This window comes from Coturnix japonica, chromosome 30, assembly GCF_054131305.1.
Source record: "Coturnix japonica strain WE chromosome 30, WE-NBRP24, whole genome shotgun sequence".
Lineage (NCBI taxonomy): Eukaryota > Metazoa > Chordata > Aves > Galliformes > Phasianidae > Coturnix > Coturnix japonica.
Genome location: NC_140692.1, coordinates 6,076,912 through 6,221,090, shown reverse-complemented (window position 1 = coordinate 6,221,090; position 144,179 = coordinate 6,076,912). Strand labels below are relative to the sequence as shown.

The 144,179-nt window shown below is 45.8% G+C and overlaps 3 protein-coding genes and 2 long non-coding RNA genes across 5 annotated transcripts; 2 read left to right on the top strand and 3 right to left on the bottom strand.

The window, feature by feature from the left end:
- Positions 1 to 52,585: 52,585 nt before the first annotated feature.
- LOC146755829 (uncharacterized) lies at positions 52,586 to 55,384 on the bottom strand. Its single transcript, XR_014937922.1, has 3 exons — positions 55,319 to 55,384; positions 53,766 to 53,840; positions 52,586 to 52,854 (listed from the first exon to the last, which is right to left on the bottom strand). It is a non-coding gene; the product is annotated as an uncharacterized LOC146755829 (long non-coding RNA).
- An 8,863-nt stretch (positions 55,385 to 64,247) lies between these two features.
- On the top strand, positions 64,248 to 65,928 carry LOC146755828 (inositol 1,4,5-trisphosphate receptor-interacting protein-like 1). Its single transcript, XM_085525291.1, has one exon. The coding sequence runs from the start codon at positions 64,255 to 64,257 to the stop codon at positions 65,908 to 65,910; it is 1,656 nt and encodes a 551-aa protein (XP_085381417.1). The 5' UTR covers positions 64,248 to 64,254; the 3' UTR covers positions 65,911 to 65,928.
- Positions 65,929 to 72,224: 6,296 nt separating this feature from the next.
- LOC146755827 (myosin-binding protein C, slow-type-like) lies at positions 72,225 to 98,442 on the bottom strand. The gene is made up of 2 exons (XM_085525255.1): positions 98,145 to 98,442; positions 72,225 to 73,177 (listed from the first exon to the last, which is right to left on the bottom strand). Exons 1-2 carry the CDS (start codon positions 98,440 to 98,442, stop codon positions 72,963 to 72,965), a joined length of 513 nt encoding a protein of 170 aa, XP_085381381.1. The 3' UTR covers positions 72,225 to 72,962.
- A 3,797-nt stretch (positions 98,443 to 102,239) lies between these two features.
- On the bottom strand, positions 102,240 to 104,404 carry LOC146755826 (uncharacterized). The gene is made up of 3 exons (XR_014937938.1): positions 104,268 to 104,404; positions 103,541 to 103,645; positions 102,240 to 102,655 (listed from the first exon to the last, which is right to left on the bottom strand). It is a non-coding gene; the product is annotated as an uncharacterized LOC146755826 (long non-coding RNA).
- Positions 104,405 to 123,135: 18,731 nt separating this feature from the next.
- LOC146755825 (myosin-binding protein C, fast-type-like) lies at positions 123,136 to 128,499 on the top strand. Its single transcript, XM_085525254.1, has 3 exons — positions 123,136 to 123,166; positions 126,245 to 126,520; positions 128,165 to 128,499. The coding sequence occupies exons 1-3, from the start codon at positions 123,136 to 123,138 to the stop codon at positions 128,491 to 128,493; spliced, it is 636 nt and encodes a 211-aa protein (XP_085381380.1). The 3' UTR covers positions 128,494 to 128,499.
- Positions 128,500 to 144,179: the final 15,680 nt, after the last annotated feature.

The following is a 144,179-nucleotide window of genomic DNA, read 5'->3' as shown; positions in this document are numbered from 1 at the left end:
GACGAAACTTTGCAGAAGTTGAATATCAGTGAATTATATGGAAGAGTTTCCCCCGTGGAGAAGTAGAAGTTAACATTAAATATACATTGCCCTGAGCACTAGAAGCCATTCTGTACATAACAGCCTCACAGAGGCTGGAGACAGAGATAACCCGACAGGCATTTGTTTTCTTACTCATTCCTATGGATCTACCCCTGAAGCCCTTATTTTTTCTGGAAAAGCACCTTGTGGGAATCTGGGCAGGTGAGGAACGGTGTGCAAATGATTCAATGTTTTGCCCAGTGTTTCTTTACTCCATGAAGCTAAGATCAGCGTGGGACATGAAATGATACCTGTTGGCCCTACGATGGGCGTGGAAAACAGAGCACCTGTCACTATTTCTTTCACCATTGGGACTACCAGCCAAATTTAACAGGGAAACAAGCTGTGTTGTGTAGTCCCTCGAGCTCTTCTGCTCTACGTGAGACACATTCTGTAGTAAAGAGAAGAATTTAAACCCACCTAATCCCACCAGCAGCATAAAGCAGTGCTCATTCTTAAACATGGGTTGTGTCTTTAAGAGGTACAGATCCATCTCTGCCTCTGACTTGAGGTCTTCCTCAGGGAATGGCTCATAAGAAATGAGATATATTAAAAGGAAGTGAAATCAGAGCCTCCCATTATCAAAGGGATAAAATATCAATTTTTTGTCAAGATAAAAAGCATCGTAGATTGGCTCAGATGGGAAAAATTAAATTCTTGGTCTTCAGTTGATTTGATATTTATCACTCCACCGCTCTAGAAATATTCTGACAGGGAATGTTTCTTAAAATATTATCCTGCATTTCTCCTCAGTTAGCAAGCTGGGAGAGTATGAACTTGTGTGTCTTGTTACACCTAAAAAACTCATAGGAAAAGAGAAAAAGGAAAGAAAACAAAGTCTAGAAAATACACCTTCTAACACTTCATTTCACCAAGAGCTTCTCAATAAAGGACCTCAATTGGGGAATCACTGCTGTCCAAGTCTACCTACCCCATATTGTAGAATATCCCAAAAGCAATTCTCTCTTCCCATATAAAGAGACTAATAAGCAAGAACTGTCTCCCAGTTCATAACAATTAATCTTATCTTGACAGCAAGAGCTCAGATGAACTCAGAGAATTGAGTAAGAAATTGAAAGTAGGGGAATAACGTAGAAGGTCTTTCAGGGAGTCCTGCTGCCCACCCTCCAATGGTGAGGACTGATGTATCCTTCAGCCTGGACAAGCTTACTTCTAGATATACAGTGTTGTCTTGATAAAGAATTAAGTGGAATGAGCCAGTGTTTGTGTCTAAAACATGATTAATGGAACTTGATCACGCACGTAAAAAAAAAAAAGTGTTTAGGAGAACTGTCAATTCAATGTTAGTGGCTGCTCCTAATCTGTATTCCCCTGGCTAAAGAGCGACTTGGAAACACTGCAGTGTTTTAACAGCTTGTGTTCAAACCCTCAAATCAAAGGCTCCTCAGTAGCTGTTTAGATCATGGACAGAACATCAGTTTTCCAAGAGAACACGGATGAACCTTGGAGCTCACAGGCAAGCTCAGAACTAAGCAATACTTACATATCATCAAGATGATCAGGCAACTGAGATCCTATGGCATAATCAGAATCTCAGCATACTTGGCAGAAAGATAGATAAAGCAAGATTCGCCATTGCAATAAAGTAGATAGCATGAGGAAATTTCAACCAGTGTGTGTATGCCAAGACACTGTGCAGCCACCATGAGATCAGGAAGATCTTCCATTCAGTGAAGAGATTTCTGATGAATCACACCTTTCTACATCAATCACTATTGGGAGTGGAACATCAAGCCAGGAAGACTACTGGGCAGAGGAAAACTGTCTCCTCTTAGGTCTACTAGTAGGAAGGTTGGACAAATGAAATATATATATATATATATATAATTTTTTGCCCCAGAAGTTGCTACAAAGCATGGAATAAAGGTATACCTGAATAAAGGAGTCAGGTTGTGAAACAGTCTTATCAGCTCCAGAAGGAAAACTAACAGAAGTGAACACAATGTCCAGCACCCAATTGCTTTTCCTTAATAACACGCTATGTATCATTAAAGTGGGAGTTTTCACACAAGAGATCAGTTTGTTCTTTAATTCCTATCTTCATAAGTGATATTCTGTTTTGAATACAATCTCCAGAAGGTTCTTTTTTGTCAAATAATTTAACAGCATGAATGATGGCTGCTGATCAGTTTGAATTTCTGATGCCTACTACAAACAATGCAGACTTACACTATATGTTTGTGAAGCTGATACTGCCTGATATGTTTCTCCAATTCTGGTGCCTCCTTGTATATTCAACCCAACATTTTCCTAGCAGAACTCTTCCAATTTATGTTGCCAAGGAATCCTTCCACTGCAGCTCAGCCATTCTTCACAGTCTGAACAAATCCTTACTTGAAATGAAGCACTTGCAATGAAACAGTTCTATTTCAGAGCATTCGCTGCCACTTCATCTTCCGCTCTGTAAACTATCGGAATGCTTTTAAAGGAAACACTTATTTAAATAAAAGAAAATCCCTGTAAATCACAGTCGTGACAAGCTAACAGCAAGCACTGCAAAGATGATTTATCTTCCTGCTACATCTAACAAAGCTTCGCACATCAACACATTGTTTGTAAAGACTTCTAACTCACGATTTCTAACTACAAGAATATACTAGTAACAAAAACCTTCTTATATCAGTAATCTCTCCCTGTCATCTAATATCCCATCAACCTCAAAATCTGAGAGTCTCCTTCAATTTCTGTTTACTGTCTTATCCAGCATGCCTTCTTCATGGATGAAGAAACCAACTATTTAGTCTCACTGCCTGCTTGTAATCCAAATTCATTTCAGAGCTTGCATGCATTAGCTGCATGCTTTAATTTGATTTATTTTATTTGACTTCTATTAAATTACATTTGAGACAGGTTAGCAGATGGCCTCATGGGGAGCATCTCGCCAGCATCACCCCCTGTGCAAACAGCAATTATTGTATCTTAGCTGAGCCCAATTTCAAGTTATATCTTGACAAGCTAACAAATAAGGTCACAGTATCTGCATTGCAAGTAATATCCCAACTGGTGGGAAAGACACTTGACAAGCTTGAAGGTGGGCCCAGAGAGCGTTCTGATTGCAAGGGGAAGATGTAAAGGAAATTAAGCAGCAAGTCACCACTTAAGAGCAGGGATGCTGTTTCAAGTCTATCCACATTCTGCATTGCTTGCAGGCCCGCCACCTATGTTAGTACAGAGACTCCACGTCACTACGTGGATTGCTCATTCACAGTCTGTTAGTGCTAAACACGGGAGATGATGGATAGTGAGGGCACCACAGCCACCGAGGCCCCCTCTTTCTTCATATTTCTCACTCTTCTTTTGCCCCTGGCCAGTCGCTCTTTGTGAAAAACAATTCCTGCACGTTGCATTACCCTCCACGGTGACCCTCGAGCTGTTTTTTTTTTTTTGCCCTTTCAAAACACTTGACAAAGCTGTCACAGAAGGAGTTCGGCATCTGGAAGCTGTGACAGACACGATATGACCTGATTCATAAAACATAACTAAACAGCTTGGGCTGCCAGAGGCCAGGATTTACAGGACTGCGTTTCAAGAACGGCCTTCAACGCCTGCTCTACCAAACACACTCCTACTCTGCCGCAATACAAATTCCCCAGCTCCGATGGGGTGACCTGCAACACTACAAAATGACAGAGCAGCTGAGACACTAATCTTGTTACAGTCTACCCTGTCTCCTGCTGGTCAAGAAGGGGAAGGGATGACCTTGGTGTTGGCTGCACCTTTTACACCAGGCTACAAGGGAAGGGAATGCTATAAAAATAAAAGACATCATTTTTTTTTTTTTCAGAAATGACTCCAGCACAGCAAGTACAAAGGAAACAAATCAAGGCACTGATAGTTTCTGTTATATTATCCCTACAGCCTCACTTTTACAATAAAAGCCTCTCTGCATTTTTATTTCCTGAAGGTGCAACCTGACCGACAGTGTATTTAAGGACTTTCTGCCATCCTATCCATCAACCCTTTTTCCTTCATTTTCCCTTCAATCACTAGTTATAGTCTGTTAGGTGATTGCCATGGTACCAAAAGGCAAACATCATTAACAATTACACTTTCTTATACCATCAAAACAGTTTGTCAAACAGTACAGTTCTTCAGTTCACATAAACTCCCTTAATACAGTCTGTATTCTTCAGTTATAAACACTGTGCCACAGAACCAGCACTGATTGAACCACCTCCCTCACACACTTCCTCACAAGAAGTACATAGTATTACATAAATGGGTTGACATTCATTGGTCAGGTGGAATGTACACCTCTCCTCAGGACAATCTTACTAATCTACAGAGTACAAACTCCTGTCTTCTTACATACAAGCAGAAAGTACATATGAGTGGACAGACAACACAGTCTTTCACTTTGTCCGTGTCTGGCCATTTCCCTCACAGGAGGAAGGAAACATGGATCAGGACTCGGCACTCACCCTGCAGCTGTTCTGTGTCTCACTCACACCACACTCACTCTGACATTTAGATCAAAAACCATGGTTAATTCATACTACACAATGCTGACAACGTTTTCTAGCTGGAATCTTAATAACACTCATACTCTGGTCGACCAGTTGCAAACGTTAATGTTTTTCCCAGAGTCGGCTTGACACACGGTACCAAACACTTAAAGCAGATGATAATATTGAACATACAACCTATAAGCCCCGTGATTACAACTTGGAGAACCCAGGCTACCATTTGACAGGCTATCCACTATATCCCATACCTGTAGGAGAGACCAACCTAGGCCCCTCCTATTGTCAACTACCTGGGAGAGAGTATTTGTTCTTGTTTCCATTCATATGACATACAGTTCCCTTTCATAGGAACTCACCCAAGGAGTCTTCCTACCCCAGCTGGCAACCAAAGCCATGAGCTCACCTCCCTGGGAGCAGCACGTATGGCTGTAAACTGTGTAGGATGTCTCCTCAAGACATATGGGCTCCACTTACCATACACATACCTGGTCCACCTATGGGTGGTCCTTGTCTGTCCCTGCAGTGATCAGGTGAGGAAGGGAGTCCTTCAGAGAAATCTCAGGGTGCGCCAAAAGTGTCTCCCTCTCAGCTGGTCCTGCAGCGAACAGAGCTGGTCCCACCTGGGCCGCCAAATTGACTACAGGAATTGAACTCTATAACCTCTATAACTGATACAGTCTCCCATGACATACTTATACCAAAGCTGAGGAAGTATGGGATAGGTGAGTGGACAGTGAAGTGGGTCGAGAATTGGCTGACTGGCAGAGTGCAGAGGGTTGTCGTTGGCGGTGCAGTGTCTGGCTGAGGGCCGTAACGAGCGGCATCCCCCAGGGGTCTGTGCTGGGTCCGGTCTTGTTCAACATCTTCATCAATGACCACCCTCAGCAAGTTTGCTGATGACACGAAGTTGGGAGGATTGGCTGACACACCTGAAGGCTGTGCTGCCATTCAGCGAGACCTGGACAGGCTGGAGAGCTGGGCAGTAAGAAACCGGATGAGGTTTAACAAAAGCAAGTGTAGAGTCTTGCACCTGGGTAGAAATAATTGCATGCACCAGTACAGGCTGGGGGAAGAGCTGCTGGAGAGGAGCTCTGCTGAGAGGGACCTGGGCGTCCTGGTGGACGACAGATTAACCATGAGCCAGCAGTGTGCCCTTGTAGCCAAAAAAGCCAATGGCATCCTGGGGTGCATTAAAAAGAGCGTGTCCAGCAGGTCGAAGGAGGTGATCCTCCCCCTCTACTCTGCCCTGGTGAGGCCTCATCTGGAATATTGTGTCCAGTTCTGGGCTCCCCAGTAAAAAAAGACAGGGATCTCTTGGAAAGAGTCCAGCGGAGGGCCACAAAGATGGTGAAGGGCCTGGAGCATCTCCCCAATGAGGAGAGACTGAGGGAACTGGGTCTGTTTAGCCTTGAGAAAAGAAGGCTGAGAGGGGACCTGATCCAGGTCTATAAATATTTGAGGTGTGAGGGGCAAAGTGGTGAGGCCAGACTCTTGTCAGCAGTGTGTGGAGGAGTGACAAGGGGAAACAGACAGAAACTGGACCATAGGAAATTCTGCACTAATGTGTGCAATAACTTCTTTATGGTGAGAGTGACAAAGCACTGGAACAGGCTGCCCAGGGTGGTTGTGGAATCTCCTTCTCTGGAGATATTCAAGACCTGCCTGGATGCTGAGCTGTGCAACGTGGTGTAGGGAACCTGCTTTGGCAGGGGGCTGGACTCAGTGGTCTCTGGAGGTCCCTTCCAACCCCTACAATTCTGTGATTCTGTGAATATCATGGAGTTGTTTGGATGGGGAAAGACTACCCCTTTGAATGACCTTTTGTCAGGGCATGTCCTGGGATTCCTAGGATCCTCAAAATGCAGCACTGCTTCTGTCACTGAAAAATGGGGCCCTGTGTGGGACGGAGGGAGGCTCCATGAGTCCCTGGCCCACCTGACTGAGTATTTCCATGGTCTTAGCAAAGACATACGTACAACTTGAGAATGACAGTTAGCTGCGTTCATGGTGGCATGGCCACTTTTAATGGCCTTGAACTGTCTGAACATAACTGAAGAGGCTCAGGCTGATGCAAATCAGCTATTGAATGACAGTGTTGAAAAACTGGAAAGACAGGTGGCAGTTTTGATGGGGAAAAAACCTAATTCAATCATTCTCCTATGGAAGATCAGGAACATCTTTCTGGAAGACCATGGGGAACCTGTACAAGGGAATCTGTATAAAATGGACTCTGTAAATGAAGGCACTAAAAGGTCAGATTTTGAGGTTCCATTTGGACTAGATCTATTTGAGATCTGACTGATTGTAACCCTAAAATGAAAAAAAAAAAATGCAGGATAGGCTGGTGGGAGTGCCCTGACCAGTGTCCAACCCCCCAAACCCTGCTGCCCATAATACAGCAGCTGAACTGATGGATATAGTACAGTGGTTTAGACAGAAACCAAGAGAGCATGCCAGCATAGCTGCTCTGGTTATGGGACATGGAGGCAGAAAGCGCTGTGGTGAACGGACTGGAAATTTCAAAACTGACATCCATTACTACTCACCCTGCCCTCAGGCAAAGACTGTATGTTCTGTCCAACATAATGAGGATAGCCATTTGATCAGTGAATGATTTATGGCTGTGTGTCATATAACATGGCCAAATAAGAATGACATACCATTAAATATCAGCCTGTGGTCCTCTATGGAGGACTAACAAAATTATATTAGAGAATTAGGCATGAAAGAGGCAATCTATGAAGATGATTTTGAGAGCCCAGTCAATAAATTTTTCATCAGGAACGAGGGATCTCATCCTACAGCCATCACCTTTACATCAGGATGGGTCTATGTTATCCATACTGAACCCCCCAGTGGCCCTCAGGTGCTGTAATACAACAGGCTGCCCAATTGATGGGGAGACAAGAGTGCCTGCAGCCAGATGCAGTCTCTGAATGGTGGTGGAAAGGTCAGAGAACCATCTGCTGCCATGACTTAGGCGTCCAGCCCCTAAGGTAATCCAGTCTGGACCCATTAGGGTCTTGAGACAACAAATGTTTAAAGACCAGATTAGAGCAGGAGTTCAGTTTAAAAAGATCGATGAACAGCATAATCAGGAAAAAATATCTGTTAAACAGGCCCAAGCACTGAGTATTTATAGTCCAACCTTTTCAGCCAAACTAGATGTGAATGTAACTCAAGAAGGGTCTGGATGGGGGCTCTGGCAGAGCCAGAGTTCTTTGTGAACCCCTATGAGGTTTTGGTCACAGGTTTGGCATGGAGCAGAATAAAGATACATCACAGTTGAAAAGCATTTATTGGCTACCTATTCTACACTACAGGTGGTAGAACCAGTAACTCAGATTTCAGAGGTTATCATTAAACAACAAGGCCAGTCCAGGGGTGGGTAAAAGATCTAACACACATCTCTATGATGGGGGTGGCCCAATCACAAGCAGTGGTGCGCTCAGTTGTTCTGCTTGCCTGCTCCTCACGGAGTTTGGAGAAATCTATGCCTGTTGCGTGTTCGAGTGCATGCGCAATGCCATGTGGAGGGCTTATCACAATAAAGATTGGCGGATTTGCTGCGTAGACCGGTCAGAACTCAGATCTGCGTTGTGCTTCCTCCGGCACCAACAGTGGCAGTTCCGTGTATTGGCCAGCAGGTGGCAGCAGAGACCACGGAAAGAACCTCTGCGGGACAGACCCTGGGGATCCGTTCTCTTTTGATTATAGGGGAAGAACACAAAGATGGAAGAGGAGGGAAGGGGGAAAAAAAAAAAGAAAAAAAGAAAAAAACAAACCACAGCAAACAAATAAAAACTTCTCCAAACGTAGCAAACGTGAATGTCTGTCAATAAATAAATGAGTAATTGAATTGATTTCTGTTTCCACTCTCCCCCGCCCCCCTCAACTTCCGAGATGAAGAAACACCTGGTATCAATTGGACAGATGCACACAGTGAAGCCAGGGATGGTCTGAAACGCAAAGCAGCTGAGCAGCTTTTAGAAGAAAACAGAGTAGTAACAACTTCTGTACCTACATTCACCACTCTGAGATCCTGTCTGGGTCTCCCAAGGCTTGTAAATAACCACTGGGTCGGTTCTGATGTCGAGTGATTTGTTGTCAGTTCTCTCATGGTTCTCCGGTCAGTTCTCCGGTGCCAGGATCTGCCACAGGGCATTCTGACCACGGGCATCATGTTTCTACGCTGCCGCCTGCATTTAACAGGCAATGGGACTGCCCAGCATGTGCAAGGCAGCACCTATTTCACACCACCAGAATGTTTAAGGCTGTTGGGATTGTTGTTAGCGTCCCATTAACACTGAGGCTAGAGATACCATTAGGATTGACATTACTATTAGCATTACTTTAATGGTGCCCTATCTGGGTCATTTCCAGGGGATGTCAGGAGTAAGGCATAGTGTCAGGAGAAAAAGAACAGACTCTGTTACTTTATAAAAGTGATAATAGAGAGAGTTCATTGGAAAAAATACAACTCTTAAATAATACAAAGCATGCTTCTGATTGGATGCAGGCATCATCTGGGCTCTGATTAATATTACTTTTAAGGTAAAGATTATTGTTACCTTAATGATTGTTTTTTGGATTATGATTAGGGTTAAGGTTCCTTTTGCTACAAACTTCTAGCATCATTTTTGTTGTTACATTTGGAGTTAGAGACGATTTTAGAATCAGGGTAAGGGTTAGGATTAGAGTTACATTGCTGGTTAATGCTGTTATCTTTACAGCTCCTGTGAGGGTTGGGGTCTGGGTCAGGTGTTTAAAAAATGAAATGAGAAAAGAATAAAAAAAATATATTGAAAGCTTCAGATTTCCTTAATCTTTGTGGGAATCATATAATGTGCAACTCAGATCTACCTCTTTGTGCAGTGAGTGCCTGTAAATTTGCTAGAGCCTAATATAATATGGCCTTGTGCTTTCCGCTAACTCACCTTCATTTCATTTTCATTACATTTGCTTGGTAGTCAGATTTTGGTGTGTGGATATTTTAAAACAATCTAACTGACATTAGCAAAAAATTAAAAATAAATTAAAAAATGCACGACAGCATCGTATCAATTTTTATAGATAAGATACAGAAGAGCAGTTTTCCTTAGTTTTCTGTGCCTCTTTACTTTCTTACCCTCTCCCCTTGTGTGAGAAACTCTCAAAGTCAAAGATTTCTAGTTAGGCAAAGATGGCAGCGATAGCAGCAGTGCTTATTCATTATTGCAATACTGCGCGCACATCCCCTGTTGGCAAGGGAGAAACTGCACACCAGTCAGTGAAATCAATTCTGTTCTGTGCCCTAAACCCACTGCAGGTGATGCTCTCATGGCTCTCATTGGTTGAGCATCTCAGGCTCACAGACTCCTCCAGACTGTTGCTAGGTTTCATTTCCATATAAGGTCAATTACCAACCTCTTGTTTTTAGGTCTGCCTTGTACTTTTCTGCGGACAGAGAAGGGCAATGTTTCCAAAAGTCAGTACATTCATTCTGTCCTGTGCTGGGCTCTACCCACCCTGTATTTATCTTGTGCTTGTCTCAATTCTCCCCATGTCAGAATGCCCCCAGTCTGAACTTAACTCTGTTCAGCAACTTTCTTGGTGGAAAAACTACTTATACAGCTGTTTTACAAGAGGGTTATACATTCAGTTAGGGCCTACACTATGTACTGAAAATACTGGAAACTTCCACTGCAAAAACACAATCTACCTCTCCCATCTGTGCAGCCTTGCAGACCCAGAGCATGCCAGGTTATTTCTGCTTTCATAGCATTTGCATGCTGTAGGGTGAGCAAAAGGTTCTGCTGCTTGATTCTTCTGCAAGAGCTGCCTACCGGCAAATGGTTGCAGGGATGGAGGATGTGACAGAAAGCATTTGTCTCCACAAGAGCAGAGTTACATTTAGTGCAGAGTGTGAGAGTCAGGTTGGTGTGGAAAAGCACTGACACGCTGGGGATGATGCAGTGCTCACATGTCTAACACTCACAGACATTACTGTCAGAAGGATGGTGCTGTGTTGTGCTTCTACCTTTGGCAGCCCCTGGAGAAATGCTATGGCACACAGAACACCTTTGTATTGCACTGACTGCTGCCATGCAGCATGGATTTAACACACCAAATCCAGAGGAGCATGACTGCATCTATTTGCCCTGAGAAAAACTACTGTAGCTGAAGAGATGAGGAGGCAGCTGCTCATCTGCAGAACAAGCAGTACTGCCAGACATTGGGCCAGGTGAGCACCTCCTGCTGCAGCGTGATGATGACAGGGCTGGAGATGATCTGCAAAGCCAGCTTAAAAGTGGGAGACATGAGTCAACATGGCAGGAGGACAGAGGTGTTAGGGAGCAGCCAAGGCATCAAAGAGTATCAAAAGGCTTTGAAAAGTATCACAAAGTGACAGCCAGGAAGACTGGGATTATCATGAGCAGCAACCTGGATGCTAGAGATTATTTGCTCCCATACAAAATGGTAGAGATCTTGCTGCAGACATCCCAAAGCCAGGCAAAATGGGAACCCAGAGCTCTGCCTGCACGAACCCCACAGCCAGAGTGTTGCAAGCTGAGCTGCCTTGCTGTTTGTTGCATTCATCGCAATCACTGTGAATGAATACTCAGAATGCAGTCAAGGCGATAATTGAGCATGAGTGACTTTATTCAATAAAAGACAGGAGGGCTTGAGAGGTCAGGGGTGAAGATGGGACCCCTCTTGTCAAGATGAGAGTGGCTCAGAGCTGGTGCTGCTGCCTGGTGCCTGGGACTGGCAGCCTGACTCTAAGTCCCCATCTAAGATGCTCAGCTTCACCTCACTGATGCTGACCTGCTCCTGCATGGTGGTGCTGCTGCTGGGGCACTCGGGCTGTGCTTGGGATGGGCAGCACTGCAAAGGCACTTGTTATGGTTTTGCAATTTGGTTGGTGTTGGTATTCCACATCAGAACACCATGCTAATAATGGGAATAAAGGGGACAAGTTTTTTTCCTGTGAACTGCCTTAATGAGCATGTGGGGTGGGGCACCGGAAGGGAAGTGAGGAAGGGGACGGGGTTGCTGGACCGGCTCCCTGCGAGGAGACAACGTGGTCAGAGCTTCCTGCCTTCCACAGCTCCATCGGTGAGATTTGGGACTTGGTATTCTCTTTGTTGAGACTCTCTTGTTGTTTGTTTAGCATTATTAGGTTATTAAACTGCCATTCGTTCTCAGATCACCTTTTTCCTCCCTCATTTTTGGTTAGACCTAATCGCAATCTCCCTTCCCTTCCCCGTCTCCCTAAACGCACGTGGCCAGGCCGCGCCGGGCCGCCCCGCATTGCCGCTAGAGAAAAGGGGGAGGGCTTTTGTTCCTGCTGCCCCGGGTTGTGCCCACTGTCCCGGAGTGAGCTCTAGAGAGAACTCCGTGACATTTTTGGTGGAGAATGCGGGCACAGCTCAGGGCAATGTTTTGGGCAGTAATTAGGTGGTCTTTTTCAGCAGCCCTGTATGTAGGACTGATAGTCCCTAGGTTCCTGTGGTCCTGGCTTAAGGACTTCCTGATGTTGGGGGTAGGGGTAGATTTATTAAGCCGATGGCTGGCAGGGATAGAGATATCTGCCTGGCTCCCTTCCAGACTAACGAACATCACAGGCACCGTGCTTGAACTGGCTCACGAATGCTCTGAATTCCTTAAGTATGACTGGGGTGTCAATTGGAATACTGTGTTGTTAGTCTCTCTAATTGTAGTAGTTTACTATAAATTGCAGAGAGACTTGCAAAGAATAGTGCAGAGAGACTCAGGAAAAGGGCCAGAAGCATCGGGACCCCCAGTATCAGGTAATCTCACCCCTGAACACCAGAGGGACCTTGGGAAATTAATAGAACCCCTGAGTGAGTGTGGGAGATCAGGGGGATCTCAGAACGAATGGCTTATGAAAAAGATAGAGAGTCTCGAGAATGAGATCCAAATCCTAAGGGGAAGGCAACAAGTTAATCCCAGCCGACCACAGGAAGCACCAGCATCAGTGTCAGTCGCCCCAGTGGAAGGCCAGAGTTGGGACGTGTGTCCTCACGTCTGGAACGGATGGAGGAAGTAGAGGAAGATCCGGGCGAGGGACCCTCCCCAAAACCACCAAGGAAGGCAACTCAGAAGACTAACAGACATGGAGAAGATAGTGACGATGAAGGCCAGAGATGGGAGCGTGTGCCCTCACGTCTGGAACGGATGGAGGAAGTAGAGGAAGATCCTGGTGAGGGACCCTCCCCAAAACCACTGAGAAAGGCAACCCAGAAGACTAACAGACGCGGAGAAGATAGTGATGATGAGGGAAAAGTCACTGCTTCCTCTACTCGTAAACCTCTGAAAATTACTGAAATCCAAAGTGCGAGAAAGGAGTTTGCCCGACTCCCAGGTGAACGCCTTGTCACTTGGCTGCTCCGGTGTTGGGACAATGGGGCCTCCTGCATGTCTCTAAGCTGCGATGAGGCTCGTCAATTAGGAAACATTGCTCGAGACTCATCTATTGATAGAGGGATCAGCAGATGTCTCGATGGAGTCGCCAATCTCTGGGAGAGGATTCTATCAGCTGTAAAGGCAACCTGTCTTCTCAAAAGTGATTTGGAGCCTGTACTGGAAAAATGGAGTACAGCTGAGGAAGGTATCCAGTACCTGAGAGAAATGGCTGTGGCAGAAATGCTGTTCGATCCCACGTTTGTCCCTGGGGACCCAGAGGATTACCATGACCCAGAAAAGGTGAGCGGTACTCCGGAAATATGCAAGAAACTCATACGGTCAGCACCAGTGAAGTATTCCAGTATACTATTAACGAACTCTAACAGGTATGATGAGCTGGATAGGAGACCTGAAATTTTTGAGCTCATCCTTTCACTGCAAAATATCGAATACTCACTACTGCCACACCGTACCACCATCGCAGCCAACTGTAAAATGGTGGATAGAATGGACCGAATGGAGAGAAGACAGGACAACATGCAGAAGAGCTGGTCTGCGGCAAGGAACCACAGTGAACCTGTGGCAGTCTCAGCTGTCAGACGCAAATGCACACCTGTCCGAGTGAAGGACCGCAGTGAGCCTATGTCACGTGGTGCCATGTGGAACTACCTGCGTGACCATGGAGAGGACATGAAGAAGTGGCATGACGAACCCAATTTTGTACTGCGAGCTCGGGTAAGAAAATTACAAAAGAGGTCAGCCACTACTGAGGTTGCCTCTACCGCTGTAGACAACCAATAGAGGGGCCCTGCCCTCAGCCAGGGGGGGGAAAGGGATAATAGAGTGTATTGGACTGTGTGGATTCGGTGGCCTGGCACATCAGAACCACAAAAATATAAAGCACTGGTGGATACCGGTGCACAGTGCACTCTGATACCCTCAGGTTTCGAAGGGACAGAACGGATACATATACATGGGGTGACTGGGGGTTCGCAGGAACTGTCTGTATTGGAGGCCGAGATAAGCCTCACTGGTAGAGACTGGCAGAAACATCGCATAGTGACTGGCCAGGGGGCTCCTTGCATACTTGGAATAGATTACCTAAGAAGGGGACATTTCAAGGACCCCAAAGGATACAGATGGGCTTTTGGAATAGCTGCTATAGAAACAGACAATATTAAGCAGCTGTCTGATTTGCCTGGCCTATCAGGGGACCCGTCTGCTGTGGGGTTACTACGGGTGGAAGAACAACGGGTACCAATTGCCACGAGAACAGTACACAGACGACAGTACCGTACTAATAGGGATTCCTTGCTCCCTATCCATAAGCTCATTCAACAACTAGAAAGTCAGGGAGTAATTAGTAAGACCCATTCACCCTTCAATAGCCCCATATGGCCAGTGCGCAAAGCCAGTGGAGAATGGAGGCTGACAGTAGACTATCGTGGCCTTAATGAGGTCACACCCCCATTGAGTGCTGCAGTGCCAGACATGTTGGAACTCCAGTATGAACTGGAATCAAAAGAGGCAAAATGGTATGCCACCATTGATATTGCCAATGCATTCTTCTCTGTCCCTTTGGCCACAGAGTGTAGGCCACAGTTTGCTTTTACTTGGAGGGGTGTTCAGTACACTTGGAATCGTTTGCCCCAGGGGTGGAAACACAGCCCGACCATCTGCCATGGGCTGATCCAAGCCACATTGGAACAGGGCGGTGCTCCAGAGCACCTGCAGTATATAGATGATATCGTTGTGTGGGGTGATACAGCGACGGAGGTTTTTAAAAAAGGAGAACGGATAATCCAAATCCTCCTGTCTGCTGGTTTCGCTATTAAGCGAGACAAAGTGAAGGGCCCTGCCCAAGAAATCCAGTTTCTTGGGGTGAAATGGCAAGATGGGCGTCGCCACATCCCAATAGACGTGATCAACAAAATTACTGCAATGTCTGCGCCCACTGACAAAAAAGAGACACAGTCCTTCCTGGGTGTGGTAGGCTTCTGGAGGATGCACATCCCAAATTATAGCCTCATTGTGAGCCCCCTCTATCAGGTGACCCGAAAGAAGAATAGCTTCGCGTGGGGCCCTGAACAGCAGCAGGCCTTTGAGCAAATCAAGCAAGAGATAGCCCGTGCTGTGGCCCTGGGGCCAGTACGGATGGGACAGGATGTGAAGAACATCCTTTACACGGCTGCTGGGGAGAAAGGTCCCACTTGGAGCTTGTGGCAGAGAACCTCAGATGAGACCCGAGGCCGACCCCTAGGATTCTGGAGTAGAGCATACAGGGGGTCGGAAGAGGGCTACACTCCAACTGAGAAGGAGATCTTAGCCGCATATGAAGGGGTCCGGGCTGCCTCTGAGGTAATTGGCACCGAAACGCAGCTTCTCCTGGCACCTCGACTTCCAGTGCTGAATTGGATGTTTAAAGGGCAGGTTCCCTCCACTCACCATGCCACAGATGCCACATGGAGTAAGTGGGTTGCACTAATCACACAGCGGGCCCGGATGGGGAACCTCAGCCGTCCAGGGATCCTAGAAGTGATCATGGACTGGCCCGAAGGTAAAAAGTTTGAAGCACCACCAGCAGAAGAGGTGTCACGCGCCAAAGAGGCTCCCCCATACAATGAACTTCTGGAAAATGAAAAGAAGTTCGCCCTGTTCACTGATGGATCGTGCCGCATTGTTGGGAAACATCGCAGATGGAAGGCTGCAGTGTGGAGCCCCACACGACAAGTTGCAGAGGCCACGGAAGGAAGAGGAGAATCGAGTCAATTTGCGGAGGTAAAGGCTGTCCAGCTGGCCCTAGACATTGCTGAGTGGGAGAAATGGCCAGTGCTTTACCTCTATACTGACTCATGGATGGTGGCCAATGCCTTGTGGGGGTGGTTGCAGCAATGGGAACAAAACAACTGGCAGCGGAAAGGTAAACCTATTTGGGCCGCTGAACTATGGAAGAACATTGCTGCCCGAATCAAGAACATGGTCCTAAAGGTGCGTCACGTAGATGCCCACGTGCCCAAGAGTCGAGCAACAGAGGAGCAACAAAATAACCACCAGGTAGATCGAGCTGCCAGAATTGAGGTGGCTGAGATAGACCTGGATTGGCAGAATAAGGGAGAGTTATTCCTAGCTCGGTGGGCCCATGAGACCTCAGGCCATCAAGGCAGAGATGGAACACATAAGTGGGCTAGAGACCGAGGGGTGGACATAACTATGGATGCTATTGCGCAGATCATCCATGATTGTGACACCTGTGCCATGATCAAACAGGCCAAGAGGATGAGACCTCTCTGGGGGGAAGGGCGATGGGAAAAGTATAAATATGGGGAGGCATGGCAGATTGATTATATCACCCTGCCAAAGACTCGTAATGGTAAGCATTATGTACTCACCATGGTGGAGGTAACCACTGGGTGGCTTGAGACATATGCGGTACCCCATGCCACTGCCAGAAACACCATATTAGGCCTAGAGACACAAATCCTGTGGCGACATGGCACCCCAGAGAGGATCGAATCAGACAATGGGACTCATTTCAAAAATTCACTGGTGAGCACTTGGGCCAAAGAACATGGCATCGAGTGGATCTATCACATCCCCTATCACGCACCAGCCGCTGGTAAGATCGAGCGCCACAACGATTTGCTGAAAACCACGCTGAAAGCGATGGGTGGTGGAACATTTAAGAACTGGGAGAAACATCTAGTAGAAGCCACCTGGCTGGTACACACCCGAGGATCAGCCAACTGAGACAGCCCTACACAGTCCAACTCCCTGCGTACCGTGGAGGGAGACAAGGTTCCTGTGGTGCATGTAAAGAATATGCTGGGAAAAGCGGTTTGGGTCCTTCCAGCCTCTGGAAAAGGGGAGGCCCCTCCGTGGAACTGTCTTTGCACAGGGACCTGGGTGCACCTGGTGGGTGATGCAGAAGGATGGGGATGTTCAGTGTGTGCCACAGGGAAATCTGATGCTGGGGGAGTGCAGCCTGTGATTCCATGTGTGTATATATATATATATATATATCTGTATGTACATATGTAATGCATGTTAACTACTGTTCTGTTTATATGTTGATAAAAGTTAGGCATGATGTGATGATGTGTAATAAGGGGTGGAATGTTATGGTTTTGCAATTTGGTTGGTGTTGGTATTCCACATCAGAACACCATGCTAATAATGGGAGTAAAGGGGACAAGTTTTTTTTTCTGTGAACTGCCTTAATGAGCATGTGGGGTGGGGCACCGGAAGGGAAGTGAGGAAGGGGACGGGGTTGCTGGACCGGCTCCCTGCGAGGAGACAACGTGGTCAGACCTTCCTGCCTTCCACAGCTCCATAGGTGAGATTTGGGACTTGGTATTCTCTTTGTTGAAACTCTCTTGTTGCTGTTTAGCATTATTGGGTTATTAAACTGCCATTCGTTCTCAGATCACCTTTTTTTTCTCCCTTACTTTTTGTTAGACCTAATCGCAATCTCCCTTCCCTTCCCCGTCTCCCTAAACGCACGTGGCCGGGCCGCGCTGCATTGCCGCTAGAGAAAAGGGGGGGGGGCTTTTGTTCCTGCTGCCCCGGGTTGTGCCCACTGTCCCGGAGTGAGCTCTAGAGAGAACTCCGTGACAATGAGGAATTATAAACTGGAATACCAGATACCTGGCAACGTAACAATGCTTTGGCAATGAAAACAGCTTTATTCATCTCTGTAATAAACCAAACCAAACCAAAAAAAAAACAACAATCCAACATGACATTGACAGAGAAACTTGAACAACAACAACAAAAAACTTCAAGGGAAAAAACAGGCATTCAACTTTCAAGTCAGCTAATCGTGTGTTCTCATGGAAATGATCTTATAGGAGTTCTTGTTGAGAAACTCAGCAGGAAGAGCAACCTCAAAAATAAAGCATGAGACATGGTTTTGCAGCACTGGGAACCAGATACAAGCACTCAGTTTGCCAGTCCCATGCTATGCAATTAAAGAGGCCTTTACTGAGGTTTCCCATTAGCCACTGAATTAGCCATTTGACAAATCACCTTTTGCATTATTCAGCCTGCTCAGGACAAACATTATCTGTAGAGTGATTTAACCCACAAGAACATGAGAACTGCTACACTGGCTTAGGCCAGCAGAACAGCTCCAGCCCCAAGCCACAGGCAGCAGGCAGCCAGCAAGGCAGGCACGGGGGAATGGAGCCCTGTGGCCAGCGCTGCCACCCTCCTCTGCACCAGGCGCTACGTCAATGTGCACTCAGACACAGACCTTCCCCTAGGTCTTACTCCCTTTAGGCATCACAGACTTCACTACACCCTTCTAAATGACAGGACTATTTGGCAGCTAGGACAGCTGTCACTGAAATCCATGACCCCAGTTCATGGCAGGGCAATGGACTCCTCTGACTAACAGTCTGGATCTCAGATTGTCCACCTATGATTGTAGTAAGGGCACTGCACAGGGTTTCCAGAGAAGCTATGGATGCCCCATCCCTGGAGTTGTTCAAGGCCAGGCTGGATGGGGCTTTGGGTAACCTGATCTAGAGAAAGATGTAAGCATTAGAACTAGATGATGACTAAGAGCTTTTCCAACCCATACCATCCTATGATTCAAGGAGCTGAAGATGGCACAGTACCTGTCCCTGAGCATCAGGGGACCAAATACCAGACTTGAGACCTTTTCTGAGAACCATACATTTAACTTCTCTGTGGCCCGTCTCAACATCCTACAGATACCAATTGCTCTCAATTCCTCTACAGGTTTTCTTACTTCAAGAACCATAAGCAAGAGATGCCACAGAAAATTACTATTATTACCATTCCATCATAGTCTGAAGGCCAGTCAGACACAGAATCACCAACGCAACCACTTTTGCAGCAGGGTTAACTGGGAACATTTATGAAAGCTTGGAACTAGAGTATCATCTTTTACCCCTGGATCTGTACTGCCAGTTCCAAAACACTACCTGGACAGCAATTACTATTGCACCACAGCATGCAGTGAGATCAGCCCCTCCACCTGCAATTACTTCCTGGTGTGTCCCTTTGGGGCAGCATACAGCACAGCTCCCACTCACCCAGAGCTCAGGAGCTGACAGATCAGTTAACCTGGTCAGGAGAACCTCATGCTCCTCTCTGTCAGCTCCCCTGCTGCCAAGCACAGGTGGGTACCCACATTAGCGCTGTTGTGGATGAGGGGTGGCCCCAGCAGGAGCACCACTGAAGAACATTGGCTGGCTGCCTGGGCCTGCTGCACACCTACAACAGACAAGAAGGTGCTTCTTCCAGGATTTGTTTCCAAAATGATGTCTCAAACTTCACAGTATTCAGCATGCAGGAACCATGTAGTCAGAAGGTATATCTGACTAATCAGAAGCAAATCTTCCCATTGTATCACAAAGTAAACAATTATTTTATATATATTTATGGAGGGAATGGCTCACTTTTAAGCAACAAAAGCCTGTAGTTGTTTGGATTTGGCCTTAGAGGCTTGAGTATGTCTCCAGTACTGCTTCAATTCAACCGTATTTCTTTTGGCTCTCCATCTGCACCATAACACGCTTTCACTTCCAAAGCATTTCAGGTAACAACTTGAAGAACAATTTTTATTTTAAACATACACACACATCTCTTAGCATAAAACTCATCAAGTAGTGTCAGCAAGCACATTTTAATAGCATAATATCGAAAAGTAATTTTACTACTATCTAAGAGTCTGAAGTCTGCAGAGGATATATTTAGATGCATATAAATAGACAACAGTCGGTGATGTCTGGTCAAAGGAGTACAAATCTTTCCTAATGCATGGAATTTGCCTGGCCCCAAACACTGCAACAGCACTTAGACAAGCCTTTTCTACTTGGCTCAAATTCTGCCAGGCCTGTTAATAACAAAGCTATTAGCATGATTTTCTGGATGGGTTGCTTGCTTAGAGAATATTCAAAGATTGTTCTAATAAACTAAACCCGTTACCACATCTGGAAGCATAGGAAATATTGATCAACAATGGAAAGCCATTATCCTTTCAGCATTTAACATATCCCCATGCGCCCCAACAGACCGACAAGCTCTCCAGGTACCTTCGGACGCTCCATCTCCCCACTGCTTGCAGGCACCTTTGCTTGCCCAGACCACACCAGCGGGAACACCATCCCCATCTTCTGAAATTTTTGGAAAAAAATGTACACCAAGGCAGCTGCGTGGGGAGCTCAGTTACAGATTGGCCTGGGGAAGCTCCGTTTCCCTCTTTCTGTGCTGTTCTGACACATTTGTTTTTGGGTTCCCACCTGTTTTGCCCCACATACCTCATCAGTCCCATTCTTAGGTTGGACAACACCTTACCTTCTTCCTCTACCTCATGGTCAACATCTACCAATGTTCATAATGATGCAGCCAAATACAAATCTCTTCAGGCAAAAGATTTGTACAACAAATTCAAAGACAGCACCCAAGAAACCATCTGAATAACACTGCACCTCCTTGAGCATAAACCAAAGATGAGATTGATGAGTGCAAGGAGTCCATTCCTGGATTTGTGTAGGTTTTAGTAAGCCACAAAACTGGTAGACCAGCTCAGCTTCTAACTCATGCGAGACTCTTCAAATAGCCAGGATTTATTTCCACTGACTGCATTGCCATGAGAAAACTGGTAACTGCTTTTTCTGAAAGAAGAAATGCAAGCTAATATACCATGGGAAGCTTCTTAGTAAGCTTTGTGACTGGAGGCCTAGCTGGCAAGCTTGGGTGTGCATTTTGATACAGCCTTAATGCATTAAAATGCATTTATTATGCATTTAAACAAATGCATAATCCCTTGAGAACAGTTTATAATTAGAAATGTAGATCAGAAAGGTGTTTGGGCACTGAGAGCATTCAGTTTCTGGTATGGTTCTTCCTGCAGAATTGAACCTGACTCTCAGACCAACAGAGAGGAATCGCTGCTCCACGTTTTGGAGCACAGCGGCTCCACCCCACCAGGACAGATTCCAGCAGTAAAACACAGCAGTGGGCTGACACCAAGGGGAGACCCACACACAGCCCACGGCTCCAGGGGATGACTCCAAGCTAATGGAACCAGGCAGAGGCCCCACCACACCACGAGGCACACACTGCCCCAACAGCCCTGGGCACTGTGCTCCTGCCGATGGCTGCAGGTAGGATGGGTGCTGCCAGAACCAGCCCAGCCCTCCCAAGGAAGTAGAAACCCTTTGACACACAGTTATCACCAAAAGGCTCCAACAACCCAGGGAGGATCCATCCATCCCACTGCTTTGTTGTCTGTCGACCTTCACTTGAAAAGGGCTGGACATGCAGCATTCAGACAAGGATTCTCAGAAGGAATGAGCAGACACCACCTTACTCTGGGGACATGTAAACGTGAATGGGAAAGATCAGTAACCAGCAACATGACGAGAAAGGCATAGGTATCCTGGGCTGTCAAGCTCTGTAGGAGACAGCCAGAGACCGTGCAGGGACAGCCCCAGCTAAAGGCTCCCAGCTTTCCCCTCCTTGGTTTGGGGGCTGGTCAGATGATGTTCACACCAGCAGCTAAGGCCAACACACCCTCCTGTTCCAGTTGCTCAATGCAATGAAAATTGCCTGCCCTGGAGACATGACAGACCAGGCTAGAGAGAGAAGACAACAGCACAGGAGAGGAAATACTGCTGCCCTGTATCACAGAAGAAAATGACAGAGGGCAGTGGCCGTGATCTGCAGATGCCATGCTGATGCCAAGCCAGCGCCTGGCAAGCAGCAACAGCACGAAGGGCTGTGACAGCTCCTCGCCCACCTCTGCCCGTGCTCCCCAGGTGTGGCAGCACTGAACTGCCCCTCCGTGTAGCCGCCCTCCGTGGCCCCCTCCTCAGCTGCAGCCGATCCCTGCAGGGAGGTTTGTTTGTTCCTGACATCAACATGGCTGCAAGGTTTCGGCTGGCTCCTCAACAACTGCCGTGCTGTCTCCCCTAACGGGAACCTTCCATCAGAAAAAAAAAAAAAAAGGTTGATTGTGTCCTACATTTGCTTTCCCGCAGACGAGGAGCGCTCACTACACAAAAAGGAGGGGAGGGGAAGGGACGGCACTTAACACAAATCCTGGGATCCCGGGGACAAACGACAGCCTCCCAGGATAGAGGTGCAATGAGAGGCGTGTGCCGGGCGAGGGCAGCGGGACGGCGCGGCTGACGGGAGCCTCCCGCGGTGAGGGCAGGCGGCAGGAGGGAGCCGGGAGCCGCATCTCCGCACACCCGGTGCGTTCCCTGCGGAGGAGCTCAGGAACCCCCCGCAGCCGGAGGAGCCGAGCCGTGCCCCCGAGCGAGCGCCCGGCAGGACCGCGGGCACGGCCGCGACCCCGGCAGCGCAGGGCTCGGGCGGCACCGCGCAGCCCCGGCCCGGCCCGGCGGTGCCGGCGCTCCCCAGACGGCGGCAGCACCGCGCCAAGGAGCGGAGGGGGCGGCGGCCGCCGCGGTATCCGCGGCCCTGCAGCACCCCCAGCCGCGGGCGGCCGCCGGCGCCGTCCCGCGGGCAGCGATGGGAGCGCGGCCCGGCCCGGCCCGGCTCGTGGCGCCCACCCCACCCTCGCCCCGCGCGGCCCCGCGGCCGCCGCCCCCCCGGGAGGGGAGTCCCAGGCGCCGGCGGACACCCCGTCCCGTCCCGGTGCGATGCGGGGCGAGCCCTGCGCGGAGCCGGGCGGGACCCCGCCGCTGGCGCCCTCCCGCGCCCCTTCCCCCATGAATAAGTAACGGCGGCTGCAATGCGGCGGGAGCCGGGCGACGGCCGCCAGCTCCGCGATTACCTGGTGCCTCTCGGGGAAAGGCGGCGTCCGGAGCGCTTCCCCTGCAGCGGCGGCCGCGGCCGGGCTCCGGCGGGGCTTCAGACTCTCGCAGCAGGCAGGCTGGCCGCCTCTCTGCCCTGTGCCATGGCTCAGCAGCCGCATCCTAGACCGGCTCCGCGGTGGCGGCTGCCGGCGGCCGCGGAGGGAAGGGCAGCCCGCACGGACGGCCCCATGGAGCGCGGCGGCTCGGCTCCGGCTCCGGCTCCGGCTCCGGCGCGGGCAGCGGCAGCGCACATGCACACACGCACACACCGCGCCGGGCGGGCGGGAGGCGGGGGGACGGCGCGGGCGCGGGGCACGCAGCGGCGCAGCCCTCCGAGCCCGCTCGCATCGCCCCGCCGCGGGCAGCCCGCGCCGCTCCGCTCCGCGCCCGCCGACCTCGCGGTGGAGCCGAGCCGGGTGAATCCTCGCCGAGCGCTGCGTGTCCGCGCTTCGCTGCGGAACGACGGAGCTTGGAAGGGGGGGGGGGGGCGCGGAGCCTCCCCGGGGGCACCTACGGCGCGGCGGGCGGCAGGGCCATGCGGCTCCGCGCTCAGGCGGAGCAGCCGCGGCGCCGCGCGGTGCGGTGGGGCAGGGCGGGGTGCTCGGCCCGGCCCTTCGCTGCGCCCATCCTCCGCACCCAGCGCTGCCGCCCGGCCCCGGCCCCCGCCAGCGGCGCCGCGCGATGCAGCACGGAGGCGGCCGCCGCCTCCCCCGCGCCGCGCCGCCGCGCCGGGGCGGGCACGGGATGCGGGCGCTCCCCGCCCCGCACGCACGGCTGAGCCGCAGCCGCCCGACCGCGCGCAGACGTGTCGCGGGCCGGGCAGCCGCGCACCGGGCGGGGCAGCGCCGACAGGGAGCACGGAGCCACGAGTCTGACCAACGCTCGGGTCGGGATGCGGGAGGGACGCGGGACCCCGGGCCCCGTGGGGAGGCGGGTGCGTGAGGAGCGGAGCGGAGAGGAGAGGAGCGGAGAGGAGAGGAGAGGAGCGGAGAGGAATGCTGCTGCCACCGCTCAGGAGCGTGCTCGGCTTTCGAGCGGCTTTTCCGCTGAGGGAACCGGCAGAAACGGCTGCGGCGCCAGGAGGAGCCACGCACGGATTCGAGGCGGCGTTGGAAGCCGAGCGCGGAGCTGCGCGGAGCGGAACGGAACGGGCTCCTGCCGGCCCGGCCCCGGCCCCGACACGCGGCTGGGTGGAGGAGATGAGCCCGGCGCGGAAATGAGAGGTTACGTTGTCTCCGGGGTCAATAAATTCTGTAGGCGTCAGGGTTTTAGAGGTTGTTTCCTGTCTCCAGGACTCCTAGCAGTGTGCAGCTCTGACATTTTGAAACCTTGGTCCGGTTTTCTCAGAAAATGACAGCGATGTTACAGCACGGCGAGCAGAGCACCGCGACAAACACTGCCTGCCCGGAGAGGAGCCGCCGTACCTTGCCAATGTGCAGCAACCCTGCGCCTGGAAAGAGGCCCCCACCACTGGCCATGAACCCTGGCCCCTCGGCCACCCTCCCGTGGGGACAGCAGTGGTGCCGCTTGGCTGGGGCTGTCCCCACTCTCATGCTGCCTGCAGCTGGAGGAGCGTGGGGCCAGGGTTACTGTGAAGCATGTGGGTACAGCCCATCGTTGTGCCGGGATGGATGCAATGCTTCTGGATACCTTGTGCTGGGCGTTGTGCTGGGTGCGCACGTGGGGGGGGCACAGCCCCAGAAGAAGAAGAAAGCTGCAGCGCTGCACCTCACACCTTCCTCCTGGAAACCTTCCTGCCCTGGGATCCAGCGCCTGGGGTCAGTGTGAGCAAGGGAAGGGAATGCGGCTTTGCTCCCAGACCCATCTCTGTGCAGCCTGAGGACACAGTTCTTGCAACCTCTAAGGGGGAAAAGGAGCATTGTTTTGAGATCAGCACCACAGCTTGTGCCTGTGGACCATCAAAACTGCCCTTCCCAGAGCAGTGGCCACCTCTGCCCTATCAGCAACTGCTGCCTGGGGCTGGGAACTGAGGATTGGCACTGAGGGCAGCTCTCCTCTATCCATTTTCAAGCCCTCTGCTCCATGGATCAGGATCAGGCTGTTACAAGGGCAGAGAGGCCCAAGTGATGAAGGAAGGGAGCGACTGATTCCTCTGCTCCCCTAAGAGAAAAGCCACGTCAGAAAGTTGGCTTTGCCGGGGTTTTCTTGTGCATCCCTAATTTTCAGTTCTATCACTGCTGTCTTTTAGAACTGGAGGGAGTGTGTTTGGTGCTCCTCAGTCCCATGCTTGGCCCTGCTCAGCATTAGCAGTGTGCTCCCTGGAGGGAGCAGACAGACAGGAAGGCGCTCTGTGGTAATGCATCTGCAGTCTTGGCTGACCTCTGCCACATGGAGCAGCCTCCTCAGGCCTCTCATTCCCAGCATTTGCTGCCTTGGCACTCCGTTCTGGCCCAGGAGCAGCAGGGCGGGCACAGCAGCGGTGCCAGCTGTGTTCTGGTGCGAGGAAAGGAAGCAAATGTTTGGGTATGACTTTCTTGGTGACAGGAGAAGCTTGTTCCAAGTCAGGCTCATAGTGGAGGCTGCTCTGCTTTGCTACCATCCAACACAAACACCAGGACTGGGTCAGAATCACTCTGAACAGGTACTGTGACAGCACCTCCCAGCAGCTGCCTCCTCACAGGCAGGTTCAGGAACATCCTGCACCCTCTGCTCTCAGGGCTGTGCAGGGGCTACTGCCAGCTCAAAATTCATGCTGGGCATGGGCCTGAAATGGCCCTGCTGCTTTGGCAACATCCCCAGGGAAAAATGCTCTTTTCCAGAGGGTCTGAGAGCGCTGAGAGGCAGGTGGCCATGGGGAGCACCCGCTGTGCCACAGCTCAGCCACTGTACCTGCACTTCCACCCTTCCCCACGAGCCCTTGAGGGAGCTTTGTCTTACTGCAGCCTTCAGGAACAGGATAAATGCCTTATTTCTGACAGAAGACCACTTGTTACCCTATATTCTCCTTTCGTAGGTATCATTCAAGAATTATTTGATAGAATCACTGAGTGGCTTGAGTTGAAAGGAACCATTGAAAGTCATCCCATCCACCTCCCCTACAATGCACAGAGACACCCACAGCTCCGTCAGGAGCTCAGAACCCATTTCCTGACCTTAAGGGCCTGCAGGGATGGGGCACCACCACCTCTTTGGGCAAATTGTGCAGTGCCAACACCACCCTTATTGTAAAAACTTACGTCCAATTTAAATATCCCATCTTTCAGTTTGAAACCATTTAACCATTTTCCTCTGGATGAACACACCATCAGGTCTGTGTCTCCCCTGAACTGAGGACTCCACATATGGAGCAGTGCTACAGGTGAGGTCTCGCAGAGCAGAGCAGAGGGGTGGGATCACCTCCCTCAGTCTCTGACCACCCTGTTTTTTGTGCAGCCCAGGGTACAGTTGGACTCAATGATCTCTAGAGGTCCCTTCCAACCCCTACAGTTCTGTGATTCTGTGATACAGTTGTCTTTCTGGGCTGTGAGGGCACATTACTGGCTCACGGACATCACTTTGGTCTCTTTTGGCTGAAATAAAGCTGGAAGGCTGCAGCTACGTGCTGTACCTGTCATGCTGCCCAAGTGCTTCCTGCCCCCCAGAGCCATGTGCCCCACTCAGCCCTAGGCACAGTGGCTGCTTGTCCCCACCTGCTTCACACCATAACCCCTTGCTGTCCTTGCAGCTGGGGAAGATGCCATCAGTTAGAAGTGCTGCCCAGCAGCTGGGCACGCAGGCGTTTTTCTTGGGGAAAGGAAGGAGAAATACTTTCCTAAGGTGTTCTGTGCAAACCTGGGGAAGTGACAGATTAGGGAGACAGTCTGGATTGAGCAAAATGCTTAAAAACAAACCAAAACCACCTCTGAGTGCTAATGCAGTGTGCTATGTACACACCCTAAAGGAGACCAACAGCAGTGCAGGGAGGTAGAACAGCAATGGATGGGTGGCTGCAAGGTTTAGCATCCCTGTTGGAACTCTGAAGCAAGAGGGAGTAAATGCTTCTTTTTATGGTAGTCTGTTGTGGCTAATCAAGAAGCGTTTGGGAACTGCGGTTTTTACTCATTTTTACAAGAAGCTCAATGCCTCAGTGACGGAAATGTCGGGGCAGCGCTGCATGCAGTGTGTCCTCCCCTGAGGGCCGGGCAATGGGAGCACTGCGGTTATCGGGCACAGGGGACGCTCTGTCCGGAGGCAGCAGCGCGGTACGTCAGGTTCATCGCTGTTGGTTTCCCACGGTTTAAATTATTTTAGTTAAAGTTCTGCGGTCTGTAAGATGGGGGAGCTGTTGCATTGCACAAGAACCGCGCAGGCTGCTCCTCCCGGTTCCACGCGGTGAGAGCCTCCCGGGCCGGGCTCACCCGATCCATCACCAGCGATGGCTCCGCGGGAGCCTGGCCCACGGAAGGGATTGCTGGATAAGCCTCTTCCTTACTTTAATAGCTCTAACGCTATGTAAAGTGGACTGGCGTTGCATTGAAGCCCACAGTGCACGTGTTCGCGAGCAGCAGCACGGACTCATTTATTGCCCCTGGATGTGCTTCACTGCTGGGTGATGGTGAAGCAGGCTGGTCCTCAGGTCAGCTTGGTTCCCTGGCTGAAACTAAGCCAGGTGAAATAGATGCTTGGTTGCTGATGTGCACCTTGGGATTCTTAGTTTATGGGTTTGTTGGTTTGTTTGATTGTGGGTTGTTTTGGGCTTTTTTGTTGTTGTTTTGTTTTGTTTTTTAATCTTTTACAAATCTTTTCAGCCTAGATTTACATTCATGATTACAGTATTATACTGTTTGTTCTCTAACAGCCTCGCTTTCTGAGAAAGAAGTAAAACAAAGCACTGACACCTTTTGGGTTGATTTCTAAATCTCGTCTGCGATAAAATGATTTCTACCAATTGGCACCTGACTTTCAAAATGGTGGTTTATATCTCTCTTTTATCTAACAAATGCCACCCAGCAGATCACTACCAGCACAAGGCCTGTTGGACAGCAGCGTGGCCCCAGCACCAGGCTGCATGGGGGACAGGGAGGATGGGGAGGAACACAGAGCACCACTCCAAGTGCCTCCATCATCACTGTCCATCTTTCCAGCCTGCTCACCACAGGGTCAGTGCACTCCCACTGCATTCAGGCAGGCAGAGCTGCTGGGTGAGGAGTGCATGGGATGGGACGGGCTGCACCCAGCTGTAGTGAAGTGCCTCTGTCCCACACACTGCACTGCAGCCACCCCTGTGCTCATGAAATAAAACCAAGCATCTGGGTTAAGGATGTGCTCCATTGCCCATCTCCTTTTCCCTTCTTCTGGCAGTACTTAGGTGTGCCCTTGGCAGTTATTAATGAGCTCCCTTAACACTTGCACTCTTTTCATGTTGCTGTTTGCTTGGTTGTTTTTATTTTTTTAATGCTTTCTTATTCACATTATTCCTTATGTGACTTATCCTTGTGGAGATGACATCTCTATAGGAAGTAGCAAAGTCAGCATCATCAGCCTGCATGAATTGCCTGAGCATCCTTGCTGCTTCTGAAGCAGCCAGGTGAAGGGCTGGTTTACAGCATGAACTGAAAATGGTTTGCTTGTCTCCCAGCTGCTGATTCAAGTATTTACCTTAGGCCAAGACTTAAGTGGAGAAGAGTAATTTGAGCCGCTTGCTCCATCTTCCTTCTGCATGTCCTATCTATTATACCCACCCAATCAGCTGAAGGCTCTCAATTAGCTGATGAGTGGGAGGATGAAGAACCATTTATGCACACAAGTTTAAAAAAAATAAATAATAATCACTCGGTTTACAGTCTTTGTGGTCACAGCTTAAAGCAGAATTTCATTACAGAATTTCATCACTGGCATAACCACACTTCAGTGACAAAGTTGCATCAAAGCAAATCAATTGTTACTCCAAAATTTTACTCACAGGTACTGGCAGGGTCTAATTCTGTCTGATGATTTTCTGACCAGAGAAGGAATATTCCACTGGGCAGGAAAAGGAGTTAGATAGAATGACTTAGGCAGAAACATCCCAAACAAGTAGAAATGGAAAGATGCTGGGGTAACTAATATTGTCAGGAATTTGCCAATGGGGAAAAAAAAATAATGCAGAGGCACATGGGCAAAAGAAGTCTTGTAATAATTCTTCAAAAGAGAGGGAGCTGGAATCTGGCATGGATCCCCATAGCTTCCAAGCTTGTTCAATTAAAATCAACACTGAATGGGTTTTCTTTCACTTCCATTACTCAAGCTGCATTCTTCAAAGGGATAGCAAATGAGTGATATGCATATGAAAGAACCATGGAGTATGAAATTACAAAATGATACAAGGTTTGGATATTTGCACTTTGAGATATTAAATCTTCTGAAGAAAAATATTTGAGCAAATTCTGAATAAAGGACCCTACAGAGGAGGAAGGAAGAGCTGTGAGATAAATCTAATAAAGATGATACTATGCAATTTCTGAACACTCTTGAATTACTGAGTTTAGCTGTGGCAGTGTTTCCAATGGAGGATTCACTCCCACGTAGTCAGGCAGCAAGCACATTTTAAAGCCCATTTGGAACTATTTTCTACTCATGGTGCCATGGGGCAGTCTATGGGGAATACGTATGTCACAAAATCAGAACCACAGGGGTGGAAAGGGACGTGTGAAGCTCCCTCAGCCCACCCTCTTGCTAAAACCCAGGTGACTTTATTATTTTTATTGTTAAAAGTGGACATCAGAAATTCACTTTTTTCTGCTGTAGCAGCACCAGCCCTTTGGTGCTGACCTGAAACATGTTCCCTAGCCCTCTTCCACTCCTGCTTTGCTGTTCCACTTCTCTCATAGTACTTCACACGCTCCATCAAAACCTCTTCTTACTTTTCTTTTAGAAACCTTTGTTTCCTCTGTGATTTTTATTGAATCCTGGATGCATTTCCCTATGGTCAATAAGCTTTTTTCCCCAGTTCTTGCAAGTTTTCTCATTTCTTATGGCCTCTTTAAAACATTCATCCATTTGAGGCACCATCACTCAAATTTTCCCTTTTGTGGAGGAGCCTAAATGCGCTGCACACAGCTACATGTTAGTAGGAAGGGATTTTTTTAAAATCAAAGTGGGGCTGTCTATGTACAGTAAAGAAATAAGTACTACTGTCTCCATTTAGTCCATTCTCTTATGACTCCGCTCTCAGATTTCAGGCTGGATAGCAAAAGGGTGTGCTGCCAGAAAAGCTTTTCACCTCCTGGAGAAGTGCAGATACTCATGGACAAGATGTTCTCAGTCAGCACACCCAAAAATGTGTGTCCTGTGTAGTTGGTTCAGAGCCCATCCCCAAGGCTCTGTGCATGTGGGCCCCACTCACTGCAGGCAAAGCCTTTCCTGCTCCCCGCTGCAGAGCCACACATCACCCAGGGACTGATCCACACAGCTGTTTGCTTTCTCAAAAACAAACAACAACAAGAGAAGAAAGAAGTATCTTTAACCACATTCCGAGAGATTTTATTAGCTCTATCTGATTTTAGAATCATTTTTAAAAAATAAATTTACCATTGCAACTCAGTAAGTCTGTGTATATTTCCAGCAGAAAAGCAGAGGAGAGTTTTGACATTCCTGGTTTTATCTTCAAACATGATGGGCACCAAAACACACAAAAGAGAACCCACACAAAACACCTGGTCTCATTTCTGATATAGGTCCATACCAAACATGGATTTCACACAAAACATGTACAGGTGCCCTGCTGGGAGACATGCGGCTGCCCCATCCTGCTGTGCAGCACAGACTGTGTGTGAGTGGGCTGAGAAAGAGGAGGGTGAGGAAGGCTTCTTAGTTCAGCACGGATCCACTTCATCTTGACTTCACCTGCAGAGTCCGCTGGGATGCTGAGCCGTGCTCTTCCGCAGCTCTGGTGTTATTACAAGCCTGCATTATGTTGAAAGCCAGTAATTAGATGTGTTCTTTAAATTGCTCAAGTGTTTGTATAGTAAGCAATTACCAAATTCTACATCACAATTCTACAATTAGCAATTCTACATTGTTAATAATGAATTTAAGGCTTGTGCAATAGCTCTCAAGTGCTTGGATTCCTCCTGGAAGGATCATGTCTGCTCTCTAAGCACAGGCTGCACACCAGCCTGCCATCAGCAACCAGGTTGTTTGGACAGCGTTGGTCCCTCTGCCCAGCCCAAGGGCCAAGCAGGTAAAGTCCAGGAAACAGCAGCTCCAGCTGCAGCTGTGAGAGTGGGGGCAAAGGGGAAGCTGTGTGAGTCTCTGGTACCTGAGTACGGCCAGGAGGATAGGATGTCCTTCTGTAGGGGAGGGATGTGGGGAGATGCTGCAGAAAACAAGCAGCCTCAGGAGTTTCCTATCCTCCCTGCTCTCCATCTGACTCATATGAGGGGAATGTGCCCCTTTCCATAGTCCCCAGCACCCAATTCCCAGACAGAGCTGGCACTGCTTGCTGAGTGTGGCATCAACATTCTGGGAGGTGGTGAGAACACCTGAAGTCATTTTCTGGTTGTTTTCTCAGATACAGTTTGAAAAATCTTCAAGGTTGAAAAAGCCGGTCACAAGTGGCATCCCTCAGGGGTCAGTCCTGGGACTGGTGCTCTTCAACACCTCAATGACAGACGGTGGCATCAAGTGCAACCTCAGCAAGTTTGCAGATGATACCAAGCTGAGTGGTGCCATCGATACATTGGAAGGAAAGGAAGCCATCCAGAAGGACCTGGACAGGCTGGAGAAGTGGGCCTGTGTAAAATTAATGAAGTTCAATAAGGCCAAGTGCAGGGTGCTGCACTTGGGTCAGGGCAGCCCCAGGTATTCATACAAACTGAGGTAAGATCTCCTTGAGAGCAGCCCTGCGGAGAGGGACCTGGGGGTCCCACCAGGAGGTGGATGAGAAGCTGGATATGAGCCATCAGTGTGCACTTGCAGCCCAGAAGGCCAGCTGTATTTTGGGATGCATTATAAAAGGGGTGGCCAGCAGGGAGAGGGAGGTGATTGTCCCCCCTCTGCTTGGCACTTGTGAGGCCCCATCTGGAGTGCTGAGTCCAGGCCTGGGGCCCTCAATACAGGAAGGACATGGAGCTCTTGGAGCAGGTCCAGAGGAGGCCACTAAGATAGTCAAAGGGCTGGAGCACCTCTTCTATGAGAAAAGGCTGGGGGAACTGGGCTTGTTTAGCTTAGAGAAGAGAAGGCTCCAGGGAGACCTCATTGCAGTCTTCCAGTACTAGAAGGGAGCACTTAGGAGGGGGAATGCCTGTTTATGAGGATGAATAGGGATAGGGCAAGAGGGAATGTTTTTAAACTAAGACAGGGGAGGTTTAGATTAGAGATTAGGAGAAAGTTTTTCACCTAGAGGGTGGTGATGCACTGGAACAGGTTGCCCATGGAGGTCGTGGATGCCCCATCCCTGGATGTGGCTCTGGGCAGCCTGGTTTAGAGGCTGGCGGCTCTGCATGTGGTGGGGAGATTGAAACTAGATAATCATTATGGTCCTTTCAAACCCAGGCCTTTCTGTGACTTTGTTATTTTACGATTCAGACTCAGCTCACAGTGGATAGATGTTAGTGGGCTTTTGATTAGAACCAATTGCATCATCTGCTGCATTTCGCAACACATAAAATGTGATTAGTTTTCCATGTTGCAGAGGTAAAGCAATGTCAGCCCTCATCTAAACACTAAAGATGGTAAAGGATGTGTTGATAGATTTTATTTCTTAATAGAACCACTGATACGGTTGGTGAAGTTTCAGATCTGAAGAGCTTTTTTTTCTGAAACATTGCCAGTGTTCTTCCAGTGCATTAGGCAGCAAAGCACAGGATCCTGCCTCTGCTGTGAACATTCAGTGCTGCTGTCCTCATAGCACCACAGCCCCAGTTCTGTGCTTCACATGGGCAGCGGTGCTTCTGTCCTGAGGAAGGGCACAGCCAGTGGGGAATCCCAGTCAGTGGTTTCTACAACTGCCTCACAAAGCTGACTCTTCTGCAAGTGTCAATTTGATTAAAAAATATAATAATAATAAAAATCCTTTGTAAGACAGAAACATTTGTGTTCTCTTGCTTTAGAATTGCAAAACAATGCATCCAGGAAGAAGTTCCTTTCACCCTGAGCTGAGCTGCTGATAATGCATCTAAGCCTTAAACATGTAAGGGATTGCTCTGGCTAATTACGTGCTTCATTTTAATTGCAAGCCAGAATGAAAAGTAAAAAGGCCAAAAATACAAAATGTTCCTGTGATTTTCAGAACAGCTCCATAAGCAGAGCTTTGCTGTGCTCTAACATAGGGTGTGCCAAATGAAAACAGCAGCACATTGCACACAGAATGGCAGAGTGGCTGTGGGTGAAGCTCAGGGAGCATCATGGCCCAGGAACCAACACTTACTGCTGCACAGGTGTTAATTCAAGCTTTCGGTTGTGGGTACAGTTAATAATGCATCAAAGAAGATCTGATGTATTACAGACATCGCATAAACTATTACTGAAAACTTGTCCTCCATATTTTCCCAAGGCTCACAATCCACTTTATGAGCCTCCAAGTTGTGTGTTTTTCCCATTCGGGTGTCCCCTTTGTGCTTTATTTTTTTTCCCAATTTGTATGCATTTATTCAGTCTGCACTGTATAGCAGTTACTATTTATCACTGCTCCACATGCCATGAACTCTGCTTGGCAGCACTGAGCAGTCTGGAGGCCCCATTTGTCTCATGATTGCCTTGAAAGTCCTAAGCCACCACGGCCACTCAGAAAGACACACTATTTTTTTTCCTGCAGGATAAATAAATAATTCAGCAAAATGAAGCATAAACATATTTTTTTTTTCCCCTCAAATTTTGCTTAAATAAGAATCAAGAGTTTGGGAAGAATTTTCTCTTTTTTTGGAAAATGTTTCAGTTCTAATCCCCTTCTCATCTGCAATTTCAGGTCACCATTGCCTGCTTCTCCCAGTTCATTTCCATCTTTCCATAATGGAAAAGGGATGAAAAGAAAATGGAAGGAACAGAACACAGAACAAAAATATTGATTGATTTAAGCTTTCTTTTACTAGAAGTGGAAACTCACTGAGGAATCCCTTCCTCCAACTTTCTCTTCCTCTTCTCTTCTCTTCTCTTCTCTTCTCTTCTCTTCTCTTCTCTTCTCTTCTCTTCTCTTCTCTTCTCTTCTCTTCTCTTCTCTTCTCTTCTCTTTTTCTCTTCTCTTCTCTTCTTAGTATTTATCATAGGAATGTGGTGTAGTGGGCATGGTGTGATGGGTTGACAGTTGACTTGATGACCTTAAAGGTCTTTTCCAACCTTAATGATTCTGTGCGTCTATTTTTTATACAACATAATGCCCTGATGATGGCTATCTCAAGCTGGTTCTGCCACTGCCGTCCACCTGGACGAACCCCTGTGTGCTGATGCCCCTTCCCATCATCACCCAATCCCCTGGACCATAACCCATTTCCTCTCTCCCTGACCTCACAGAAGTTACACTAGCTTCACCGAGTGTCACCATCTCTCCATTTCTGCCTTTTTTAGGACAGAAGGGTCTGGCCCAAAGATAGCATGGGTGTCTGTTTTACAGTGTAACTGCCCTGAGTAAAACTGAAAAGAATTATTTCCTTTCATTATGCTGCATTGTCAGGTGGGAATCATCATCTGTTGATTGTCATTTAAGAGCACTTTCTTACAGCTGTCATGAAAGCAGTAAAGGTAGACAGCTAATCAGACAGAAATTGCTAGTGAGCTGTCCTCCATTAGTAAAAGAGCAAAAGAGCATTATAGTTCTGTGTCCTGTCAGAATTAAGGCACTAACTGAACTGAGAAACTGTTCATCATTGCTGAAACAGAAAGACACAAAGATGGCATGATGTTTTCACCCCTGAGTTTTGTGGGATTTAGATATGATGTTTCCTGAGTACTAAGTGCAGTAAGTGTATGTAGCCTGAGCCATCCCTGGGGCAAGGCTGCTCTTTCCAGGGCTCTTAGGGTCACACAAGTTACTGGAGCCCAGCTGTGCGCTGTACGTACATGGGCACACCTCATATATAACCAAAACCATGGCATTACCGAGCATTATTGAAATCTTAGGAATCAGATTCATGATAATCCAGATCTCATGGCTGCAGCAGGCGCTCACCTGCTCATTCCCACTACTCATGGGAAAAGGCAGGATGCCCACTGCAGCTACATGTGCAAAAACATTGCTGGGAACCATAAGACTACAGCAAACAAATAACATTATCTCATACACAAGTTGTATTACTTCAATAATACTTGTTGCTGTAGTGGAAATGCTGTAGTGGCCTGAAGCAATGATGGAGCACATGGTGGGAAGGCAGAGCCAACCCAGGGGAGCTCTGACTGAAAGAGGTGGAACTAGGATCCTCCCCTTCCCAGACCTCATTAACGGGCTGGCAGTGGAGGTGAGTATTTCTTGTTGGAGATCGCTGTGTAGTTGAGGCTTTGAAAGAGTAGGCAGATTCTTATCTTTTTTTCTGTGTACACAGCTGCTCTGTTTGAGCATATCTCTCTTTGTTACAGCCTACAATGCTGTTATTACTGCACTTTCTATTGTGTTTCTGTTGTAACACAAACCATGATTTTCTCCTCTAAAGTTGGTACTCACATGGGGAGTGTTCTTCATTTTGAAAGGTGGTAATTAAACTCAGTTTTTAAGTGTAACACTTAATGGACTTTACACAGTTCTGATCGTTGTGATGCAGTTCCCCACTGAAATGTTGCCCATTTCCATGTGGTGCTTCCCCCACCCTGTGCTGCTGCTGCCCAGGGAAACCCTTGTTGCTTGGGATCCCACCCAATCTAATGCCATCCCCTGACCCCATGGACAACACCTGCTCCTGCAAGTTGCAGCTATAAAACCCTTAATTGTTGCTGTTACTTAATTATGTTATATTATAATGTTACCTTAATTGTTACTCTCCTCTCTGCTTAGCTGGTGCTTCGGGATCTGTGTACTTTCTGCTCTCCACTCTTCATTGTCCTGTGCTTTGGGTCTGGGTTCTTCCCTGCAGTCTGTTCAGAGCAAACGGTGCTGCTTGCTCCCAGTGGTGTCCTAGCAGTGTCCTAGCATCACTCCTTCCCCTAGGCTGCGCCCTGTAGCACAGTCAGTGTTCTGCTGTGGGTGAGGTGTGTTGGGAGCTGCAGGAAGCAGCACTGCTGTCTCTTACCTTTACTGATTAAAAAAATAATAATAATAAAAAATGTTCCCAGAGATGCCTGGTTCCTGCAGCATATTTGGATTTCCTTAAGTTTTTTATAAAGTTCTCACCAAATGTTCTCTGCAAAGTAACAGTGCTGTGGGATGTGTGGAGAGAGCATTTGTTGTCTTTTGTTTCTACGTAATATATTTAGTATATATTGTTCATAGATGTTGGGAAAATTTCAGCTCCAAACATTTTGCTCAGTTGTCTTTTAATCCCAGAAAGAGACTGAAGAGAGCCTTCATCTTTCTGTATTTGTATCCCTGTGGGGCCTCAAGATTCTGGGGAGCACAGTCCCCTGAGCCCCGACACTAATGAGCCCTTCCCCTTTCTCCATTGGCTGAGCTACTCAGGGTTCACGTTCTCCTTGATTCACCAGTTTGTTGCTTTGCCCAACTAGAACCATGTTTGTATCCTGTAAAGTCTCGCTTTTGCAAACAAGATTTACTTGCAGGTGCTAAGCTAGAATCTCCTGCCATATATTTACAAGATAAGATTGCTTAACCAGATCCTTGGGGCTGAAATTCTTCTTTTCAGCTTTTTCTATGTCTTGTTTTGAGGGGACCCCATATCCTTCCCAAATTTTATTTTGCAAGGACACTTCATTCTTGTTTCTCCTTCAATAGATAACCTGGAAAACTCAGTACATAGTGGGAACACAAAGCCTGCAGATGATTCAGCCTATGCTGAAAAACTTCCATTGCTAGTGGACTTCATCACTTTCTCTCTTGATACTTAGTTGTGTGAGGTCCTTCTTTCATGCCTTTGGTGTCGGCTTTAAATAATCAGGTATAAAATCACTGATGAAGTTTATACTGCTGAAACAAAAGGCAGGGGTTTATAGTGAACTGTACACAGTGCATAACTAGGTATCTGGTATTTCTGCAAGAAGCAAATGAAATGTCATCACTGCAAATATCTGATATTGAATCAGGTCTTGGAGACAGCAAGAGGCAAATTGAATACTCAGAGTTTGAGGCAGCGCTGTCTGGTTTGGCCTCTGCCCTGCTCTGTGCAGCCATGATCCTGCCAAGCTGGAAAATGTGGTGGTGAACTTCACAAAGGACATAACCAAATGTAATGGAGTTCTTCAGCACAAGGAAGAGGTGTCTATGCAAAAGATAAGGTATGGGAAGAGGGAAGGAAAACAATTGAGAAACATTCTGCACTGCATCTTGCAGCACATGAACAAAGCAGACCAGCAGCAGCACTTCTTGAAGCAGTCTCTGCTGCTTGCCTGGAAATTCACTGTTAGAAATACAGATTGCTCCTCTTCTGGGCAGGGCTGATAAACAATCTCAGTGCGGATTCCTTTTCTCTCATTAGGCCTCGTTCCTTCTGCTATATTATTTATGACTTATCTGAAAGAACAGTAATTGCAGGATTGTTCAGTGATTTATGTGTCACGAGTAGTGCACATTTACTGTTTCCTTTGTACTTCCCCTTGCTTCACTGGGAGAGCAAGTTGATTGCATTTCAAATGGAAAGGACGTTGTGCAGCAGCACGGCGCATAGAGGCCTGTTGGCTGAGCATGTCCCGATGTCACTCCAGGACAGCAGCCCCCAGCCTTGCAAAACTCATCCGAGCACTGAAACACCTGGCGGGGCAACCCAAGGACTCCTGTGGAACTTTTCTGCAGAGGCAACGGGGGGAGGGGGTGAAGGTTGAGTTGGGGTCCTGTGGCACAAGCGGGGGGACTGGGGGTAGACCTCTGCCTTCCCTGAGCTGCCTTGTTCCTTCTCCTAGACCTTGTAGGGGGTTGGGTCTGGGCAGTGCTGGGGGCTGCCCTTCCTGCCACCTCCCACTGCTTCTCTGTGAGCGTTCTGTGGTGCAGTCCACAGGTGATCAGCTTAATGAAGGAGATGCGTGTTGCTCTTGGCAGGTACCACTAAGCAGTTACTAGGAACCCAAACCTGCCATTATGGTGGGTTTTTTTATTTGGTTGGTTAGTTTTTTGTTTTGTTTTTAATTTATTTTTATCTCACATCTTTCTCACTGAAAGACTGAGCCTGGGCTGAGAATACGATGATTTCCCTGTGATTAACTGCCTTCAGGCAATGGGACCTCAGCCCCTGGCCTGGTCCTGGCTCCCATTTCCCACCCCTCAAATGACCCTCTGGTTCAGTGCTGATCCCCAACTCCAGTGCAGTCCCTCTCCATTGGTGTTTTCATTTTTTTTTTCTATTTCAGAGACTTCATAAAGATGGACTGAGGCTTTTGTAGCATGACAAAGACAGAAAGAAATGTGGGTAATAGGAAATAGGAGTGTGTGAATGGAGAAAGCTTGATTTCACAAACTTTGAGATAATTAGAGAATGCATGAATAAAGTCTTAGGCCCAGAATGCGGTTTGCAACTAAATTCATTTTTCCTGAAAAAGAGGCAAAATTGGATGACTTTTCTCTGTGTGGCATCATTAATACTTGAATGTTACACAAGTCTGTAAGCATCATCCTCTAATAATGGCTTTTCAGTTGCTGTAGCAATGCAACAAACTGCCTGTCGCTGAGAAGTGGGTCTCTGACTGTGCTTTCCCATCCCATCAGCTGTGTGTTGTTTCGGCACTGGCTTTGTGCATTCAGCTCCCACAGCCCGTTAGTGTCTGTCACACCCTCCCCACCACCTCACAGCCCCATCTGTGTGCTGGCAGCACTTACTCCCTTCCACTGTTGTGTAACTGCAGACCTCTGCGTTCAGAGGTGATGAAGTCACAGAGTCACCCGCACAGAGTGCAACTGGTTTTCATAAATACCATTCATTATGCAAATTCTGTATTTACAGACAGCATTAAGGTAAAGTGAATGTGAGGAGCAGAGTAATAGAAACTGTGCTTTTGACATCAGGCAAGAATATTTGACAGAAATGGAATAGTAAATGAGTACAAAGATGTTTAGAGAATGGTTGCATGGCCCTTTTTGGCTGAGAAGTGCCACAGCCTGAGCAGAGCAGAGTGGCAGTGGGTGGGTGTGCAGGTTCTGCTGAGGAGGGTCTGTCCCCCCCCACTCCACTGCTGAGCTGCAGGATCCAGATCTTCCTTCATCCTTCCGGAGTCACACATGTCAGTACCCACCTCTCACTGGAGCAAATGTATGAACCATTCAACTAATGTCATTGCAAGCATCCTGTAGCTTCATAGTCTAGAATCTTAACCATGGTCTCCATTCTTTAAAGCAAACAAATCTACTGCTCTGGCTGTGCATATTTGTTTTGATTTTGTTTGTCTCCTTATCTGCTCCTTCCTGTGGAGGAATCAAACATACCAATTTACTCAGTGTAAAGGGATCAGCTGGAGCCTTGTAAAAGTGAGGCAAACGCTCCATTTCCCTCTCTTCATGGCTGCATTAGGTATGGCTCTGCATCCCATGGCACCTGTACCTCTACACACTGTTGGTGTTAGGGCAGGATGTGATACAGATGTGGTGCAGGTGCTTGGTGGTCAGTGCAGGGGGTCCCACAGAGCCATGTCAGTGGGGTTCTTGTCCTGGCAGCCCCCCAAAGGGCCATCAGTGAAGGAGAGATGTCAGAGCCATCCCTCCCACAAAGAAGTGCCTCCACTCCAGGCCCTCCCCATGGGACACTGCAGCCCTGGCCAGAGCTCTGGGCCAGAATGGGGTGGGGGCCCCGATGCTCCAGTTGTGCCCCAGGGGGCTGCCAGGGCTCTGCTCCCCACTCTCGGAAACCATGTGGAGCTGCCCATAAATCCTGCTATGGCTGCAATGGTGCTGCACCATCACCTTCAAGCCTCTGTGGCCTCGAAGGACCGTGGCTGGTGATTAAAGCTACATAGAAATCTGCTTCCCGTGCTCACGTATTTTTTGCCTGCAATTATAACTTCAGGCCTGACGTATAAATTACTTTTTACTGCTGGAGCAGAAAATGTCTCCATTAATTTTGATATAGTATAAGTGCAGGCAAGGCGGATGTGATTTACAAAATGTGATTTTGTCTATGAGGTTTAAAACTATAGTGTCACCTCTGGGTTTTATTTAGCAGCACTGAAGTCAGAGTGTGATGGAGGTGAGCATTATCTTTTCCTCTATCAGCGATTGTGCAGCCTATGAGTGCATTCCTTATCAACCTTACCTAATTTTATTTTAGGAATCCAAAAATACCAAACTGAAAGTACCATTAGAAATAACAGTAGTTTTAAAATGAGAGTAGGGTTATTCTCTTCACAGTTACTGACCTTATTTCTTGCTGACACCTGACAAAGGTGGGACTAAAAGAATCTTCTCATCACCTTTGTGGGGGATGTAAGAGTTGAGAGCATATAGAATCTTCCGTCCTTCTGACATTGAAACTGCCCCCAGTTTAATAAAACTATTAGAAGTTACACCAGAAATCATAAAATTTCCCTTCTCCTTTGCGTTATTGACCTGGCTTTACCAATCTCCAGAAGAGGGTTCTGGGCTTTAGCATCTGCCAGGCTCTGCCTCAACCCCCACCACTGTGCAGGATCTGTACCAACATCCGAGGTGACAGTGTTTTTGTATGGAACCATCATGGTCTTTGGTCAGACAGGAAGATGTGAAATGACCGATGACTCAGAAATGTACATGCTCATCATGCAAAATTACCTCGCAGCCACCTGTGTAGGGCACATTTCCTTTTCCCTGGGGCTCTACATGTAATATCCTATTACAAGGAAGCAGTAAGAGAACAGAGCATGCTATCTATAAAATCTCTAAATATAGTTCAGCAATAATGCTGCTGCTTTCTGCAGATTAAAAAATGGACTGTTCAATCGGTAACACTAATACAATCAAGCACAATCATGAGCAGCATCATTCACACTGACTTGATTAGTGAAAAACAAAGCAGAGTGCTAATGAAGGCTCTGACAGCATTTGTCTCTGTGTTAGGATGGGATGATGTGTCTCTTCTGCAAGGCTGTTTAACTCTTATGGACTTCCTGATCTTAGGAAAATTTTCTTCTCTTTGTTTGAAGAACAGTGGAAAGATGTTATGAGCAGCCCGAAAGATTTCTGCAGATCAAAACATGGAACAGTTTAAGGGAATCCTGTTCTGCTTTATGGTTCTGGAGCAGGGTGGATTTGGGACAGTTTGGGAGGATTGGGTGGGATGGCTGCATGTGTGATCCATGAGCACCCTGGAAACAGCTTGCACTGATAAAACTGGTAAACAAATCCAACTGTGAGAAAAAAAAAATTAAAAAGTAAAAATCATAGAATCATGGAACCACCAAGGCTGGAAAAGATCATCCAGCCCAAACATCCATCCACCACCAATATTTCCCCACCGAACTATGTCCCTTAGTGATGCACTACATGTTGCCTCCAGGAAAGGTAACTCCATCACCGTGGCAGTCAATTCCAGTGCCACTCATTCAGAGAATATTTTTTTCCTGACATCCAACCTGAACCTGCCCTGGTGCAACTTGAGGCCAGCCCCTCTTGTCCTATTGCTAGTTATGTGGGAGAAGAGGCCAACCCTCACCTGAATCAACTAAGTTAGTTGATAAATCAATTAAGTCAATTGACAAGATGTACTAGAACATGACAATGAGTAGTTACCCCCAGAAATAATTCACCTGCTGTAACAAGCCCAGCAAAGGAAGTACCTGCTTGGGACTGATGACAAAAAGGACAAGACAGACCTCTCCCCAACCTGCAGAGCACTGCCTGCACAGCTCTGCTGTAGGGCACAGCTCCTTGGGTCGCTCCTGCACAGTGCCATCCCCACTCACTGCTCTGCCCACTCAATGCCAGGATCACACCGTGCACCACCACTGTCACAGCAGAGTCAGGCTTCAGGACTGGTTTTGTGGTGAGGAAGCACAGTGCCTCACTGTGATGATGACTCCTTGCACATATGAGTGGCATTTCCCTGTGCATTCAGTGCCTCAAGACATGGCTGTTATCCTTCCCCCGGCTCCCTGAAATGTGTTTGCCCACCTGGCTACAAGAGGTGAGTTCCTTCATGGCTCACAGCTGTTGGCTGCTGAGGGCACAGCACTGCCTCACATCTGACGTGCCTTCCCCTCAGCAGTTTGTGAGCAATAATGTGAGTGCTGTATCAGCCCAGCTGTGTGCTTGACATAAGCAATGAGATACGGGGGGGCCACAGCTGAGGGTGCAAACTGCGTAACCTTTGTGTGTTTTCCAGAAAAAACAGCTGTCCTGTGCAAGATCTGCACATGTTGCTCACGATGCTCTGAGCTGGAACTGGGCCCTGAGCAGTGCAACGTGGGCATGCCCTGTAACCAGCTGACACTGCCCGGCTCCATGCATGGTGTTTGTCCTGGCAGAGCTCATCTCTAAACTCTCACCAGTGCCTGGTCCTCAGCTGAGGGTGGTTCTGTTTACCCACCTACAAACTTCATCTTAAGCCCAGTCTGAGCACACATCAAGCTGCCAACAGCCCTCACATTGGCTTCAGACTGTTTATTGGACCAGGTGTGATTTTTTTCCCTTTTCTGTAGTATCCACCCAATTTTGTCTGCCCAAAGTCTTGATACTAGTGCAGATCAGGGGCACACTCTTTCCCCGTTGGAGAGGTTTTTGCCTAGATACATACATCAGGATCAGTTCTTTTTGTCCCATCGTGTGTTGTATTTTTCAGTCCTCAGAGAATTTACTATTTCTGCTGGCTTGTTTGAAATATTCAGTTTGTGCTGTTTTCCCTTCACTTGATTGTGCTCCTCTGGTGCTGCCTTTGCTCCATTATCTGTCTGATGCAGAGACACAAGGCACTGGACAGTGGTTTCCCTCAGCCTTTGAACCCTTCACTCAAATACCCGTCTGCGTTTGTCAGACACCTCCATCGCACCACTCACATGTGCAGTAATAACAGTCTGGATCCTTTCAAGTATCAAAACTGACTCCCACTGGAAATCAGTCATCAGACAGACAAGAGACAGGCAGGATAGCAGAGAGCTGCCTGCCAACATTTTTTTCTATAAAAGCTCATGGAAGCAGGCAAAATATAAATGACTTGTCAAAGACAGCTTAAGGAGAGATACTGAGAATATAATTATGGCCACACAAATTGCAAAGATTGCTGCTGTGTGCTCAGAGAAGGATGAGTGTGAGGTACATGCTGGGGGTCAGAGCTCTGCTTTGCTCCCATGTCATGCCCACAGTACTATCTTTTCATTTATACATGAATGACTGAAGTCTTTCCTTATTAATATTTTAATTAACATTTATTATATGTATATATATATTAATCATCTTTTTCTCCCAATCTTAGGCTATCTTCATAAGGTGTTTGACTACCTATTTCCTTTCCTGTCACTTGCATGAAGAGAGGAAAAAACACGTGGGGATGTCCTCAGAACAGCCACTGCTGGAAAACAGGGCACTGACTTTTCCTCAAAGTACTCCTACACTGGTGACTTCTGCCACCACTAAGTTCTCTGTTGGGAAGCTTAGTGCACTTTGTCCTGTCTTGCTGCAGCGCCTCCCATCTCTTATAGCCATCTCTTGCCTGAGGGACTCAGATCTCTTCCCTTGGCTCTAAATGAGAAACACCAGGAAACAAGTCCTCCTCTGGGGCAGGCCAGGTGAGAGCCAGTGGGTGCCTCCCTGCTGCTAAGTAGTTCAGGACATTGTTCTCCCAGCACAGACCTCCAAACAGTGATAACGTGTGGAAGATAAGGCTGAAGGACTTTGTCAAGGCAAGCTTGGATTACTACATTTTTTCTGAGGGGGAAATAAACCACCACCACCAACAACAATAACAACAACAACAAAGCTTTATGACTGAGAGGACGTAAATGAGCTTCTGCCATGCTGCTGCTCCCTGAGCTGGGGTGCTGTGCAGCACTCTTACATCCATCACCATAATCATGCAACACCTGACCTCCTGCTTAGAAAAGCCACCTGATTACCAGGTGAGGCATTCCAGGTTTTATCTGTTGTAGCTCTCGCCTCCAGTTAGTACTTGTGGGTAACCTCTGCTCCTTCTTCAGGAAGGTGCAGCCAGAGCTGCCCACAGACAATAGTCATGACCCATACTCCTTGTCTCTCATCAGGGTGTCATCAGCACTCTCTATGCCTGCTTTGGAGAAGTGGTTTGCATGTACTTGATAAGAGCCCTATAATCATCCCCAGTGGTGAAACTGGCTCTGGTGGGGATGAGGCAGCTCCTGCAGGTGATGTAAATGAAAGCAATGAGAAGAGGTAAGATGGAAAGGTGTAAACATCTGCTCCAAAGTAATCCCCTCTTCTCTGCTCTCTACATTACCGATGACCCTCCTACCAACCCTGGGGTGTGTCAGCCAGACAACCACTGGTGTGGGTACATCTGGCAGCCCTGCTGCCCAGCAGAGCAGTGGGGCTTTGCTGGCACCTTCTGTTTGCAAGGCAGGAGCACAGGCTCATCCACTCTTCCCCCTTCTAATCTCTTTCACATCTGTTCTATCGTGGGCTGTGTTGCAACAAGCAGAAGCTACACTTACCTTCGCCTTATGTACCAAAACCTGCCTGTGTGCAGTCAAAAAATTCAGTGGTGTGCGGAAATGAGAAAATTGACACCAAAGAAAACAAGTGCAATCACGGAGCTTCCCTTTGCCTATCTGGCTGCAAATGTTCCAGCTGGTATGAAGCTTCAGACAGTGACGTGGGCCCAAGATTGTGGTGTTTTTCAGTTTTTCAGTGGTTTTCTTTCTTTTGTTTGGTTGCTTGGTTGTTTTTTTCTTTTTAATTATTATCTTATTAGAGACTCCATGCATTTCAGTTCTCCCTTCTATACACTGACTTCTGCCTGGAGCAGTGTAGGTGTGCCTCATGCAGCTGACAGGGACTCCCTTACACACCTTTGTAGCTGCTCCATCAAGCAATGGGCTCCCTTACCCCATGTTGTTTGCAGTGAAGGACCTACCCTGGGCTGCTGGTGGCTTTTATTCATTTCAAACACTTTAATGACTACAGAAAGTACCAGGTAAAAATTAGGTGACTGCCACCTCCACTAAAGCAGTTTTTTGCATACAAATTAAATGTTGACAAGTGATAATGGCAGGCTTGCTTCTGGACTCAGAGCCAAAGGCAGAAGACTACTGCCTAATTGGGAAAAACAGCAGAAAATGAATTAAATAATAGGGATGAGGAAGATATTTCATTAGCTGATCACATATGCCAAGCAATTCATCTTCAACATTTGTCACTTTTCCAACATGAATTTTAAAAGTACGGTGATTTATCAAATGTGTGAGGCTCTTCCAGAGTGAGTGGTGACTGACCACTCACAATGAGTTCATTAAAGCAGTTTCACACTAAAAAGAACAAATATTGGTGGAGATTAATTGATTTCCTGTTACCATACATTCAGTCTGAATGATGTAGCTGAGATGCTTTAGTTACATCCACTTCATCTAAGTCAAGTGCAGCCTTCAGTGTGCTATTCATTTAAGTTTTCCATGAGTAATGAGTGTTAGAATAAAGTTAAATACTATAACTGTCCAAGCTGTCGTTCCAGCTTTTCCTCAGCTTGCCCTGCATTCTTTGGCTAAGAGCAGATCTTATACCAAGCCACTCTTGCTGGAAAGTACTGAAGGTTCATTCACATTTCTCTGTCCCCTCAGCTTTACCAATTACATTTTCTACATGCACCATGTCATCCTCATTACTTGCACTCACTGGATGATTTCTGATGGCTGAAGAATGAGAGAAAGCTTTACAGATGCTTTCCTCAGAGCACAAGACCTCTCCATCCCCAAGTATAGCAAGTCAGGAAAGGAAGGTAAGAGACCAGCATAGCTGTACTGGGACCTGCTTGTCAAACTGGAAAACAAGAAGAAAATGCACAGGCAGTAAAAACTGGGAGAGGTCCTGTATGAGGAGTATGAGGATGCTTGTGTAGGGATGTAGTCAGAAAAGCCAAGGCCCAGCTTGAACTAAACTTGATGAGAAGAACAAGAAAGTCTTCTACAGGTACCTCAATAAGAAAAGGAAAGTCCACAAGGGTGTACCACCTCCTCACCCCCCTACTCCCTCTCCCTCCCCTCCCCCCCCGCAGTAGTGAGTGACACAGGCAAGCTGGTAACAACAGGCAAGGAGAAGGCTGAGGTGCAGTGAAATGGCATGTAAATTCAGGTCCAATATAGCAGTGAGCTTTCTGTATGGGAGAGGAGCGTGCTCTTGCAGTGCTTCTCTATTCTCCTTGCAGCTGGATCTGAAATGTGCTGCTCGCAGCTTGCATTCACATCTGTCTGCTGTGGTTCTGTGCCTCTCTGTGTCTGCACTTTGCACTCTTGGTAGGGATGGCCTTTGGGCTGTTCTGTTACGTTTTCATTTGAAGAGAGAAGTGAAAATGTTTAATCTCAGAGATCCAGCCCTCAGGGAGCGCGCAAAAGGGCAAGAGTTTGAGCAGCATGTCTTCCCATCCCACATAGCCATGTGCCAGTCTGAAAGAACACAGACACAGCAAGCAGTGCAGCTCCAGTGACCCTTCTGTGTGGCTGTCCCAGGGTCCTTTCTCCTTTGGTTTCTGATCCCAAGAACTTTACACGGCATGCCTGGCATTAATCTGATATCTTAAAGATTATTAGGGACCCTTCAGTCACCAGCTCAGTTCTTAACTCTGGGTTACATCATCTGAAGGGGGAAAGTTCTCCATTGTAAGCTCTGGTATCTAAAGGCCAGTTTGGATGGGAGGCAACACAGCCTGCATCTCTGGTACAAACTAATTTTGTTTTGGATTTTAGTGTGCAGGATTGTAAATATTTTAATTGCATTAAATTTCTCCTTTAATGAACAAACAGCTATATAATTACAGGAGCATATTCACATCTCTGCTGTAATGGTTGTTTAAGCATTTTAATTCTGCACTATGTTTGCAGGGTTGGACTCCTCTCTGAGAAAGTAATTTTGGGTGCAGAACAGTTCACAAGCCCTTACCTTAGGAGTGTATTTTCCCTTTAATTTACCCAGGAATATTGTGAAAGTTTGGGTATGTGCCCAAAGCCAAGCTTTGTCTTTCTGTCCTTTGATTACCTTGTCTGCACCTCCCTAAAGCCCAGAAGCCTCTGCAGATGGTCAAAAGCAAATTTCCAGCCTTCCACAGAAGGCCTGTGGCTGTAAGTTCTCTGCTATTCCTTGGTAGATCACATTATTTGGTTTTATAAACACTGAAGTAGAAAGCACTCAGATGCTGCACTTAGCAGCGCTGGTGTCTGGCACAAGATGGGCTGTATGATTTTGTACTGACACACACACCCACTACCACTTCCACTCAATGCAACTTCCTTGTGTCTCACCAAGTAACAGCCTGTTCTTGTCCAGTAATGTCTTCATCTTCCTTTTCTCCTGCTGCCCTTCCAGCAGTGACCATTACACATAGCTTTGCCTATGAGGGTCTGCAGCATCTTCAGTCCTGCAGTGTGCTACAAACTGCACTTTGTTAAGAATGATCTCAGGATGTGCATCCTTTCATGCCAAAATCAGTTTTATAGTTTTCTTTTGTTGTTTCTTTAAATACTACATATGATTTCTTTAGATACAATATTAGCCTAATTAATGAGTGTGAGAAGAGAAACATTTATCCAGTGCCCCTTACTACCATAACATACACCTTTCAGCAGTTTTAACATTCTTGGCACAACACATATGGAGCTGGAAGGAATCAGTGGCCTGAGAGCAACTCACATCATATTGCTCCATAGGTTTGCATATAGAGCAGTGAAACAAAAACACAGGAGCTAAAGCACTGAGGTATTTTTTTCCTGGGCTTGATAGCTTAAAAAATGAATGAATAAATCACCGCATTGTTGAATGAAATGATGCAAGTATTGTGCCATCTGGCTCAGCAAGGAAGTTACTCACAACAACTGTTTTAAAGTGAAAATTGCAGTGACTGTCCACAAGCAGTAGCAGTAGACAGTTTCAGAAACAGTTTGTATCTTTAGTTATAAAAAAGATGTTAGCCCTTCATCCTACTGAAAATGTCAGACATGTATGTGTTGAATTTCTTGTTCTGTGAATCTAATGTGACCTACCAGGCTGTCACGGACTGAAGCTTGTACAGATGGAATCCCTTGCTGTCAGGCCCAGTTATTGTCAAGTCCACCAAAAAACCTTGCTGGTCATTCTCTTGTACTTCTTCCAAAACACAGGAATTCCCAGTTTCCTCAGGTCCTGCCCAAAGCACCTGGCACAGTTTAACTGCGATGGGCTTTGCCCAGTGCCAGGGGATCTTGTAGGCACGAGGAGCAGATGGATGTTGAAACTGGAAGGGACAAAGGAAATAGCCCCTGGTCTCCTGTTAGCACACTGGAGTAACCATTTATACTGTCAAATACTGCTGAGATTTAGTAAGTGCTTCAATAAGCAAATGATGGGAGGCACCTGTTAATTCTTCTTCTAAAGCAGAATTATTTTCCTTCTGACTTGGGAAACAGACATATGAGCCCAACTTTTCCCTCATAACTGTCAGTTTCATCAGATTCATTTTGGAATAACAGATCTAGCTGAAATCAGAAATAGAAAGCACCAGCCATATTTCAGACAGTGGATCCTATGTTAATTCTTTGTTGTTGCTTTGTTTTTTATTTTTGAAAAACAGAAGTTAATTTACTTATTTGGCTTTTAGATTCACAGTCGATATAACAGAAGATGGATAGGAGATTAAGTGTGGATTCCAAGGGGAGTTTTTCAGAGATTTTCATATGAGCAGTTTCTGTGGCTAATGGAGTTACTAACAGTACATTTAGGACTTGGTTAGTGTAGGCATTATAAAAAATAGAAGTGTGAAAGTTGAGCAGAGACCATAGGGCAAATGGGAATTAACTTGCTCAGGTAGACAGTTGTAAGATGAAAATTCAAGGCAGTAGCTGGATCTAAACACATTCAGGCAATGACAGAGTGCAGAGGTGAGTACGGAAATAGGGAGATGTAAATAGCTGATGGCATAAACAGTGCCAAGCTTGATTATTAGTTGAGAAATACATGGAAGAGATGGGCTGGCAGGGAATCAATTGCCCATTCATTCCTTATGCTGATGAGCTGATTACTCAGTGGGCTTTTGTGAGAGGAATCCATCGCTCTCCACTGTGCTGTGTTTTTGGGGAATCAAACTAACTGGGAACAGCTGGGACAAAGTTTGCAAGTGTTTGGTCATTGGTATAAAACAGATGAAAGTCAGTCTGTATTGCTTGTAAAGTAATTTTCCAGCTGGTGGAAGTATGAATTATGATAGGAAAGGCAAATAGGATCAGTTATAGGATTATATTTAGAATAAGAGGGATTAATGCATGTAATTTTGATGCAAAATAATGAACTAGAGCAATGTGAGGAGCAAAGGGGGAATGGCAGAGGAGCAGTGAAAGCAAACCAAGATCATAGAGGGTACATACAGATGTGGCCGAGTAGACGGAAGGGAGGAAAGTAGATGAGAAATTTACTGAGGGTCATAACAAAATGAGACTTTTACAAGAGGTGGTGAAGTCCTGTGCTCCAGTTTTGGCTTCTATTGACTCCATGTGAAGATGAAGGCAGTGAAATGTCTCTGATAGGCACAGCAGGTCTCCCATTGGCATGAGGGGTTCCCTTGTTGTGAGGGAAAGGTTTGGGATCAAAGAGTTTGCCTGCCTGAATTCTTTTGAACTCATCTGTTGCCTGTAGCCTTGCCAAATAAGGCAACACCATGGTTAGCCTGTGCAGGCAGTTCTACCCCACTGTCAGAAGCTTCTTTGAATGAGATCAGAGACAAAAATTTCAGTAGGTCTTCTCACAACAAAGTGGGAACCCTAAACAGAGCCTATAGCACTGGGGAGGCAAGAATTCTGGCTCATGTGAGGGCTGAGCCCCATAATTTGCCAGACTGGACATACTGTAACTCTAAACCCATTTCCAGATTAATTACACAAAATCTGCAAACCACTGTAAAATCATTTTCATCTGCAGAAAATATATTATGGTATTTCCTCTTCTTCTCAGATTCAGTGAAAGCAAATTTTCACATTCTCCTCTGAACAGACATTGCCAGGAAAACACTTTTGAATGTGATGTGTGTTATTCTCCCATAATTCAATCCTGTACTCTGAATGCCACAAGTGTCTCTGTTATTTTGTCTTTCATTAGGCTGTGAACTCAGATCAGGAACAGTGTCTCCCCATGCACTTGCAAAGTACCAGGAAAACCAATGACTGTGTGCTGTGAATGATGAATGTGAAGCTCACTTGACCGCAGACAGTGTAGGCCAAGGGCAGTTCTAAAAAACAACTGCCTGATGAAATACTTGTGTTTCTTTGTGACGCTGAGTTCAAAATGCTGTATAAGAACCAACAGCTTGAAAGAAAATAAATATTTCTATTCTTCATTTGCTTCAGGTTTAGGAGAGGGTGACCCAAGACTTCAATTAGGGTTACATCTATTCCAGAGTGAAGAACGAGCAAAGCAAATAAGTAGGCAGGCCTGGGAACAGACTTCTCAGAATGATGCAAAGATGATACACAAAAAACTTACAGGAACAATGTGTCCTAAGACACCTTCTATTTCTATGAATGTAGATCAAGTATAATAATGTGAGATTTTTAAATGAGTTAGTCTGATGGAGACCTTTATATTGCACATCTTTACTTCCATATTCCTTGCTCTCGGATTTCTGGTTATATACTGCTGGTTAAATGCTGCTAGCATTCTTCTTCTTGATATTTCTCTGGCTTGAATAACTTCTGCCATTACAGAATCAGTCTTGTCTGGAATAGAGGAGTCCTATTTCTATGATTTCACTATGTGTCTTTATGAAAGAAACATGTACCAGTCTTCAATTTGTTTTTGTTTCAATCTATATAGGACTTTCAGGACCCATTCCCAGATACAAATATTTGAGATTTTCAGTTCTGAATATCCTGTCTCAAAATACCCTGCAATATTAACTTAAAATTCCGTGCTTCAGTAGGAAGCCTCATGAATACCTGAATTAACTGAATACTTATAGAAAGCTGATACATGCAAAACTCATCCTATGAATTACACAAATGTTACCTAAAAGTGATCCTCACATGGTGCTTTCCCAGATTTTTACATGTATGTTACCAGTGCATCCAATGATGTGATTTACGTTGGAATGGTTTTATTGGTCAGTTTTTGCAACTTTGGTCTTTTTTCTTGATCAAAGAATTTCCATTTTTCTCCACTAGAAAACAGACACATTGAAGACTGCTTCGGTGTCCTAAAGATGTATTGAATCGAGCTAACACAGTATTTTCTGGGTAAACTAAGCACGTGAAAAGTGATCTTGCTTTTTTATTTAAAATTAGACAAATGCTCATGAGCTCTGGGTCTGCTTCCAAGTTGAAGAGAAATAGTTTTATTGATTTTAGTGCTCTCGATAAATTAGGAACGTGCTGAGAAAAATGCTCCGCTCCCATGAGTTTGGAATTTATTTTCAAACTGAAGGGAATGTTTGCTGTGTTTACTGTGGTATTCAGGCACTGGGTTCCTTTCATCTTTCTCAAGATGCAGCTATATACAACTAGAGGATGCAAAGACAGTGAAGCATTTGTTGCTTTGTTTGTTTTGTTTTTGCATATACTGAAGGTTTTATTTCATCACCCACTTTCATGGAAGAATAATTCAGAATTAGTTCAAAGTAAAGGAGGCCTGAACTCCTTCCTTCCTCTAGCTCAGCAGAAACCAACATTTTTGGAAGATTTGCAGAGGAAGGAGCGCAATGAAAAATGATCCCACTGAGTCTGGAGTCCAACCTGTCATTGATGCAATCCACACAAAAAATCAAAGCCAACCTTCCACAGACATTCTTTGACTGAGATGAGCACCACATGCAGATTGAGGAGCAGACCTCGGTGATTACATTGCTCTGGTTGTGATAAAAGAAGGCAGCACTGGGAGGGATTCCCTCTGCTGGTCCTGGGGGGCCACAGTGATTCTTAGAAGGTCATCCTGCCTCTCTGGTCTGGGCTTGAGAGTGAAGGAGAGCAGTGTTGTGTAGATGAGCAAATCTATCTCATTTACCATTTCATGTTTTGAGAATGAATGAAAACAACTGAAAATCTGTCTCCACAACATTCTCATATAAATTATTTATATCAGGATTGTTTTCAGCCCATAGAGACTGCAAAGCAGTAAAGGTTCATCCGATCCCACAGGGATGGGCTGGCTGCTCTGATGGGGCACTGCCTGGGCTCAGCTCCATGCTCCCCCAGCAGCCCGTGCAGGCAGGCAGCAGCCAGTGCCTGCAGTCCATGCAGCCCCAGCACAGCACAGCCGGCGCACAGAAGGCTCAGCAGGTGCCGTTTCCCCCTCCTCCTCCTCCCAGCTCAGCACCCCGCAGTTGTCTCCACCAACTCTCCGGTGCAGCGTTAATGTGAGGGAAAACTGTGGCATCACCATGGTGCAACTCTGACTTCCCCTCATCCCTGATCAGTTCTCAGACAGGTGTCAAAAGAAACATGATTTCAGGAAAAAAGGGCATTAAGATGTCAGTATAGAGACAAACTCAACTTAGACTGTGAGCACATCTGTATATTCTTGATTATCTTTTTAAGAAAACTAAAAGAAATATTCCTGAGTGCTCCACTGGAAATAGTCAGCAAATAAGATTCAGTGTTCATGGAAGAAACCTCTATTATCTCTGAAACAAGTTAGCATAGCACGGGCAGTCAGCAGCCAGTACTGCATTTACACACTTAGAATGAGAAAAGGAAAACCTGAAATTTCACACAGCATTGAAAAGAAAACTATTTTTGATATCTTAAGGCAGATGCTGGGTCGTGGTCTGATGTGTTGTGGTTCAGAAATAAAATAGGTCTTTAAAAGGAACAACAGCTCTCTTTTCTCTGGAGGAGAAGTTCAGTGAATCCTTTCAATTTCCAAAGGCGCAGAGGTCAGACTGCCCCGTGCCCTCACTGTGTGCTTTCTGCATGAGGCTGAGATGACTTGTGTGATCTCATAGGCATGGGCTGCTTTAAAGACTGCTTTATGCAGTACATTCTGCCTGGAAAAGCAAACTTACTTTTAGTATTCCTTCACACATGATTTTGCACAGATGGCTTCCCAGGGAGTTGAACTCAGCCTGCACTGTGAATGGTTTGAAAAATGTCTATTATTTAAAAGTTTCGTTGTTAGAACTAAACCCGAACTGTTAAGAAGGAGCCTCAGCCACAACCAAGAACAAGTTCAAACTCAACAAAAAGAATTGCTGGCCATCCCTCCCGTTCTTGTCTTTTAAAGCTACAATAACAACAGAAAAACAATAAAACACTTTCCAAGCTTGGGAGCACTTTAGCATCAGTCTTGCTGACAGGAGCACCTTCCTCAATTATATTTTCATCATCAGAGAAACTATGAGTCCACTGTAACTGGATAAAAGCCCTTCAAAATGAGAGCTTCCTTCAGTGTCTCACTCCCAATCAGAGGTGCTTCCACGTGGCAGCCTCCAGACCTCACAGTTTATAACAACACAATGACACTTAATGACATTTCTCATCGCATTTCTGTCTCACATGGGGAGTGCACCACTGGAGGGGATGCACTAGGCCATGTGTGAACTGACTGGAGAAGAACTGGAAATACGTCATCACTGTTTTGTTTAGAAAAGTACTTCTGACAAAAAATCACAGGTTTTTTGTGACTTCATAGAAAGATTTCTTTCAAAAATATGAAGTAAGACCTGCATAAAAACTTGAACAAGATAAGCATGATTTTCAGGTTAGTGAAAATCAAGCACATTAATAGACAGCTCCTGGTTTCTGCATACAGAGCTGATTTTCTCTCCGTTGTCTCACTTGAGGGAAATTGAGCAATAAATGATGGGAACCAGTGGAGAGCATCCTCCTTCCAGGGCTGCAAACTACATTTGTCTCAGTTGTGCACACAGTCTGCATTCACACTGTGGTGAGTGCTCACCTGTGAGTGTGCAGTTCAAGTGCTTGTCCGGATTTATTTCTTGGTTGTTAATGAGTATTCAGTTTAGTTGTTTACCTGAAATGCAAAAAGTAGAGATTGGAAGTTTATTGTCATGTGCAAAATTATTGAGGGTGCACTGGATAGATGCACAATGCAAGGGGCTTTGACTGGTTTGCCCACAGAGGAACCCACATTGGTGATTCTCTGAGCAGCAGCAGCAAAGCCTCACATGTGGAGGCTGACCAGATTGCAGAAGGGGAACAGGATACAAACAGTTTGAGGAGCTGCTTCACTGACATTTCCAACACTGTTTTGGTAAAGGCCTTCGCTAAGCACAGTGACCTGAGATAAGCACAGAGTCAAGTTTAACATGCCTGAGAGGAGGATCTGGAGAGGAGGATGTCAGAAGTGCTCCAGTGTTACCATGATGACTGGCTTCCCACTTGCCCCCCATTGTAGTTGCACTGCTTGGCACTGGAAGGCACCAGCCTGGAGCTCCGGCTGCAAGGCTCCGCCAAATGCAGGAAACAACAGACACCCAGAGACTGGTGAAGTACAGAAATCTGAATGCTGAATTCAGATTCAGGAAAGAATAGGTCCTGTTTCACTGGGTTACACAGCTTCTGTTGGTTAATAATATTTATTGATATCCTTGTTACCGGAAACAGAGAAGAAGAGCGATTATCTTCTGTGGAGAAACCTACACTAGGGAACCTGCTGTAGCAGGGGATTTGGTCTAGGGGATCTCGTGAGGTTCAAATGACTTCCAACCCTGTTGATCTGGGATCTCCCCTGGCTTCAGGAGGTGACTCTGGCCTTACCTCCCAGAAGTCAATACAGCCATGGCTGGGAGCCTTGTGCTGCAGGCAGCAAGGTATGCAGGTGAAGCACAGCTGGTCTGACAGCTGCCATCACGCTCCTGTCCTACAGGGCTGTCTCCTTACCTACCAGACCACTCTGTGCCTGCAGGGCTGCCTTGGTTCAACACCCACAGGCTCCCAGCCAAGCCTTTCTCTGTTGGCCTTTGAGAAATATTCCTGCCTCGTGCACATGTGATTTTGCAACATGGGGTAGACAGCAGTTGCTCCTGCTGTTTTCTCTACAGCATAAGCTCACCCAAAGGAGCCAGAGCCCATGCAGCTGAAGAGGCTGCTGCACATGTGGGCATCCTAATCATCATTGTTAGAGCCCCTTTGAGCTGCTTGGATCGAGCCATCTGGCCTTTTGCTCAGAGGACGTTCAGACCACCGGTGGCTGAGGGAGCAATCAGCAAAGGGCTGTGTGATGTCAGGTGCTGAGACTTTGACATGACCGGCACTGATCTTCAGCTTTGTTCCCTCTGTGGCATTTCAGCACTAAAATGAGTTTCTGCATATGCTGCAAATTCTTATGTTTCCTCAGGAGCAGTAGTTTTGATTTTCCTTTTCTGTCCAAATGATTTTCCAGGGACAGTGTGTTTGGAACATAACCTGTGGGGTGGCACATGAGGAGCACAGCATCCATGGGAAATACCACCCCATTTTATTTTAAAGAAAGGCCCGGGCAGCTCCCACCTGCTTAGTAAAGAGCGTCCCCAGGAGCTCTGTCCAGAGATATGCCTCCAAATTGAGGCAGTGCCGTGGCTCAGTGGCCATGTGCCCACCCTGGGCAGCTGAGAAGGGTGGAGTCGGGCAGCCCATTTGTGACATCAGCAGGAATGCATTGCATCACAATGCAGGGGATGGGTTTAGGGCCACAGGCAGGCAGCGCTGCTGCATTTTTGACCTGGGCCAATGGTGAGTGCAGCAGCAGGGGAAGGTCGGGCTGGACGAGGGATGTGGTGCAAACACCGGCCCCTGTGGGAGCACCACGGGCAGTGCTTGGAACTGTCCCTGCCAGCGCTGGCCTCGGTCCCTGCTGCCACCCAGCTCCCTCGTACCCACTGCTCCTACCTGAGCACAGGGCCATGCGGCTCCTGGCCCCGCTCCCTCCCAGCCCCACTGAGCCCCTCTCTCCCATCTCTTGCAGATCATGGCTTTGGTGTTTGTTCTCGCATTGTTGGTGCGGACGCTAAGTGTCAGTGTCAATACTGATGTGCTCATGCTCGAGAACGTGCAGCGGCGCGAGGTTGATCTGCAAAAGCACATGATACCTCCGCAGCACGAGATTGAGCAGAGGAATGAGCAGCAGAGCTGGGTGGACATGTCATCTCTGCTCTTTGCTCTGCTGCAGCACTGGAAGATCTGTTTCAGTATGGGACTGATTCTGTTGCTCTTTTGGAACATGGTGCAGTCCCTAAAAATGAAAAAGCGTGATGAAAGCAGCAGTGAAAATGACAGCTCCAGTGGCAAGGAGGAGGCATCGGGAGTGAAGGAAGAGGAAGAGGAAGAGGTGGAAAAGGAGGAACAGGAGGAACATCAGGAGGAACAGGTGGAACAGCAGGTGCAGGAGGAAGAGGAACAGGTGGAACAGGAGGAACAGCAGGTGCAGGAGGAACAGGAACGGGTGCAGGAGGAACAGGTGGAACAGGAGGAACAGCAGGTGCAGGAGGAGCAGGTGGAACAGGGTGGACAGCAGGAGCAGGTAGAACAGCAGGAGCAGGTGGAATTGGTGGAAAAGGAGGAACAGGAAGAAGAGGAGGATGACGAGGAAGAAGACTTCAAAGATTCAGCACTGACAAAATTTCTCACAAGGCGTGCCCTGGAAAAGGTGGAAGGAAGGGCCACCAGGTGCCCTATAGTGGAGGAGCTGATGAACGAGCTCGTGCAGACCTTCAGATTCATCTGGTCCAACAGCTTCTTCCCGGTGCTGCAGCCCGCCATTGGGGTGGGCAGTGCCTTTGAAGGCTGGAGTCCCCAGGAGTGGGACAATGTGTACTGCCTGCTCGTGCCCATAGAGCCTCCCCCCGGGCACACCTTCCTCCTGGAGCTGGGAGATGAAGGGCACGGGCTGGCAAGGAACTCCCGCGTCCGCGTGGAGCTTCAGTGCATGTGCCAAAGGGAGAAGCAGCTGGGGAATGTGCTGTGCTTCCTCCACCACCATGAGGAAGAGCTGAGCCAAAATCAGGACCCCAGCCTGCTACAGACTCTCTGCACTGACTCCTACCTGGATGTGGAGAGAACTGTCACCTGGTTCACCGTACAGGTGGCAGCAATCTGGAAGACCACCCACCACGCGCACGCCTACAGCCTGAAGGTGCTGCCTTCCAGACGCTCCTGCAAGCTCCAGCTGACAGAAGCCTACAGCGGGGAAAAAGTCCTCGTCGAGCTGCTGTTCGGGGTGCAGCAAGAATACTCGGACATCTACCTGACCAGCCAGAACACAGACGCCGGCTTTACGCCCAGCACAACATGGCCACAGAGCTGTGCTGTGGCAGAAAAGAAGTTCTTCCAGCACACGGCCAGGAGTACCGGACAGGACAGCTCCCACCTGCACTGCCTGACGTTGCTTGCCAGCATCTTAGTGGGCATGGGCTTTTCCACCTATGTCATCAAGACTCTTGTCCTCCACACTTTGGTCATCATCCCTTTGAAGAAGTGGCGCAGGAAGTATTTCCTGAATCGGATGGAGAATCTCCTGCGGTACCTGCGCTTCTGCCTGGATGAGAAATGCCTGAACCACTTCTTCCTTGGCAGCAAGTCGGTGCACAGCACGATTGTCCTGCCGCAGTCCTTCCGATCCACCAAGCCGCTCAACCTCTTCCAGCACCTGGAGGAGGACCCGGACGCCCACTCCATAGCGCTGCGTGAGTTCAGGGAGCTGAAAGATCGCTACATCAGACTGCTGCTGTTCGGACGCTGAGAGAGACCTTTGTCCGAACCCTTCTCTTGTTTTGGCTGCAAGCTCACATCCTGTGAGCAATAAGACTCTGAGACCTATTTAGGAGGCCAGAGGTGGCTGTTTCCTTGTGGCAGTCAGTGTCACGTTGGAGAGAGCTTACCAGTGGAAGATCCGGCCTGTGACCAAATGACTCCATCTTGGTATGGGAGATCTGGGGATGGAACCATTGTATCTTGTGAAGGCAAGATGCAAACAGATGCTTCCCTGCTCCCTCTGACGACCATCTCTACTGAAGATCAACATCTGAACTACGAGTCATGCTGGAAACCCAGTGGTGACTAATTCTCTCTTGCTTTCTACAAAGACTCTTTGCTTTTATTTCCTATCTCTTTTCTATCACCCGACTTCCCTTCCCCATTTCCCTAAACAACAACAACTTTTAATAAACTCTTATAAACTATATATCCTGTTGTGTCTCAATCTCGCCGTCGTGTGTACGTATATTGAAAGAATATAGAGGCCACTAAGATGGTCAGGGTGCTGGAGCAGCTCTCCTGTGAGAAATGGTTGAGGGAACTGGGCTTGTTTAGCTTAGAGAAGGCTCTGGGGAGATCTCGTTGTGGCCTTGCAGTACTTGAAGGGAGCGTATACAGAGGAGGAATTGCTGTGTCACGGTGTTATCTAGATCAATCTATGTCTGTGACGGGGAGGGGCAGTAGGCTCCTGTTCCCCCTGGCTCCCAGCGTATAGGAAGGGAAAATAAGAAAGGGGTAGGGAGATGGGAGCTGGACTCAAGGAAACAAACAGAGAAGTGGCAACGATCTAAGGAGGAAAACTTATTATTTTACTAATTACAATCTAATGGAAATTGAGGCTAATAAGCCAAGTAAAATAAAAGGGAAAGAGAGAGAGAGGTTTTCCGAAGACCGAGAAGCCTACTTTGAAACTGAAGGTGCCACGGCTTGGAAGCACACCCAGACTCGCTACCAGGCAGTTTGAGAGAGAGACAGCATCACTTCCGTGATGTGTTTCCCTCTCTGACTGTGAGACCCTCTGGGACATGTACTTGTTCTCTGTGCTCTATATGATGTTATGATGTGGAATACCAATAGAAAAATGTACAAAACCATGACATTGTGAGGGTGGGCAGTGATAGGACAAGGGGGAATGGCTTTAAATTCAGACAGGGAAAGTTTAGGTTGGATCTTAGGAGGAAGTTTTTCACTCAGAGGCTGGTGACGCACTGGAACGGGTTGCCCAAGGAGGCTGTGGATGCCCCATCCCTGCAGGCATTCAAGGCCAGGCTGGATGTGGCTCTGGGCAGCCTGGGCTTCTGGTTGGTGACCCTGCACACAGCAGGGGGTTGGGACTGGATGAGCACTGTGGACCTTTGCAACCCCGGCCATTTCATGATTGTATGATGGGTGACATAAATCGCTGTCTGATTATTGTTGCAATATGCTTCTTTTCATGTGCTCTTAACCAAATACTGCTGGTGTTGCCCTGGGTGTCCTGTTTGGGGTCGTATCCTGGTAGATGCTTTACGAATACAAATGGTGCATAAAGGCCTGTATAGTTCATTAGGACCAGATCTCATGTCCATCGATAGCAGTATTATATAGAAATAATATACCTTTACATATATAAAAATGATAGACCTTTCAGAAGGGTATATAAATGCAGCACAGTGGACAAACATATATTACTCTGTCCACCTGTTTGACAAAAATGTATATATTATTTTATACCCTGAAGCAGGGGTTTTAATATTCCTTCAACAATATTTTGATATAATCATCAATGACTATAACTGCTCTGCTCTGGATCTTCTTGTCATCTTTCTAAATGTCTGCTCCATTTTTTCATCATGTTGGACCAAAAATATAGCGTGGTGATGAACTACACAGGTCTGTTTTGTGCTGTAGATGCTTAGCCCTGGAAGTTTATCAGTAAATAAGAGAGATGAAAAATCCACTTTAGAGAGAGGATTAGGTAAAAAATTCAGCTTCTTGAAAGTAATCTGAGAGGTACTACTGACGTATTCGCCAATTAACCTGACTTATCCCAGGACTTCAACTGTCCCGGGGAGAGAGACACAAACATGGATGCCATCATGTCTTCTCTCAATATATTGCTCTGTCACACACCTTATATGCCATCCTAAATCCCGCGCAGACACGTACACCCGCTACGCAAAACCCGATGCATGCGAGAGAACCTATACACACACCTACCTAAACCCGCAGCCCACTAACTCTTAACCTACAGGCCTAACTCAGCTATTCTAGAACACTCCATCTACTCAGAACTACTGTATGCACTCATAAATCCTCGCAAAGACAACTTAGCACCCCAACGTACTACAGAACTCTGTGATCAGTGGGAGGTTGGCACAGGTTTGCTGTTAAAAATGGCACTTTCTGCCCTTCTGTGTCCATGGGCTCCTGAAGGATTTGTAAATCCTTGTGCTAAAGGTGGATGAGGCTTGCACATCTCCTGCCACCCGATTATTACCTGTGCAGATGGAACATATCTCTGGGTTCTGCCTGCAGGTAGCAAGGACAGAGCAATCCCACATGGACAGGGACTTGCCAAGGTATAGCTGAAAGCAGGTGGTAGATAAGATGAATTGCCTTCCAGCAATTTGCAACCAGAACGAGGAGAAATTTCATATGATAGTGAGCTGCAGTTCCTCCTATCAAACCTGACCTGGTGCTAAGCCTTCTAACAGCTATTGTCTCGGACCATTTAGAAGAGAGAGTCCCATTCAGCATTTCCTGTCCCTGCTGTTACCTGGAGGCTTTTTGCTGTGCTCTCACTGCTCCTTTCCATGCTGATCTTTGGGATGCTGCATTGCTGTAGCATCACTGAGGAGCAGTTAGAGAATCACAGAATCATCATCATAGACTCATAGGATGGCTGGGGCTGAACAGTACCACAATGATCATCTAATTCCATCGCTGGTGGCACCGCAAAGATGAAAGGAAGAGGCTTTGTGTTATAGGAGCATTGCCATGCAGTGCTGATTGCCTATAGGGTTTCAAGCAAGGAAACACCAAAATAATAGATCAGAGCACCCATGATTTTGTGTTGTGTTCACGACAGTATTTGGCCCCTTATTTGCTATGGTGAGTTTCATTTGCTGGAAACCTTCATCTCTCTTTTAAATGATCATTCTTTGGTTTGAATCAAGCTTTAAATGGGAGTCAGTGAATGCGCTCCTGGATTTCTGTATGTGTTTGCCCGGTGGGATAGGTTGTAGTTAAGTGAAATGCATGGTGTAAGCAAAGAGAAATTGCTGTATGCAAACCATAATTTTTGCGTACTTACTGTTTGGAGTGCTGATGAAAGGGATGTATCACAGCATTTTTATCATGTCGGCTGCTCTCCCTGTCTCACTGCCTGAAGGGTGGCAAAGGGCCCCTTTCATCTGGAGGATTATGAGGCCATCATGGTAAACAGCAACACCTGGTTGGGTTGACATTGTTGGAGCTTTCATCTTTTGTTCGAAGTTTTGAAGTGTTCCTTGTGGTTCTTTTGTTCCCCGAGTCATGACTTGATGTTTAGCGAGATCAGGGAGGAGCAGCTTCTTGCTGGAGTCATTAATGTGGATGGGGAGGGGAGAAGACAGTGGCCAGCTGAGTGCTTCCAGAGTCCCAAGGTTGGGGATGGCCCTACAGGTTTGGAGCTCAGTTCTGGCTGCACAGAGGGTGCCTGGATCTCTGCTTCTGCTGCTTTCACCCCAACAAATGCTCCTTAAGAATGAAATGCAACATGCCGCTTGGCTTCATACCTCTTAATCCCAGAACAGGAGTCCATCCACAAGCGGATGAGAGAAACTGACAACAAAGGACTTAGCAAAGAGACACTGACAGAGTCAGTGGGCAGTGCTGCCAGTTTCTGCCTGCACTTGTAACCAACCACCCAGCCTTGCCACCATCACACTGGCTTCCTGAGCTCATTCATTTACTCTGGGGGGTGCCTGCAGGGCCTGGAGCGTGCAGGAGTGGAACGGGAGGCTGTCCATGAGGCACTGTGCTCGGGGGGATTTCCCTGGCTGGACCATTGCATGTTCTCTGCCTTGCAGCCTCTGAATGCAGACAGAGCCGGATCCTGGTGGGCGAATGCCAAAGAAATCTCTTAGTTGGTAGCCGAGTCTCATACTTGCCTTTATGATATTCTTTTAACATCAAAGTAAGATTCATATATAAAGCAGAGCACCCAAGAATATATCTCTAGTAATGGTGACAGTGAAATGTCATTTTTGGATGGAATGTTTTTATTTCCCTTCCTTTTTAGTCTCACCTTTTTTAGTTTTCTATCCACTGATTTTGCCCAGAATTTCCAACCTGTGGAAATATATTCCCGTGTTTATTTAGCACTGCTGCTTTTCCTGTGCTAGCAGTATGGATTTAGACATTGGCTCATCCTTTATGCAGTTCAGAGAATGACTTCAGGAAAAGTCCTAATCCAGCAAAGGTGGATTCTTCAATAAGGAAAAATACAGCTCAGATTGCAAGAATAAAGATGGAATGGGTCTTTGCTGTGTTCTGCCTCTTCCAAGCATGTAAGATTTTTCACTCAGGGGTGGTGACCCCAGCACTTGCTCTTGTTGAACCTCATCCCATTGGCCCCAGCCTATTGATCAGCCTGTCCTGGTCTCTCTGTGGGGCCTGTTTACCCTAAGGCAGATCAGCACTTCCTAACAACTTGCTGTCATGTGCAAAATTATTGAGGGTGCACTGGATAGATGCATAATGCAAGGGGCTTTGACTGGTTTGCCTACAGAGGAACCCACATTGGTGATTCTCTGAGCAGCAGCAGCAAAGCCTCACATGTGGAGGCTGACCAGATTGCAGAAGGGGAACAGGATACAAACAGTTTGAGGAGCTGCTTCACTGACATTTCCAACACTGTTTTGGTAAAGGCCTTCGCTAAGCACAGTGACCTGAGATAAGCACAGAGTCAAGTTTAACATGCCTGAGAGGAGGATCTGGAGAGGAGGATGTCAGAAGTGCTCCAGTGTTACCATGATGACTGGCTTCCCACTTGCCCCCCACTGTAGTTGCACTGCTTGGCACTGGAAGGCACCAGCCTGGAGCTCCGGCTGCAAGGCTCCGCCAAATGCAGGAAACAACAGACACCCAGAGACTGGTGAAGTACAGAAATCTGAATGCTGAATTCAGATTCAGGAAAGAATAGGTCCTGTTTCACTGGGTTACACAGCTTCTGTTGGTTAATAATATTTATTGATATCCTTGTTACCGGAAACAGAGAAGAAGAGCGATTATCTTCTGTGGAGAAACCTACACTAGGGAACCTGCTGTAGCAGGGGATTTGGTCTAGGGGATCTCGTGAGGTTCAAATGACTTCCAACCCTGTTGATCTGGGATCTCCCCTGGCTTCAGGAGGTGACTCTGGCCTTACCTCCCAGAAGTCAATACAGCCATGGCTGGGAGCCTTGTGCTGCAGGCAGCAAGGTATGCAGGTGAAGCACAGCTGGTCTGACAGCTGCCATCACGCTCCTGTCCTACAGGGCTGTCTCCTTACCTACCAGACCACTCTGTGCCTGCAGGGCTGCCTTGGTTCAACACCCACAGGCTCCCAGCCAAGCCTTTCTCTGTTGGCCTTTGAGAAATATTCCTGCCTCGTGCACATGTGATTTTGCAACATGGGGTAGACAGCAGTTGCTCCTGCTGTTTTCTCTACAGCATAAGCTCACCCAAAGGAGCCAGAGCCCATGCAGCTGAAGAGGCTGCTGCACATGTGGGCATCCTAATCATCATTGTTAGAGCCCCTTTGAGCTGCTTGGATCGAGCCATCTGGCCTTTTGCTCAGAGGACGTTCAGACCACCGGTGGCTGAGGGAGCAATCAGCAAAGGGCTGTGTGATGTCAGGTGCTGAGACTTTGACATGACCGGCACTGATCTTCAGCTTTGTTCCCTCTGTGGCATTTCAGCACTAAAATGAGTTTCTGCATATGCTGCAAATTCTTATGTTTCCTCAGGAGCAGTAGTTTTGATTTTCCATTTCTGTCCAAATGATTTTCCAGGGACAGTGTGTTTGGAACATAACCTGTGGGGTGGCACATGAGGAGCACAGCATCCATGGGAAATACCACCCCATTTTATTTTAAAGAAAGGCCCGGGCAGCTCCCACCTGCTTAGTAAAGAGCGTCCCCAGGAGCTCTGTCCAGAGATATGCCTCCAAATTGAGGCAGTGCCGTGGCTCAGTGGCCATGTGCCCACCCTGGGCAGCTGAGAAGGGTGGAGTCGGGCAGCCCATTTGTGACATCAGCAGGAATGCATTGCATCACAATGCAGGGGATGGGTTTAGGGCCACAGGCAGGCAGCGCTGCTGCATTTTTGACCTGGGCCAATGGTGAGTGCAGCAGCAGGGGAAGGTCGGGCTGGACGAGGGATGTGGTGCAAACACCGGCCCCTGTGGGAGCACCACGGGCAGTGCTTGGAACTGTCCCTGCCAGCGCTGGCCTCGGTCCCTGCTGCCACCCAGCTCCCTCGTACCCACTGCTCCTACCTGAGCACAGGGCCATGCGGCTCCTGGCCCCGCTCCCTCCCAGCCCCACTGAGCCCCTCTCTCCCATCTCTTGCAGATCATGGCTTTGGTGTTTGTTCTCGCATTGTTGGTGCGGACGCTAAGTGTCAGTGTCAATACTGATGTGCTCATGCTCGAGAACGTGCAGCGGCGCGAGGTTGATCTGCAAAAGCACATGATACCTCCGCAGCACGAGATTGAGCAGAGGAATGAGCAGCAGAGCTGGGTGGACATGTCATCTCTGCTCTTTGCTCTGCTGCAGCACTGGAAGATCTGTTTCAGTATGGGACTGATTCTGTTGCTCTTTTGGAACATGGTGCAGTCCCTAAAAATGAAAAAGCGTGATGAAAGCAGCAGTGAAAATGACAGCTCCAGTGGCAAGGAGGAGGCATCGGGAGTGAAGGAAGAGGAAGAGGAAGAGGTGGAAAAGGAGGAACAGGAGGAACATCAGGAGGAACAGGTGGAACAGCAGGTGCAGGAGGAAGAGGAACAGGTGGAACAGGAGGAACAGCAGGTGCAGGAGGAACAGGAACGGGTGCAGGAGGAACAGGTGGAACAGGAGGAACAGCAGGTGCAGGAGGAGCAGGTGGAACAGGGTGGACAGCAGGAGCAGGTAGAACAGCAGGAGCAGGTGGAATTGGTGGAAAAGGAGGAACAGGAAGAAGAGGAGGATGACGAGGAAGAAGACTTCAAAGATTCAGCACTGACAAAATTTCTCACAAGGCGTGCCCTGGAAAAGGTGGAAGGAAGGGCCACCAGGTGCCCTATAGTGGAGGAGCTGATGAACGAGCTCGTGCAGACCTTCAGATTCATCTGGTCCAACAGCTTCTTCCCGGTGCTGCAGCCCGCCATTGGGGTGGGCAGTGCCTTTGAAGGCTGGAGTCCCCAGGAGTGGGACAATGTGTACTGCCTGCTCGTGCCCATAGAGCCTCCCCCCGGGCACACCTTCCTCCTGGAGCTGGGAGATGAAGGGCACGGGCTGGCAAGGAACTCCCGCGTCCGCGTGGAGCTTCAGTGCATGTGCCAAAGGGAGAAGCAGCTGGGGAATGTGCTGTGCTTCCTCCACCACCATGAGGAAGAGCTGAGCCAAAATCAGGACCCCAGCCTGCTACAGACTCTCTGCACTGACTCCTACCTGGATGTGGAGAGAACTGTCACCTGGTTCACCGTACAGGTGGCAGCAATCTGGAAGACCACCCACCACGCGCACGCCTACAGCCTGAAGGTGCTGCCTTCCAGACGCTCCTGCAAGCTCCAGCTGACAGAAGCCTACAGCGGGGAAAAAGTCCTCGTCGAGCTGCTGTTCGGGGTGCAGCAAGAATACTCGGACATCTACCTGACCAGCCAGAACACAGACGCCGGCTTTACGCCCAGCACAACATGGCCACAGAGCTGTGCTGTGGCAGAAAAGAAGTTCTTCCAGCACACGGCCAGGAGTACCGGACAGGACAGCTCCCACCTGCACTGCCTGACGTTGCTTGCCAGCATCTTAGTGGGCATGGGCTTTTCCACCTATGTCATCAAGACTCTTGTCCTCCACACTTTGGTCATCATCCCTTTGAAGAAGTGGCGCAGGAAGTATTTCCTGAATCGGATGGAGAATCTCCTGCGGTACCTGCGCTTCTGCCTGGATGAGAAATGCCTGAACCACTTCTTCCTTGGCAGCAAGTCGGTGCACAGCACGATTGTCCTGCCGCAGTCCTTCCGATCCGCCAAGCCGCTCAACCTCTTCCAGCACCTGGAGGAGGACCCGGACGCCCACTCCATAGCGCTGCGTGAGTTCAGGGAGCTGAGAGATCGCTACATCAGACTGCTGCTGTTCGGACGCTGAGAGAGACCTTTGTCCGAACCCTTCTCTTGTTTTGGCTGCAAGCTCACATCCTGTGAGCAATAAGACTCTGAGACCTATTTAGGAGGCCAGAGGTGGCTGTTTCCTTGTGGCAGTCAGTGTCACGTTGGAGAGAGCTTACCAGTGGAAGATCCGGCCTGTGACCAAATGACTCCATCTTGGTATGGGAGATCTGGGGATGGAACCATTGTATCTTGTGAAGGCAAGATGCAAACAGATGCTTCCCTGCTCCCTCTGACGACCATCTCTACTGAAGATCAACATCTGAACTACGAGTCATGCTGGAAACCCAGTGGTGACTAATTCTCTCTTGCTTTCTACAAAGACTCTTTGCTTTTATTTCCTATCTCTTTTCTATCACCCGACTTCCCTTCCCCATTTCCCTAAACAACAACAACTTTTAATAAACTCTTATAAACTATATATCCTGTTGTGTCTCAATCTCGCCGTCGTGTGTACGTATATTGAAAGAATATAGAGGCCACTAAGATGGTCAGGGTGCTGGAGCAGCTCTCCTGTGAGAAATGGTTGAGGGAACTGGGCTTGTTTAGCTTAGAGAAGGCTCTGGGGAGATCTCGTTGTGGCCTTGCAGTACTTGAAGGGAGCGTATACAGAGGAGGAATTGCTGTGTCACGGTGTTATCTAGATCAATCTATGTCTGTGACGGGGAGGGGCAGTAGGCTCCTGTTCCCCCTGGCTCCCAGCGTATAGGAAGGGAAAATAAGAAAGGGGTAGGGAGATGGGAGCTGGACTCAAGGAAACAAACAGAGAAGTGGCAACGATCTAAGGAGGAAAACTTATTATTTTACTAATTACAATCTAATGGAAATTGAGGCTAATAAGCCAAGTAAAATAAAAGGGAAAGAGAGAGAGAGGTTTTCCGAAGACCGAGAAGCCTACTTTGAAACTGAAGGTGCCACGGCTTGGAAGCACACCCAGACTCGCTACCAGGCAGTTTGAGAGAGAGACAGCATCACTTCCGTGATGTGTTTCCCTCTCTGACTGTGAGACCCTCTGGGACATGTACTTGTTCTCTGTGCTCTATATGATGTTATGATGTGGAATACCAATAGAAAAATGTACAAAACCATGACATTGTGAGGGTGGGCAGTGATAGGACAAGGGGGAATGGCTTTAAATTCAGACAGGGAAAGTTTAGGTTGGATCTTAGGAGGAAGTTTTTCACTCAGAGGCTGGTGACGCACTGGAACGGGTTGCCCAAGGAGGCTGTGGATGCCCCATCCCTGCAGGCATTCAAGGCCAGGCTGGATGTGGCTCTGGGCAGCCTGGGCTTCTGGTTGGTGACCCTGCACACAGCAGGGGGTTGGGACTGGATGAGCACTGTGGACCTTTGCAACCCCGGCCATTTCATGATTGTATGATGGGTGACATAAATCGCTGTCTGATTATTGTTGCAATATGCTTCTTTTCATGTGCTCTTAACCAAATACTGCTGGTGTTGCCCTGGGTGTCCTGTTTGGGGTCGTATCCTGGTAGATGCTTTACGAATACAAATGGTGCATAAAGGCCTGTATAGTTCATTAGGACCAGATCTCATGTCCATCGATAGCAGTATTATATAGAAATAATATACCTTTACATATATAAAAATGATAGACCTTTCAGAAGGGTATATAAATGCAGCACAGTGGACAAACATATATTACTCTGTCCACCTGTTTGACAAAAATGTATATATTATTTTATACCCTGAAGCAGGGGTTTTAATATTCCTTCAACAATATTTTGATATAATCATCAATGACTATAACTGCTCTGCTCTGGATCTTCTTGTCATCTTTCTAAATGTCTGCTCCATTTTTTCATCATGTTGGACCAAAAATATAGCGTGGTGATGAACTACACAGGTCTGTTTTGTGCTGTAGATGCTTAGCCCTGGAAGTTTATCAGTAAATAAGAGAGATGAAAAATCCACTTTAGAGAGAGGATTAGGTAAAAAATTCAGCTTCTTGAAAGTAATCTGAGAGGTACTACTGACGTATTCGCCAATTAACCTGACTTATCCCAGGACTTCAACTGTCCCGGGGAGAGAGACACAAACATGGATGCCATCATGTCTTCTCTCAATATATTGCTCTGTCACACACCTTATATGCCATCCTAAATCCCGCGCAGACACGTACACCCGCTACGCAAAACCCGATGCATGCGAGAGAACCTATACACACACCTACCTAAACCCGCAGCCCACTAACTCTTAACCTACAGGCCTAACTCAGCTATTCTAGAACACTCCATCTACTCAGAACTACTGTATGCACTCATAAATCCTCGCAAAGACAACTTAGCACCCCAACGTACTACAGAACTCTGTGATCAGTGGGAGGTTGGCACAGGTTTGCTGTTAAAAATGGCACTTTCTGCCCTTCTGTGTCCATGGGCTCCTGAAGGATTTGTAAATCCTTGTGCTAAAGGTGGATGAGGCTTGCACATCTCCTGCCACCTGATTATTACCTGTGCAGATGGAACATATCTCTGGGTTCTGCCTGCAGGTAGCAAGGACAGAGCAATCCCACATGGACAGGGACTTGCCAAGGTATAGCTGAAAGCAGGTGGTAGATAAGATGAATTGCCTTCCAGCAATTTGCAACCAGAACGAGGAGAAATTTCATATGATAGTGAGCTGCAGTTCCTCCTATCAAACCTGACCTGGTGCTAAGCCTTCTAACAGCTATTGTCTCGGACCATTTAGAAGAGAGAGTCCCATTCAGCATTTCCTGTCCCTGCTGTTACCTGGAGGCTTTTTGCTGTGCTCTCACTGCTCCTTTCCATGCTGATCTTTGGGATGCTGCATTGCTGTAGCATCACTGAGGAGCAGTTAGAGAATCACAGAATCATCATCATAGACTCATAGGATGGCTGGGGCTGAACAGTACCACAATGATCATCTAATTCCATCGCTGGTGGCACCGCAAAGATGAAAGGAAGAGGCTTTGTGTTATAGGAGCATTGCCATGCAGTGCTGATTGCCTATAGGGTTTCAAGCAAGGAAACACCAAAATAATAGATCAGAGCACCCATGATTTTGTGTTGTGTTCACGACAGTATTTGGCCCCTTATTTGCTATGGTGAGTTTCATTTGCTGGAAACCTTCATCTCTCTTTTAAATGATCATTCTTTGGTTTGAATCAAGCTTTAAATGGGAGTCAGTGAATGCGCTCCTGGATTTCTGTATGTGTTTGCCCGGTGGGATAGGTTGTAGTTAAGTGAAATGCATGGTGTAAGCAAAGAGAAATTGCTGTATGCAAACCATAATTTTTGCGTACTTACTGTTTGGAGTGCTGATGAAAGGGATGTATCACAGCATTTTTATCATGTCGGCTGCTCTCCCTGTCTCACTGCCTGAAGGGTGGCAAAGGGCCCCTTTCATCTGGAGGATTATGAGGCCATCATGGTAAACAGCAACACCTGGTTGGGTTGACATTGTTGGAGCTTTCATCTTTTGTTCGAAGTTTTGAAGTGTTCCTTGTGGTTCTTTTGTTCCCCGAGTCATGACTTGATGTTTAGCGAGATCAGGGAGGAGCAGCTTCTTGCTGGAGTCATTAATGTGGATGGGGAGGGGAGAAGACAGTGGCCAGCTGAGTGCTTCCAGAGTCCCAAGGTTGGGGATGGCCCTACAGGTTTGGAGCTCAGTTCTGGCTGCACAGAGGGTGCCTGGATCTCTGCTTCTGCTGCTTTCACCCCAACAAATGCTCCTTAAGAATGAAATGCAACATGCCGCTTGGCTTCATACCTCTTAATCCCAGAACAGGAGTCCATCCACAAGCGGATGAGAGAAACTGACAACAAAGGACTTAGCAAAGAGACACTGACAGAGTCAGTGGGCAGTGCTGCCAGTTTCTGCCTGCACTTGTAACCAACCACCCAGCCTTGCCACCATCACACTGGCTTCCTGAGCTCATTCATTTACTCTGGGGGGTGCCTGCAGGGCCTGGAGCGTGCAGGAGTGGAACGGGAGGCTGTCCATGAGGCACTGTGCTCGGGGGGATTTCCCTGGCTGGACCATTGCATGTTCTCTGCCTTGCAGCCTCTGAATGCAGACAGAGCCGGATCCTGGTGGGCGAATGCCAAAGAAATCTCTTAGTTGGTAGCCGAGTCTCATACTTGCCTTTATGATATTCTTTTAACATCAAAGTAAGATTCATATATAAAGCAGAGCACCCAAGAATATATCTCTAGTAATGGTGACAGTGAAATGTCATTTTTGGATGGAATGTTTTTATTTCCCTTCCTTTTTAGTCTCACCTTTTTTAGTTTTCTATCCACTGATTTTGCCCAGAATTTCCAACCTGTGGAAATATATTCCCGTGTTTATTTAGCACTGCTGCTTTTCCTGTGCTAGCAGTATGGATTTAGACATTGGCTCATCCTTTATGCAGTTCAGAGAATGACTTCAGGAAAAGTCCTAATCCAGCAAAGGTGGATTCTTCAATAAGGAAAAATACAGCTCAGATTGCAAGAATAAAGATGGAATGGGTCTTTGCTGTGTTCTGCCTCTTCCAAGCATGTAAGATTTTTCACTCAGGGGTGGTGACCCCAGCACTTGCTCTTGTTGAACCTCATCCCATTGGCCCCAGCCTATTGATCAGCCTGTCCTGGTCTCTCTGTGGGGCCTGTTTACCCTAAGGCAGATCAGCACTTCCTAACAACTTGCTGTCATGTGCAAAATTATTGAGGGTGCACTGGATAGATGCATAATGCAAGGGGCTTTGACTGGTTTGCCTACAGAGGAACCCACATTGGTGATTCTCTGAGCAGCAGCAGCAAAGCCTCACATGTGGAGGCTGACCAGATTGCAGAAGGGGAACAGGATACAAACAGTTTGAGGAGCTGCTTCACTGACATTTCCAACACTGTTTTGGTAAAGGCCTTTGCTAAGCACAGTGACCTGAGATAAGCACAGAGTCAAGTTTAACATGCCTGAGAGGAGGATCTGGCGAGGAGGATGTCAGAAGTGCTCCAGTGTTACCATGATGACTGGCTTCCCACTTGCCCCCCATTGTAGTTGCACTGCTTGGCACTGGAAGGCACCAGCCTGGAGCTCCGGCTGCAAGGCTCCGCCAAATGCAGGAAACAACAGACACCCAGAGACTGGTGAAGGGTCCTAAACCAACAGGCGGTACCACCCTCATTTGTAAATACAAGTCACCAAGCCCTGGCTTAGATGAGCCAGGATCCTGTTCACAGGACTACAGACTTCTGTGGAATAGCCATGTTCTTCTTTCTTTTTTTCTTCCTATTATAAATTCTGCAAACAGATCACTTAACCCAGAGCAGAACAAAACCACGTGTAATTAGCTGTGAAGTAAGTGACACCATTCAATTCATGAGAATTTTGTTTTCTGCTTGCTCAGAAGCACAGCACTCAGCACAGGATATGATCTGCAGTAAGAAAGGAACACATCTGACACATTGGAGTCCTACTGGGATTTGGCAGTTTATTTCCATGAGCTGATTGTCAACAGTGGGGGAATTAATGACCACGTTATAAGCAGTGTGCATCTGCACACAAGCACTTATGTTTGGCATGTATAGTGTCACACGTGCAATGAAATTAATTACAGAATTATGTGCAATTATGGTTATAAGTGTAACACATTAAGCAGTCTCTTGCCAACTATTTAATGCACGTACTCTCAGTAAACTCATTTTTTTCAAGGATTCACAACTCTTTTCAAACATATACTTCAATTTAAGCAGTTCCTGGAGTTAAAGTGGTTGACTTGTGATTTATACTCTGCTGATGGGGACATTTTTTTTTTTATTTTCATGTCCTTTTAAACTGCTTATTGTAAAGATTTCTCCCCATTGCAGTGTTTCTTGTGCCACTTCTTCTTACTCTGTTCCCTCATTTTTTAACTGACTTTCCCTTTGTATTGTCCTGTCATTATACGTACCCAGAACAAACAAGGTATGGAACAGTGTCTGCCATTGGTTTGTGTCTTACTGTATTGTGGTTAGGATGGAGTAATTAAGGTGAATAGACCCAGGGTTCCAACACCCCCCAGGGGCAGCCCCAGGTCCTGCAAGAGCAGCTCCGGCCCTGCTGCAGCCCTCACCATGCCACTCACGTCACACTCTCAAAGAGCAGCTGCAATTCCAAGGAGGGTTATTTCATTTGGCACAGAATCTTTTTTAAATGGGTAGCTTCCCAGACTTATGCTGAACAGCAACAAGCAAAATTAACTTGTAGAATTGTGTGTAGAATTATCATGACCAGTGTTCTAGCTGTATCAGCCAGCAACTACATCCCTAAGATGCAATTGTTATTTCATTTTTGTAAGCCCCTTCCCCATTTTCAGATGTCACAGAATGACAGAATTGTAGGGGTTGGAAGGGACCTGCAGAGCTCATCGAATCCAGCTCCCCTGCAAAGCAGGCACTCTACAGCAGGCTGTACAGGTAGGCATCCAGATGGGTCTTGAATATCTCCAGAGAATGAGACTCCACAACTCCCCTGGGCAGCCTGTTCCAGTGCTCCATCACCCTCACTGTGAAGAAGTTCCTTTGTATATTGGTGTGGAACTTCCTATGCTCCAGTTTGTGGCCATTTCCCCTTGTCCTGTCCACACAGACAAATGAAAAGATGGTGGCCATGTGCCTTTATCTCCCACACTTAAATGCTTATAAACATTAATCAGATCCCCTCTGAGTCTTCTTTTCTCAAGGCTGCACAGACCCAGGTCACCCATTTCCTCATAGGAGAGATGTTCCAGGCCCTTTATCATGTTTGTGGCCCTCAGCTGGACTCTTTCCAGACGATCCCTGTCTGTTTTGTACTGGCAGCCCAGAACTGGATACAGTACTCAAGAACCGGATACAGTACCATATACGTATTTTTTACTTCCATAACTCAACACAACCTTCTGTTTGGGAGACAAACAGCAACCTGTTTGTGATACACACCTGCAGCGTGTATCGGTGCTTTTGACTGAGTGAAAATTCATACATTCAAAATACGATTGCCAAGAATATAAAAGGGATCTTAGGCAGCTTCTCTTCCCAGAGTTTCATCACTGGCTGCTGAGCTCATAGACAGAGCTGTGTTTGACGGGGGCAGTGCCTGAGCACTTCACACAAAGTGGCCAAGGAGCAGTGCTGCATTTCTGCATGGCTGCATTTCTGCATGGCTGCATGGCTGCCTTCAGTGCTGCAGGAGCTGTCAGTGCTGGTTGTCTCCTGGCAGTTGGAGGCATTTGGGCTCCCCAGGAGTAATTTTGCAGAAAGCCTAAGAAAAGAGAAAAAGCAGTGCGTTTTTACAGACAGCCTTCTAGGGAGAACAAAGCGCTTCCCTTGATTTCTGCACATAATTTAGGGATAACTTAATTAGTTTCACTGAAGTCATGCTAATTTACCTTAGGTAAAAGTGATTCTCTTTCTCCTTTTGTGGAAAGGGAACAGTGTAAATTTCCTGATGTTAATTAAGATAGAAGCAGACTATACCTTCATATATTCAGTGCAAAATAAGCAAGACTAGAACACAGCCCAAACTCCAGATTACAATCACTGGCATGGTCACCGTTTGGCACAGGCATCCGCAGCAGCTGGGATTTCTGCAGCTGGCTGATAGAACAGCATAAGGAGGAACGTGTTACAGAGGTGCTTGAGAACTGCGTGGGTTTCTTTCCATGAAAATATCAGAGATTTGGGAAAGCTTTTTTGAGGGGCAGGTGCTACAGAGAGCCACTGTGCCAGGACCGTGGGGAGCTGCGTGGTGGGGTCACCATAGGACATAGAAGGTTCCAAGTTGGAAGGGACCCACAGGGATCACACAGCACCACCCAGACCTGGTGTCAGAGTGGTGTCCCAACACTCCCTGAGCTCCGGCAGCTCGGGGCTGTGCCTGCTGCCCTGGAAGCTGTGCCATGCCCACCGCCCTCTGGGGCACAGCCTTTCCCTCACCCCCACCTGCCCTCCTCTGACACAGCTCCATGTGTTCCCTCAGACCCTGTGGCTGTCAGAGAGCAGAGCTCAGTGCTACCCCTCCACTCCCTGTGAGGAGCTGTAGGGTGCCACGAGGAGCTGTAGGGACGCCATGGGGAGCTTTAGGCTGCCATGGAGCTGCATTCTGACATGAGGAGCTGCTATGAGGGAGTCATAGGGCTGCCTTGAGGGATAACTAAACACAAAGACTACTAATACATTTCTGTTATTGTTTCATCTGAGGATCTCTATAAAACAGTGTAAGAGATTATTCTTTCACACCATTGTCTCAAAGTTTGCTGAGGACACAGATGGACAAGTCCTGTTCAAGGGTTGAGAAATCCTTTGTCTAAATCATAGAATCATAGAATTACCCAGGTTGGAAAAGATCTTGAAGATCAAGTCCAACAGCAGCCTAACAATAGTACCCTAACACTAACAACCCTTTGCTAAATCATATCCCTGAGCACCACATCCAAATGGCTCTTAAACACATCCAGGGATGGCGATTCAACCACCTCCCTGGGGAGCCTATTCCAGTATTTAACAACCTTTCTGTAAAGAAATGTTTCCTAATATCCAACCTAGGGACACATATGGACAAGTCCAGGCAAATCACAGTCAGAGTTGATGAAATATTTTGTCTGAAGATTTGCAGTCCAAGGGCAACGATAGAGAAAGAGATAAGCCACAGCTTAGTGGCTGGGAAGCAGTCTTTTCTCAAGGGAGATGCCATCTCGGGGGTTCTGCACATGGCTCTTACCCAAGTACCCAGGAATACCACATTGGCAGAAGAAGGATAAAAAAGGGACCAATAAACATGACATCAGGTGCTTCACAACATGATTCCTGCATGCTGATAGACTCTCCTGGGCCTGCTACCTGAAACTTGCCCCTTCCTCTTGGGCCTGCTCTGTCTCTACCTGCTTGCTGCCTAAGGCCGGCCACTCTGCTGCTGCTCTTCCCTGCACTTTTGCCTTGGGGCATTGCAATGGCATGCAACAGAACACTGCTAGGTCTTGGTGGTGACTATCCCTGCTTTATGCAATTTTTGCTTCTTTCCTATATTTCCTATTGCCCACTTTCCCTTCCCCATCACCCTAATTCATAATAGTTGCCAGTCCTCCCCTTCCCCATCTCCCTGATTAAGATTTGTAATAAGCTGGTTGGACCACCATTTGAACTCTTTGTTTCTTAATCTCATGTCAGGTATACATATATCAAAGAACCTCCTCTCCTTCCTATGAATTGGAGCAAGACAAACAGCTGTAATAAATAATGGTTTTCCTTATCAACATGTGTGGGATCGCAACCTTCCTTCTTTGCAATTACCCTAGAATAACGATTTTCTGCTAACTCCAAGTGGGCCTCAGCGTGAGTTCCTCAGATCTGAACTTTACTTGAGGATAATCAGGGTTGTTTAATTTCTGAGCAGCAGCTTCACTGAGGTAATTGATTTGTTCTTGAAATCGTGGTTTCAGGGAAATGCTCTTTGTAATTTCCTCAGCTGATATTTCATGTTGTGTAAAATTGCAGCTGTCACACTGCTTTGTATCACAATATGGTTTTCAATGGAAACATATCACCAGCTACAAGTGATTGTTGAAGGAAGTTTAAAAAAGGCACAGAGAAAAAGAACCCTGGAACTGTGTATTCTTTGAAAAGCTATAGAAAAATTCATGGCAAAATACACTGAAGTCTATGGACAGCAACTGTACTAATCGCAGTTCATGGAAGTAATATTTTTTTGATGAATAATGTATGCAGAATGAAACTTATTCAGTACAGTTCATCCTTTAAACAATGCCTGCAAAGATATGACAAGCAGCTGGAGAGATCTTTGTGGTGTGTGTTAGCCATGAACACAAACTACCAGTAAGCTATTAGGGAAAGTGCAAATCGTCCTTTACCTTACAAAATCTGTGTATTACAGAAACACACAAAAGGCTTAACTGGAGCTCTGCTAGCCAAGCGATGGTACATATTTTCAACATCTATGCCCTTGTGCATTTTCAAAAACCTCCTAATTTGTAGCACTTAGAGACCAAGGCATGATGGGCAATGGGTGGAGTGAAGCAATGCTGCGTGAATGAGTATTGGCAGCTGGGTGAGAGGTGTAGAATGGGTATTTTATTCCTCTATCCAGTTGCCCTCTGGGATGCCAGGCCCTTGGCAGATGGACATGGAAGGACATAGAAGAGACAGAGGGCACAGCTGAAGTGAGGTACATTTTGAGCAGGCACAAGATGACGCTATTGGCGAGAGGATGGCCAGGCACTCTGCTGGAGACCAAGGAAGCTGTGGGTTCTCCATCCCCAGTCAGAGTCGGAGCTGGACTGGCCCACGTCTGCAGTGGAAGCAAACCTCCAGGCTGGCCACATCTGAGCAGAGGACTGGAATTGCATTCTTCCAAAATTTGTCTAACATTTTTTTTGTGTGTGATTTGCTGTTCTTAAATATACGTATATATTACACATGTTATATAAACATTTAATTATTGTGTATTTGTATACTTAGAATATATCATAGAATCACAGAACAGTTGTCTGGAGGGACCTTTCAAGATCATGTAATTCCAGCCCCTCCAGAATTGATTGCCATGTGCATACTAAATATGTATACATCAGCTATGTAGTTGCTCGTTCCTCAAAGGACACCATGAGTATTGAACTGAAAATCTATCTGTAAAATGGAAGTATGATTGAAAACCACACCAAGATATTTTGAATCCAGTGATGTTTCTTATAATAGAACTAAAAGAAATCAGGCTTGCATGTCACCCACAATCTAACAAAATGTGTTTCTATCACATAATCTCTAATTCTAGGGTTTGACCAGTTTCATTTTATTATTTCAGCTTCTGCTTTTAGCTGTAATGTTTTAAAACTTCCATTGGAGATCTCTTGGTTTGCTTCATTTCATCTCATTCTATTCCTCAGTTTTAGACAGTGACTATAGCAAAGAATGTTTCTGATTTTCCTGAAAGTCGTCATTTACTCACAGTGATTTCTGACAAATGCTCTGTTGTACAGTTTCTTTTTTATGATGATTGCATGGAATGTGCATATCACCATTATTTCCTTTAAGCCATTTGGATGAAGATTTGCTTGTACATAGACAAAAGCTGTATACCTTGGCTTTCTGAGTTTTGGTTGCATTTATCTTGCTTTATTTTTCCATTTAAGGATTACTCCATGTTTAACCAGCATGGAAATAGCACAGAATTTGGAGGTTTATTAATATCTATAATACAGAGCATTTGTGTCTGTCTCATGCATTGAATAAGATGATAGAAATGGGAAAAGATAAATGACAGGATTTTACAACTGATGTAGCAGCTGTTTTTGTGATGGAAAGCAAAGCCATTTCAGTCACTCTTTAATATGATTGGGCGTAGCAAGGTTATGCACTTGAGGAAGAACTGACAGAGGGAGCACTCTTAATAAGGGACAACTGAATTGTTGTGTACGAAAGAAGTGTGAAGCAGAAAGAGAGCAGTGAGACTGAGCCAGAGGAAAGCCTGGAGCCTGAACCTGTTGAGCGTTAAATCCCCTTCCCAGGAATGTGACTCATTTGTAGCAATCCATGTTCCAAATCAAACCATCAGCAGACACATCTGCCTTAATCAGGGAGTATCTTTTCCAGACATTTTCTGCACTAATGGGACACATTTTCTGTTCATATTTTGATGGACAGAACAGTGCAAAAAACAGTCATCCTAAGTGAATATTTATTGTTGTATCTGCCATTATTAAATGCCAAGCAGACATTATTTTACTGCTAGATTTTTAAAAAGATTCAGAAACACTCTGCAGATTAATGCAATTCAAATATAGGTATTTCAAATGCATAGTGATATTCACAGTAATCAGTATAAAAAAAAAATCAAATCAAGTCAAATCAAATCAAATCAAGCATTACTCCTCCGTTTTCACATACTGAGTTTCCTGGTAAGGCTTACAGCGTCAGGATACGATGAAATTCTTTAAAAGACCAAAATGAACAGCCACTTGTTTAATTGCTGTAGACTTTTATGCCAGGTTAGACCTATATTTGTTTCATCATATGGGAACAGTCCCATTCTATCCCAGACAGCCATTTTATTGTGAACATTGCTCTGCACTGCGAGACCACACCTATGCCAGAGGTACTTGTTTTCTTCCTACACATTAACTAACTTTGGTTGTTGAGCAGCATTGACACCAGAGGCTGTTGGGCTCCTTACCACAAAACCATTCCTCAAGAGAGGCTGAAATACAGTCTTACCCATCACTCTATGATACAGTGCACAGAGGGAGAGAACAAAGAGGGAGACAAAAAACTGAAAAAGAGAGCAAGAAAGAATATCCTCCATGTGATCTTCTGCTTTGTGTTGATTAATAGCATTGCTTGTTCTGCATGACAGTTACTCCCAGTGTGAACTGATAGATCATCCAGGGATCTTACCCAAGCCAGTTACCCATTAACTCGTAAACAAAGTATAAATATTAATTAATAATTCTTGGTTTTACAAAGTAAAGGACCCATTAAAATCAGGCAGCATGGAGATTTCATTTAGAAACACCTGCTGTCTCTCTGACTAGGCTCCCATAGGCAAGGTTCAGTGCGACGGCAGTGTCTTTTGAGGGTCGTTGGATGCCTGGGAAGCAGCAGCAGCACTTCTGTACCAAAGTGTTTCCCTTCCCCTATGCATATTTTAAATGAGGTGAACGTGCCCTGTCACTCACCAGCTCCATCAGCTCCTTATCTTAGCAGCTAATCTTGCTGCAGGTAGTAAAAAAAATTACTGCAAGCTATTAAGTTTCTACTAAAATGTCAAATTCTGTGGAGTCTTGAAAAGAAAATGAGTGTATAGTCCCATTCCAGCTAGACAGATTGAGTTTGGTGTCCACTATGAACTAAAAGATTTACTCTCCAGATTGGCTAATTCCTTGAGCATTAAATGCCCCAAGAAAGGGAGCAAACATACTATTAATAACTCTAATGGCTAAAAAGCATATTATTTTCAAGTGATTTGTTAATCAGCATGAGTTCTGCCTACAGCTATTGCAATCAGTCATCTTTCTCCAGTAGTAGCTAGTGTCTTAATAAGGAACAACAAGGGATTTGGAGGAGCTAAAATTGTTCAGGCTCGAAGGACGATAACAGAAATTATTAACCAACTTGGATAAAAGCCACCAAACAAGATGGGAATACTATTGGAAGGGCAGATTGTAAAGCCTCATTGGAAACAGATAGAGCCAAAGAATGAGTTTGTGAGAACGTCTGTTCCGAAGCTGCTTCCCTCTGATGAAATTCTCATCCATAGTTTAAAATGGGAAGAGGAATTTTCTTGCATAAGACATCAGTGACTCATGGCTGTGGCTGCAGGAGGGACCTTGGATTTCTGGTTGAGCCTGGGGTGATGAAGCTGAGCCTGGAGTCCCCTGCAGTGCCCTCAGAGCTGCCCGCCAGACCTTGGTTGAGTTCTCAGCTAAGCAAACAAAATGATGATAATTTGTTCCTTAGAAAAAGAAAAAGAAAAGGAAAAAAAGGAAAAGAAAAAAAAAGGAAAAGAAAAAGAAAAAGAAAAAGAAAAAGGAAAAGAAAAAGAAAAAGAAAAAGAAAAAGAAAAAGAAAAAGAAAAAGAAAAAGAAAAAGAAAAAGAAAAAGAAAAAGAAAAAGAAAAAGAAAAAGAAGAAGAAAAAGAAAAAGAAAAAGAAAAAGAAAAAGAAAAAGAAAAAGAAAAAGAAAAAGAAAAAAGGAAAAAAAGAAAAAGAAAAAGAAAAAGAAAAAGAAAAAGAAAAAGAAAAAGAAAAAAGGAAAAAAAGAAAAAGAAAAAAAAAAGGAAAAGAAAAAAAAGAAAAGGAAAAGAAAAAGAAAAAGGGGGAAAAAAAAAGGAAAAAATAAAGAAGGTTCTTTGCTGTTTATGCTTCTTTTTGTCCTTCAAAGCAAAAAATAAAAATAAAAATAAATAAAAAATTTGGGCTTGGCCCCAAAACTCCAGCATCCAGGAAGGGTTGTTATGACAGATGTGGTGAGCACCAGAATATCTGTGGGCAGGGGAAGTGAAACCATTGGAAGAAATTGCCCAGAAGTTGTCTAATTAAACAATTTGTGAAAACACTGTTGTCGTTGCCTCAGACAGCCTGGTTTGTGTGAGTAATTCAACGTTGTGTGAAGGCTGGATGAATGAATCTAATCTGTTTGAAGCTTCTGGCTTTATTGGTAACATTTTATAAATAAAATAGCAATACAGAGGGCTGTAGAATCCCAGTGCTCAGGTGGGATGCACATGATGAGATGCAGGTAGTGGACTGTAGAACACCTTCTGGGCAGGCACCCAGCACCCAAAGCACAGGACTGAAGGACACAGCCCAGAACCAACGAGGCCACTTTGCAAAGCACAGATGGGCTTTCTAGGATGTATTTTTTTCTCCTGCACTTTTTAATTACTTCTTAAATCTGGGATCTTTTTAAAGCAAGTCAGGAACATTGAATTACCATTTTAGGTTTTTTGTTTGTTTGTTTGTTTGTTCATTTGTTTGTTTAGAATTATTAAACTGTTTTTATTACATTTTCAGACTTTCTATGGAATAATAAAAATTAAAAAGCTTAGATTGAGAAACAACTCTACAACATTTATTAGATGACTGGCATCTATGAACATAAGATTTCTTCATGAAATTTTGTTAATGAACCCACAACAAGCAGGGGAGCATTTTGGTGCCCTGATGTACACAGGTGGTTTCCCAGCAGGTGGCCAGCACTGGCATTCCTGCAGTAATTGATTAGCTCAGGTGTACAAGTACAGCACTGATTGATTACCTATTAAATAACACTCCATTGCATTTCTTTCAATTATACAACACAGGATAGCTGTTGCCAGCCAAGAATTCCATGATATCAGACATATTGATGACTTATAATTGTTTATTTGCATTTGGAGCTGAGGACTTGGAGCAAACCTCTGTGAATGGCCACGAGGAGCACGTCTGTATCACACAGACAGTGTGCTGGGCTGGAGGACGAGGGCTTGGATGGGTCACTGGGCTTTGTGACAAAGTACTGTGAACAAAGGGGACAGTCCTCCTGAGCAGGGCTGAGCACAGGATCCTGCCCTGGGCTCCAGGTGGAGACACAGCAGCTCAGGACAGGCTCTAAGGAGGTGGTTCCAGCTGGGGAGGCCCTGCACTGCACACCCACCTGTTGATTTAATGCAGCTGAAAGCTGGCACTGCGCCTTGCATTGCTCGTGCAGTTTTAAACACACACAACTCCCAGATACTGGAATTTTACAAGGCCACATGCACATGTAAAGCAATCCTCTTGCTATTCTGAGGCAAAGGGAAGCTCTGTTCTAAAAATCTAACAGCTCTTTATGGCCATGTCTCTCATCTGATTGCTTTGCATCATTTCTGTGATCTCACTTCAGGATGCATTTTGGTTGGCTGTTTGTGAGAGCTTTTGTTAGTGGTGCTATTCTGGGACTGCATCCAACTTGCTCCTCATCAAGACCTCTGAGAGAAGTTTCCACATGAACCAAAGCCCTTAGAAGTCAGAAGTTTGAAGAGGAGATGCTGCAGCCAGTGAGCGGTGGGACATCCAGGGTCAGAACTATCATTACAGGTACAACAACAACTCCACTGCTGTTCCTACAGCCTAGACATGGCTGGGGGGGGGGGGGAGAGAAGGGTGGGGAAAGGGGGATCACACATGCCCCATTCTAGCAGCCCCACTATCTGTACCAGGTTGGCAGAGGCTTGAACCCCCTGAGCAGTGCTGGGTCTGCTGGCCTCTGACACACTCCTATCCAGGGCTGACCTCCAGAACAATTCGGCATGAACAGGGGCACCCAGAGCATCAGCAACATAACGAGAGGAGGTGTTGTTCTACACATGCTTCTTTTTCTGAAGAAATCTTTTCGCCATCATCTCCCAGTGTGCTTTTTTTTTCCCCGCAAAGCTGTGATCAAAGTCTTCAAACATATGGCTCCATGGCAAGGCAAGGATTTCCACAAGCTCCTGGACTCATCCTACCGCTCCAGACATCAGCTTCTTGGGCAGTCATACACATGGCTGGGATCCTTTGGGCTGTTTCTACAGAAGGTTGCAGCACTACATTACAGAGCCGAACCACTGCCTTAGGAAAACTATTCAGCAGAAGCAGCTAACTAGTGATAGGATGAGAAGTAATGGCTTCAAAGGTGTGCCAGAGGAAGATTTAACAGCCCTACAAAGTCCATCCTCCTGAAGATAAGAACAGGGGAGAGACCTGAAGAATATTCAGAGCCATACCAGGACTGCATGGTGCAGTGCAGCACAGTCAGGGCGCTCAGCATGGCCACAGTCATTGGGCAATTCCCAGCCCCAGCACCAAGGACTCAGGCTGTGCTGGTGCTACAGAGTCATGAGAGAAGCACTGCAACAGTGGGAGCTCTGCACAGGGGCTGTGCTGAGGGGTGGGCTGTAGGAATGCAGGAGTCATGCAGCCTCAACATGTGTTGGTAGCCATGGCAGGGGGGGATTTGATTCTGCCAGAAGCATCATAGCAGGGTACAGCTCAGGTATGAGGAGACAACAAGGTGTGTGCTGCAGAAGACCGCAAGAGTAAGAATTCATGAGTAGCCATAGTTATACATCTTGCTGAACAGATTCATTTCCCAATTTTAAAATGGCATTTGTTTTGTCATGTTTCTCATCACCATTAGTGCATAATGGGACACTGTGCATCAGTTTAAATGAATTCATAATGTGTGCTGTAGCAAGTCTATTGAATAGGAGATAAATAGGTGATTATTCTGACTCTGCTCTGATGAATGGGATTACTTATGGAGTTATGTGCCACTTCCACAACCTTTTATGGAGAGAGATACCATAAATCAGAGCAGACTGGGTGACCCATTAGATGCCATAGCCAAAAAAGAGGAGGACTGACTACAAGAAGTAAACCAGAAAGGACTGACAATGCTAGATGCCAGCTAGCACAGATCAAAGAAGACTGATGAAATGTGAAGACGTAATGTGGAGACTTGGGTGACCAGGACTGTCTTAAGGGAGTAATGTAAGGATGCAATGAGAAAAGGAAAGAAATGAAGGACTTGAGACTGGTACAAGGCAAGCTTTAGGAGAGTCATGGGCACATTCACAGGAAGGTGCATCCTTCCAGCATTTCCCTCTGGGCTTGAGGGAAATGAAATTAATGGTGGGGAAAGGAAGGGAAAGAGCAGGGAGATGCCGTAATATGTATGTTCACTTTTACACAAAGGTAGAAGAAATGAATTAGTGAGAATTTAGCAATGATATCTAGAAAGTTAGAAGGTAAATGATGTGAAGTGGCCACAGATGTATGATTATTTCCTGAGGACATCAGCTGAATGGATGATGGATATTGTTGCCCAACATTTAAAGAGGGGATGCAGGCTGTAAGAAACACAGAAATGGCTGTGCTTTGGACAGATGATCAGGAACAAGGGAGAATGGACCTGAGGTCCTGGAATCAGAGATGAGAACAGATATCTTGGGTGGAAGGAACACAACAGACAAGGTATAACATCCAGGACACAGTCTGACCTGCTAGCATTAAGAGAAAATGGCATGAGTAGGAGGAGGTGCTGGGCATAAAGTGTGTGATTTGTACCATACAGGATAATAGTTCTGAGAAAAGCACTTCACAGGCAACATCACAGGAGACAGGTAAAGCTGTCATTCAACTACTTACAAAGGCTGACAAAGATAAAGAAAAATTTTCCAAAGTACCCTCTGAAAGCAAACTAAAACTCAATTTCAGACAGCTTAACGATATTTCATCACGTTTTTGTGGACACTGAAGCATGATCAGAACTAAAATTCAACTTGGTTAAGAAGTGAGAAGAGAGATGGGAGTTCCTAGGAAGAGCCCGGCTGATTCATCTGCACTTTGATGCTGGAAGGAGAGCTGATACTAATGTGCAATGAGTAGTTTTGGGACAGTCTCTGGAGATACAGAAAGATCGGCTGAACTTTGGTGGCAAGGACATGCCCCAGGGAACCACCATGTGCCAAGGGAGAGGGGACTCAGATCAGGGGATGAGGTCACTTCCCACTTGGAGAGATTTGTTTCACATTTGAAATATTGTAATAAAAACTCTGAAGTTTTTGCTGTGCTGTAAGAGAGATCCTTCTCATACTGGCAATTGTGACATTGTGGGAAACTTCTAGAACAGACTGGGAGCAGGTGGTCTAAATGGCAGTGCGGGCTGGCCACAGGATATGTAGCATAGTCTCTGGTGCAAAAAGTAGCAGTGACTTTAGTTTGGCAAATAGCATGGGTGGCATGGAAAGCCTGAAACCACAGAAAAATGCTGAATCATTAATAGTAACTATGAATGACTGGAATGAGTGTATATAAGGGAGAACTCATACATATATTTTAAGAAAACATAAGCATTACTGTACAGGCCTTACTAACAATGAAGTTTGGTTGTATAATGCTGAAATTTTATGTTTGACTAAGAGATTCCCACAGGAATGAAAGTAGAGAAGGGTTACGGCTGCAGTCAGAGACTGTCTGGACTTAATGAGCCAGAAGATATGAACAGAAGAGCTTCTGCGTCAACACGATGAGCCACTGGTCAGACTCAGTATGGATCACATGTGAGTCCCAAAGGCACTGAGCAGTGTACATTCCTCCGGTGTCACAGGCTGGGCAAACTGCTCAGATGTTTTCCTTCTGGATGAATGTCAGTTTTCCAGCTGCAGGGTATATCCCATACTCAGAGAGTCGGCCTGGTATTGTCCCCCATAGCACTTCTGACCAGAGCTTCTGTCCTTCCCAAACACTGCTCTAAATACATGTCTGGCTCCTGACCCACAGAGCAAGTGGATCGCAGTCAGACTGCAGTGATATGCCCCCACCTGGAGATGAGCAGGATCTCATGGTCACAGCAGGAAATACCCCAGACTGCCAGCACCCTGACAGGCAGAAAAGATGTTCAGGCAGAGACAGACAGTCAATGAAGTAGTCCCTCAGAGACTGAATACATGTCCCAGGTGTAAGGGATACTACAAGAGGACCATGAGAGATTGCTTGACAAGTTGGCAGTGCGTTGCTGCCTGAGATGGAGCTCACATCTCCTTACTGAAGGAGTGACAGATACGGTTAAAAAGAGTTGGAAGATGCACATTGCACTGTGTCCTAGGGTCCTAGCAGCAAAGACTGCCCTTATTTCTGTTGTCAAATACACATTCTCCCCCAAGGGCAGCTGGTATCTTACATATGCCAAGCACTCAAAAATGCCGCTCTGTCACCGTGTCATGGTCTGGTCTCATAGAGAAGTTTATTAGAGTGCCTCTCTATTCTTCAAAGAATAACTCTGTATCATTTACAGAAGGCTTAGGAATGCCATGTGTAATGTGTGCTTTAAGTATTTGTTTGTTCTTACTTGAGCGTGGCTTTTGATGTAGGTCTACCCATTACATAAAAGCCAGTAAGCTAGAAAAGGATGAAAGAAAATGAAATGGTCTGTATCATATCATTCTGTATAGTATTTGTGTATACTGAATATTTCATTTATTCTGTAATCTGCAGATAGTTTGAAATTGAAAAGCCAGGCTATTGCAATGGCAGCCCTTTTGTTCTTGGAATGAGTTTGGCTTACTCAAGCAAAGCAAGTGAGCACCTGATTAAAGGCAATATCTATCTTTAAGGAAAAAGGCTGTCATTCTGTTGAGCTATTGAGCAACTCCCAAATTTATTTAGCACTGTACATGACAGGAGCATGAATGGACTTCTTCCTGTGAGATGCAGTCACATCCATGGCAAAGTCAAGTCCCCACTGTCCTGTCACTGGAGGGGAGCCCAGGAGCAGCGGGGGCTCTGGGGCATATGCAGACACAGCACTTGGGATGTGAGCACACAGAGCAATGCCCAGAGTCCATGGGGTAGGAGAACCATACTTAGGACACAGGTTCAGGGAAAACCCGAAGTGATGTGCCAGAAGAAATACCACATGGGTAGATGAGTGGGATGTGCAGCCTCAGAGCAGTAATCCTCGGGGCTGGAAATGAGAGGATCTGGATAGGAAATGTCCCATCCCTGGAGACAGCCCTGGGAAACCTGATCTAGCTGTGGATTTCCTCATTCACTGCAGGGGGGGTTGAACTAGATGGCCTTCAGAAATCCTTTCCAACTCTAAGGATTCTATGATTCCAAAAAGGAGAACCAAGTCACAGAAAACAACCCAGTGCATGGGATACTGGCTGAGCAGGACCATAGGCAACCCAGTGCCCTCAAAGTCTATGGTGGTAAGAAACTCTTTACTCACTGCAATATTCCTGGAAATCTGGTGTTGTTCCTAAAATGCAAAGCATGGCTGAGATTTCCTGGAATGAGAGAAGAGAGTGAATGTCTGAAGAACAAGTGGTGCTTCCCTCCTCCCATATATATACATATGTAAATAGCTTGTGACCCTGAGAAAGGCAATTCACAAGGAAAAGTGAAGAAGATACATAAAAACCTTTTAATCTTAGCAGGAAAAGATGCATTATGGAGAATGAACAAAAGTGTTCTTTCCATAGCAAGAGCTTCTATTTTATTTACTTACTTCGGTTTAAACAATAACTTGTTGCTTTCTTATTTTGAGACAAGATGTAGAATTCAGAACTATGATGATCAGAAACGTGGTTAATATTCAGCACAAAAGTGCAGAAGGCTGATTTTTTTCACTGAGAGAACTTCACACACCCCAGCACTTCACTGGAGGCTGCTAACCCTGCAGACAGTCCCACAGCCAGAGTAGCACCGCCCCTCATCTGCTGGGAGGGGCACTTCAAGTTCTGAATGCTGAGGTACAAGTAAGCAAAGAGCACAAGGAAGAGGAACAATCCCCACCTTCTGGAATTCGCACCCAGCAGGGGGCCAAGGCACTCTAGGACTCCTCTCTCCACTCATTGCTTCCTTGGCAGCTGGAGAAGAGAAGGAGAGTCACAAGGAGCCACGTGAAAGCACTGCAGCATCTCTCCAGACTGCATTCATCAAATCCCACAAGCTGAACCTAGCTCTCTTCTATAGCGTGAACTGTGTGCTCAAGAGCAATGCTCTATGCAGGCAGGATGCAGAGGCAGGTAGTCAAGTAGAAAAAGATGGACTGTACAGGATTAGCACAAAAGACACCAAGCTGAGTGGTACGGTTGACATGGAGGAAGGAAGGGATGCCATTTGGAGGGACCTTGACAGACTTGAAAGGTGGGCCCAGGTGAACCTAATGAGGTTCAACGCAGCAAATTGCAACGTTTTGCACTAGGGCCAGAAGAACCCCAGGCACCTGTACAGGCTGGGAGGAGTGGTCCTTGAGAGCAGCTAGGCAGAGAAGGACCTGGGGGTCCTGATGGACAAGAGACTCAACATGAGCCAGCAGTGCGCTCTGGCAGCTTGGAAAGCAAATGGTATCCTGGGCTCCATCAGGAGAAGGGTGGTCAGCAGGGATAGGGAGGTGATTATCTCTCTCTACTCTGCTCATGTGAGGCCCCATCTGGAGTACTGTGTCCAGGTGTGGAGCCCTCAGTACAAGAAAGACATGGAGATTTTGGAAAGGGTCCAGAGGAGGGCCACGAAGATGATCAGGGGGCTGGAGCACCTCCCCTATGAGGACAGGCTGAGGGAGTTGGGTTTGTTCAGCCTGGAGAAGAGAAGGCTGCGGGGTGACCTCATTGCAGCCTTTCAATACCTGAAGGGAACCTGTAACCAGGAGGGGAGTAAACTCTTTGAAAGGACCCCTAATAGCAGGACAAGGGAAAAAGGTTTTAAGTTGAAAAAGAGGGAAGATTCAGGTTGGATGTTAGGGGGAAGTTCTTTACTAGGAGAGTGGTGAGGTCCTGGAACAGGCTGCCCAGGGAGGTTGTTGATGCCCCGTCCCTGGAGGTGTTCAAGGCCAGCTTGGACGGGGTCCTGGGCAACCTGATCTAGTAAATGTGGAAGTTTGGTGGCCCTGCCAGGCAGGGGGGTTGGAGCTTCATGAACCTTGAGGTCCCTTCCAACCCGGGTCATTCCGTGATTCTGTGAAAAGAGACTGAGTTGGGGTATCTGAGATCCTCATGAGAACCAGCAGTCAGATCTGGCACACCCAGACCAGTCTGGTTACAAGAGAGGGGAAGAGGCCAGAGAAGTCCCATTTTTAATCTCACAGGTTTTATAGGATTTTAGGCAATATCCATGAGATTTTATTGAGCAGAAAGAATTTTTACATTTCTGATTGCAACAGTTTCTGAGATCATTCTGCTCAAATCTCATCAGACCTCTGTATTCAGAAGTTCATCTGCTTGCAGAAAGTGATCAGACTTCAGCAAAGTGAGAGTACAAATGGGAGGAAACAAACATGTCAGCTAATGGACAATGGAGCCAGGAGTCTTAGCAGTAATCAAAGAAAAGCACTGTGAGCAGTGCAGGAAAGTGACATACCCCTCTCAATATTATAGATCAGCTTTTACTGAACTCAGCAGAGCTGTCTCAAGCTTTAACTCCAATGATATCTGCAGAGCTATCACTACTTTCAGTGTACCTTTCAGTGAAGGTGAAATAACGTCCACAAAGAAAGTGTAACTCCAAAGCGAAAGGCTGAGCAGACACTTCATACAGAAGCACAGCTCCTGGCCCACGCACTACTCACTGCTTGGTCCCACTGGGTGCAGGACTCACCTGCAGGCCAGACCTAACACATCTGGCAAGCATGGTTCATCAGACTGCTAATGGAAAGCAAAGCTGCCCATTACATGCTCTCTGATGTGCTGCAGATACAGAAAAATGAACATATAAAATAAGATCACTATCAACTAATTTCCCATTGGTGTTTTTTGTTTTTTGTTTGCTTGTTTTTGTTTGTTTGTTTGTTTTTTAAATAGAGAAAACTCTCTGGAGAAGGGAGAAAGAATGTTTAAATATTGATTTAATACAGAGAATGGTCTGATGGTAATACATTTTCAGAAACACTCTTAATGGAAGGCTCCATCACAGTCATACACTGCTTCTAACAAACGCTTGGGCAGAGTGTTTCTCTCATTCCTGAGGTATAAGCACACAGAACAAAGCAGAAATTTTTCTCTAACTCCATAGTTATACTATGTTCCATGGGCTGCATCTGGCCTGTGGATTGTTGTTCCTGATCTATATGTTATTTTACCTCACTTTATATTATCTTGCTCCTGTTTCTTTAAGATATTCCATATTTTAAAATGTCATGTTTGTGTCCTTTAGATTTGGCATAAGAAGCAGCTGGAACTGGGCTATCTCCTCTAGCTGAAGTAGGGCTCATTTAACACAACATATTTCACTTCTTCCCATATGCTGCACACCCACAGCATTACACAGCTATTTTTCCTCCAAGAGAAAGCACACCCAACCCACAGCCTCCACACCTGTTTTAGCTCCTGTATCCAGACTAATCAAAAGAGGCTCCACAGAAGATAAGAGAGCAGTCAGACATCCTCTGTTTACTGATTTACACATCACACAGCCTAGCCTTGTGAAAGCAATGTTGAAGAAATGTAATCGGTTTATTTGCACTGTGACAGCCGCGTAAACCACAGAAAGGAATGTGACAAATGAAGCCATCAGCTGTGCTGTGCAGGGAGTGAATACATTACACTTCCAATTACCAAAGTAGATAATACATTCCTTAAATAGGCTGGCACTGAAGCCCAGAGCCATTGTCATGGCACCACTGAGCATCCCTAGCAAGGCACTGGGTGAGAGCACTTCCCCTGAGGACAGGCCCCAGATGAGGCAGGAGGTGATGGCCAATCTGGGCTCATGAGGTGCTATCAGGGATGGGGCTGACACCACACATAGGGGTGGCAGGAGAACAGGGGCTACACAGTGCATATCACTGCTGGAGCAGTTGGGGTTGCTGTAGGGAGAAGTCCTGGATCCAATGATCCTGACATCAGAGATACTCTTGTGGCATTTAAACTGATAGGACCCATATACAAAACGATTCAGGCAGCTTTTGCTCATTAAGGGATACAGTGTGGTACACAGCAGCCCTGAAAAATCTCTGCTTCTGTCTAGCAAACACTAAGGGCCTCTGAGCCACTAATCTGACTGTAAAGTTAAGAAGCTAAAGCATAGTGCCACTTAACCTTGCTGTGAGGAGACTGCATGCCTTCATGCATCTCAGCAGCTATGCTCCTTGGTGCTCTGTCAGTGAACCCCATGGCTATGCAGTGCAATGGGCACTATGTGCTTGGGGCTGCATGGACACTGCACCCACCCGTCTGAAGTAAGAACCCTGACCTCCTAGTAGCCACCCCATGCCCCCATCTCTCCAGCTCCTGAATTCTTCTTCACACTGCACTGTGTTCCTCCAGCTGGGACCCACAGCTCAGAAACTGGACAAGAAATGTCAGAGCCATGTGGATTAAAAGGCACCTCAGGAAATTCCCTCGCTTTGTACAGGCCAGCAAAAGTTCTGCTGCCACCGAAGTTGTCATTGGCTGTGGGGGGTGGAGGAGGGGGGAAGGCTGGGCAGTGTTTCTAGAGGCACACAGCATACTTGTGCTGCTCACAGCAAAGAGGACCTTAGAGAGACTGAAGCTGTGCAGCCTCTTAGCTTCTCGTTTCATAACCCATTAACTTTACACTGTCCAGACTGCCTGCTCCAGATGAAAGGTCTCTGATTATCTTTCCAGGTAAATTAATGCCTGACATATTTTGTTATTAGGCTTTGAAAGGCCTAATAAATAAATTTACTAGACAATTTCTTCATTCAGTATTGCAGTTTAAACCAACAGACAACAGCAGAGAAATGGTTCATTGAAGCTAACTGCCAAATAGCTGGTATCATGATGCAAATCAACCCTGAACAGTGCCCAGCAACACTTCTGGTCCACCTCACAGCACACAAATACAACTCCTGCACACTGCCTTCTTTGTGCACAGGCTGCTGCAGTCTCCATTCAGCTGAGCAAAGGCTCAGAGTTTCTGTCCTCCCCCTTTCAGTACAGTTATCCCTCACTGGGGGCACAGAGCACGTACAGTCCAGTGGTCCAGTGGAGAGGCCACAGCCCCCAGAAGTGTGAGGAAGGGACTGGGCTGCACCACAGCAGAGGTGGGTGCTGTGCTGGGAATCATCTTTTCTAAGCTGATATTGCAAATGGACCACTGAGATGATCCCTCATACATCAAAGCCTGAATTCCCATCAGCTGTTGAAAACTATTTAAAAATTACTCTCAAAATACTTCTCCTTAGTTCAAAAGTAGACAAGGCAGATATTAGAGATGTCAGAGAAGACACTTCTTTATTCCCAGTGGAAATGTTATTTGTACCTTCTAAACACCAGAGCTATTACAATAAACAATTCCATGCAAATAGGAGATATTTATGAGCAAAGAGGCACTCATGGGAATGAAATTATGAACACAGGTTCTTATTCTTAAAATAGTCCCTATTTTATGCAGATTAAAATTCTCCCTTGAACTATTCCCGTCCCTGTTCCCACCCCAGCACAGGTCAGGAGGAGTCAGCCCCAGGCCATGCCACCCAGCCCCTGCCTGGCACAGCTGGGCTCCTACCAGCCGGATCACCAGCTGCTCCAGGCTGCAACCAAACCTGCTGCCTCTGGTGTGCCTGTCATGCTTATCACTGGTTAACAGGCCAAGAGAAGCTGCTGAACCAATGTTCTTGGCCTGTCTCACAGCAATCTCATGCAAGTCTCAAGTAGTAGTAGCCATAAATGATTAATTTTCAGCAACATGAGACAGGACTCCATCTGCATTGCTCTATACCATGGCTGTTACTATATTCTGTTCTACAAGATTTAGTACTAGCCTCATGCATCTGTGAGAAAGATTAAAAAAACAAACAAAAAAATAAAAATAATTAAAATATCAACCAACACAAATGACCATGTCTAACTGAGAAGCAATGATTTTGAAGGAAATGAGTTTTAAGATACCACTGAAAGTTGCTAACAAATCTGAACCCTTACAAATACATCATCAAAATGCATCAGGAAGAGATACTTCTACTCAACAATTCCATTTGATTGTTTTGAATTTGGTTCTAGGAAGGCTGTTTTTTTGTTGTTGTTGTTTGTTTTTTTGAGGGAGAAACAGAGAGGAATACTTAAACAAAATATCTTGATAATCCATGAGCTTATGTTTGGAAGAAAAAAAGGGTACTTTGAAAGAGTGACCTTACAACAAATTTGCCAGTAACAGTGGTATTTCCCAGGCAACCAGCACTGCACTTGCCCTCAGCTCTGCCCTGGGCAACAACTGGCACAAGCAGGTCAGGACCTGGGCAGCAGACATCCACACTGCCATCAGGCTCCCACCTGAGGGTAGCCTTCCATCCCTCCAAGATGGTTTTTACTTGGGCACCTGCATCTTCACTGTAGAACATGTGCTCAGCTTTGAAGTCTATGGAAGGGGGTGACTTTTTCTGCAACATAGCCATAGCCTAAAAATGAGCATAATATAATAACCACATGAACTTTGTTCTTTAATACCTTTGGTGTTCTCAAAAATCATGCTATTCACAAATAAAAGCACAGTTGACAACATCAAATTACCAAAAGGGAATGAGCTCTGAACTTGAACAGAAGCTGGGGGACACAAATACATCTTGATACCTAAGGACATTTTGTACAGACAGAACAGCTACATTCCTGGGACGGGGACATGAAATTAAATGACTTTATGTAGTCAACTACAACTCTGTATTCACAGACAGGGAACAACTGGACATTGCATTTCACCATGCTGGAGTGGACAAGCTGTTCTCCCACACCGTATACTCAGACCTTTCTACTACCACAGTGTTGCTCATCATTCTCTTCCCTGCTTGCCTTGCTGCCCCAGCACCTTGCTGTCTTGGAGATGTGTAAGAAACATTCCTTGGAGACAGTAACTACAAGACAGACAGAGCTCTCCAGTTAAACCTTCAACTTGACAGCTTTTCCCACTGGAAAGATCATTTTGTAGGTCCTTTCCAACCTTGTGATTCTATAAGTCTATGAAAGGGCACAGTGGGAATAGCACAGTATCTCCTGGGCTCAAAGGACCCTTTTAACTCCCAGAGCCCCTGCAAAAGGCTTGGGAGTGTCTGTCACACTGCATCCTTATGGTTGTTCTGCCACAGCAAAGAGGTGGCTTGGTTGATGATAGCACTGTTGGATTAAAGCTCACTGGCCTTTGGTCACTTACACTGCACCTGGTACTGAGCTGGTGTTCAGAAGGGCCACCCACAGTCCCCATTTCTGCCAAGTGGTTTTCCCCATTTATCTGAGCTTGAACTCCTGTATCCATAAAACAGGATTAAAACAGACCTATGCTGTTGTGCACAGAAATCCATAAAGAAACAATGCTGGTTATTGGAAAGACACAAATGCTCTCAAGTATGTGTGCAAAACAGTAGTAAATATTTTAATAAGGTATTAATGGTTGACTTAAAAGGCACTATGCTAATCTACAAAGAGCAAGACCGATGTGTCTACTTTCAACACAGGATTCTACACTCCTAATGGTCCTGTAATTTTCAGCTAAAGCCTGTTTCTGGAGGATTATCAATTGTCTCTCATAGGCATTACTTATAGAAAATTCTCAGGAACACTGTGCATATTTTAGCAGAGCCAGAATTATACAGAGAACATGCCTTATTTTCGTATCTATAGGAATAACTGGCTTCTGTGTCATTGTGTGCATAGGTTTTAAATTGTGGATCATCACATCAGTATCCTCCATGAACCTTAAATGCTTGTAAACATTCTACTTAGTAATGAATCTACATTTAATACAAATGTTTTTTTTCCTGAAGTTTATTCTAGGAAGAAAAGAACAGAAATTCTCATAATAAAAAATAAATTGTAGGTAAATCATATTCTTAAACTTCATATACTATTATATTTCATAACTTAAATTCTACAAATCTTGTATTAATTAAGCAAATTTTAAGAAAATGAGATCAAAGCAGAGAGTACACAAAGCCAAGCATTTGTAGTTATAGCCTATGAAAGTCTAACAGTTCTCTCCTTATTTCCTTAAGGTAGTAAAGAGAACCATAAAACCACTGGTTGGAAGGGCTACCAGCCTGTTCAGTTGCTCACACTATGTTATGAACTCTCAGAAAGGCCTGATAAGGCATTGCCCAGGCAGACGATCTGCCCAGAACCAGACGATCTATATTAAAATACACGGCCTAACGCCATTGGCACCGTCTGGGAACCCCGGCTCTCTCCCAGCGGTGAACCGAGCCCAGCCCTGAGCCCGGCACAGAGCGACGGAATTTTCTTCTCCTTTGCAAGAAGCTCCGGAGCTGCTGCGCTCCACGAGTGCCATCTGCTGGCACTGCTGCGCATTGCCCGGGCGGCCCCGGCTCGGCTCAAGGGCAAATTGTTGTGAACTCCCTCGGATAGACAGCTATGTTAGCTGGATAATCACAGCTGCGATGCCACCAAGAGGCATTTTGCCATCCAGCTGTAATTCTGTTATTCAAAAGGTCACTGTCAAATCACTGAAATCACATCCAGTTTAATTTAAACCAACTCTCCACTGCCCCCACCCTTTATCTGCAGAAGAAATCAATTTAGAAGGCTAGAGGAAACCTAGAAAAGTATCTCATCGCTTTAGTTATGCCAAGAAACTAAAACCTGTTTTGGTAGTCTCTGTTTCACAGACTTCCAAGAGTATTGTGGAATATTACTGCCTTGGAATGGAAAGATTTACAACCAGAAAGCCTACGAGTTATTACAAAAACAACACATTAGTTAGAGGATTTACTGTTGCAATTAGGCTCTCAGATGTGCGACATTCGGGCAAAACAAACAAACAAACCAAAACAGAAGGAAGTGCAATTGCCATACATACAGACAGCCAGAACAACAAGAATACGTTTTCTTTAACAGAAGAAGAATTTCTGTAGAAGGTAAGTAAAATAGTGAAAGAGAATGGCTACGCTCATGTCAGTAGATTTGAACAAATTATACTGGATATGGCTCAATAAATTTGTTAGCGCATTTCTGTATGGAACATCTGAAAAAAGGTGTATCCAAATCCAGAATTATCTTTAAAATGCTAGCTAGCAAACAGCAAAACTATTGCATTTATCTTACTGAAAACACAGATGCAGCACAAGTCAGCATTACACTGTACACAATCAGGAGGTGCTACATTTGATTTTCAGCTTTCCCCTGGAAATGAACCCACAGATTTGCAGAGAATGACACACTCATAACATCAGGCACTATCCCAATCACCTCATCCAAGTATAACTCAAAACAAGGCCTGACTTGATGTCCTCCGAGTTCATATAGAAACGCACTGCTTCAGTAGTATATTCATAGACTGTAGTCCATGATCCCCCACCCCCCTTCCACACATAAAAGACAGAATACCTTCTAAGATTAATGTAACCAATTAATTGCTGATAGGAACCTCCTCCTCTACCCAGCTGCCTCTGAGAGCATCTGTATTTGAAACACCATGCCAGAACAACTTCATCTCACTTTATAGTGAACCTGTTCTGAGGAACAGATGGTACATAGAGGATGTGCTGCACTGCACCCACAAAAATCCACTGCCTGCAAGCACAGCAGATTAATGGCCTTTCACAAATTATTAGTACATCCCCATTTTTCAGGTGTCAGATAGATGTTGCCTGAAATGTTATTGCTAGTACTCTAGAAATCCAACATCTACTCTATTTTCTTTCTTGTTATTTCTGGCAAAATATGTAATTTATGTCTTCCAAGCCATCTAAACTGCAATGTATTGACAGCCAGACAAACAAATGTGCTGGAAAGCAGATGCAAACAGACACATTCTTAATATATCTATAGTTAGGAAGAAAGAGGTCAAGTAAAGCCAACTGTTGCACAAGATACACTTTGGATTTAGTTCAGAGAAAGCTATGAGGAAGTTTTAATGTCACTTTCTTCATTAACTGTAATCTGAGGAGAAATGTGGAAGTCAACAAAAGCTAAGGTAAGAGCTTGCTCCTTCAGTCTTCCTGGCTCTGAATGAAAAGAAGAAGAACATACCAAGAAATCTTGCAGAGGAAAAAATAATCAGCTGGGATTTCAGTGAGAATTCCCAAGTGTACCTCAAGTTCAGGTTTCTGGGCATTACTTACACCGAACCCTGTGCAGTCAGATGTACAGTTGGAATAAGGCAAGAATAGTTATGTATGGTTAGAATAATACAAGAACAGTAATGTACAGTTGGAATAACACAAGAACAGTTGTAAATAAATAATCAGATGTTATCTATGGGAAAAACTCATCAACTCTGAGGCCTTCAGACAAGATGGAAAAGGTTGAGTCTTGCCACAAAGGAGCGATCTCCAGAAAGAGATGCTGCCTTAGTGGTCAGCCCTTAAATGAAATCTAGGAGAGATCTCTGTCCTTTTCCTCAAAGGCAATACCAGCTGATCAATAACTGTTCCACACTTTGGACAGCCAGAGCTAATGATATTGTATATAGCTACATAGTATCAACCTTCTATTTCTATCCAGTTATAATCTTATGCGCACTTATTAAAATTAAATTGAATGCAATCACTTACAACTCCTGACCTGAATTATCTCTGCTTCACGTCAGACCTCTTCAGCACAGCACTAGGGATTAACTAGCATTGTAGAAGCACAGTATGGGCAAGGAGTCCAGGACATTGAGAGTGTAGCCTCCCTGACTGCTTGGTGTCCCACTACAGTGCTGTGACCTTCCTGACAGCATGAAGAAATTCTGGAACAAGAGAATAGCTTCACTGCATTAGTAACAGTCATTACACTCCTTTTTCCTCATATATTTCCCTCCTAGCCTTTAGAAATCTACAGGAGTATTTTCAGAGCATCAAGCCTAAATTCATACTTGCAAAATCCATCCACATTTCTCCTGTAATTACAGCACACAGAGCAGTGCTGACAACCTGAAGTCTTTTGAGGCTCCTGTCCCATTGATCTGGACACTAAACAGGGGAAAGCTACTGTGGACGTTAGTGGATTCACAGCTGTATACCCAAATTTTCCTGTGCTCAAACTCATTTCTTTGTTTGGGAAGCTGAAAAGGAATTGAAGAGCATCAGTTAAATATTTCATGTTGTGCTGGAATGTATAATTCATGATCAAATCCTTGAGAAAGAAACAGATAAGATGGAGCTGCAAAAGCTTTAAATGAAGTATTTTCTTTTTGTAGTAAACTGACTGCTGAAAAAGTGCTTTTCTTCTTTTCTATTGGTATTATAATGAGAATTAAAAACGTGATAGAAGTAAGAAATGCACTAAATGTATTTGAACAGTTATTCACTTATACATTTTGTTGATTGATGCAATTAATGTTTTATACATGCTTTTCCAAAGGTACCCTGTTGTACTGAGTTCCTCCACATATCACTACCTCCCATAGGAATGGGATGCATTGGCCTCAACGTTTAAACAACCCCATGTGTTGTTCTTTTATTGTAGTAAGCTCGAGGAGTCACAGGGGCTATTTAGCAGTGCTTTTGGAACACAGCTTTTGGAACTGGTTCACTCCGTTAAAGCTGATGTGGTGGTTTCCAAAATCTGAACTTTCCTCCCCTTCTCTAGCTGGACACCCCTATCTCCCTCAGCCTCTCCTGATAGCAGAGTTGCTCTAACTTCTGTATCTTCTTGGTGGCCCTGCAGTGGACTCTGCAGCAGCTCTGTGTCTCTCTTGTACTGGGGAGTAGAAGACATAAGCAGACTACTTCAGATACGGCCTCACCAGTGTGGAGTAGAGGGGAAGGAGCTCTTCCCTCCTGCTTGCTTGAGCACTGAACTTAACAAAAACACTGGGATATGAACATTTCTTGTTTTCTGGTTGTTGGGCTTTTGGGGTCTGTTGTTGTTTATTTGGCTGGTTGGCTTGGAAAGTTCAATACCATTATACATGCGCTGGTAGGATCTCATCTGATAAACTGCATATAGTTTTGATTACACATATTCAATATAGACTAATTCAGATTGCCATCTTTTCTTGGCTCACTAACAACCAAGATCATAGAACCATAGAATGATCACAGAATCATAGAGTGGCCTGAGTAGGAAAGGACCTCAAAGAGTATCTAGTTTTAAACCCCCTGTCAAGGGGCCACCAACCACCAGACCAGGCTGCCCAGATCCACATCACACTGGAGAATCATTCGGTTTCCAGATTATTTTAAGGAAAAGATTTTAATCCATCGTATTTTCTGAAAACTAAGAATTGATCCTGCTCAAGGAAACAGAAGAGAAAAACATCACCCACAGGCTGCAGATATTTACCTCGACTTCTCTACATGCCATCCCCATGTGCTTTTCAACTCACCTTGCACAGTGACCCTGGCTTTTGTTATGGAGTCCTCTGTCTCACAGGGGTACTCCCCACTGTCCTTGGCAGTAGAGTCATGGATGATCAGAATGGCCCCAGTTCCCTCCTGCTGCAAGTCGTACTTCTGGCTTTTACTGATTGCTTTGCCATCCTTGTACCACCTGATGTTCAAATCCGGTTTTGACAGCTCACAGCTCAGGCTGATGTCCTGCCCTGCTGCTGCTGTCTTATCCTCCAGCTGTTTTGAAACCTCAGTAGGTTTTCCTGGAAGAAAACATTGCTTTTTGAGTAACATACACTTAGGGTAGGATGCCTCTCTCAAAATACATGCATCTACATGCTGGAGATAAGTTAGAGAGGCACTTGCAACAGACGCCATCCTACAGCCAGCAGTAATCTGCAAAGTACAGACAATAGAATTCCAGGCATCTACCCAATTGAGGATGATGAACCATGTCTGAAAACTGCCTCTCTCTTCTCTCCACTCATCACACTGGGAGCCTCGGATGATGCTCTCAGATGCACATGTTCTAGATAGGAATTTGTTGTACAGCTAGATGATGTGAAGGCCATCCCTTCAGCTTATACTTAGAGGATATTTGCTCCCACAGTTCCCTCAACAGAGCATTCCTGATTTACTGTTAATGGAACAAGCTGTAGTGAGATGCCCATTTCCAACACTACCCCAGTGCTTTGGGTAGTTCTCACATTTGTGTAAAATGTTTCCTCCTTTTACTTATTTTTAAGAGAAATTCTCAGTGCTTTGAGGTTCAAGTAGAAGGTTGCTATTCACTTTAACCATATTATGAGTTAGCTCTCACGGCAATCTTATCAGAAGACAGTTGAAGGAATCAGGCCCCAGAATCTCTCCCATCTCATTACCTTTCACAGACAGAGAGGCTTTGGAGGTTAGACCACGGGCAGTAAAAACGACTTCCTCAGTGTCAGTAGGAGTCACACTTTTGATAATGAGAGTATATTTCCGACTCACGTTAGAAGCTTTAAATCGCCCACCACTTTCCACTCTGCTTCCAGTCAGTGTCCAGTTGAACTCATCAATGCTTTCATGCGACAGAATGCATTCAAAAGTACAATCTTCTCCCTCCTGGATTTCAGTGTTTTTCAGCCGTTTGGTAATGCCACTATTCAGCTCTGGAAGGTAAGAGATAGGTTAGTATGAGGTTTATATGGAGAAAAGGAATTTGTGACTGACTGACATGAGTAGCAGCACTGGTGTTTTAACTCAGGATTTGCAGAACATGGCTGCGTTCCTTACTGATGTATTCTCTAAGACATTCTCCACTCAGAATTACCAGAAAGCTATAAAAAAAAAGAGACGTGAATCTCTTGTCTTTGCTCTGGAAGAACTACAATTAGAGAAGCTCAGTCCATGGAGCAGAATGAAGATTCAATGAGCTACAGAGGGAACAACCTAACAGAGAGGACAACTCTAGGATTCTGCGTGAGAAAAAGGGTTTTGCCTATGACAAGAAATTAAATGTTTCTATTAGCTAATTTGTTACCATCCTACCCCTACTGGTGTTCAAACCATTTCTCCATTTTAGGGATGTTTAGAAAGGAAATATTTCCAGGACATTCTTGACGTGTTCGGTGATTTTCATGGCAAAATGAGATACATTTACATCAAAAGCAATGGGAATTTTCCAGACATCACTGTGCTAAATTGCAGTAATACACTTCTATTGTAGAAACTATTAAGGCTCGTGGGGGAATAGGTGTACGACATAGTGACCACACTGAATGTGCTTTCAGCACTCCTTTACTTTCCACAGTACTTACCCTGAATGCCGACCTTTGATTTGGCAACATCAGTGCCAATATCACAGGTATAGAAACCTGCATCTGATTTTTAAAGAGGGATAAATAAATCTTTACCAGCACTGACGACATCAATATAGAACCTAAAGCGGTTTCATGTGTGTTGACTGAATGCACTTTATGGAATTCTTAACTAATCAGTACGAGAATACAGGGAACAGGAGGGACAGCCTGCATTGCCTTGGGTGGGACTGATATCATATGAAGTAATTGGGATGCAGCTCTTCTAAAGCTGGAGAGCTGGCATTGCCCTCACATGGAGCAGAGCTCATACAGCAGGCCACAGGATTAAGAGGATAAGCTGCTGAACACTTTTGATTTTCCTCTTTTATTGACTCCTTTTATCTATCTTCTATTTCACACATCAGATGTTTATACTGGGGAAAAAACTTCCACCAAATGCAAAAGAAAGGAGAAAGAGGAAATCCTTCAAACTCTGAGCGCATAGAGTAAAAGAGCTTAATTGCTGGGGAGAGCAGATTAGAATCACAGTACCCTTAGAATTGGAAGAGACCCTTAAAGGCCATCTAGCCCAGCTCCCCTGCAATAAAAAGGGACATTCACAGCTAGATCAGGTTGCTCACAGCCTGGTCATTAGTCATCCCAGAGGCAAAACACACACTGAATGATCTCTCCCTGCAGTCATAAATCCTTGGAGACAACAGCATTGACACTGCATGGCATGGAAGCAGTAAAAGAAACTGCTCTTGTAACTCTCCTTGTGCTAAATAAAATGATGATAAAAAGCAATGGAATGCTTTGGCAGGACACCAAAACCATCCTCCTTCGTTGATATCTGCTGCAATGGAACCTTCCACTGGAAGAAAGCCTCTGATGACTTGTCACCCCAGAGAGGTCAGCTTTAGAAGCAGGACTGCTGCACAATAGAATGAACTGGAGCTCTTTAGCATCTCTTACATCCAGGAGGGCTGTGATCAGACCCACCTATCACCTTCAGGTGCGCTTTCTGACACCTTGTCTGACTTCACTGTCACTGTGCCAGCATCCTCAGGCTTAACCTGCTTCATTGTCAGTGTGCAGCAATTGGCAACGTTCTTGATGTCATTGTAATTGTTGGTGTAAAGGAGGTTGCCATTCAGGAACCATTCCACGTCCTCGTCATTATGGGACAGCTCGCAGGAGAAGACAGCAGAGCTCTCTTCTTCAATTTCCACATCCTGCAGGTGCTTCGTTACTTCTACATTGCGGGCTGTGGGGAAACAAGGTGAACTGTTACCACTGTTACTATAAATCATACTGGGATGTGGTAGAATGGTTGGACTAGATGATCTTTGTGTAATCTTCTCAGTGAAGATTATACATTTATAAAGTTAGCAGGAGAGAACGGCAGAAATCAACCTCAAGAAGAGAAATCGGAGGTGAAATAGGACAAGGAAGAGGCCACCCTCCCTGCTCATACCTTCAGCTGTCAGCGTGGCCTCAGTCTCTGCAATTCCTGCCTTGCACTTGTACACACCAGCATCATCGGGCTTCAGCTTCAGAATCTTGAGCTCTGCTGAATGCTTATCCCTCTTGATCTTGTACTTCTCAGAGGGCTTGATGAGTGTGTGGCCTTTGAACCATTTCACAACCTTTGGAGAAGGCCTGAAGTCACAGGACAGGATGACAGAATGACGTTCCAAAGCTGTCTTGTCCTCCAACTTCCTGGTGATTTCTATATGGTAATCTGCAAAGCAGGGGTGGAAGAGAAGAAAGGATGAGGACAATTGGAAGAAGAGGAAAGTCTCTTGCGTGTATTCCATTCCAATTAATGTCAAGTTCACAATGGTTCTTTGAACGACTCTAAAGATAAAACAAACGATTGTCTATAGGGAATGCCATTGACTACATTTCTATAAAGTAATACTGTATATTATCTACCAAATGCAAGGTCCAGCTCTTGTTCTGTGATTATTAAATTGCTCCCAATTGTTGAGGCTTTTATTCAAATAAGAGTGAGTTGAAAATATAACAAGTACTTTAGGGTGTGAATGGAGACTCTTATGCTGGGGACAACAGCAGATAAAAAGCCTGCAAGTTTCTTTCAGATGAAATCAATGACAAACTGCATCAAATTTAGGTGCTACCAAACTTAACCTTGTCTAGTTCAGAAATACAATTAATTTCACCTGATTTGACTTCTTTGGTATAGCCAAGGACAAAACCTCAGCTCTGTAGATCTGAATAGTAAGCACATCACAACTATTCAAACAGATCTTTTACTGAGATGCAGCTGTCCCATTTAGTGTCCAACGACTTTGAACTGGAAATGGAGCAGACCCTCCAGACACACACACAATATTTCAAAGACCCCAGTGAAGGAAGACTGTACGTTAATTAATTCTTCATCTTCATGATGTAAACCAAGCCTGGATATGTTACCTCTGACAAGCAGATTGGCTGTGGATTTGGATTTGCCAATTGAGAACTGAATGGTGCCTGTGATATCAGTGGTGGTTTTCGGTATGGTCAGCTGGTGGATGGTGCCTTCGTGCTGCATAATCAAGTTTCTGCCAGCCTGTAAGACTTCCCCACGTAGATACCACTTGGGAGGTTTCACAGAAGGAATGGATATCTCGCATTCAAATTTGGCTTTTTCAGGCTCAGTCACATACTCATCACACAGCTCCTTTACTAGATTAATGGATTGCTCTTTAAGAAGTATGGAACTAGAGAAAGCAGAGATTTAGAAGGAATGTAAAAAACCCTTACATTATCACCCCACTTACTCACGTCAGCATTACTGCACATGAACACTACACCTATCAGCTCAAAATGCCTTGAAACATCATTAAAAAATAATATAAAGAAAGGAATGTTGTTAAGAAGTCAGACAATAAGACTGACAATCTGAAAAGAGCCCAGATCTTCTGATTCCCAGTCCAACATCCAAATCAAACCATGACCTTCCCATCCCAATATCAAACTCCTCGCATTACGAAATGGAAAAGAGGTTCATTGAAACACGGACACTGATAAATACTTTGGTTAAATACAGCAACTTAGCTCTGAACAACAAGTTTTCACCTAGTAAAGGTCTCTGTAGCTCAAATGTAATGACTCTACTTAGGAGAAATTCATTTTCCAGGAAGTTCTTGCCCTTATAATTTTAACAGTGGCAAAGCTGGGGACTGAACTCTTGAGTAGTGTGCTAACTCAAATGCCTCCCTTTTCTTTATCACACTTAACATCATATATATACCCTAACATTGTATATATTAAAAAACAAAACAAAACCCTGTGCTCTTTTCAAACAGCAAGAGAAAATGAAGAAAAGGTCAAGCTATGTTTTTTATCCCTCAACGTTCAAACACAAATCTGAAGTCTAAACGTAGAAAATCAACCTCCTAAGAAAATAATCCGTCTTACTTTGCAAAAGTAAATCCCAAAAGACAAGCTGGATATTTTGTGGGCAGAAAGGTAGGTAGGTAGGAGTTTTTATTTCTGTGAAAGGCCCTGGTGGTGTTTAACTTCCTTGACATTAAATCAAAGGCTGTTAGCTCGTTTATAACATAAGATAATTTAATCAAAATCGTCATCAGAAGCATAATTACCTTTAACTGTAAGATGGGCACGAGATTCTGCCTTTTCTGCTACAGATTTTATTTCTGCTGCATCCTTGACTTGGACACGTGTGTAAGTCACCGAGTAGGTCTTTCCTGAAGCAGAGAACCAGAGTCACTAAGGCTGGAAAAGACCACTAAGGTCATCTAGTCCAACCGCCAACTCATCCCTACCAAACTGTGCTCTTGAGAGCAAACCCACAACTACACTTGGCTTCCTTGAGCAAAGAGCTCTGAGGCACATGGCCAGGCTGAGCATCATCCATCTGGTTTCACAGCATCACTGCCTGTTCTCTCATGTCAATGAAACCACCCATTCCCCCACATCCACATCCCCACCAAAGTGGAATCTAAACATGGCTTCTACAAGGACTGACCAAATGTGGCCGCCGTCACCTTCAAAGTACCTGATACAGAAGGATCACACTCACTGTCAGACAAAACCTCTTTGGAGAGGTGAACTGACTGCCCTGTTCACCCCCAAGTTGGAAATAACTGCACTCATTTCCTACCTGCTCCCAGCAGTGTGGGATGGTGGGATAGCATCACACTTCCCACACTAAGCATCCCACCATGTCACTTGTTCCACCCTAACCTCAGTCCCAAAACAAAAGGGGAACTCGCTTCTGAACCCTCTTCACTTCATTTCAGATGTCTTATATGCTTGATCTCCAACCCACCCCCCACTCAGGAGAAAGATCCCCCTCTTACACCCTACCATCTTGCTGCATTCTAATGTTGTCATCAGCCTTCAGCTTGTTGTCATCTTTGTACCACTGGGTCTGAACCTCATCGTGTGAAATCTCACAGACAAAAGATGCACTCCCATATTCATTCACTTCCACATCTTCCAGTGGTTTAACAATCTTGATATCTCCAGCTGTGGAATACTAGAGATATATTTGTCAGGGTATTTCCAGAACTGAGTGCAGCATCTTTTCCTTACACATATTTGCATAGAAAATAAGTAGGATTATGTTTTATTCTAAACCATCATCCATTCCTGAGTCATTTCCCTTTTGAACACAGTCAATGCATTATTGCCCTTGAACTTAAAGACAGACCTACTAGCTACAATGGAGCTCCCTGCAAACAGTTTTCATGGAAACCAGAATCTCATTTATTCTAAAACCTTTCAAGCAAAATTAAGGGTAGAAAAACAATAGAACTGACTGAATCTTTAAGGTCATTTAGTTCCAGTCCCCCTGCTATAGGCAGGGACACCTCCCTCCACACCAACTCTTCTCCTCAGGGTCAAGGCTTCTCTCAAATCATTCTCCTCTAAGCCTGTGCTTGGGATTGCCCTGACCCAGGTGCAGGGCCTTGTACTTGGCCACACTCAAGTTCATGAGGCTGCCAAGGGCCCACCTCTCCAGCCTGTCCAGGTCCCTCTGGGTAGCATCCCTTCCCTCTAGCACATCAACAGCACTGCTCAGCTTGGTGTCATCTGCAAACTTGCTGAGGGTTCATTTGATTCCACTCTCCATGTTGCCTACAAAAATGTTAAATAACACTGGTCCCAACACCACCCTCCACCTGGACACTGAGCTATTGACTGCAGCTCTCTGAGTGTGACCATCCAGACAGTTCCCTATCCTGCAACTGGTCCATCCATCAAAACCATTTTTCTCCACTTTGGTGACCAGGATGTCATGCAGGACGGGATCAAATGCTCTGCACAAGTCCAAGTAGATGATGTCAGTTGCTCTCCCATTATCCACTGATGCTGTTACTCCATCATGAAAGGCCACCAAGTTTGTCAGGCATGGCTTGAATTTGAGGAAGCCATATTGGTTACCACCAATCTTTTCATCTTTATTTTCCAAACTATGCCAAGGAGAAATAGACAGAACTCTACAATGTCGTGTCACTACAAACCTGTCTGAATGATTGGCTTCTCTGCATGCTCATCACTAGTCTCTCCTTAGCTTGTGTGCCCACAATGTATGGGGAATGTCAGCCACAAATCTTACCTAGGGGACATCTTTGCTTCAAAGTCCCTTGAACATCACACAATCCCTTTTAACTCTCTAGGTCTGCACTTATTTATGTCAGAATCAGACCATATTTCTGTGCTGCTATTTCCCTTTCCTTCTGAAGGGCCTGGATACAACTTGGATTAACCTCAGGAGCAGAGTTCCTGCATAAAACAGCCAGTACTGAAACAGCAACCCAGCCTGGTTGCAGACTGAGAGAGAAAATGAGAGTTCACCGCCTGTGAATAATGAGACTTCTCTTATTTCCCTGGGAAGTAATGCCCACTTTTTTACTTTGACGGAGCTCCTTCCCATCCTAGAAGGGAAAATATCAAGTCAAATCTACATTAGTCCTTCCATCTCTGCACTGGGCAAAGGCAGCCTTCAGATCTATGCTTAATTCACCCAATTCCCTAGAATTAATGGAACTGTACTTACTGGAACATATGCTGAAGCTTAAGCACAGTGCAGTGTTTTCAACATGTAGGAATGGCTATAGAACATGCAGAAATTCTGGCTGACATATGACAGCTTAAAGCACTGTGGAGGACTGTTAACAAGCCCGTTTGGACATCACCTTGAATAAATGATGTTAACCCCAAGTAAGGGAAGGAACAGCTGAGCACCGGGGAGGTACACAAAGGGCCAGAGCAAATTCTCACACTGTCAGGTGCAAAGAAAACTGAGATTTCACCCTAAAACCCAGTTCACAACAAGGCTACAAAATCCTGGCTGAGAATTTCTGAATGCTCACCAGTTGTTTCCAGCTCGAAGGTCATCTTCTGGCCAGCAGCCTCGCAGATGTATTCTCCAGCATCTTTCTTCTCCAGCTGCTCCACAACCAGACGCCGTGTTTTGCCCACAGATTCCATTCTGAACTTTCTGGAGGAGGCAAGCAGTCTTCCATCCTTGAACCATTTTACTTCGCTTGGATCCTGGGCTACTTCACAGCTGAGGGAGGCACTTCCTGCCAGGGCAGCACTCACCTCTTTCTGCACCTGCTCCTGGTTTATAAACACAGGTTTTGGCTCTGAGGGAAGAAAAGAAAAACAGAAGGACTGAAATGAGACCATCTTGCAGGTTTGTATGTACAGGTTGGAACAGGTTTAGGTTACCACTTGTGCCCAAACTAATAGCCTTCCCTAGAAAATATCAGCTCTTCTGTTGAAACAAAGTGTCAAATCTAGGCAAGAAAGAACCTAGGAACTGAAGGAACCAAGAGGGTCCTTGAACACCAGTCCCATGGTTGCAAGTCACTATGCAAACATATTGAACCCAAAAGAACATCTGTCCTGCAGGCAACCAAAACCTGAGTTCCTTTTGCTTAAGACCCACTGTGAAACATCAAAACACATAAACATGCGATAGTCAAACCACTGGCTGCCTTTTCATGACCCAGAACAGTACTCCTGGCTTCCTGAACAGACTCCTCATGGCCTCTACCATTGCCACAACTGTGACTGTCAAAGGCACAAAGGAAATATGCTCACCAACGCAGTCCTTTGTTCTTTGTGTGTGATTTGCAGATATCTATCTTACTTTGAGCTCTGGGAATAGTCAGCTCTACCAGGTCTCTTACTGTGAGTAGCAGACTCACCTATCCAGATGCAGCCTCCAACATAAAGGCATAGTAAAAAGGCAGTGTACTACTAGGAGAAGTTCCTGCTTCTCCTGCCACAAAAGGCTGCACGTAGAACATGCACTCCAGCCTCACTGCACATACTTATCTTAGTCAAATGTTTCGGTGAACAAGAATTACAGTTTGGGATCTCAGGCACAGGAGAGATTTGAATAATATCTTGAATATTGCTTCCATTGTACATATATCAGTAATTATTATTCTACAGACAGACTGAAACAGGTCTTTGTGCCATACTAAAACCAAATACTTGCTACAAACCCAGGCAATCAAGTCTAGGGAAAAAACCTCAGCACAGACTACTGCACTTGGATCACTGTATAATAGAAACTAGATTTTACTTTACTGTTCTCTGCTGAATTTCAGACAACACCTGTCTTACCTGACATTACCATGAATCTTGAAGGTGAGTCTCTGGCCAGCAGCCTCGCAGCTGTACTCCCCTGCATCTTTCTTCTCCACCTGGCTCACCACCAGCCGACGCTGTTTGCCCTCTGACTCAGCCTTGAACTTCTTGCTCGAGCTGATCAGTTTCCCCTCCTTGTACCACTTCACCCCCATCTTCTCCTGGGCCACCTCGCAGCTCAGCGTGGCATTTTCTGTTGGTGCAGCCTTCACCTCCTTCTGCACCTTCTGCTTGTTGATAAAAGCATCTGCTGCTTCTGGAATTGAAGGCAAATGGGCACATTTAAGACATGAATCTTTTCTACACAGCCTTCCCCAAATGCCCAAATTAGTCTTTGGACTGTACCGTTGAGGACAGCTTTCCCACTCACATTTCCTGACAGTGCTATGAACTGAATGCCAACATCTGAACTATATCAATTGCCAGTGAAGAACTTCCTCCCTGCCAGACCAAAACAGCTTAGATAGCCCTAAACTTGTTTTCATTTCCACCAGTATCATGTTCCAAAATCTTCAAAAATTAAAAAACACCCCATTCCCCACTGTCCAGCAGCACACCAGCATACGCAGTCATTGAAAAGTCTGTTTCATACAAGGGGACAGGCATTAAATTGTCCAAACAAGCTGACAGCTGTAAGTTGCTTTGCCAGCAAAAGCCAGGTGAGGGTCAAGGTTAAATTCTGTTTGTGATTAAGTCATAGTGAGGAAATGTATTTTTCTCACCTACTTATTTCTGAAAACAATTCTAATATCTCCTGAGTTTTCAGAGGCAGTAATAAAATGGTTTCCCCTATGGAATCATAGAACGGTTTGGGTATAGAAGGAAGCTTTAAAGATCATCCAGTCCAACCTCTTGCCGTGGTCAGGGACATCATTCACTAAATGAGGCTGCCCAGGGTCCCCATCCAGCCTGCCCTTGGACACTACAATGATGAGTCACCCACAACCTGCACTGGACAATCTGTTCCAGTGTATCACCACCCTCATCATAAAGAACTTTTCTCTTGTCCAAACTGAGTCTAACCTCTTCACTTTTGAAACCATTGCCCCTTCTTAGGTTGCTACAGACCCTGGTAAAAAGCCTTTTTCCACTTTCTTATCAGAGTCTCTTCATAAATAGAACGCCTGTCTTCCTACATTTTGGAATGAAAAGCACCAGCTTGAAGCCTTTCTATTTTTAAGCATTTCTTTTGTACCTGCTATAGAGAAGAAAACAAAAGACAATATGGGAAAACCTTTTTAGTTGCAGGTTTCTTTAATTTAATAGAAACCACCAATGCCGCCGTCTAGCATTGTGACCAAATGCTGTCTCTGAGACTATTTAGGAAGAAGCATTTGCAGGGGTGTGCTTGTGCCCTGAAGATATCTTTAATAACCTTTAATTTCCCCTGTAATTATTGACTTCTCATTTTGCTATCATTGCATCTACTTGAGATCCCCAGGGAAATTCCCAAATTATTTCCAGCCTGTCTTAAGCTGAGGCTACCCAAGTCCTCTGTGTTCATAGCTTCAGAAGGCAAACAGGAATGTACACAAATTAAACAGAATTTAAGCACCGTCTACATCGCTGAATGCTGGGGTTGAATGTGTCAAACCACTTAACTTTCCCCTCCTTCTTTGTTGGGGGGTTCAATACAGTCGAAACAATTTCTCTCACCTGTGACATGAATCTTGAAGGTGAGTTTCTGGCCAGCAGCCTCGCAGCTGTACTCCCCTGCATCTTTCTTCTCCACCTGGCTCACCACCAGCCGACGCTGTTTGCCCTCTGACTCCACCTTGAACTTCTTGCTCCAGGTGATCAGTTTCCCCTCCTTGTACCACTTCACCTCCGTCTTCTCCTGGGCCACCTCGCAGCTCAGCGTGGCATTTTCTGTTGGTGCAGCCTTCACCTCCTTCTGCACCTTCTGCTTGTTGATAAAGGCATCCTCTGCTTCTGGAACTGGAAAACACTGGGTAAAATATACATTAGATATGAGCAGCTTGTGACTGGAAGACATTAAAAGTTGCTTCTATGTTGTATTGGACCATTTCCTGGAGCAACTCTGCTTCACAGTGTTTATCACACATTATAATGCATCCTCAGCACAGTCCCTGTGGTCATCCCATCCCTCTGGGTAGTCTTTACTATCAGCTGGGACTCCTAATTTTCAGATTTCTTCTAATGAAGACAATGACAGATCTTCATCTGTCTGTCTTTTTGATATTGCTCCACTCTGCACTGGAGATCAGCCAAATACAGCTCAATTATGAAGTGAAGACCTCAAAATCAGGAAACCATAGAAATTTAAGAGCAGAAAACCATCTTTTGACTCTACCCTATGGGAATGATATAGCCCTTAATATGGTGAATACTTGGCCTACATTAGATTTTGTAGCTCGGTTTTATGCATAAAGCATGGTTTTGTACTCTCAGCAACCCCTGATTCTTCAGAGAACTGGCTGAGGTCATCTCCTCTTAATACCTAACACATATAGAAGAAAGTGTTTAAAGCCCACCTTACCCTTTGTGTCAACAAATGGAGTTAGCATCAGAAAGATATCAAGTGTAATTAGTTAGGCATACACACTTCAGTTAAGGGGATTCAGTTAATCACTTTGCTAAGTGGGATCGATTGATACATTGAATCTTTTATTGATTACTTTAATGACTGTTTTATCTGATTCTCCTTTTACCAACAACTGGTTGCTGAGAGCGTTCATGCTACTTCCTATTTGAGGCGTGGGAGAACAGATAAACCCTAAATAAATGGGCTTCCATTTCTATTCCATGGTTTGCCCTACAAAAGGCTGTAGAAGTGCAGAATATTTCTGACGCACTTACATCATGGACTTCTCTAGTGCTACCAGCTTCTAACAGCAGAGCAATTTTGAATAAGCTTCCTATGCTTGTTTGGGTCCCAGGAAAGATCCCAGGGTCCTGATGCTGATACCAAGACAGAGGCTCCAAGCATGAATGCAGGACTAGCAGTTGTGAGGGGGATTGACATTGTCTTTTATTTGCAGTGGAGACATGGAAGACCACTCATTCAGATCATTCATGCAAGCATATTCAGGCATACCCAACTCAGGTGACCGGGAAGGCTCCTGCTCCCCAGCAGTCATGGCAAACCCTTCCATGACCTGTCCCCTATCTCCTTCCTCCCCGCTGTCACTCTGTGAAGCCTTCTGCTGCCATCCCTTTCCCTTCCTTCATGACTTTCTCCTCTGCATGCTGTCTGAATTCTGAGTGGCAGCAGCTGCCCAGGAGGGTAAGTTCAGGTCAAGTTCCTGTGCTGCTGACCGTTGCAGTACGTGCAATCCCAGGATTCACACCACAGCTCTACCACCAGCACTGCAGTCCACTGAAGGCGAGGGAGCAGGGCAGTAAGCCAATGCAAGAATGCAGTTGATACACTCTACATTTGATCTCCCTGCTTGTATTGACTGTAGAAGCATCATTCTCTCCGCCCATCTTCAACAGCCCCTGTTCTGAATGATGATTTTCAGGGGAGGTTCAAGTTGGATGTTAAGAAAAACTTCTTCTGAAGAGGAGTGGTGATGTGGTAGCACAGCTTTGCAGGGAGGTGGTGGGGTCACCATCCCTGGAAGTGTTCAATAACCATGGAGATGTGGCACTGAGGGACGTGGGCAGTGTGCATGGTGGGATGGGTTGAGGCTGGATGTGGGGATCTTTGTGGTCTTTTCCAACCACAATGATTTGATGAAGATCAGAAGGGTTGCTTATTAGCAAGACAACAAACATGGCCTAGACCAACCAGGTGATGCAAAACTTCTCACAAATGCAATGGAGCTTTGGCCCACTTCAAATAAGGATTTCAGCATGCACCACAAATACTGAGATAATGAGATGGCAGAATCAGCCCTTTTTACTCTAGTTTTCTATAGGTTTCCAAGGTGTGCAGCACTTGTTTCTTTTAAGCAAGAAGGTCTAATCTGCATCCCATAATGCTCAACACTCAGCACCTAACATTCAACATGTCCTTAAAATGGGATTGTTCTGTGCTACCAGTGGAACCCTGGGGTAGAGGAACCCTGAAAAGCTTTCTGAGTGCAATGGTAAGAGGAGAAATTAAGACTCAGAAAGCCGTTGCACTTTGGGAGAAGCTAGTAAGATGAGGATTTCTGTAGTGAAAGAGCCAACCACTCCAAGAGTACTCATAATACCTCCTGACTTTCACACCACATCATTCTGCAGTGAGGGCTGGACTTGCACATCATGTTACAGTGGTACACATGAGAAATACAGCAATGGTAGCTAGGCAAGCATTCTCCACGTATGGCAGAGGAGGAGGTATTACATTACCCTGTGCAGCCATGAGCTCATTCGGTCTGAAAGAGAACAGAAAACCTTTGGTTTCTGAGGCAAACAGCTAATAATAGCCCTCAGCTAGCAAAATTCAAGTGTAAAAGCACTACGTTTCTGGGTTTTCTCCCTACACCTCTGCAATAAGACGTGGGCTGGCTTTAGCTGCTGAGGATTAACTTGGTAGATTCCAGCTGTTGCCATAGTCTTTCTGTCATCGTTCATATTTCATTTTCTCTGACAGATACCTCCCAAATCTACCCTTTCTGTAATCCACTCTTTGCTGAAACTGCCAGTTTCCTGAGCCAAAAGCATGAGCGACACAACTCACGGAACAGATCCAAAGGCCCCAGAATCACATCCACGTGGTGTGGGAATAGTAAGAGCTGATAGTTTAGAGTCTACACCACAGGCAGCAGCAAAACTGTCTACTACAGGAGCAGAGATATATTGCACACCAGGGACTGAAGGAGCAGAATGCCCCAAGATGGAGAGAGCAAAGACTGCAACCTTTACAAGGGAACAGAACGCAAGCTATGCCCTGCAAGGACACCAGGTCTGTGTGAGCAGAAAGGCAGTAGACTCCCAGTACAGTTGCTCCTCCACATAGCTGACCAAATGCCAAACCTTGACCAGGATTAAGCTCCAATGTGTTCACTGCCATAGGAAAGAAGAGGAGAAAACAGATTCCCTGTCCTGATCAGCTCAGAATACAAGACAAGAACTGTAAAGTTAACAGAGAACAAGCTGACTTACGAGCAAAAACCAGCAGAGTGCAGCTTCAAATAAAACAGAAGACAAACCCTCGTCATCAGCCAGCTCACTAATGGTCACTCAGAATGCAGCTGATGTGCCCATGGCTATCTGGAGTCTAAGTTAAAATGTACCGGATCTTGTGCAAAATATACTGACACCAGAGCAATCTCTACTGCAGCTGGAGTGAGAGATCTGCCTCTGTTCTAAACCCTCAGACTAGTGAGAAACGTACAATTAGAAAGGTATCAATGGATTCATGACTGGTCATTACATTTACAGAACATGGAACGAATGGTCGTCAACGTGGGATTCAACAAGCCAAAGGCAAGTGCAATGCCTCTGACTAAAAGTTCTTAGGACACCAACAACCAAACCTCAGTGCAGCCACAGTAGAGATCTGTAACTACTACTGTTGAAATATCAACTGGTAGAGCAGTGTTGCACATTGTACAAATCACAGTTGGACATCTATGGACAGCTCATTATAAAAGTAATCGTAGGGGAAGAGCTGGATGAAACACTATTAAAAACAAATAATCATTTTAGCTGCACGTTTGTAAGCATTTCTTTTCATCCTCCCAAAAACAGTTTCATGGCAGAATCAAGAGGACACGTTCACACAGACGTTTCCACAGCCAGACTAGGGAATAATCAAAGAATATCAACCAAAATGTGTTTCCTACCAGTTACATGAATCTTGAAGGTGAGTTTCTGGCCAGCAGCCTCGCAGCTGTACTCCCCTGCATCTTTCTTCTCCACCTGGCTCACCACCAGCCGACGCTGTTTGCCCTCTGACTCCACCTTGAACTTCTTGCTCCAGGTGATCAGTTTCCCCTCCTTGTACCACTTCACCTCTGTCTTCTCCTGGGCCACCTCGCAGCTCAGCGTGGCATTTTGAGTCAGTACAGCCTTCACCTCCTTTTGTACCTTGTCCTTGTTTGTAAACAGGTCTTCTTTCTCTGCAGGGACATCACAACAGTCACACCGTTTTGCCGTAGTCTGCTGCAGAGCTAACTCCAGTTCCCCATTTTCACTATACTTGCCCTTCACAGAGAGCATCGTGATGCCTCATTAAGACAAGAAAATACTTTCCCCTCTATTTTGTCTTGGGAAATGATAAGCATATCATTTAATATCACATCATATCACATCATAACACAAAGCTAAACATTTCTCAGTCTGATAGCAGATTTGCACATGAGATTTAGAACACCTGCATGCACTGCTGAACCTCCTCCCTTCTCTTTTTTTCTTCTGATGTCTCTCTACATTTCCAGAAAATCAGAAGGGAACGGCCCTCTAGAACAGGTTGCCCAAGGAGACTGTGGATGCTCCATCCCTGCAGGCATTCAAGGCCAGGCTGGATGTGGTTCTGGGCAGCCTGGGCTGCTGCTTGGCAACCCTGCACATAGGAAGAAGGGGGTTGGAACTGGATGAGCACTGTGGGGCTTTGCAACCCAGGCCATTTATGAGTCTGATTAGTGTCATTTTCCACCTAATTGTGTCATTCAAATTTTGTAACCAGATCTCTTCAAACACCTCCCCTTTTCTCACTCCTTGCATGCCTGGTGTGCTCTTGCACTGTAACCCTGCAGACACCAGCTGACTACAAGAGCTGCACAAGTTACCCTCCTTGCCTATGGTTTGTTGCAGTAATTCATTCCTGGATGGAAAAGCACATGTAGAAAAGTGTTGCTATGACACTAGATGACAAAGAAAGTCCTATAGCCAAAGTGTTTTGCACCAGAGAGGCTGTAAGTTGATCCTCCCAATGCAAGACACACCAAATGAAGCGTTCCTTTATCTCTGGGATTTCAAGCATTTTCTCACCTCTGACTTTCACTTGGAATGTTGCTTTGTCATCTTTTGTTTCACAGCTGTAGCTCCCTTGGTCTTTCAGGGTCACATTTTTGACCATGAGCTTGCAGTGCATCCCCTGGGAGATGATGGTTGTCCTCTGGTCCTGCTTCACCTCTGTTTGATCTTTCTTCCATACGACAGCTCCGCTTGCAGCTGACACCTCACACACCAGCTCCAGGTCTTCAGAAGGACTGACTGATATTTCTGGAGTCGTTTTGGGCTTCTTGACTAAATTAATGGCTTCATCTGAAGAAAAAAAGAGAAAGTGGTTTACATCCTGACTCAGGCTTATTCAGCACAGCATGAAGATACAGTTAGAACTGATTGTAATGTCTCTGCTCGTTACATTTGGGTGATTGAGTTTCACCTCTGGAGGTACTCACATACAAACGTGTGCTTGATTCTCCTGTGTAAGGAAAGAGTAAGTTCTATGCAGACAGTTCTTATTTCTTTTAATCAATTCTGTATTCTGCACATGTTCTTCTGAATCTAAAATGAAGGTAGCTAAGTAACGTGTTTGCAATACATGAACAAACCTATTCAACACTTTATCTCTAAGCTAACAAGCAGCGTTTGATGAGCACATCAGTATTTCATGCCCTTCATTCCATCCAGACAGAACCTGCCTGAGGAGCAAGCTGATGGCTGTCAGCTACAGGCAGACCTAGCTTAGTATTGCATTTCTTAGAGCAACAACTGTTGCTTTCAGTCACTGAATATACCAAGGCCAATTGCTATGCCAGGCACATTTATGGCATCAGTGAACAAATAATGCGTTAAAAATTGTAACAGACAGGAGCCATCTATTCTTTTAAAACTAGGTGACCAAAGAAGAACAGTCCCTCTAGAGTCAAGCTGTTAAGAACTAATAGCATCAATCAATATCACATAGATAGATTACAGCGAAAGGCTTTCAGCAGAGCTTCAGTTCATAAATGAAAACTGGGTTATGGAAAATAGGCTCAAGATAGAAACCAGAAAACAGATCTTAACACCAAGTTCTGTGAATGCAGCCAGCTGAATTTCACAGATACTGAATTTCAATGACAATTTCTTGTGTTATTTTACCCTCCAGCTCCATCCTGAATAGGAACATGTCAGTGACAAGCATTACTCCTCCAGGCTTGACCTGACAGTGTTTTACTTGCACTATGAGCTAATGGCTGTGCTTACAGCACCTCAGGGAGACACCTCAGAGATCACAACGTCCTTTGGGTACAGCAGGAGACACTCAACTCTCCAAATGTGGAGTTTAATTTGTCAAAAGAGGAGACAGGATTCCCATGCTAAGAACATAGGAACATTTCAGTCATAGGTTTAAAGATGATGTAAGTGCTGAGGCAATTCATGAACTAGAAGAATGAAGCCCAGATGTCAGGGCTCAAGTCGTGACTCCAGCCCCAGCTGGAGCTAAGGCTGTCCTGAATTCATCACAACACAGTTACATTATTTGCTCGTACTGTGGATTTGCATAGGGACAACAGGAAGGTCAGAATTGCTTCAATAGAGATATGCAAACTTTGTCCTAAATACTGGAAACCCACAGGGTTGGACAAATCAAATGAATTAAGTCTGAAGTGCTTTACATGGATTGTGATCCTATGTTTGCCTCACAAACTTACCTGAGACTTTCCAATCAAAAATCAGAGTGTCATCTCCAATTTTGCAGATGTATGCTCCCTCGTCTACTTTCGTTACAGCTGAAGCCACAAGCTTATGCAGTTTCCCTTTATCTTCCATTGTGAATTTCTTACTGGTCGTGATTTCTTTGCCATTTTTGTACCACTTCACCATGACATTGGCTTCAGAGGTCTCAGAAACAAATTCAGCGTGTTTTCCAGCAACTGCCCTGATTACTCCTCCAGTTGTCTCTTTGATTATGAAGTCTGCCAGTGCTGAAACAAAATATGGACACTCAAAATACATATGATGGTAAAGAACTGCAGGGACACTGGTGACCATGAGGCATTCATTTATCATAAGACCAAACGTACACGTTTAATCCTAGTTCTAATTGCTAGATTCTAATTCAGAAGCTGGCAAATTGTCAGCTTTTATAAACCACGTACCAGATTACCTTATCTCCACAAGTTGAAGGACATACACTGTACAGGGGACAGAGCCAAAGGAAGAAGCCCAAGGCTTCAAGAAAATGTCTAAAATAGGAAAACTGAGGAAAGAATTGGAACAAGCAAACTAGAAGGAAATCAATGGAGGGGGTATCTATTACTGCACTGTAACCCCCTGGCAAACAAATCGAGCCTAAAAGATGGAGATATCACTTAGGACTGAAAAGAAAAACAGAATTCCTTTATGGAAATTAATTGGAGCGCAAAAGTTAGATGATGAAATTGGCCCCTATTAACACACAGTGGAATAATTGACTTCAAAGATTCAAAATCTCACCACTGTCTTAGCCAAAAGTATAAGCCTAAGTCCACGGTCCTATTTTACTGACGGTAATTGAGCTTGTTTTCCAACTTCTTGTTAACATATCATTTCAAAACAGCGCACACAACTGAGTTGGGTCTGTTGAGACAGCGCAGTCAGAACTGCTAAAATCAAAGTCTGGATTATGCATGCATTTGTTCTGAAGTTCCAAGAACACGCATGTATAATACAAATTCAACAACGTTCTACAGAACGCCTGTCTCTTAGGAGCTCGAGAGCCAGCTGATGGACACTGGGATGCCTGAGATCCTGTCAATACATTTAACTCCATCCTATCATACTGTCAAATTTAATTCATTTTTTCAGGAACTGTCTCTTATCATTGTAGTCCCGTCACCACTGCTGGATGTGAGCCCAGCCACACAAAAGCAGCTGCTGGTTTTCACTGCAGATACTGCAGTAAGGAGGAACAGCCTCCGGACTGGACCAGCTGAGCGTGGCCCTACCAGGATTTGCTCCAAAGGTCTTATTACCAGTAGTGCTTCCTGATGAAATACATGGGGGTCCTCCTTTGATTCCAACCCCAACCCACCCCACCATGCCCCCTGGTAACATCCATCAGGGCCACATCTCGACAGCTCCTGAACACCTCCAGGGATCCCACCACCTCCCTGGGCAGCCTGTGCCAGTTAATTCAGTGGACAGACCTGCCAGTATGAAATATCATGCTAACATGACAAAGAGAGAGAAGAAAAGCAAAATTAAGACTAGCTGACAAGCCTTGGCAGGAAGTTCTGCTCTCCATCAATTTAGTCCCTGTGACTCTTCACAGGTGTTTTCTACATTTTGGATCACTGCTACAAAAAGAGATGTTTACATCATCTCTTGTGGCCACCCTGACAGAAGAGCAGGAAGGCTGGGATGCTCTTTTTCCTATTTTTCACTTGATTTCCTCTATATCTTAGGGACGAATCACAGGACAGAACACAGAAATCAAATGGCTCTACAAAGCAGATTGGCCAGTTCAAGTCAAAACAGCCACTGAAAACACCCCAGATGCTGTCTGACAACAGCTGGACTGTTGGGGAGTCAGGTGAATGCAGTCTGCTGGCCCTGGGCCGGAAGAGGACAGCCCAGACTGTCACATACCTTTCACTGAAAGCTGATAGAGCATTTTATCCCCCTCACAGATGCACTGATAACTTGCAGCATCATCCATAGTGACGCTGTGAATTTTCAGGGTGTGTTTCTTCCCCACAATGTGCAGTTCCTATTTTTCACTGGCCTTGAGCTCCTTCCCATCCTTCATCCACCCCACAGTAGCGCCTGTGTCTGAAAGCTCAGCCTGCAGTTTGGCTTCCTCACGCAGCCGAGCAGAGATCTTTTCTACATCTTTGCTCTTCTTGGTAAATCTCACTGCAGCACCTGTCAGGAGCAAAGGCCTCATTATTTCAATTGATATCAGGCTAACGTGGTCAATGTTTGCTGCAACATCTCTGAAAAAGTATCACCTTCTGTTCCTGCACTCATCATTGTGTCAGTGCTGAGCAATTCAAGATATTTCATTTGGTCTTCTTGCCGGATTTACTAAGTAAAAATCAACCAAACATCTCCTTCTACTGATTAATAATGCTCTAAACATGCTTCTGCAGAGGTTTCCACCCAATGACAAACAAGTCCTCCCATCATGAATGTTTATTTGTTCTATTTTGTCATGCGAAGCTGATTGATAGAGATATTATTGGAATGATTGCTCCCCTACTTCTAAACTATTCCAGTGCAATCAGAAAGGCTGTCTGAACCTGGAGCTGAAAGTACTGCTCTATGGTGATGCAGTGGTAAACCTGCTGACTGAATGCACTGGCCAATAGCTGTGAACTGCAGACATTCATCAGCTGGCATGAAGCAATCTGGTTCAGATACCAAGCAGCTGGGTAGATTGGCTTACCCTACACTCAGTGCTATCATGTTTAGGTCATTACCAGGACTCACGTCAGTCCATGGGATGCAATTTCAGGTATTTGGTACAGTCAGTGAATGCCTGCAGCCCCAGTTCTAATCATCAGATCACAGCAACTCTGCCTTGACTGTAAGAGGAAAGGAGAAGGATCAAAGCAAATACCTCTCACTCTCATCTTGGTGCTGACATCAACATTTTTGGCAACAAATTTCACTTCTGCTCCATCATCGTTCTTGGTGACCTACTTTATGATTAGGCTGGGAGTAGTTTGGGTTCTCTTGATGATGCAGGTCTTGCTTTCCTGTAAGACTTTACCACTGAGGTACCAAGTGCCGCAACACGTTGTTGTAAGGTCAATAGTAAACATGGCATCCCCTCCAGGTACAGCTTCACCAGTTGTTAGGGGGGATTTCACAGCCAGGACTGGTTCTGAGGAACAACAACATGGATGTCTTAATGCTCTTGAGATGCAAGTCTGGTATCTCAATTAGAAATTGAAGATTAAATCATAGGGACATTTCTATTTCTCCCTCTGCATGAGTGCTAGAAGAAGCACTTCTGTGCTTAAGATCTGTTACAGAAAGTTCTGCCTCTTGCACATGTGAGATATCAAAAGATAAGGATATTCATGTCTCTGTCACAGAAACAGAACTTGTATCACTTTAGTGGTAGCTGGAGGTTGATAGGAGATAGGAGAACTAGGAATAAAGGAAAGCCTTTGGTGTGTTAATGCACTGCTATCCTTAAAGTCAAAGGAAGCATCTTCAGGGAACCAACACAGCTGCTCATGGGGTTTTTGTGCTTACCAAGGTGCACGCTCCCTGGGAATTCCAGAGACGGGCTCTGTCCATGCGCATTGACTGCAGACACTTGGAACTGATCATCAGCCTCTGCAGACAGATTTACAGCCCCTGCACAGCTCTATATAACAGTCTTATAGAACTACCTCTAGTAGAAGCAATCTCCACACAGAGATCCTTTCCCAGCACACTCCGACACGGGGGGGGGCAAAACGGGGAGGGGGCCACATACACACACAGCGCCGGGGGGGGGCCCGTAACTGACCCCCACCAATTCTTTAATGGGGTGGGGGGTCCGTTTTAATGGGGGGGGGCCGAGACCACCTTCACCCCCCCCCCCATCCCTTAAAAGGGGGGTGTCCATTTTGGTGGGGGGGGGCAGTGACAATCCCCCCCCACCCCATCGTTTAAAGGAGGGGGGGTCCGAGACCACCCCCCCACACCCCATCTTTTAAGGGGGGGGGTCGGGGGCTCATGGGGTGCACAACTTTGGGGGGGGGGGGCCTTAAAAGGGGGGGGTTACAAAAAGCATAGCTCTCAACTATAGATGGGATTGGGGGGGGCTGTATCGATGGGGGGGGGCCCTTCATGCAGGGGGGGCACAGCGTAAGTCAGCGGCTTTGAGGGGGGGGGTTGGGGCTGTTTGGCCTTTGGGGGGGTTATTGTGTGCCCCACCACCCCCACACACAATGGGGTGTTAATGTGGGGGGGGAGGGGGCTTAGATTAGTTGCATTGCGTTCCCTATAGCTGCCCCCCCCCGTCATTAACACCCCCGCTTTATCCTTACGGCTGAGCCCCCCCCCCGACAGCTCCCCATTCATCTTGATGGGGGGGGGGGTTTGTCACACGACCCCGGCGCGGCTTACGGCAAATCGTCGACCCCACCCCCACCCCCCATAACCCCACCCGGGGGGGGGTCCTATAACTGGAGGGCAGCGGCTGCACAAAGAGCCCGCGGGGGTCGGAGAGCAGCACTTTGGCTGGGGGGGGGGGGTCCACGGGGTCCGGGGGTAATGCTGCCCCACCCCCTCCCCCACCACCCACTGCCGACCCCCCCCCGCGTTGCCCCCCCGCCCCAACGTCAGCTCCTGCGGCAGCTCCTCGTCGCTCTCCTCCTCCTCCTCCTCTTCCTCGTCTGGGGGTCAATATGTGGGGGGGGGTCCCATCGGGCAGCGGCAGCTCCGCCGGCTCCGATTGGCTGAGCCGCAGTGCGCGGGAGCGGCTGTTGTGTGCCGGTCGGTGGAGGGGCGGCTCTTCATGGAGCTGCCCGGCAGCCAACAACAGCCTGAATGAGATCCTGGAGTCCCAGACGCTGGAGGATGAGCTGGGAAAGAGCAGAGGCTCCCCACAGAAGGGCAAATCACGTCTCATAACGTGAGTGTGGAGCACAGCCAGCCCCTTCCTCACATGTGTGGGGCTTCCATGTTCCTCTGTGCCCATTGCAATGTGCCACCCCAATCCTGCTGCCCAGCCAGGAGTGGATGGGATGAGCAGGTTGGGATGCACAGAGCAGTGCTCAGACATTGCTGGGACATTTGTGCACTGCTGTTGAGCTTCCCTTTGTGCAGCAGGGGAGAGGATGGAGGTTTACAGGTGGATGGTTGTTCTTTCTATGGCATTTCACAGGTGGTAGAACCTTGTCCATTCCCAAACTTATTCCAGAGCATGCGGGAATTTGTGCAGTTGTAGTTCCTGAATTGTGCTATTTAAAACCCTCCTGTAAATGGGGATGTTTTGTAATGCCTGCTGGGGCTGCAGGCAGCATTGCCTTCCTCCTTAGGGGGCAGGTTTAATCACAAACCTCCCTATTTCCTATCACAAACGTCCTACAAACCATGTCTGGGCATTGCTGTCTCGGCCTGGATCTCAGCTCCTGAGACTGTCAGATGTGAAGCAGCAGCAGCTGGGACAGGGCTGGCTCTGTGTGCCCTCTGTGGGTCTGTGGGCACAGAGTGGGGCAGAGGGATGACTGTGAGAGGGAGGAATTGCCCAGCCACTAGAAAGAGGAAATCAGCTGAAAAGGGGAGATTTGAGAATCACTGAGGCTGTGGCTGCTTTGACAGTAAGAAGAAACCAAGCTGTCACTGTGCAGATGGGAACTCCAGTAGGAGAGCTGTGGTGGCTTTACAGATGGCAGACAGCAGCTGGAGTGTAGAGCCAAGGGTAGGGGGGGGATCTTCCTCTTAGCAATGCCATGCAAAGAATGATGCAGACTCCTGTAGGGTCGGCTTTGCTGTGTGACCCTGGGTGGAAGCAGCTGGAAGGTCTCAGCCCTTCTGCGTTATCCCAGGAGCTGGGGCAGTGCTCGGTCTCATCCCACCTCTGCTAATAGCAAATGCAGAATCCCTTATCTGAGTGCCCTTTTCTCTCATGTAGAGTCACCGACCCTGGGAAGTTCACAAAAAGTTTGGGTGTTGTGTTGAGGGATGTGATTTAACTGGGAAGTATTGGTGATGGTTGGACTGGATGATTATAAGATCATCCAGATCATAAGATCTGAGATCATAAGATCATAAGATCATCCAGGTCTTTTCCAACCTTGATAATTCTATGGAGTTGTAGCAGATTGTGGGGGTGTAGGTGTGGTATATATATGTACACAGATGGCAATATCCGTATGGAAAAGATAGATCCATGTGTGTTCTGGGCTGCACTGAAAAAGGGGTGGCCAGCAGGAGAGGGAGGTGATTGTCCCCTCCTGCTCAGCTCCTGTGAGGCCATATTTGCAGCACTGTGTCCAGGCCTGGGAAGGATGTGGAGCTGTTGGGGGAGGTCCAGAGGAGGGCCACTGTGATGATCAGAGGGCTGGAGCAGCTCTCCTATGAGGAAAGGTGGAGGGATCTGGGCTTGTTTAGCCTGGAGAATGGAAGGCTGTGGGGAGACCTCATTGTGGCCTTTGAGTACTTGATTGGAGCGTATAAACAGGAGGGGGAATGGCTGTTTATGAGGGTGGACAGTGATAGAACAAGGGGGAATGGTTTTAAACTGAGACAGGGGAGGTTTAGGTTGGATCTTAGGAAGATGTTTTTCGCTCAGAGGGTGGTGACGCACTGGAACAGGTTGCCCAAGGAGGCTGTGGATGCTCCATCCCTGCAGGCATTCAAGGCCAGGCTGGATGTGGCTCTGGGCAGCCTGGTCTGGTGGTTGGCATCCCTGCACATAGCAGGGGGTTGGAACTGGATGATCTTTGGGATCCTTTTCAACCCAGGCCATTCTATGACTGTACAGTTCCATAGTGGAACAAATATAAAATGCTAACTATGTAAAACATGGAGTCAGACCTGTGTGATTTGTCCACACCAGGAGGTGATTAGAAAACAATTTGTAAGCTACAAAGCTGCTTGCTGGAAAGGAAAAGAAAATAAAACTACAAGAATAAGGGAAAACATTTCTTCCTGAAAATAGGAAGAATAATGGACCTGACATGAAATTTGGGTGAAGCTGCCTGATTTTATGAAGCTATTCCCATTGTTTTCTTGGTGCTGTGTTTCCCAGATGAGTGGCTTCTGGCTCTGCTGCAGCACCAGTCTGCATGTGAACATCAACTCTATTCACCATCTGGGAAGATTAGGACTTCCCTTCTCCCACCAGCACCACTGAATTACAGTTACTCAGTGGTTAAACAAAGGAATCCTTAAAGAAGGGTTTACAGCTGTCCTGTTGTCTGAAGTGCTTGGGGCATTCTGATGCTATTAAGCTCTATGTATTAACAAGTTCAAAAAGAAAAGGTAGGCATCTGATTGTTGTGCCAGTTTCTAAGTTATTTGGAAAGCTGTACCACCCAACCACTCCTTCTATTTGATGGAGGTGACAAAGCTCAGTTTAATTTCTGACTACTGTTTAAATTCTGAAGCTGGAGCTGGTTCCTGGAGCAGAAAAAGCTCGGAAGCTGTCCCTCCTACAAGCAGGCACCTCTGAGCAAAATATGACATCTCGATTTCTGATGGTAAGGTCAGGAGATCTGATTCCAGCGTCTAGCTTTCGGCTTCATGCTATGTTAGTGGGACCTTTGGCATCTAGCACTGACCAACAGCAACTGACAGGCTGGTAACAGTGCACCCCAAAGCAGTTATGTGTCTGTTTATGTTATGAGGGAAAATGGTATCGCATTGAGATTTCATGTTTTTACACTTTGCAGATCTAACTAGCTGCTGGAAGAATCCTGTACGCCATGTTCACACCATTTTCAATGAGCTGGATGAGTCTGTTGTTGGCATTTTAATGCCATTTACCAGGCAGGCAATATGTATGGAGTATTTGGCTCTCTCTACAGTCATGAATGTTTGAGTATCTTCAACATGTGGCTCATTGCTTCCATTTCAGGCTGCCCAGAGAAGCTGTGGATGCCTGTCCTTGGTGTTGAAGGCGAGGTTGGATGGGTGATGGGCAGCCTGAGCTGGTTAGTGTGCAGCCAGCCCATGGCAGGGTGTTTAGAACTGAATGATCTTGATGTTTTCTTCCAACCCAAGCCCTCCTGTGATCCTATGATTCTGTGATTTCATTCAGGTTTATTGAGATGAGTTCTCCTAAATGCGCTGTTCTCCATATGATTATAATTGGAGTCTAGATGAATGACTTAAACCAGACACCAAACTTTCTGATGGCCAAAATGAAATGAAATCAATCCTTTACTGTGTCAGTAGTCTGTAACTAGAGCCCATCAGGTAATTCCCAGCCTCCTGCCTGTATCAGTGGCTGCACACAGTGAAAAAGTCTGATGGGATTTTAACCTCTAAAATGTTCCAAAGCAACCAGAGGGTGAATATATTCACTATGCAAATACCTGCAGGAATAAGCTTGTCATGTATGTCCTCAGGTAGCACAGTAGTTAATGGTGGGACTCAGTAGGTCATGCTGCAAGTTGAGTCTGCTGATCTTGAAGGTCTTTTCCAGCCTAAATGACCTTATGCTAATATTTCTGTATTTATTTCTGTTCAGCTCCCAGAAAACCTCCCACCCAGCCCCCAACTGACCCCGTGATGAAAAATAAAACAGAAAGCTCAGTGACGCTGGCATGGTCCCCTCCGAAGATGCACCGCCCCATTCCAATCCATGGCTACATTGTGGAATGCAAGAAACTAACTGGCTTCACGTGGGTGAGGTGCCACGAGTCTCATGTCCCCGTCCCAGAGTTCACGGTGAGCAATCTGTCTGAAGAGGCTGATGATCAGTTCCGAGTGTCTGCAGTCAATGCGCATGGACAGAGCCCGTCTCTGGAATTCCCAGGGAGCGTGCACCTTGGTAAGCACAAAAACCCCAATGGAAATGGGTCAGTGTGTGCTGAGCAGCTGTGTTGGTTCCCTAAAGATGCTTCCTTTGACTTTAAGGACAGTAGTGCATTAACACACCAAAGGATTTCCTTTATTCCCAGTTCTCCTATCTCCTATCAACCTCCAGATACCACTAAAGTGATACGAGTTATGTTTCTGTGACAGAGAGATGAATATCCTTATCTTTTGATATGTCACATGTGCAAGAGGCAGAACTTTCTGTAGCAGATCTTAAGCATAGAAGTGCTTCTTCCAGCACTCATGCAAAGGGAGAAGTAGAAATGTACCTATGATTTAATCTTCCATCTCTAAATGAGATACCAGACTTGCATCTAAAGAGCATTAAGACATTCATGTTGTTCTTCCTCAGACCCAGTCCTGGCTGTGAAATCCCCCCTAACAACTGGTGAAGCTGTACCTGGAGGGGATGCCATGTTTACTATTGACCTTACAACAACGTGTTGCGGCACTTGATGCCTCAATGGTAAAGTCTTACAGGAAAGCGAGACCTGCATCATCAAGAGAACCCAAACTACTCACAGCCTAATCATAAAGTAGGTCACCAAGAACGATGATGGAGCAGAAGTGAAATTTGTTGCCAAAAATGTTGATGTCAGCACCAAGATGAGAGTGAGAGGTATTTGCTTTGATCCTTCTCCTTTCCTCTTACAGACAAGGCAGAGTTACTGTGATCTGATGATTAGAACTGGGGCTGCAGGCATTCACTGACTGTACCAAATACCTGAAATTGCATCCCATGGACTGACGTGAGTCCTGGTAATGACCTAAACATGATAGCACTGAGTGTAGGGTAAGCCAATCTACCCAGCTGCTTGGTATCTGAACCAGATTGCTTCATGCCAGCTGATGAATGTCTGCAGTTCACAGCTACTGGCCAGTGCATTCAGTCACCATGTTTACCACTGCATCACCATAGGGCAGTATTTTCACCTCCAGGTTCAGACAGCCTTTCTGATTGCACTGGAATAGTTTAGAAGTAGGGGAGCAATCATTCCAATAATATCTCTATCAATCAGCTTTGCATGACAAAATATTACAAATAAACATTCGTTATGGGAGGACTTGTTTGTCATTGGGTGGAAACCTCTGCAGAAGCATGTTTAGAGCATTATTAATCAGTAGAAGGAGATGTTTGGTTGATTTTTACTTAGTAAATCCGGCAAGAAGACCAAATGAAATATCTTGAATTGCTCAGCACTGACACAATGATGAGTGCAGGAACAGAAGGTGATACTTTTTCAGAGATGTTGCAGCAAACATTGACCACGTTAGCCTGATATCAATTGAAATAACGAGGCCTTTGCTCCTGACAGGTGCTGCAGTGAGATTTACCAAGAAGAGCAAAGATGTAGAAAAGATCTGCGCTCGGCTGCGTGACGAAGCCAAACTGCAGGCTGAGCTTTCAGACACAGGTGCTACTGTGGAGTGGATGAAGGATGGGAAGGAGCTCAAGGCCAGTGGAAAATATGAGCTGCACATTGTGGGGAAGAAACACACCCTGAAAATTCACAGCGTCTCAATGGATGATGCTGGAAGTTGTCAGTGCATCTGTGAGGGGGATAAAATGCTCTATCAGCTTTCAGTGAAAGGTATGTGACAGTCTGGGCTGTCCTCTTCCTGCCCAGGGCCAGCAGACTGCATTCACCTGACTCCCCGACAGTCCAGCTGTTGTCAGACAGCATCTGGGGTGTTTTCAGTGGCTGTTTTGACTTGAACTGGCCAATCTGCTTTGTAGAGCCATTTGATTTCTGTGTTCTGTCCTGTGATTCGTCCCTAAGATATAGAGGAAATCAAGGGAAAGATAGGAAAAAGAGCATCCCAGCCTTCCTGCTCTTCTGTCAGGGTGGCCACAAGAGATGATGTCAAGAGCTCTTTTTGTAGCAGTGATCCAAAATGTAGAAGAGACCTGTGAAGAGTCACAGGAACTAAATTGATGGAGAGCAGAGCTTCCTGCCAAGGCTTGTCAGCTAGTCTTAATTTTGCTTTTCTTCTCTCTCTTTGTCATGTTAGCATGATATTTCATACTGGCAGGTCTGTCCACAGAATTAACTGGCACAGGCTGCCCAGGGAGGTGGTGGGATCCCTGGAGGTGTTCAGGAGCTGTCGAGATGTGGCCCTGATGGATGTTATCAGGGGACATGGTGGGGTGGGTTGGGGTTGGAATCAAAGGAGGACCCCCATGTATTTCATCAGGAAGCACTACTGGTAATAAGACCTTTGGAGCAAATCCTGGTAGGGCCACGCTCAGCTGGTCCAGTCCGGAGGCTGTTTCTCCTTACTGGAGTATCTGCAGTGATAACCAGCAGCTGCTTTTGTGTGATTGGGCTCACATCCAGCAGTGGTGAGGGGACTACAATGATAAGAGACAGTTCCTGAAAAAATGAATGAAATTTGACTGTATGATAGGATGGAGTTAAATGTATTGACAGGATCTCAGTCATCCCAGTGTCCATCAGCTGGCTCTCGAGCTCCTAAATACAGGCATTCTGTAGAACGTTGTTGAATTTGTATTATACATGCGTGTTCTTGGAACTGCAGAACAAATGCATGCATAATCCAGACTTTGATTTTAGCAGCTCTGACTGCGCTGTCTCAACAGACCCAACTCAGTTGTGTGCGCTGTTTTGAAATGATATGTTAACAAGAAGTTGGAAAACAAGCTCAATTACCCTCAGTAAAATAGGACCGTGGACTTAGGCTTAAACTTTTGGCTAAGACAGTGGTGAGATTTTGAATCTTTGAAGTCAATTATTCCACTGTGTGTTAATAGGGGCCAGTTTTATCATCTAACTTTTGCGCTCCAATTAATTTCCATAAAGGAATTCTGTTTTTCTTTTCAGTCCTAAGTGACATCTCCATCTTTTAGGCTCGATTTGTTTGCCAGGGGGTTACAGTGCAGTAATAGATACCCCCTCCATTGATTTCCTTCTAGTTTGCTTGTTCCAATTCTTTCCTCAGTTTTCCTATTTTAGACATTTTCTTGAAGCCTTGGGCTTCTTCCTTTGGCTCTGTCCCCTGTACAGTGTATGTCCTTCAACTTGTGGAGATAAGGTAATCTGGTACGTGGTTTATAAAAGCTGCCAATTTGCCAGCTTCTGAATTAGAATCTAGCAATTAGAACTAGGATTAAACGTGCACGTTTGATCTTATGATAAATGAATGCCTCATGGTCACCAATGTCTCTGCAGTTCTTTACCATCATATGTATTTTGAGTGTCCATATTTTGTTTCAGCACTGGCAGACTTCATAATCAAAGAGACAACTGGAGGAGTTATCAGGGCCGTTGCTGGAAAACAAGCTGAATTTGTTTCTGAGACCTCTGAAGCCAATGTCATGGTGAAGTGGTACAAAAATGGCAAAGAAATCACGACCAGTAAGAAATTCACAATGGAAGATAAAGGGAAACTGCATAAGCTTGTGGCTTCAGCTGTAACGAAAGTAGACGAGGGAACATACATCTGCAAAATTGGAGATGACACTCTGATTTTTGATTGGAAAGTCTCAGGTAAGTTTGTGAGGCAAACATGGGATCACAATCCATGTAAAGCACTTCAGACTTAATTCATTTTATTTGTCCAGCCCTGTGGGTTTCCAGTATTTAGGACAAAGATTGCATAGCTCTATTGAAGCAATTCTGATCTTCCTGTTGTCCCTATGCAAATCCACAGGATGAGCAAATAATGTAACTGTGTTGTGATGAATTCAGGACAGCCTTAGCTCCAACTGACGCTGGAGTCACGACTTGAGCCCTCACATCTGGGCTTCATTCTTCCAGTTCATGAATTGCCTCAGCGCTTACATCATCTTTAAACCTCTGACTGAAATGGTCCTAAGTTCTTAACATTGGAAACCTGTCTCCTCTTTAGACAAATTAAACTCCATATTTGGAGAGTTCAGTGTCTCCTGCTGTACCCGAACGATGCTGTGATCTCTGAGGTGTCTCCCTGAGGTGCTGTAAGCACAGCCATTAGCTCATAGTACAAGTAAAGCACTGTCAGGTCAAGCCTGGAGGAGTAATGCTTGTCACTGACATGTTCCTGTTCAGGGTGGAGCTGGAGGGTAAAATAACACAAGAAATTGTCATTGAAATTCAATATCAGTGAAATTCAGCTGGCTGCATTCACAGAACCTGGCATTGAGATCTGTTTTCTGGTTTATATCTTGAGCCAATTTTCCATAACCCAGTCCTCATTTATGAACTGAAGCTCTACTGAAAGCCTTTCGCTGTGTATGCTCATGCTGCAGCGCAGCGCTTGTGACCTTTAACAGCACATTCACGTTCCTCTGATCACAGGATCCTTAAGGTTGATTAAGACCCTCTAGTCTGACTGCTCACCCATCACCACCATGATGCTCACCATCAGCTAGCTAAAAACTCAGCAGAGATGATAGATCAAGCACAACACTGGATTTGGGATGGCTAGAGATTCCTAAGATATTGAAGGATTGCTTGCAGGTGGTGTTGGCTCAGGTATTCATCCTGCATCCCACCTCCTGTTCTGTTTGGTTGAGAATCATGCATTCTGCAATTTCACTTTGTAATTCAAAGACTCTGGCTTTATCTGTTGAAAAACTGATCTAAAACAAGCCAAGAAGACTCCGTTGGAACTGGTTGATGCAGAACAAAGGCATCCCCAAAGGACAAGTTGCACTGTTTGATGAACATTATTGGATGAGAGCTAAGCTAAGATTTAAAAAGTTCTGGGGCTGTCTCTGAGCATCAAATACAGAGGAAGCCTGCATGATTCCCTGAGAATGGATACCTCCTACTTTGGTGTAGGGTTAAGGGAACACTAGCAGTAACTCCTATCACAAAATGTCACATGGCTCAGACAAAAAAGCCATCAAGAGTGCTTAATTAGGAGCACCAAATGGTCGCAAGATGGTCTTAGGGCAGGGAAGTAATCTATCTATGTGACATTGATTGGTGCTATTAGTTCTTCACAGCTTGACTCTAGAGGGACTGTTCTTCTTTGGTCACCTAGTTTTAAAACAATAGATGTCTCCTGTCTATTACAATTTTTAACGAATTATTTGTTCACTGATGCCATAAATGTGCCTGGCATAGCAATTGGCCTTGTTATATTCAGTGACTGAAAGCAACAGTTGTTGCTCTAAGAAATGCAATACTAAGCTAGGTCTGCCTGTAGCTGACAGCCATCAGCTTGCTCCTCAGGCAGGTTCTGTCTGGATGGAATGAAGGGCATGAAATACTGATGTGCTCATCAAACGCTGCTTGTTAGCTTAGAGACAAGGTGTTGAATAGGTTTGTTCATGTATTGCAAACACGTTACTTAGCTGCCTTCATTTTAGCTTCAGAAGAACATGTGCAGAATACAGAATTGATTAAAAGAAATAAGAACTGTCTGCATAGAACTTACTCTTTCCTTACACAGGAGAATCAAGCACACGTTTGTATGTGAGTACCTCCAGAGGTGAAACTCAATCACCCAAATGTAACGAGCAGAGACATTACAATCAGTTCTAACTGTATCTTCATGCTGTGCTGAATAAGCCTGAGTCAGGATGTAAACCACTTTCTCTTTTTTTCTTCAGATGAAGCCATTAATTCTGTCAACAAGCCCAAAACGACTCCAGAAATATCAGTCAGTCCTTCTGAAGACCTGGAGCTGGTGTGTGAGGTGTCAGCTGCAAGCGGAGCTGTCGTATGGAAGAAAGATCAAACAGAGGTGAAGCAGGACCAGAGGACAACCATCATCTCCCAGGGGACGCACCGCAAGCTCATGGTCAAATATGTGACCCTGAAAGACCAAGGGAGCTACAGCTGTGAAACAAAAGATGACAAAGCAACATTCCAAGTGAAAGTCAGAGGTGAGAAAATGCTTGAAATCCCAGAGATAAAGGAACGCTTCATTTGGTGTGTCTTGCATTTGGAGGATCAACTGACAGCCTCTCTGGTTCAAAACATTTTGGCTATAGGACTTTCTTTGTCATCTAGTGTCATAGCAACACTTTTCTACACGTGCTTTTCCATCGAGGAATGAATTACTGCAACAAACAATAGGCAAGGAGGGTAACTTGTGCAGCTCTTGTAGTCAGCTGGTGTCTGCAGGGTTACAGTGCAAGAGCACACCAGGCATGCAAGGAGTGAGAAAAGGGGAGGTGTTTGAAGAGATCTGGTTACAAAATTTGAATGACACAATTAGGTGGAAAATGCCACTAATCAGACTCATAAATGGCCTGGGTTGCAAAGCCCCACAGTGCTCATCCAGTTCCAACCCCCTTCTTCCTATGTGCAGGGTTGCCAAGCAGCAGCCCAGGCTGCCCAGAACCACATCCAGCCTGGCCTTGAATGCCTGCAGGGATGGAGCATCCACAGTCTCCTTGGGCAACCTGTTCTGGAGGGCCGTTCCCTTCTGATTTACTGGAAATGTAGAGAGACATGAGAAGAAAAAAAGATAAGGGAGAAGGTTCAGTAGTGCATGCAGGTGTTCTAAATCTCATGTCCAAATCTGATATCAGACTGCGAAATGTTTAGCTTTGTGATATGACGTGATATGATATGATATGATATGATATGAAATGATATGCTTATCATTTCCCAAGGCAAAATAGAGGGGAAAGTATTTTCCTGTCTTATTGAGGCATCACGATGCTCTCTGTGAAGGGCAAGTATAGTGAAAATGGGGAACTGGAGTTAGCTCTGCAGCAGACTACAGCAAAATGGTGTGACTGTTGTGATGTCCCTGCAGAGAAAGAAGACGTGTTTACAAACAAGGACAAGGTACAAAAGGAGGTGAAGGCTGTACTGACTCAAAATGCCACGCTGAGCTGCGAGGTGGCCCAGGAGAAGACAGAGGTGAAGTGGTACAAGGAGGGGAAACTGATCACCTGGAGCAAGAAGTTCAAGGTGGAGTCAGAGGGCAAACAGCGTCGGCTGGTGGTGAGCCAGGTGGAGAAGAAAGATGCAGGGGAGTACAGCTGCGAGGCTGCTGGCCAGAAACTCACCTTCAAGATTCATGTAACTGGTAGGAAACACATTTTGGTTGATATTCTTTGATTATTCCCTAGTCTGGCTGTGGAAACGTCTGTGTGAACGTGTCCTCTTGATTCTGCCATGAAACTGTTTTGGGAGGATGAAAAGAAATGCTTACAAACGTGCAGCTAAAATGATTATTTGTTTTTAACAGTGTTTCATCCAGCTCTTCCCCTACGACTACTTTTATAATGAGCTGTCCATAGATGTCCAACTGTGATTTGTACAATGTGCAACACTGCTCTACCAGTTGATATTTCAACAGTAGTAGTTACAGATCTCTACTGTGGCTGCACTGAGGTTTGGTTGTTGGTGTCCTAAGAACTTTTAGTCAGAGGCATTGCACTTGCCTTTGGTTTGTTGAATCCCATGTTGACGACCATTCGTTCCATGTTCTGTAAATGTAATGACCAGTCATGAATCCATTGATACCTTTCTAATTGTACGTTTCTCATTAGACTGAGAGTTTAGCATGGAGGCAGATCTCTCACTCCAGCTGCAGTAGAGATTGCTCTGGTGTCAGTATATTTTGCACAAGATCCGGTACATTTTAACTTAGACTCCAGATAGCCATGGGCACATCAGCTGCATTCTGAGTGACCATTAGTGAGCTGGCTGATGACGAGGGTTTGTCTTCTGTTTTATTTGAAGCTGCACTCTGCTGGTTTTTGCTCGTAAGTCAACTTGTTCTCTGTTAACTTTACAGTTCTTGTCTTGTATTCTGAGCTGATCAGGACAGGGAATCTGTTTTCTCCTCTTCTTTCTTATGGCAGTGAACACATTGGAGCTTAATCCTGGTCAAGGTTTGGCATTTGGTCAGCTATGTGGAGGAGCAACTGTACTGGGAGTCTACTGCCTTTCTGCTCACACAGACCTGGTGTCCTTGCAGGGCATAGCTTGCGTTCTGTTCCCTTGTAAAGGTTGCAGTCTTTGCTCTCTCCATCTTGGGGCATTCTGCTCCTTCAGTCCCTGGTGTGCAATATATCTCTGCTCCTGTAGTAGACAGTTTTGCTGCTGCCTGCGGTGTAGACTCTAAACCATCAGCTCTTACTATTCCCACACCACGTGGATGTGATTCTGGGGCCTTTGGATCTGTTCCGTGAGTTGTGTCGCTCATGCTTTTGGCTCAGGAAACTGGCAGTTTCAGCAAAGAGTGGATTACAGAAAGGGTAGATTTGGGAGGTATCTGTCAGAGAAAATGAAATATGAACGATGACAGAAAGACTATGGCAACAGCTGGAATCAACCAAGTTAATCCTCAGCAGCCAAAGCCAGCCCACATCTTATTGCAGAGGTGTAGGGAGAAAACACAGCAATGTAGTGCTTTTACACTTGAATTTTTCTAGCTGAGGGCTATTATTAGCTGTTTGCCTCAGAAACCAAAGGTTTTCTGTTCTCTTTCAGACCAGATGAGCTCATGGCTGCACAGGGTAATGTAATACCTCCTCCTCTGCCATACGTGGAGAGTGCTTGCCTAGCTACCGTTGCTGTATTTCTCATGTGTACCACTGTAACATGACGTGCAAGTCCAGCCCTCACTGCAGAATGATGTGGTGTGAAAGTCAGGAGGGATTATGAGTACTCTTGGAGTGGTTGGCTCTTTCACTACAGAAATCCTCATCTTACTAGCTTCTCCCAAAGTGCAATGGCTTTCTGAGTCTTAATTTCTCCTCTTACCATTGCACTCGGAAAGCTTTTCAGGGTTCCTCTACCCCAGGGTTCCACTGGTAGCACAGAACAATCCCATTTTAAGGACATGTTGAATGTTAGGTGCTGAGTGTTGAGCATTATGGGATGCAGATTAGACCTTCTTGCTTAAAAGAAACAAGTGCTGCACACCTTGGAAACCTATAGAAAACTAGAGTAAAAAGGGCTGATTCTGCCATCTCATTATCTCAGTATTTGTGGTGCATGCTGAAATCCTTATTTGAAGTGGGCCAAAGCTCCATTGCATTTGTGAGAAGTTTTGCATCACCTGGTTGGTCTAGGCCATGTTTGTTGTCTTGCTAATAAGCAACCCTTCTGATCTTCATCAAATCATTGTGGTTGGAAAAGACCACAAAGATCCCCACATCCAGCCTCACCCCATCCCACCATGCACACTGCCCACGTCCCTCAGTGCCACATCTCCATGGTTATTGAACACTCCCAGGGATGGTGACCCCACCACCTCCCTGCAAAGCTGTGCCACCACATCACCATTCCTCTTCAGAAGAAGTTTTTCTTAACATCCAACTTGAACCTTCCCTGAAAATCATCAGTCAAAACAGGGGCTGTTAAAGATGGGCGGAGAGAATGATGCTTTTGCAGTCAATACAAGCAGGGAGATCAAATGTAGAGTGTATCAACTGCATTCTTGCATTGGCTTTCTGCCCTGCTCCCTCGCCTTCTGTGGACTGCAGTGCTGGTGGTAGAGCTGTGGTGTGAAACCTGGGATTGCACGTACTGCAACGGTCAGCAGCACAGGAACTTGAGCTGAACTTACCCTCCTGGGCAGCTGCTGCCACTCAGAATTCAGACAGCATGCAGAGGAGAAAGTCATGAAGGATGGGAAAGGGATGGCAGCAGAAGGCTTCACAGAGTGACAGCGGGGAGGAAGGAGATAGGGGACAGGTCCTGGAAGGGTTTGCCATGACTGCTGGGGAGCAGGAGCCTTCCCGGTCACCTGAGCTGGGTATGCCTGAATATGCTTGCATGAATGATCTGAATGAGTGGTCTTCCATGTCTCCACTGCAAATAAAAGGCAATGTCAATCCCCCTCACACCTGCTAGTCCTGCATTCATGCTTGGAGCCTATGTCTTGGTATCAACATCAGGACCCTGGGATCTTTCCTGGGACCCAAACAAGCATAGGAAGCTTATTCAAAATTGCTCTGCTGTTAGAAGCTGGCTAGCACTAGAAAAGTCCATGATGTAAGTGCGTCAGAAATATTCTGCACTTCTACAGCCTTTTGTAGGGCAAACCATGGAATAGAAATGGAAGCCCATTTATTTAGGGTTTATCTGTTCTCCCACGCCTCAAATAGGAAGTAGCATGAACGCTCTCAGCAACCAGTTGTTGGTAAAAGGAGAATCAGATAAAACAGTGATTAAAGTAATCAATAAAAGATTCAATGTATCAATCGATCCCACTTAGCAAAGTGATTAACTGAATCCCCTTAACTGAAGTGTGTATGCCTAACTAATTACACTTGATATCTTTCTGATGCTAACTCCATTTGTTGACACAAAGGGTAAGGTGGGCTTTAAACACTTTCTTCTATATGTGTTAGGTATTAAGAGGAGATGACCTCAGCCAGTTCTCTGAAGAATCAGGGGTTGCTGAGAGCACAAAACCATGCTTTATGCATAAAACCGAGCTACAAAATCTAATGTAGGCCAAGTATTCACCATATTAAGGGCTATATCATTCCCATAGGGTAGAGTCAAAAGATGGTTTTCTGCTCTTAAATTTCTATGGTTTCCTGATTTTGAGGTCTTCACTTCATAATTGAGCTGTATTTGGCTGATCTCCAGTACAGAGTGGAGCAATATCAAAAAGACAGACAGATGAAGATCTGTCATTGTCTTCATTCGAAGAAATCTGAAAATTAGGAGTCCAAGCTGATAGTAAAGACTACCCAGAGGAATGGGATGACCACAGGGACTGTGCTGAGGATGCATTATAATGTGTGATAAACACTGTGAAGCAGAGTTGCTCCAGGAAATGGTCCAATAGAACATAGAAGCAACTTTTAATGTCTTCCAGTCACAAGTTGCTCATATCTAATGTATATTTTACCCAGTGTTTTCCAGTTCCAGAAGCAGAGGATGCCTTTATCAACAAGCAGAAGGTGCAGAAGGAGGTGAAGGCTGCACCAACAGAAAATGCCACGCTGAGCTGCAAGGTGACCCAGGAGAAGACGGAGGTGAAGTGGTACAAGGAGGGGAAACTGATCACCTCGAGCAAGAAGTTCAAGGCTGAGTCAGAGGGCAAACAGCGTCGGCTGGTGGTGAGCCAGGTGGAGAAGAAAGATGCAGGGGAGTACAGCTGCGAGGCTGCTGGCCAGAAACTCACCTTCAAGATTGATGTTACAGGTGAGAGAAATTGTTTCGACTGTATTGAACCCCCCAACAAAGAAGGAGGAGAAAGTTAAGTGGTTTGACACATTTAACCCCAGCATTCAGTGATGTAGACGGTGCTTAAATTCTGTTTAATTTGTGTACATTCCTGTTTGCCTTCTGAAGCTATGAACACAGAGGACTTGGGTAGCCTCAGCTTAAGACAGGCTGGAAATAATTTGGGAATTTCCCTGGGGATCTCAAGTAGATGCAATGATAGCAAAATGAGAAGTCAATTATTTCAGGGGAAATTAAAGGTTATTAAAGATATCTTCAGGGCACAAGCACACCCCTGCAAATGCTTCTTCCTAAATAGTCTCAGAGACAGCATTTGGTCACAATGCTAGACGGCGGCATTGGTGGTTTCTATTAAATTAAAGAAACCTGCAACTAAAAAGGTTTTCCCGTATTGTCTTTTGTTTTCTTCTCTATAGCAGGTACAAAAGAAATGCTTAAAAATAGAAAGGCTTCAAGCTGGTGCTTTTCATTCCAAAATGGAGGAAGACAGGCGTTCTATTTATTAGGAGAGTCTGATGTGAAAGTGGAAAAAGGCTTTTTACCAGGGTCTATAGCAACATAACAAAGGGCAATGGTTTCAAAAGTGAAGAGGGTAGACTCAGTTTGGACATGAGAAAAGTTCTTTATGATGAGGGTGGTGATACACTGGAACAGATTGTCCAGTGCAGGTTGTGGGTGACTCATCATTGTAGTGTCCAAGGCCAGGCTGGATGGGGACCCTGGGCAGCCTCATTTAGTGAATGATGTCCCTGACCACGGCAAGAGGTTGGACTGGATGATCTTTAAAGCTTCCTTCTATACCCAAACCGTTCTATGATTCCATAGGGGAAACCATTTTATTACTGCCTCTGAAAACTCAGGAGATATTAGAATTGTTTTCAGAAATAAGTAGGTGAGAAAAATACATTTCCTCACTATGACTTAATCACAAACAGAATTTAACCTTGACCCCTCACCTGGCTTTTGCTGGCAAAGCAACTTACAACTGTCAGCTTGTTTGGACAATTTAATGCCTGTCCCCTTGTATGAAACAGACTTTTCAATGACTGCGTATGCTGGTGTGCTGCTGGACAGTGGGGAATGGGGTGTTTTTTAATTTTTGAAGATTTTGGAACATGATACTGGTGGAAATGAAAACAAGTTTAGGGCTATCTAAGCTGTTTTGGTCTGGCAGGGAGGAAGTTCTTCACTGGCAATTGATATAGTTCAGATGTTGGCATTCAGTTCATAGCACTGTCAGGAAATGTGAGTGGGAAAGCTGTCCTCAACGGTACAGTCCAAAGACTAATTTGGGCATTTGGGGAAGGCTGTGTAGAAAAGATTCATGTCTTAAATGTGCCCATTTGCCTTCAATTCCAGAAGCAGAAGATGCTTTTATCAACAAGGAGAAGGTGCAGAAGGAGGTGAAGGCTGCACCAACAGAAAATGCCACGCTGAGCTGCGAGGTGGCCCAGGAGAAGACGGAGGTGAAGTGGTACAAGGAGGGGAAACTGATCACCTGGAGCAAGAAGTTCAAGGTGGAGTCAGAGGGCAAACAGCGTCGGCTGGTGGTGAGCCAGGTGGAGAAGAAAGATGCAGGGGAGTACAGCTGCGAGGCTGCTGGCCAGAAACTCACCTTCAAGATTCATGTCACAGGTGAGACAGGTGTTGTATGAAATACAGCAGAGAACAGTCAAGTAAAATCTAGTTTCTATTATACAGTGATCCAGTTGCAGTAGTCTGTGCTGAGGTTTTTCCCCTATACTTGATTGCCTGGGTTTGTAGCAAGTATTTGGATTTAGTATGGCACAAAGACCTGTTTCAGTCTGTCTGTAGAATAATAATTACTGATATATGTACAATGGAAGCAATATTCAAGATATTATTCAAATCTCTCCTGTGCCTGAGATCCCAAACTGTAATTCTTGTTCACCTAAACATTTGACTAAGACAAGTATGTGCAGTGAGGCTGGAGTGCATGTTCTACGTGCAGCCTTTTGTGGCAGGAGAAGCAGGAACTTCTCCTAGTAGTACACTGCCTTTTTACTATGCCTTTATGTTGGAGGCTGCATCTGGATAGGTGAGTCTGCTACTCACAGTAAGAGACCTGGTAGAGCTGACTATTCCCAGAGCTCAAAGTAAGATAGATATCTGCAAATCACACACAAAGAACAAAGGACTGCGTTGGTGAGCATATTTCCTTTGTGCCTTTGACAGTCACAGTTGTGGCAATGGTAGAGGCCATGAGGAGTCTGTTCAGGAAGCCAGGAGTACTGTTCTGGGTCATGAAAAGGCAGCCAGTGGTTTGACTATCACATGTTTATGTGTTTTGATGTTTCACAGTGGGTCTTAAGCAAAAGGAACTCAGGTTTTGGTTGCCTGCAGGTCAGATGTTCTTTTGGGTTCAATATGTTTGCATAGTGACTTGCAACCATGGGACTGGTGTTCAAGGACCCTCTTGGTTCCTTCAGTTCCTAGGTTCTTTCTTGCCTAGATTTGACACTTTGTTTCAACAGAAGAGCTGATATTCTCTATGAAGGCTATTAGTTTGGGCACAAGTGGTAACCTAAACCTGTTCCAACCTGTACATAAAAACCTGCAAGATGGTCTCATTTCAGTCCTTCTGTTTTTCTTTTCTTCCCTCAGAGCCAAAACCTGTGTTTATAAACCAGGAGCAGGTGCAGAAAGAGGTGAGTGCTGCCCTGGCAGCAAGTGCCTCCCTCAGCTGTGAAGTAGCACAGGATCCAACTGGAGTAAAATGGTACAAGGATGGAAGACTGCTTGCCTCCTCCAGAAAGTTCAGAATGGAATCTGTGGGCAAAACACGGCGTCTGGTTGTGGAGCAGCTGGAGAAGAAAGATGCTGGAGAATACATCTGCGAGGCTGCTGGCCAGAAGATGACCTTCGAGCTGGAAACAACTGGTGAGCATTCAGAAATTCTCAGCCAGGATTTTGTAGCCTTGTTGTGAACTGGGTTTTAGGGTGAAATCTCAGTTTTCTTTGCACCTGACAGTGTGAGAATTTGCTCTGGCCCTTTGTGTACCTCCCCAGTGCTCAGCTGTTCCTTTCCTTACTTGAGGATAACGTCATTTATTCAAGGTGATGTCCAAACGGGCTTGTTAACAGTCCTCTGCAGTGCTTTAAGCTGTCATATGTCAGCCAGAATTTATGCATGTTCTATAGCCATTCCTACATGTTGAAAACACTGCACTGTGCTTAAGCTTCAGCATATGTGCCAGTAAGTACAGTTCCATTAATTCTAGGGAATTGGGTGAATTAAGCATAGATCTGAAGGCTGCCTTTGCCCAGTGCAGAGATGGAAGGACTAATGTAGATTTGACTTGATATTTTCCCTTCTAGGATGGGAAGGAGCTCTGTCAAAGTAAAAAAGTGGGCATTACTTCCCAGGGAAATAAGAGAAGTCTCATTATTCACAGGCGGTGAACTCTCATTTTCTCTCTCAGTCTGCAACCAGGCTGGGTTGCTGTTTCAGTACTGGCTGTTTTATGCAGGAACTCTGCTCCTGAGGTTAATCCAAGTTGTATACAGGCCCTTCAGAAGGAAAGGGAAATAGCAGCACAGAAATATGGTCTGATTCTGACATAAATAAGTGCAGACCTAGAGAGTTAAAAGGGATTGTGTGATGTTCAAGGGACTTTGAAGCAAAGATGTCCCCTAGGTAAGATTTGTGGCTGACATTCCCCATACATTGTGGGCACACAAGCTAAGGAGAGACTAGTGATGAGCATGCAGAGAAGCCAATGGTTCAGACAGGTTTGTAGTGACACGACATTGTAGAGTTCTGTCTAGTTCTCCTTGGCATAGTTTGGAAAATAAAGATGAGGTAATTGGTGGTAACCAGTATGGCTTCCTAAAATTCAAGCCATGCCTGACAAACTTGGTGGCCTTTCATGATGGAGTAACAGCATCAGTGGATAATGGGAGAGCAACTGACATCATCTACTTGGACTTGTGCAGAGCATTTGATCCCGTCCTGCATGACATCCTGGTCACCAAACTGGAGAAAAATGGTTTTGATGGATGGACCAGTTGCAGGATAGGGAACTGTCTGGATGGTCACACTCAGAGAGCAGCAGTCAATAGCTCAGTGTCCAGGTGGAGGGTGGTGTTGGGACCAGTGTTATTTAACATTTTTGTAGGCAACATGGACAGTGGAATCAAATGAACCCTCAGCAAGTCTACAGATGACACCAAGCTGAGCGGTGCTGTTGATGTGCTAGAGGGAAGGGATGCTACTCAGAGGGACCTGGACAGGCTGGAGAGGTGGGCCCTTGGCAGCCTCATGAACTTGAGTGTGGCCAAGTACAAGGCCCTGCACCTGGGTCAGGGCAATTCCAAGCACAGGCACAGGCTTAGAGGAGAATGATTTGAGAGAAGCCTTGACCCTGAGAAGAGTTGGTGTGGAGGGAGGTGTCCCTGCCTATAGCAGGGGCATTGGAACTAAATGACCTTAAAGATTCAGTCAGTTCTATTGTTTTTCTACCCTTAATTTTGCTTGAAAGGTTTTAGAATAAATGAGATTCTGGTTTCCATGAAAACTGTTTGCAGGGAGCTCCATTGTAGCTAGTAAGTCTATCTTTAAGTTCAAGGGCAATAATGCATTGACTGTGTTGAAGAGAGAAATGAATCAGGAATGGATGATGGTTTAGAATAAAACATAATCCTACTCATTTTCTATGCAAATATGTGTAAGGAAAAGATGCTGCACTCAGTTCTGGAAATATGCTGACAAATATATCTCTAGTGCTTCACAGCTGGAGATATCAAGATTGTTAAAGCACTGGAAGATGTGGAAGTGAATGAATATGGGAGTGCATCTTTTGTCTGAGATTTCACACGATGAGGTTCAGAGCCAGTGGTACAAAGATGACAACAAGCTGAAGGCTGATGACAACATCAGAATGCGGCATGATGGTAGGGTGTAAGAGGGGGATCTTTCTCCTGAGTGCGGGGTGGGTTGGAGATCAAGCATGTAAGACATCTGAAATGAAGTGAAGAGGGTTCAGAAGGGAGTTCCCCTTTTGTTTTGGGACTGAGGTTAGGGTGGAACAAGTGACATGGTGGGATGCTTAGTGTGGGAAGTGTGATGCTATCCCACCATCCCACACTGCTGGGAGCAGGTAGGAAATGAGTGCAGTTATTTCCAACGTGGGGGTGAACAGGGCAGTCAGTTCACCTCTCCAAAGAGGTTTTGTCTGACAGTGAGTGTGATCCTTCTGTATCAGGTACTTTGAAGGTGACGACAGCCACATTTGGTCAGTCCTTGTAGAAGCCATGTTTAGATTACACTTTGGTGGGGATGTGGACGTGGGGGAATGGGTGGTTTCATTGACATGAGAGAACAGGCAGTGATGCTGTGAAACCATATGGATGATGCTCAGCCTGGCCATGTGCCTCAGAGCTTTTTGCTCAAGGAAGCCAAGTGTAGTTGTGGGGTTGCTCTCAAGAGCCCAGTTTGGTAGGGATGAGCTGGCGGTTGGACTAGATGAGCTTAGTGGTCTTTTCCAGCCTTAGTGACTCTGTGGTTCTCTGCTTCAGGAAAGAGCTACTCGCTGACTTACACACGTGTCCAAGTCAAGGATGCAGCAGAAATAAAATCTGTAGCAGAAAAGGCAGAATCTCGTGAATCTTGTGCCCATCTTACAGTTAAAGGTAATTATGCTTCTGATGACGATTTTGATTAAATTATCTTATGTTATAAACGAGCTAACAGCCTTTGATTTAATGTCAAGGAAGTTAAACACCACCAGGACCTTTCACAGAAATAAAAACTCCTACCTACCTACCTTTCTGCCCACAAAATATCCAGCTTCTCTTTTGGAATTTACTTTTGCTAAGTAAAACAGATTATTTTCTTAGGAGGTTGATTTTCTACGTTTAGACTTCAGCTTTGTGTTTGAACGTTGAGGGATAAAAAACATAGCTTGACTTTTTCTTCATTTTCTCTTGCTGTTTGAAAAGAACACAGGGTTTTGGTTTTTTTTTTAATATATACAATGTTAGGGTATATATATGATGTTAAGTGTGATAAAGAAAAGGGAGACATTTGAGTTAGCACACTACTCAAGAGTTCAGTCCCCAGCTTTGCCACTGTTACAATTATAAGGGCAAGAACTTCCTGGAAAATGAATTTCTCCTAAGTAGAGTCATTACATTTGAGCTACAGAGACCTTTACTAGGTGAAAACTTGTTGTTCAGAGCTAAGTTGCTGTATTTAACCAAAGTAATTATCAATGTCCGTGTTTCAGTGAACCTCTTTTCCATTTCGTAATGCGAGGAGTTTGATATTGGGATGGGAAGGTCATGGTTTGATTTAGATGTTGGACTGGGAATCAGAAGATCTGGGCACTTTTCAGATTGTCAGTCTTATTGTCTGACTTCTTAACAACATTCTTTTCTTTCTATTATTTTTTAATGATGTTTCAAGGCATTCTGAGCTGATAGGTGTAGTGTTCATGTGCAGTAATGCTGACGTAAGTGGGGTGATAATGTAAGGGTTTTTTACATTCCTTCTAAATCTCTGCTTTCTCTTGTTCCATCCTTCTTAAAGAGCAATCCATTAATCTAGTAAAGGAGCTGTGTGATGAGGATGTGACTGAGCCTGAAGAAGCCAAATTTGAATGCGAGATATCCATTCCTTCTGTGAAAACTCCAAAGTGGTATTCCTACGTGGGGAAGTCTTACAGGCTGGCAGAAACTTGATTATGCAGCAAGAAGGCACCATCCACCAGCTGACCATACTGAAAACCACCACTGATATGACAGGCACCATTCAGTTCTCAATTGGCAAATCAAAATCCACAGCCAATCTGCTCGTCAGAGGTAACATATCCAGGCTTGGTTTACATCATGAAGATGAAGAATTAATTAACGTACAGCCTTCCTTCACTGGGGTCTTTGAAATATTGTGTGTGTGTCTGGAGGGTCTGCTCCATTTCCATTTAAAAGTCGTTGGACACTAAATGAGACAGCTGCATCTCAGTAAAAGATCTGTTTGAATAGTTGTGATGTGCTTACTATTCAGATCTACAGAGCTGACGTTTTGTCCTTGGCTATAGCAAAGAGGTCAAATCAGGTGAAATTAATTGTTTTTCAGAACTAGACAAGTTGAAGTTTGGTAGCACATAGGTTTGATGCCATTTCTCATTGATTTCATCTGAAAGAAACTTCCAGGCTTTTTGTCCGCTGTTGTCCCCAGCGTAAGATTATCCATTCACATCCTAAAGTACTTGTTATATTTTTAACTCACTCTTATTTGAATAAAAGCCTCAACATTTGGGAGCAATTTAATAAGCACAGAACAAGAGCTGGACCTTGCATTTGGTAGATATTATACAGTATTACTTTATAGAAATGTAGTCAATGGCATTCCCTATAGACAATCGTTTTTTTTATCTTTAGAGTGGTTCAAAAAACCATTGTGAACATGAGATTAATTGAAATGGAGCAGACGCAAGAGACTTTCCTCTTCTTCCAATTGTCCTCATCCTTTCTTCTCTTCCAGCCCTGCTTTGCAGATTACCATATACAAATCACCAGGAAGCTGGAGGACAAGAGAGCTTTGGAACATCATTCTGTCATCCTGTCCTGTGACTTCAGGCCTTCTCCAAAGCTTGTGAAATGGTTCAAGGGCCACACACCCATCGTGCCCTCTGAGAAGTACAAGATCAAGAGGGATAAGCATTCAGCAGAGCTCAAGATTCTGAAGCTGAAGCCCGATGATGCTGGTGTGTACAAGTGCAAGGCAGGAATTGCAGAGACTGAAACCACGCTGACAGCTGAAGGTAAGAGCAGGGGGGGTGGTCTCTTACATGTCCTATTTCACCTCAGATTTCTCTTCTCTTGGTTGATTTCTGCCGTTCTCTCCTGCTAACTTTATAAATGTATAATCTTCACTGAGAAGATTACACAAAGATTATCTAGTCCAACCATTCTACCACATCCCAGTATGATTTATAGTAACAGTGGTAACAGTTCACCTTGTTTCCCCACAGCCCGCAATGTAGAAGTAACGAAGCACTTGCAGGATGTAGAAATTGAAGAAGAGAGCTCTGCTGTCTTCTCCTGCGAGCTGTCCCATGATGACGAGGACGTGGAATGGTTCCTGAATGGCAACCTCATTTACACCAAC

Coding starts and splice junctions, on each gene's coding strand:
- LOC146755827 (XM_085525255.1), bottom strand. CDS start 98,442: ATGTTACTCAAAAAGCAATGTTTTCTTCCAGGAAAACCTACTGAGGTT. Junction 73,178..98,144: donor AGCCAGGGTCACTGTGCAAG/GTGAGTTGAAAA, acceptor CTCTTTTCTTAG/GCTTTCTGCAAAATTACTCC.
- LOC146755828 (XM_085525291.1), top strand. CDS start 64,255: ATGATACCTCCGCAGCACGAGATTGAGCAGAGGAATGAGCAGCAGAGC.
- LOC146755825 (XM_085525254.1), top strand. CDS start 123,136: ATGAGTGGCTTCTGGCTCTGCTGCAGCACCA. Junction 123,167..126,244: donor CTGGCTCTGCTGCAGCACCA/GTCTGCATGTGA, acceptor TGCTCCTGACAG/GTGCTGCAGTGAGATTTACC. Junction 126,521..128,164: donor CTATCAGCTTTCAGTGAAAG/GTATGTGACAGT, acceptor ATTTTGTTTCAG/CACTGGCAGACTTCATAATC.